At 39.7% G+C, this 131,423-nt stretch overlaps 6 protein-coding genes across 6 annotated transcripts; 1 reads left to right on the forward strand and 5 right to left on the reverse strand.

The window, feature by feature from the left end:
* Positions 1-17,732: 17,732 nt before the first annotated feature.
* LOC140353787 (glomulin-like) lies at positions 17,733-29,234 on the forward strand. Its single transcript, XM_072438527.1, has 18 exons — positions 17,733-17,892; positions 18,742-18,867; positions 21,035-21,145; positions 21,220-21,328; positions 21,999-22,248; positions 23,180-23,270; positions 23,339-23,502; positions 23,605-23,658; positions 23,743-23,773; positions 23,988-24,077; positions 24,165-24,206; positions 24,297-24,370; positions 25,050-25,134; positions 25,196-25,305; positions 26,312-26,375; positions 26,465-26,600; positions 28,375-28,469; positions 29,085-29,234. The coding sequence occupies exons 1-18, from the start codon at positions 17,854-17,856 to the stop codon at positions 29,172-29,174; spliced, it is 1,761 nt and encodes a 586-aa protein (XP_072294628.1). The 5' UTR covers positions 17,733-17,853; the 3' UTR covers positions 29,175-29,234.
* A 329-nt stretch (positions 29,235-29,563) lies between these two features.
* LOC140354097 (protein SPO16 homolog) lies at positions 29,564-32,098 on the reverse strand. The gene is made up of 5 exons (XM_072438941.1): positions 31,944-32,098; positions 30,959-31,052; positions 30,174-30,339; positions 29,794-29,872; positions 29,564-29,722 (listed from the first exon to the last, which is right to left on the reverse strand). The coding sequence occupies exons 1-5, from the start codon at positions 32,013-32,015 to the stop codon at positions 29,615-29,617; spliced, it is 519 nt and encodes a 172-aa protein (XP_072295042.1). The 5' UTR covers positions 32,016-32,098; the 3' UTR covers positions 29,564-29,614.
* A 165-nt stretch (positions 32,099-32,263) lies between these two features.
* btbd8 (BTB domain containing 8) lies at positions 32,264-65,195 on the reverse strand. Its single transcript, XM_072439157.1, has 21 exons — positions 64,942-65,195; positions 63,274-63,392; positions 57,138-57,317; positions 56,363-56,466; positions 56,003-56,117; positions 53,920-54,009; positions 53,033-53,113; positions 52,485-52,581; positions 51,748-51,836; positions 50,159-50,261; positions 48,705-48,887; positions 47,683-47,835; positions 46,179-46,308; positions 44,999-45,060; positions 44,062-44,328; positions 43,650-43,887; positions 40,879-40,966; positions 39,185-39,300; positions 37,368-38,440; positions 36,187-36,814; positions 32,264-33,799 (listed from the first exon to the last, which is right to left on the reverse strand). The coding sequence occupies exons 2-21, from the start codon at positions 63,375-63,377 to the stop codon at positions 33,321-33,323; spliced, it is 4,380 nt and encodes a 1,459-aa protein (XP_072295258.1). The 5' UTR covers positions 63,378-63,392; positions 64,942-65,195; the 3' UTR covers positions 32,264-33,320.
* A 2,812-nt stretch (positions 65,196-68,007) lies between these two features.
* Positions 68,008-93,270, reverse strand: ephx4 (epoxide hydrolase 4). Its single transcript, XM_072439146.1, has 7 exons — positions 92,894-93,270; positions 91,206-91,291; positions 85,341-85,498; positions 76,445-76,573; positions 75,115-75,218; positions 70,808-70,956; positions 68,008-68,392 (listed from the first exon to the last, which is right to left on the reverse strand). The coding sequence occupies exons 1-7, from the start codon at positions 93,134-93,136 to the stop codon at positions 68,152-68,154; spliced, it is 1,110 nt and encodes a 369-aa protein (XP_072295247.1). The 5' UTR covers positions 93,137-93,270; the 3' UTR covers positions 68,008-68,151.
* Positions 93,271-95,731: 2,461 nt separating this feature from the next.
* brdt (bromodomain, testis-specific) lies at positions 95,732-100,411 on the reverse strand. Its single transcript, XM_072439291.1, is given in 16 exon segments — positions 95,732-95,809; positions 95,895-96,078; positions 96,165-96,352; positions 96,421-96,497; positions 96,583-96,649; positions 96,991-97,061; positions 97,258-97,423; positions 97,499-97,539; positions 98,476-98,553; positions 98,625-98,735; positions 98,811-98,820; positions 99,006-99,302; positions 99,368-99,499; positions 99,535-99,645; positions 99,825-99,962; positions 100,178-100,411. Coding segments are annotated over 16 exon segments (1,977 nt in total). The 5' UTR covers positions 100,406-100,411.
* An 18,305-nt stretch (positions 100,412-118,716) lies between these two features.
* On the reverse strand, positions 118,717-124,456 carry LOC140354331 (bromodomain testis-specific protein-like). Its single transcript, XM_072439293.1, has 20 exons — positions 124,202-124,456; positions 123,848-123,985; positions 123,536-123,668; positions 123,352-123,461; positions 122,957-123,286; positions 122,652-122,780; positions 122,381-122,578; positions 122,152-122,303; positions 121,820-122,070; positions 121,649-121,744; positions 121,477-121,581; positions 120,976-121,001; positions 120,529-120,540; positions 120,287-120,452; positions 120,020-120,090; positions 119,612-119,678; positions 119,450-119,526; positions 119,174-119,367; positions 118,904-119,087; positions 118,717-118,818 (listed from the first exon to the last, which is right to left on the reverse strand). The coding sequence occupies exons 1-20, from the start codon at positions 124,391-124,393 to the stop codon at positions 118,717-118,719; spliced, it is 2,733 nt and encodes a 910-aa protein (XP_072295394.1). The 5' UTR covers positions 124,394-124,456.
* Between the last annotated feature and the right edge of the window lie 6,967 nt (positions 124,457-131,423).

Genomic DNA, 131,423 nt, shown 5'->3' on the forward strand with positions numbered 1-131,423 from the left:
ACCAATGTGTAACAAAACTGATCCAAATTAGCTAACGCTATGTAATGTTATAAATTCAAGTATCCACAGAACAACTTTGTATAAAAATGTCAGTCATTATTAAACATTACATTGTCCATTAAATAATCGTATTTAATCATTTATACTCAACCATCCAACGTCTGTTCCAGCAGATTCTGGGTGTGTGTGAATGGTCAGTGTTGCAGCCTATCTAAGGTATTTTGACACTAATAATAATAGTAATAACACTTTTGACACTCTTAAGTCTGTCCTGGCTGTGGCTGCCAGTCACCGATACCCCCAATCACACACTCATAGTGTCTTGCCAACGACTCAACGGCAGATACTGGACTAGAACCGCTGACCTTCCCGCTATAAGACGACCGCTTCACCAGCTGAGCCATATTAAAGGTGCACTATGTAACTTTTCTGTCGGAGGGTCATGACTTATTCTTGTTGTCATGACTTAAATGGACTCAAAGCAGAGGACTTCGCTTTGACTTGAGGCCAAAGACTTGAGACTTTCAAAACAGGGACCTCTGGGCATTAGACTTATCTATCTCCAGGTGACACCACCAGGCCAAGTTACAAGTCAGATCTGTGGAGAGAATGCAATAGAAACACATGAAATTGGAAAAATTACATGTGCGGAACAATCCAGGCAAAACTATTAACATTTCCACAGAGACAAGCAAGTATTTCAAATCAAAACTCAACTGCTGTTTAAAGTAATGTAACCAACGAATCTCTTCCTCATTTTTTTTAATAATTTCCTTTAAAGCCTGAAGTGCATCTTGAGTCCCAGAGCTCCTTCTGCAATCTCAGAGTGAGTTTTCTGAACCAAAAGTCTAAAGTGAACCATTAGCCTGCCCTGATTTTCCTCCAGCCTCACCACTGCCCCGAGGCGTTATCAAATATGAATACAAGAGTCTGGTCGATTTGAGAGGGCCAGAATCAGAGCCGGCCAGTCCCAGGCTTAAACCAGGGTCAAGGAGGGAACACGCATATACTGTACACACTACATAAGGGGACTGGATGGGCTAATTTCTCATGACACAAAGAGCATTGCAGTTAAAATGTTCAGTAGTCTTGGTTTTGTGGTTTTGGACAATTCATAATTGATGTTAAATTTAGCCTAAATAATAAATAAGGGAGTTTAGATGTGTACTTTGGTGTTACATTTTGATTCTGTTTTCTAATGTGAGGTAACTTTACCATTTTATTTATCCAACTCCAAAGTTACACCACAATTTTATGTTGTTTATTGGCACACTAACACTATCACTAACCTAACACTAACTAATGGTATGTTAAATTTACATCAACCTTTACACAACCACCTCTATTTTTCTCCACATGGCGCTGCAACTACAGTGTCAAGATTTAAAAAACAGGAGAGAGCAAATGTAATTACTCATCCAGGGGCTGTGTCAACCTGTTTTGTATCAAGTAATAATAAAGTCCCGCTCAGATCAGCAGCTTTGGCGCAGGTCGGACCAGTTACATGCACAGATAAGTTAAAGCAAAGCAAGATTCCTACTGGCGACCTCAGTGGAAAAAGCACTGATTACGACGCTCCCATGTCCGCACAAAGCTCTCTATCTTTGAAATTAAACGGCAAACATAGTAACAGACAAGGAGAGACATAGATAAAAGGGTTAGGGGTAAGACGTAAAAGAAAAAGAGATACTATTTCAAGTTTCCTTTCCCAATCGATTGTCTAACTGTCAGATTGTAGATTTGATGCGCTGGTTGAATGTCTCTGAATGTAAATACTGGGCCTATCCACAGGGAAACAAAAACTGGCACAAAGTTCAACGTCTTCTCTGTCGGTGAAACTGCAGAAAGCGGTGCCATTATTCAACCCTAAAGAAAGGTTGTCAGTTAAAAAGAGTTTAAGACATGAGATTAAGTTTGTGGAGCCGATCTCAAACAATTCACGATAATGTGTGGATCATATTTCTTTCAAATACAGTGAACGAAGAAACAACTTTTGATTACAACCTTAAAAAGAATAATTGAATGACTTGTTTTCTTGTTTTTTTATCCAGTTTTACTTACTAAAGCAATATATAATCATGGGCTTCAATACAATGTCCTGAACAACACACTCTGCCATTTAACACAAAGAAAATTAACTTATTTGAATTTGATTAATCGCACAGCCTTATATTTGATTGCATATACCAATACCACAAAGATAATACAATACCACAAAGATAATACAATACCACAAAGATAATACAAAATAATAGTAGCTTCTTTAATATTTTCATGTGGTATTATTATGCCAGATTCAAATCACAAACATAACACTATGCGGAAAGACGTAAGTCCTTCTGTAAGATCTAGATTCAACCCTAGTTTCAGTATCGATTGGATGCATTTAATGACATTTTCAGTTCCCAAATCAACACTAAATCGTAAACTGGTGACTCCAAAACACAATATAAGTGAAAAATACAACATTGAATCACAACGGTGCCAAATACTTTGATTCCGCGGGCTACAGTAAATAAAGTTAATCCTCTACGTTGCACAAAACGAGGTCTTGTTAGTGATTTGAGCGACTTGAGTAGAAGTTATTCGGTGACGGAGCCTTCCCTGTCTCCCTCCCCAACAACTGCAGCTCATATAGGACACCGCTCTTTTGTTGCACGGCCTTATCCATTATTCACCTGATCTGAAAAACAGACTGCAAACCAACTGCACAGCTGTCATGGAGCAACAAGGCGTGGACACAAATAATTCATGACGCCCGGAAAGAAAAGGCTGAGGCCGAAAGAGAGCAAAATAATAACAAGAGACAAGCGGCTGACAGCTTACACGTGGAGAGAGGCGGCTATTTAAAGTTGCCATTTAAAGACAGCGAGAGGAGCCTATTACTATACAGCAGGGCAAGTGTAACAGTTGTGTTTGTAAAGAATATATTCATTATGCCTTCTATGAGTTCTGTATGTTCGGGAGGTCGGGATTGAACGTCCTTTCTCAAACTCTTTGGGGGGAAATCCGCCCGGCAAATTATACATAAACAGATTAGCGGAGATGCTCGGTAGTCAAGGCTGCAGCACGGGTTATTATTATCTGAGCCGTCTTCAGCATTGCAACTCTGATTTCTATTTTCTGAATGTCCTTTCCAACTCGTGCACTATGTAAGCGTGCCCTTTTCACGTTCATATCGGAGCGGTCTAATAACGCGGGATGAACAAACTGTGAAAAAAGAAAATATGTTTAGTAATTTCAAAGTATACATCTACCCACAGTACTGCCTACGCTTAGTTTCCTGAAAAAGCAAAGACAGCGTTGGCCTGGTCTGAATATCTTAATAATCTTTACTCAAAACAGAACTTTATGGTTCATCATTTTGCTATTACTATTTGTATTACTTTATTGTTGTTTATTAGTTTGTAGTTTGTTGTCGTTTTAATCTGTGAAGCCCTTTGTGAGCACCTTTGTGCAACGCTGACACAGAGAGAACAAGCAAACTCCACACAGAAAGGTCCCACGATGCCTGGACTTAATAAAATGATGACCTACAATAATTTCTAATTGAATAAATAATACATCAGTGTACGTATTGTCATTCTTATAATTTACATACAGTACCAGATATAAAACAAATGTATTTCATGTTTCAAAATCCACCTGGGCTCATTACATTTGTCACATTCAGAGTTAACCAAGCTCCTCAGCCTTAACCAGAGATGAATGCAGTGTAGCAGATTGCTGTATAGAAGGCCTACAGAGACCTGTGTGGTTACGGTCAAACATCTTTGCACTGACCACACTGAAAGCTTTCCATTAGAGCGGTCTGTTCTGGTCTGGGCCTGCCCTGAACAGCGTGGGTCCAGAGGGGGTGAGGGGAGGGGCTGAAGGGGGTCCCGCAGAAGAGAGCCAGGCTACATTTAAGGCAAGTTTATCTGCTTCATTTAGCATTACATATCACTGTGCAAGGGAACTCCAGCGTTTCCAGGAGTCCAGGATTTGAAACGCCACTCATCAAAAACACAATTCTACTGCAGAAATACAAACAACTGCATGGTCAGCCAGGTCACAATGAATATAAAGTTCAGTTTATATTGTATATTTATTTTGTATTGCTTATATATTAAATTATATTCTGAGTGCTACTGAGCCGTACATCCATTGCGAGAATTCTATTGATTTCAATTGAGTCTTGTCTCTAAAATATTATATAAAGTAGTTTGTTTTGTGTACAATGCTTCGTAAAATGTTTCCACTGTTAATGTTGCTCTTACTGGTTTAAAACGAGAACTACAATCACTGGATCTGTGTTTCCACTTCCTTGATCTGCACCTGGAGGACACATCCAAGTGTTTCCCCTCAGTTTATGCACAGGTCATGTTTCATGTTCAGATCCTTCTCCAGAATTCCAGAGCTGCAGAGGCCAAACTGGCACTGACTCATGTCAGGTGCAGGTGCAGGTGCAGGTGCTGGGCTTTGGGAAGTTACTATTCAGATCAGAGAGAAGACGTATCAGTTTAAACTAACTCAATTTCATCTTTAAAAACAGGCAACACAAACGAGAGACTCATGTGAGGCTCATTCTGCTTTCTAATTGGACAATCTCGTGATACAAAAGACTAGATATAATAACTTATCAATATCAATAACTTGTCCATCATGTCCAGTGTTTTTTGTGATTGAAAATAAATCAACCTTAAATTTTGTATAAGAATAAGCAATATTTGATTTGAACATATTTATTGTGTACCTGGGGATGGATGATTATTCCATTTGAAATACTCCATACCCTCCCTTTAAGAATGGGACAAACTATTTTAATGCAGCAAAAATAATTCATGTAAAAAGTTAGGGATGTCAAGATTATTAGGTTAATCGATAATCGTTATTATTCAGAGCACAATATAATTGTAAGAACCAAAAAATTATAATTTAGAAGCAAAATTAAGTCCAAAAAAGGTAAATAATTTTTTTTCGGGCTTTATTGTGTCTTTCAGAAAGTTCCATTTTGTAAAGATGGTCACAAACTTGAGGAACAGTAACATGTTAGACATGTTAGACCACAGGAATGAAAGAAAATTGAAGATTTCACTATCGTTTGGTCATAGTCTCAATAATTGTGAATAATTGTTTAATTGTGATTTTTGTGTTTTTTGTCACAATGATTGTAACACAAAACATGTATATTGTGACATCTATTTAAAATATAAGAATTCAATAAAAATTACAATAAGAATAACAATATGCACTATTTTATTAGAGCTTTAATTCAGTCAAGATCTTGTTGTTTTTTTTTCTTGTGGTATTCACAAGTATCTAAACTGTGGTACTTGAGGAGTTCTCCACACACTACGACATTACAAAACTACTGATAAACCAACTACTATTTAATTACTGAGGGTTTTGTCACAAGTAACTAGTGGAACTAATAGAGCAACGTGATCCTGGTCCATGATTTAGTTGTTATTCAGCTGTACCTGCACAAGAGAGAGCTGGAATCCCTCTGTCCTGTGCTGCTCCTGCTGCAGTGGCCTGGTTTCATCATTTATCAGGAGTCACGTCTCATCGCGCTCAGATCCTTGGAGTGGCATTAAAACTACTGCTTCTGTTCTGTGGCTGAAAGAGAGGAAAGAAATTGGCTTAATACAAGTGACAAGAACAAGACGCTGCAGCTTTTAGCATGCACTCTATATTGAGCGGTTTTACATGGCTGACGCGTGTGACGAGATAATGGTTACAATGTAAAGCTGTGCCCTCGCTCTGTATCTACTGATAAATGCTTCACGACTAAAGCAAGGTAGAAACATTTGAATACAAGTTTCAAAGCTTCAGACAAGCAATACAATGCAATGTATGTTAAAATCTAATTCCATGCCAACATGCACATTTCAAGGGGACACATGTAGAATTTACTTTTAACCATGTAACAAAAATATTCTCTCATCTTTAGCTTAGTGAGAAGAGTATTTTGATTGATTCATGTAGTAATCCTGTATTGTTCTAGATCCAATGCTTGAGTGCTCAGAAAATATCTGTTTTCACCTCTCTTTACTTACTTGCAATCATCAAAAAATAACTGTTTCTAATATGAATCCGTTTTAGATCAATATTACGATTTACAAATGTGGACCAATTTGGATTATTAAATTAGGATCTACGTATGTTTGCCCCACAGTTTTATGTCTTGTAATTACACTGATGCATAGAGCTTGTTGTATAGAGTAGGATTAAGCATACCTTCTCTGTGGTAGCTCAATGACAGCATCTTATTTCTTGGTGATCACCAACTACCAGAAAAAAAAACATATAAAATATTCTTTAAACATGTAAAAGAGAATATTCTACAATCTAATTCAAGACTCACGTGTGATTCTTGACAGGGACAGTCTCCAGACTATGGAGAACCTGCACATTTTGGTGGTGGTGGAAAACCATTGAACTACTGTAAATTAGAGTGATTCTGCAGAAATAGTTACATTTTTAAGATTTAATCCCAGATTGTGTTGTCCATGTGAACAGAACAGGACTGATATACTCAAACAAGGCCTGATTGCAGCGATGAATCTTTCTAAAACATTTATAAGATCCATTTCACAAATGACCAAGGCACGCATGTGGGCGTTTTCTACCACACCGGCAGCAACGAGTTCGAAATGACAAAGATTTATTCTCAGCCTCAATCAAATATTTATGTTGAGGCATTCAAGTAAAGTTACTTTTTGTGTTCTGATTTAATGAATGATTTGAGCGGGGAGGGAGAGATGTTAGGTTTGCTGAAGCCTGCACTAATGCCTGTCCAGGGGTCTGCGGTTCATGTGTCAGACTGTGGCAAGATCAGGAAGTATGGAGAGAGGAGAGAGAGAGAGAAGAGAGGAAAGAGAGAAGCACAGGGAGAAGAGAGAGAGGAGAGAGAGAAGAACAGAGTGAGGAGAGAGGGAGAAGTACAGAGAGAGGAGAGAGTGAAGCACAGGGAGAGGAGAGAGAGAAGTACAGAGAGATGAGAGAGAGAAGTATGGAGAGAAGAAAGAGAGAAGTACAGAGAGGAGAGCGAGAAGTATGGAGAGAGGAGAGTGAGAGAAGTACGGAGAGAGGAGAGAGAGAGGAGTACAGAGAGAGGACAGAGAGAGGAGTACAGAGAGAGGAGAGAGGAAAAAGAGAACTAAGGAGAGAGGACAGAGAGACAAGTACAGCGAGAGGAACGAGAGAAGTCAGGAGAGAGGACAGAGAGAAGTACGGATAAAGGAGAGAGAGAAGTATAGAGAGAGAAGTACAGTGAGAGGACAGAGAGAAGTACAGACAGGAACGAGAGAAGTATAGAGAGAGGAGAGAGAGAAGTACAGAGAGAGGGAGAGAGAGGATAACAAGAGAAGTGAAGAGAAATGGAGAAAGAGAGAGATGTGAGGACAGAGAAAAAGTGGAGAAAGAGAGAGATGGAGAGAGAGGAAGGTGAGAGAAAAGTGAGAAGAGAGATATGAGACAGAGACAGATAAGTAAGGGGAGAGAGAGAGGGAGAAAGATAGACATTCCATCAGTTATTTAAAGCAACTAATGACTGCTCTATTAAAAGTCACCACAGTTAATTAACGTTCTTATTGTCTTTATAATGTCACAAGTTAATTATATTGCCATCCATATGAAGGCTACCATACTTTAATGTTCAAACAAAAGTGTTTTTGTACGTTTTAAACAGTGTAAAATCAAACCTGAATATTACTTAAATCGACTGAAAGCTATTTACGCACATCTGATGGTGAGAATGATCTGCGATGCTAAATTAGCGTGCCGCATGTGAGGCCCGACAAAGGGGTCTGTTGAGGGCAGAATGGAGCCCAAATGTGAGGCCGGGGTTAAAGGAAATGTATCCCGGCAGCAGCGCAACTCTCCTATTCTCCCTCTGGCATCCTCTGAAAGTTTAATGACCCCACGCAGAATCTGATCTGTCTCCTACTCCCCTTTATCTGTGCGCTCAACTATCTGCACACTAAGTATCCGACCTGCATTCAAGAGTTTTCATCTTGGTTTATGAAGGAAATAACAATTAATCAAATGTTTCAAAAAGTGGTGATGTTTAGTGACTGGCAGGTTTGGGTTCTCCTAAGCATTTTGAATATTATATTGGCATTTAGGCTCCATATGCTCTTAAAATGAGCGAAAAGGGAAACATTAAACAGATCTCTTATATTGTTTAATAATTGTATGATCAGATTTTGACTGATAAACTGGTGACATGTGGCTACTTACCTGTGAGGCCTGCACAGACATCTAGAACGATCTGAGTTAGGTCCCTGACATCTCGCCAACTGCAAACATGAAAAAATAAAGCACATTTTGACTTTTTTTATTTAGACTAAATGCATTTACTTCCTGGACCTATGTTATTTTCCATTTTGTATAATTTCATCATATAAAACTGCACAAACCAAGATTAAAGTCTGAAATTCAAGACTTGCTAGATGGTTATCATGATACTAACATTTCAAACTTCAAATACTAAAGAATACGCTTGTTGTTGATACCAATTTTGATACCACGATGATAAAATATTGCACTTTCTTTATCAAAGCCTGTGGTCTCATTTTAGTTCTGATAAAGCTCAAGCACATTCAAAAACTATTCATGAACAGTCACATTTAGTATCTATTCTAGCTCAAATGGGTTTCTAGTTTTAGTACTAGTTTTAGTTTGGATTAGTAATCTGATTTGAGATACTTTTCACCACTTTTTGACCACTAGATGGATCTTTTTGCAGCATAAAAGTATAATTTCATAATAAGGGATGACAAAAATATTTGGTTAAACAGTAATAATAATAATTGTGATTATTCAGGTCACAATATAACAGTAAGAACTAAAAACGATAATATTATATATATTAGTTTCTATTATGTAATTTCTATTCACTCTGGAGCCCAAAATGTACACTTAAATGTATAGTGATTTCTATGTGGCTGTTTACATCACAATAACTTGAATTTTTGCATTCAGAAAGTTTGATTTCATAAAGCTGGTCACGTAGGATTGGGACAGTAACGCATTAGAATGAAAGAAAATGAAGGATTTCCCTTTAGTTTTGTTATGTGCCAGTAATTGTGAATAATCGTTGTATCGTGACGTCTCTTCTCACAACAACTTGATATCGTGACATAATGGAGACCTATAGGATGTGCTGAAGTTTAGCCGGATGTGGAGTGAAAAGAGCCCTGAGTGGCAGCAGAAACGCTCCAACACTTGAACGAGCACTTTAAAAGGATAAAAAGACTTAAGAGCTTCCGTCACTTCCAACGAGACGCTGCGCGGCCCCAAACTCGGAGCGTGTCAGCATCTTTAAACACTGGGCAGAGGTGCGGCTGGCAGAGTGGATTTGACAGGCGCTTCACATGTAACACGTCCTCTCCATCCTCCTCCGGGACCCTTTACCCAAAGCCAAAGCCTGTTTGCGAGAGAGCCGGGGGGGGGGGGGGGGGGGGGGGCTGGTATTGATCAGGACGGTGTAAGTCTCCCACTCCTGTAGCGGACAAGCAGCAGTTTTTATGTCTGTCGGTGCATCGGAAAAATCTATTGATCGGACATTGGGCAACACTTGTCGTCAAAAAGCTGGTTTACAAAGTAACAGAGTAAGAGCAAAAAGCGTATGGATTTATTGTTATTTCTTCAGCCAGAGTGGTTGTTGTAGCTACCGGTTTGTTACAGTAATACCAGAAGAGTGTTGATTAAGCTTCTTCTGGTCACTCCGGCCCCGGGACAGACCAGTGTTCTTGTCGAATCCCAATGTTTAGAGTCCAGGTAAATAGGCCCGTTACGATCATTACTATAGCAACTCATTGTTCAGAGATGGAACAATGTATTTTGGCGCACAAAATTCATTGCGTATACATTTTGAGTAACTTCTAAATATTAGCGTTTAATTTGTTGCAGCTCATGGCGTTTAACTGTATATCGTGTAAAGTAAAAAAAGTGTTTATAATGCTTCATGGTTATTGTGTTAGTGGCTCTAATTAGTTTCAATATTATTGTTTTATCATTTATTGTGATCATTTCTGTCCTTATTGTTCAAGTCTGAAACCAAAGTCTGAAAGTCTAGTTTGAGAAGAGTCCGTGTCAATGCCTCAGGTAGACCAGGCCTATTCAACTTCAGGCCCGCGGGCCAGATTAGGCCCTCCAAACAATGTGATCTGACCCGTAGCTTCCAAAAGTAAAAACATATATTTTTCCTTGTTTACCGATTTAGCCCTGGTTTTGTACAGGTCTAGTCCTTGTTTATTTCTGCTTTAGACCTGGTTTGGTACTGGTTTGGATCTAGTTTAATGGGATAGTCCTGGTTCAATCCCAGCAGGTATTAGTCTAGTCCTAGTTTATCTCTGGTTAACTAATGGATTGGAAGTTTGAGGAGGGACGTTGGTAAAACCTTTTGTGTATTATTTTTTCACAAAAATCTAACATAGCAGTTATATTATCATTATTGAAACAGCTCTACTGTTGGAGATATTTGTATAAACTGTATCAAAAGTGGCCCTACAGTAGATGCTTTACCAATGAACCTCTTATCTTCCCTGATTGAAAGAACTTTTAAAACACAATTCAACATACCTCTATCAAAACTGCAATAATCAATAATAAGGAGTTTTCCCCTCCTCCTTTTGATTGTTTAATACACGACTAAAGCTTTTACAAAAGGCGCTGGGGTCAGTCTTGCTCCTCTGGAGACCTGGCTCTCCATTAGCTCGGCGCGCACTCGGGTGGCTCTCTCTCGCCCCTGATGATATTTGATGGGGACCATTAGCGGGACACGGGGCGCTCATCTAGGTGGTTCCACAACAAATGCCATGCGACAAGACAACAAGTGCAGAGCCACAGTGGTGATCTGAAGAGCCAATAACAAACATACAGCGCGTTGGTGACAAAGATAACAACCGCATGTAAATCAATAGAGTGCAAGGCTATAGCTTGTTCTGCATCACACTTATTGCACTTATTGTATGGGGAGTCTATAGGACAGACTAGGCTAAACCAGGGATGTTCTGTGTTTACTGTATTCATTTGGGGCATAAGAGGGAAGAGGGACAAAACCGGATTACACTGCTTATAGGTTTGTGGTGAAACAAGGCTGTAGGTGAGTTTGTAGTCAATTGAATTAATCAAAATATAACCATATATATCGTCCAAAAAATATCGGCTATAGATTTCTCTGGATTCAAGACAGTGTAGGTATTGGCATTTGTTGTGAAAAAACTCGGTTGATCTCTACAGGCCGTGCTTCCATGTTATTGAAGTTTAACAGCTTCTATAATGAAATAAAAAACTAAATGAATGTCAATATCGTGTTGCAGAAGGTTTTTAAGCACTAGGGTACATTCACTAAAGTAAATCTGGCCTGTATAAAATACCTTGAAATCAAATTCATGTGGCTGGATCAGGAGTGAGAGCTGGAGCAGAGGGACCCGCGGGAGGGGCCCCTAACATGGCAGTTGGTCTTGACAAACTCAGCTGGAGCCTGGGGAGGTTTTGGGCAGACAGAGGCAGAGCTGGAAGTGCCCCGGGGGAGACTGACTGGATAAATAGTTCACTTAGACCCTCTTGCTCTCTAAGAGGTCACCAAGGAAATCCGTGATGGAGAGGGAAAATAGAGAGGTTTTCTGGGCTCTCACAGGACTTGGCTGTTTGTATACGAGACTGCCCCATAAATACTGCACAGAATGAGCCGTACAGATGAAACGAGATACACGCACGCTTATTTTGATCTCTTTCTCTTTCAACTAATCTTTTAATCTTTAAACAAATCTAATCTAAAATGTTTGAAATATGTTTTGTATATCTAAAATTGTGTATCTAAAAATATACATTTAGTGTTCCTTTAGCTCTAACCAAAAACATTGTACTCAATTGTGTTCTTGGATCCCTCCAATAAAATATAAATGGATATATGATATGACTGGGCAAAGGTAAGACTGCGACTTACTGACAGCTTTTCACAGTGAATATACCACAATACACACATTGTATCTACTAGCAAGTAGTATCTACTTGAGTATTGTTAAGTCTAATATTGAAATCTCAAAATGAATGTTTGGTACGTGACAGTATGTAAAGTTAAAGAAGGATGACTTTGTTGTGATACAACAGTGCTCATGAGTACATGTAAAGTTAATGATAAATACATGATTGCAATAATCCAAATAATTATATTGTGATACTGAACACAACATCTTCGGGTAAATCTGATTGTCTACAACCAGTGATTGGGCTGAATTTGCTTTGGTTTTAGTCAGTGAGTCAAACAGTGCCCCCCAGAGGTAGAACATTTAAATGAAAACAAATATTGCCCATCGACTGTACCATTGCGCCAAACATTTGATAATGAATTAACAATGTACAGTAATTTGCTTAGCTGCTCTATGCAGTTAATCCTTGTTGTTTTCAATATTCAATGCCGTAATGTCCTTATTATTACCTGTTAAGCCAGTATTTTATCATTCAAAATACTTTTTATTCTTAGCCCTTTAAATGTAAGTTTAAGTATTGAACAGAAATAATCTTTGCACGCACGCACACGCACGCACACGCACGCACACACACGCACACAAGCCTTCATCAGTCTTTCATTAAACTAAATCTGGGACAACTCTGTGTCCTGTATTTACCTTTAAGGCTTTTGTTATGAATTTTCATCACGCTTCAATAGGCTGAGCAAACCACAGCACACACAGTTGTCCAAATCCTACTGTTCAAATAAGCTCCGCTCTTCACTGTTCACAGGGGGTTGAAATGTGTTGAGTTAATTGTACTATACGGAAGGTTTGTATTAATGTTTTTGTCCTCTTTTTAGGGTTCTTCTTTTTTTAGAACCACCTTATGCATAGTTTATATGGTTTCAGATAAGATCGCCTTTATTTGTCCACACAATGGGGACATTTTTTGCTCCACTATGAGTAGTTATAAATGACCATTTACCTGTGAAGGTTTATTTTCCAGGCATGTCTTATTATCAGTAGCGGCTGGTCCATTAAGGGTGCTGGGGCCAGGGCCGGCCCAAGCCTTCAGGGGGCCCTAAGCGAAAAAAATTTTGGGGGCCCCTCACCACGTCATCAGAATCAGTTTTATTGCCATTGTCAGTAAACAATTCACATATGGGAACTTTCTTCAACGCAAACAAAGCGCACCAAAACTCCAGGGCATCTGTTTGCCAGTTAGTTTATTCTCAGCACCTCACAAGCTCAAATACTGATAACTTAAATCCCACAATGCAACTTGGTATTCCGCTGACATCACCTCTACTCCCTGTACAAATAACACACGTCCCAGATGTTTTTGGGGCGTATTTGTGGGCGTTAAGGGTCTACAGCCACATTAGCACATTAGTTTAAATTAATGAACAGGGGGGGTCTGGGGACCCTCCCCCAGAGATTTTCAGACCTTTTTGGGTCTTCTGCTGCATTTTAATGTGGTCCAGCCGGCTAAAGTAAGAGTAAAATGTTGAGATTGTAATGCTATAAAATGATGATGTGATGAAACTGTGCCAGGAGAAAATGACTAAAGCCAGTTATTAATACATTATGGTACTTAATTACTCAATACAATATTGGCTATAAAAATAATTATGATCAAATTGATTAATTTTAACTGAAAATGTAAAATTAATAGTTATCCTTACTAATTTATCTTTTACAGCTCCCAACTTTTCCTTCTTGCTAAAGTGACAAAACAAGTTATATTAAATTAAACAAATGGCATAAGCATTGCTTGATTAACAATTAACACAGTGCAAACATGTTATTCCCAGAGAATGAACAGAACTAAAAGTGAAGGTCCAAACCTAGCTATTGTGAAGCGACTGCATTTCTGCAACTTTGCCACTTTTTATATAAAAATATATAGTATTATTCTATAACAGACGTAATCATAATATGTCTGTTTATTTTTCACTATCAATTTATTATAATTTATAACCAATAGTCTAATGATGCTTTTTAAATAAATTGAAATGTTTTATTGCTCTATTAAAAGTTAATTACAATATACATGTTTGTTCTGATCTGAACATCACACACTGGACTCCTGCGTGAAACAATGCTGCGATGTGATTGGCTGATGGACCTTACGTGCATAAACCTTTACGTTCCTCTCATTGCACTTTAAGAAGTCAAAGTAAAACAGACATCACGAGTCACGATTGATCGCACACATGGTGATGTGAGAAAGAGCAAACTCAAACCCGCTCATCTCTGACTGAGGCTGCACAGGGGCCCTGCACAGGGGCCCGGGACAGGGGCCGCACACTGTTCACTCCAAAGTCTCAAGTCAGAGGTTCTGGACGAGACGGCGCTCGTCCGGACCGGATCTCCGCCTCATAGTGACCTGGGGCATAGACGCCCCTCCCCGGCCTCACCTGCAGCTAACACTACCGGGCTGGTGTAAATGTTAAGCTTATTATCTTTCATTCAGACATATTATTGTGCGCGGGGCAGAGCTCTCGTCGCCTCCAGCCTGAGCGAACTAACGTGACAGAATCGTGTTGTTTCAAACAGCAGCATTAACCGTCTCTTTGTAAGATAAGTTCAATACCTGGAAAGTGTTGTTGAGTTTGCAGTTTCTTTACATCGTCAAGAAGTTTCTTCTTTCGTTTTTCGGCACCGGGAGATATATTCCTCTGGACATGAGGACCACGTTGTGTTGTGTTTATGTTTTGCTCTCGTTCTGCTCGCGCACAATGAAGTTGCCCAATCAGCGCAGGTTTGGTGTCTCGGTTGCCAGATTGTTATTACAAATAAATGTGGTTTGTGCGTTATATGTTACCGCTGTGTGCGCTGCCGCGCCAGCAGCGCTACTACACTAGTGGCGCACGCTGCGCTTGCACTTCGCATAAGACGGGTTGCCAGATTGGGGGCCCTATTAACGCCTCGGGGCCCTACGCGGCTGCTTAGTTCGCTTATAGGCTGGGCCGGCCCTGGCTGAGGCGCCGCCCCCCCGTCAATCTGCCAACTACGTAAATTTTTTGGTGTCTAAAAACAATATAATTTATTCAGACATATCTTATATTCTTATTAGTGTAAATGTTTAAAATAATAATATATATCCATATATATATCTATAAATAGATATAGATGTATACTTTGTTTGCGCGCCGTGCACTGCTGCGTAGCGCAGCCTACGTCACTTTTCTACGTAGCCGTGGGGCGGTTTGAAAAGCGCCCCAGAGCCCCATAGAAAATCAATGGGGATTTTTAGCCAATCAAATCACAATCAAAAGTGACTACGTCACTATGGCTTTCTCCATAGGAAAATAGCGACTATGGGGCGCTCCAGAAAGCGCCCTTTTGAACGTAGTAGTTATGCCATGGAGCTACACTTTTTACGCTAGAGACACAGACATGTGCACGCGCCTACGCGGAAGTGCCACACGCGCCGTGTTTTCCGTGTTTACATCTTAAAACTGCATCTACAGGCGTCTGTGACAAAAGGTACGTCCAAAACAACGAATGATCTGCTCAACTGTTTGCTGGCTTTATTTGTGTTGAAAGTGGCTGATTTCTTATCAATCCGAGCCACATGTGATCTGTCAAATTCTGTGCTCCGTTACCATGACAACAAACACGCAGTTTTTTTTAGTTTATTACTTGCATAAGCCTAACGCTAAGAATTAAGTATCGCTTAACTTCTATTGATAAAAATATGCTTTTGTTATTAGAAAACCTATGAAAGAAAGTCATAAATGACAACTTTCCATACAGCAATAATGGATGTGATGATTAAATATAAAAATGTAAAATATTACACATGTAGGTCAGGGTAACTAATGCCACTTTTTATATTTTTTGTTTGTGTTTTTATTTCCTCTTAATGTAGTAATTGCTACTCTGCACTATAAGTGACAGTATCACTGAGATTTTTTATTTGCTCTTTTGGAGTGGAAATAAAGTATGTTTACTTAATTAATTCAGTTGTAAATGTGTATTTAAGATATGTATCCATACAGTCAATGTTAAAAATTTCAATTTTGGACATTTAAAAAAACAAAAACACAGTCATGTCAAATAGCCCCCCCTATAATTTGTACCACCAGCCGCTAATAATATGTTACTACACTTCCGTATATTTTTTCTCCCCACCTCAGACCGTTTGTTATAAATCTGAATTTAGGTGCACCTTTCCCCCGAGGCAAATGTCACTGAGTGCTGTTCCATTATGTTCTCTGCAAACGCTGGGGGCCAAAAGATGATCCTGTCCTTTTGAAGGCATTGTGCTGAAAGACAGAGGAGAAATAAGCTGCTGTCATTGAGCTACCACAGAGAAGGTATGCTTAATCCTACTCCATACAACAAGCTCTATGCATCAGTGTAATTACAAGACATAAAACTGTGGGGCAAAGCGTTTTTAATTAACCATTAACTGAATGCACTAATAATATACTTTTCAGAAACATCATCCCAGAAAGTGATTGGCATGAGATAAATATGATCTAATTAGAGTAACTGTTCAGTAACTGTATTTGGAATTGGAAGTACAATTAATTTAGAAAACAAAAAAGTTCAATCTTTAACAGTTTTTCTTTAATTCAATTTTTGTCTTTGCCACATTACTCTGCTCCTTTATTTTTGCATAATTTTCTTTGTCAAAATTTAATTTTAGAAATCAAATAATGATCAGATTGTCGTGTCCGTGTAAACATAGCAACAAATGAAGCCACGAGAAAGTTAATTTGGCCATGTCCTGGATCCTGGCAATGTAATTTGGTAAATGTAAATTTCGGTATTATTATAAAACATGGGGATTTACAGATAAATATTAAGTCATATGTTGATTATTACTGAAGGGTAAGTACTTTTCTCACAGTAAGAAGGTCATGGTTCTATTTCTGGAGAACGTGTGAGGCTTTTCTGTGGCGTTTGCATGTTCTTCTTGTATCTGGGCAAGTTTACACTGAGTTGGATGTTTTGGTTCCCCTCATCAACCTACAGCAAGATGAATGGTAAGAAAGTATGTACAGACACTTCTCAAAATACAAGAATAGAAGATAATTGAACATAACTTATAGCTTTGTAGAAAAAGGTTCAGTTGTAGTCATCTGGACTCGGTTTAGAAAAAACTAGACGTTTCGACTCTCATCCAAGAGTCATTGTCAATAAGCAAATTTAGGCCGGGAACTCAGATACTATTCTGTGGTAAGTCCAGCCCAAATATCTGAGTTCCCGGCCAAAATTCGCTTATTGACAATGAATCTAAGCTAAACACTATTTGTTTAGCCGCGCCTATGACTGAAATACTTTTACCTGGTTTTTAATATTCAAAAAAACACATTAATTTGTTTTTATGTTTTTACTTATTTATTTTAACATACAGTTTTATATTCTTATAAACTGCTTTTTTTATTTTTTGTTGTTGTCTTTTGCACTTTGAATTGCGCTTTGTACAAATTGTGCTCTATAAATACATTTTATTTATTGATTGATTGATATGGGTAGAGATAGGGGGTAAGTGAAAGCAGGAGTTTTCTGACTACTCGAGCCTCAGTTGCAGGACAATACACAACATTACTCATTATAGGAATCAATAAAACTACAACTTTGAATAAACTAATGATGAGGTGTTGTAACAAAGCTAAATATAATCTAAAAAGAAGACGATCACAAAATGTATCACTTTTCAATTAGCTCCTTCTGGACAGTTCCTTGTGGGCTGTAGCCATAGACACGCTCTGGTTTAATCCTATTACACACGAAGCACAAAGGGCTAAGAGGTTTAGCCACAGTGGCTCACTACACTCAATCTCGCCCCTGTCACTCGCCTTTGGACAGACACTGGTTTTGACAGCGACACACAGCAGATTCCCTGTCTATTGTCTGGCCATAGATTGACGATAAATATAGCATAAGGATGAATGAAGCGCAGGTGAATGACGTGATCCAGCGATGGGTAAGTCAACAGACATCTCCATATGTATAATGCGGCTCATGACAGACGTATGCTAACACAGCTCCAGCCATTCACAATCTTTACTGCAATGTTAGCAATTTAACAAAGTGAGTCAGACTTGTGGAGCCCGTATGCAGCTGTTACTATTGTGCTCTAGGTTACATTGTCATTAAACTGACACTAGGCAGTGTGGTTTGATTAAAGGTGCACCAAGTAACTTTTCTAGTGGGGGTTTGTCACATGCTCGTTTCCCTGGAGTTGCTATGGCTTTGCTTAGATTAGAGGTGTCACATTTCTTTGCACCATGGTCTTGGAATGATTTACAAAAAAAAGGTTGAATTGGAATCTTTAGTGTTCCTTAATAAGTTCAAGAACATTTTTAAAATATATGTATTTTTTTACAATGTAACATTTTGTGACTTTCTGTACAGAGTTGACCAGGTCTCACTTCTGAAACTTCCTGGTTGAATAAAGGCATACAAAACAAATCTCATCTTATTTAACGACATGTGCTTTTATTGTAAATTAAAAATACCTTGAAAAACATGAATTCCAACTGTGAGTAGGCTCGACTCTCCACAGATCTGATCTGTATCCTGACCTGGGGGCGTTACTTGCTTGTCTCCAAGGTAAATGTAATGTCATGCTGTGGAATAATATCCACGCAGACAAGCAGGTGGCGAACTGTCCACCAGAAAGGTTACATAGTGCGGCTTTATCTTTCCCCCGTTACTAAATGACATACAAAAACAAGGTGTCACGTTTAGCTAAAAATGCTTATGCTTCTTTCAAAAATAAATAGCGAATATTTAAAGCAAAATGTTCAACTTTGATCATTTCTGTTTGTAGAGAAACACTCCCGAAGACGACCTGAAGCCAGAGGACTATCAACATTTCCAGAGTATTGGAAAGGCCTGTCTCTCTCAGGGGAAAACCACACAGTTACTTCAGTTCATTCAGGATGACAACAATAAGGTATTTCACACTCACTAAAACAAAACAACTAAAATAATCTACTATACAGTTAATTGCCCTCTTGAACTAAATTGAGTACGGTATATACCGGTATAGGTCTCTATTTAATGTGACTCTATGCTTAAATTTTAAGGAAGAAAGGTTTAATAATATTTCAAATTTAATAAAATAATATTTTCATGTGTAAAAATGACCAAAATTGCGGACATAAAATCTGAAAAAATTATAGACCCATATTTAATGGTTTTGCCTAATCTTTTGACATATTAGATAAAATGTAGGGGCTTTAGGATTTAGGAAAACTTTTGTGAACTCGATATTAGTGAAAATGTGCTCAAAAATATTTGTAGTTAAAAATGTATTGTTTGTTGTTGCATTAAGCTTTAAAGCTGATCTGTATGTCACCAAAGGAGAGAAATGCATTTTCAGAAAATAGCTTTTGAAGTCACAATGTCCTATTAAAATCTATGGAGGAAATCAATAAAATTAAACAATAAAAATGTTTGCGTAGTTGACATAATTAGCATAGCATAGTATCAGGTGGATAAACTATTCTACTATATTGTTTTTCTCTTTCTGTAACAATCAATCATTCTCAATTCTCTCAGTGTTTGATTTTTTTCTTTCTCACAAATGTTAACAATGACTACAGCATAAAACAGTTGAATGTTCCTCTTCGTACAGTACATGTGCTAACTGTAAACACCAGGTAAAATGTGTGAATCTGTCAAAACTACGGGAGCCTCGAGGGGCCACATCTCCAGTGAAGCGCACAGCATTAGGGCTCTGAACGCACACACTCACCCCTGACCCTGAGGTGTAGGGAAAAACAAGCAGATATCAGTCAGATTTCTCGCTCCACTGAGATCACGCCTCTGTTTAGGGCTCCTTTAAGTGCCCTTGGACGTCCCTAAATAAAACCATAATGTGTCCGAGGACTTGGAGAGGGAACAAAGTAATCTCACGGGTTTCAATTGATTATTAAATAAAGCACTCATTTCTAAATAATAAATTACATACGTAGATAAAATGGTATATCCTCTAGCTTTGATTACATCACCCATTCACTGTGGCATAGTTTCAATAAGCTTCTGCAATATTAAAAGATTTTTTTCCTTGCACCGTTTTTTTTCACACTTGATCTTGTGTTGATGATGAGAGAGTGACCCATGCACAAAGCCTTCTCCAGCTCGTCCCAAACACTCTCACTGAGGCTCACATCTGGAGTACATTAGTTTATGCTTCTCCTTAGATGTTTTCTCTGCTCGATACCAATGATTCGACCCTTCTCAAACCCACTGACATCTTTTCCATGACAACGGGATGTCTTTCCACATGGTTGTTTCAGAAATGAGAAGCTGTTCACTGCATCAGTCAGGTTTAAATACTGTGCATCACCTGCAGCAGTTAGGCTCCACCTACTGTATTTGTTAGTTGAATCCAAGACACTTTTTTGGTGGGACAGGCAGTGTACTGAGTAATAAACAAAACTACAAAATAAATACCAAATCTGAGTCTTATTTCCTCGTGGCGTGGACTGCCGATTTGTCCTGCCACGTATCAATCATAAAACACACCTACTGCTCACCTGCAGCCGCGTGTGGCTCGTCCCCACGGTTCCGCGTGTCTAAGCGCATTGATCTATCATAATATAGTTCCCTCAGTGTACGGGGCAAAATGAAGACGGAGAAAGACAGATCAAGCTGACTCAGAAGTGGACAGAAATCTACGGGAGACGAGCGATGCGATGCGCTCCGTTGCGCTAATAAACAAACGCACGTGTGTGTTGTATCAGTCCACACGGGGGAGTACGCATGCGCACTTCCGCCTGCGTTCTCAAATCGCCGAAAAAATCGTCCATTGCGCCTTTAAATAAAGACTGAACTGCTCTGAACTGCGCCTTGCCATTTTTGCTCCCATTATTTTATTTTTAAATAATCTTATTGGAATGTTTGTTATCTTCTGGAGTCAACTTTTTAAAATATATAAAAGATAGTATGTGGGCGGGGCTAGGGGGTAGGTGTTATCTGAAATTTTGCACGACTACTCAAACATGTGTACTCAAATATGCATGAATCCCTCAAAAAACTCTGAGTATACTTTTGATGAGGGAGTATTTTTTAACAGGAATATAGCAAGTATTATGAAACATCTTTTGTGCTTTCAGGTGATTGTGAGGTTTATGGGCAACACTCTTCTGTCTCCTCTGCTCCATCAAATACTCACCAAAGAGAAGGACTGTGATCTGTGTCAAACTGCATTTACATACCTGACCCAGGTCGGTGCGAGCTAAGCATCATGTCAGCTTTTATGCACTCACTTATCACATTACAATACCTGCTTGTGTTTCAGAGCTGCTGTCCAAACAGGGCCGTCCACAGTCTGTTGGAGCTCATCAAAGACACAGACCCAGGGGCCATCTCTGAAACCATCCTTGTTCTCACTCCACATCTGCAAACAGGTCAAAATAAGTCTGGATGAACATTTAAACTCTAAAATGTGTTTTCACATGTTTTGCTTTATGTAAATTTGACTTGGTTATTGCTATTATTGCTGATGTAGATATGGTTCAGGTGAAATGCCAACAGAATGTTCAAAATTACAACTTGGAGGCGACTGGAACAAAAAATGAGATACTATGTTTAATTTCCAGAATAGAATAAATGTTGGTAGTAAAAGAATGGAAAAAAATACAATGATTTCAGACCTCCAAATTATATTCAAGCTTCATAAAAAGTATGACATCTGCAGATAAAATTAACATTTAAGTAGCTGTCCAGTAAAACCTATAGACAATTCATCCAAAAAGCTAAATGTCTATCATAATCTCATAATAAATAAATACAATTATAAATGTCTGGTATCTGGTTTTATTTTTTTAAGTGGTTCAGGTGAATGTGTTTTTCTTTTTTATAGAGAGAATCAACTCCAAAAATAACTACAATGTGCTTGGAGTTACATAACAGCATAACCTTATTCCAAATTACTCTATTACTTTTTTGCAGCTTTTTGGTTGGTTTCTAATTTCAAAACCACAATCTCCAACACCTACATTAGTACTGTATGCAGTTATTTGGCTCCCCCTGGTGTTCACTGTACATCACTTCACTCTCAGCTTTATATTTTCCCAGTTGTGCTGAGGTTAGATGCAGAGCAGGCAGCCTCTCTGGGCGGGTCCTTGTCCTCCCTGCACTCTCAGCTGTCTCGCCTGCCTGTGCCCTACATGGCCGAGCAGGAGCAGGGCGACCCCTACGGCCTGGGACGCTGCTGCTCCGCCCTGACCACGTTCACCAAGCCCTTTGTGGAGAAGGTCAAACTTAACAGCAGCAAATGGGTCGTCACCAAAGAAGACGAGGCGCTCAGAGTGGAAATACTCAAGTTGTAAGTTCTGTTGTATTAGCATTTATGTTTTGCTTTGTAATGTGGCTGCTGGCAACAAGAAGGGAGAAATTTGTGTTAGGACTGCACCTAACTATTAATTTAGAAGTCGACTGGATTATCTTTTAGATTGCTTGGCGAGTAAATTTCAATTGAACTTTGAGACATTCTAAATGCATTATCAACAAAATAAAGGTTGAAATATGGTGACTGAAGGCTTTACAAATGTACAAATTATGTAAAGCATATTATTGATGAAAATAAGAAATTGTTAATTTTTTGTTGTAAAAGTGTATTTTTGTTCGTGTCTGTATAGTCCATCTAATGATTACAATCATCAAAATATGATTATTTTTTAAGGTCGACTAGTCACAATTTAGTCAATTTGCAGCCCTCAATTGTGTAACAAAAAAGGAAGAGAAATTAGGAAGTAAGACTACAATAGCTGAATAAGTTCTCATACATTGGATGAAAAGGAAGAATAGCACAAAAATAACCTTTAACGTACATTTTTTATTTTATGCATGCGTATATTTTTCTATTATTATTTATTGCTGTATGTTGCACCCTAGTTTTCCTTTTTCTGATTCTGAATTCCTGTTTTGGACATTTGCACAATTAGAATGCGTAATATAAAAAGAGACAGAAATGTCCAGAGTAATCTCCCAAAAAACAAGGGCATATAGTTCTGCCTTTGTGTGGTTTATTTTATGGCCCATTCACATTTGGAGCAATACTTGACCCTCAACCGCACTTTAAGTACAATCCTAAAGCATTGTTAAAATATTGTGAGAATTCTAATACAAAAACATGTTTTTTAAAATATTCTTTCTCAATATCGTCCATCCTTAATTTCTTATCAGCTTCTACCTCTCATTACTGCAAAGATTAAAACAAAACCCATTGAAGTCTTTGTGCTTTTGTCTGTTTACAGCTGCATGAGGAGTCTGAGGGAGCCATTACTTGAAGCTCAACTGGAGAAGAACCGTGGATCTGCACTTTGGCTGTTTGCAGACGACATAATGGTATAAACACGTCCACTCTCACGGCTTTATCTGACGTCTTTGGCTCTAACTGTAACTCTTTGCTGCAGCGGACACTTTGTGAGGCCCTGGAGCCACTTCCAGACATTTTATTTTTCAACTCTTTGAGGAAACACGTCCCGGACAATGATCAGTCTCTGGAGTCCCGAGCGTGTGTGGCCTACCTGCTCTTTGTCCTACAGATCACGACAGACAGCTTTCCGGCAGTTTTCAGGTGAGAAAAAAGATGTTTCAGCGACAAAATACTAGTAAAAACAAAGCAAAAATGTTATTAGCCAAACTAACACTGTCATAATGATTATGATTTGTTTTGCAGCCCCATTTTTATTCTCCAGTGCAACATGCAGTTTATTGACCAAATGCTTCATAGGTAAATGTGTTTGATGTGATTTGTGTTGCTATTCCTATACAGACTATACGTACCGTTAAATATGTTTTTATTTTATGATTACAGCAAAAAAGAATCCCACATACTCAAAGGACTGGTAAGAAAACAGCATAATGTGTGAAATCACTGTGGCTTCTGAATTGAGGTCTATAGTCTGGCAAATGGCAATTATTAAAAGTGTTTATTGTTTGTTGTGTATCTGGAAATTACCATTAAAAGCCATTTCAATTTGATTTTAATAAGACAAAATAGAAGAAGAAAGAAAAAGAATTTTACTGCCCAGCCCTACATAGACCCATCTTGTGTTTCAGGCCCTTTACACCAAGAGCTTAAAGACTGTTGAGGATCGCAGTCTCTCAGTGGAACTACTAGAACTCAGCATCTTCTGCAGTGTTTCACAGGTACAGTACGTTCAGTGTCACAGTAATAGAAAAAGAACATCTGTACTTTTTATATCATCGTCCTTTCCACTCTTTTTAAATGTCCAGAAACTCTGTTGTATTCTTCGAGAGTGTCCAATTAAACATCTGGTAAGCAATCAATAACTTAGTACAGTATTCATAAAAAGCTTACCCCCAAAACAAATGAGTTAAGTAATTAAGGACATTTATTTTTTCTAGAAAGAATCCGCACTCCAGATTTTACAGATGTTCATCGACAGATTGGACGCTGAAGCCAAACACAAGTTTTTTAGGTAAGAGAAGTTCCACCCAAGAAAATATCTGGCTTCCGAGTACCACCAGGTCTAAACCGGGTCTAAAACAGAACTGTTCTAGGTCTAAACTATGGCTAAAAGAGAGGTCTATAAGGACGAATTGGCTTTACTTTTTTTTAAACCAGGCCAAACTCAAGACAAAACCGCAGATTTAATTGACTTTATCTTCAGCAAATATTTCAACTGCAGATGAATTCGCATCTCACGTGAAGGAGCCCACGTACCACCAGTGGTACACGTACAACAGTTTGAGAACCACTGCAGTAAAGCTTAGAATGGAACGTCACAAAAACATGTTTGTTGAAACTGCACACTGTCCAGATGCATGGGGCCAAAAGAAAAGAAAAACCTAAATAAGAGCCTTGGAACAACTCGATAAACTTCTCATTGTCCACATCGGTTTAACTTTAGGCCAACTGAACATTCTATGATGTGTAACGATCTAATTTGAATCTGCTCAGTTTAGTTATTACTTATATACTATTCCCCCCAAAAAATGGTATTGAGTTGATAGTTGGTGTGATCCAGGAGTGTTCCATCATAGAAAGAATCAGTTATAATCAATCAAGACGTCTTATTCAAGTGAACTGAATTACCCACAAAGCAGTTCATTTTATTCCTTAGCCTAATAAAAAGTTAATGAAGTGTTCTTCTACAGATGTATGTTGAAAACCAGCAACCACTCAGGCATAGAGGGCTTCATAGTGAAAAACATTAGAAATGAAGTTGAATTCTCCTTAAAGGTAAAGACAGTTTGGTCTCGTCTGGATGTACTTTGAATAAAGCTGTATTTTGGTTCCGCAGTCAGGAAATGAAAATGAATGGTTCTTGGGACCTGAGCTTTCTCCTCTCTTGGGGCTAGTGCTGTGTTTGCCTCAAGGTCCAGAAACAGACCTGCTCAACAACATGGACAAGTAAGTGACAAAAGAGAGAAGGTTACAGATACTTATGGATACAGACTAGAAAAGGTCACAAAGTTATAGGGCAAAAAAGTTGCCTTTTTCTTTTTCAGTAACTGTAGTTTGGAAAATGATATTAAGAGATTGGATTAGACAAGATTAGTGTTGATTATGTGAAAAAAGCCAATATACATACTATTCGAGAGAAATTGCTTCAGACTGTGCAGTGAGCATTTTGTTTCAGGAGATAGTTCAACACATTAAACTGCTGCTAAACGTTATTAACCTACTTGCACACTTAATGTTAGCCTCATTTCAGACTGTCCAGGTGCTATATTTTAGGATCGGACACAAAGTGGGTGCCTCTTGAAAGCTTTGAGGGCTGTGAATGAAGCTTACACGTAATTGTAAAGTTACGCGCTGCTGTAGATAAAGATCAAGACCCAACACTTCTGCCTTCTTGAAGTATCAACCCTTTTGATCTTCAGTGAGATGCATTCATTTCTGATGTAGTATCATGACTAACCGTTCTCAAAATGGCAAAAATAAACAAGTCATGTGACAGAAACCCATAAATACAGTAGGTACATGGGCTGAGCGATGGAGCTCATCACTTTGTTCTGGAAGTACATTTTTCCCCCATTGACTTAAAAGAAAAACAAATCCTTTCATAGTTTACTGTGGGCTAATCAGTTATTAGGAAACGAAACACCACAGATTTGAAGTTTTAAACATGTTTTTTGGACAGTGATATGAAAGTTTAAATATTATAGTGTCATTAAACTCCTAATATTTACAATTTATTTGAAAATTCTACTGTAAATTGCACTATTTTTGTAGAAAATGGCACAAACTAAAAAGTATGTATTGTTCATTGTTCATTTATGTTTAAATCAATCCCAAAAGCCATGAATCAATATGGCACAAAAGCTAGGCCGCAGCTCATGTTGCAGATTAACTTGTGTGTTTGTGTGTTAATTCCTTGTGAATAAAGGGTGATATATTTTCTCGGTTTACCTAGGATAATGGAGAGCCTTAATCTTCTGCGTTACCTTCTCATTCGAGGAAAAGAGTTAACGATCCATGTAAGTTCAATCCCATGTCGGAAATGCTTTTGTAATCTTTCAGGTGGAGGGTCCAGAGTGGTTTAACGTTTGTGTACTTTATATTTCAGACTGAAGTGTGGGCAGAGCTGTGCAGGTTGAGGGACGAGTATCTTAAAATGCTGCAATTTTGTCTCAGATTATCCAGAACGTACTACTCCTCTCAACTCAAATCGCTGCTGGAAGACTGCAAACTGAAGGCTCAAGGTTTGACTGCAAACTGTTCAGACCTGAGTACACCCATGGAAGAAGTGCACAGTCAAATAAGAAATGCTTTTGGATTTTTACTAGACCCAGTCAAGTTTGTAAAAATCCTACAATTGTTTTACAACTCTGAGTTTCCCTTTAAAATACAAGAGGACAAGCAGGACAAGAAGTTATTATTACGTATTTAAAGTTACCAATATTACTCTGAAGGATACTGTACTACTCAGACTAAATAGGAATACTAACTGAAAAGTAACCTGCGCCCCATAGACTTCTTGACAACAATCTGTAGGAAACTCTGTAGGATAATAACACTTAAAATATAGCCGCAAGCGGCAATGATCGGCCCTCGCCACGCCGCCGCCACACCGCCGCCACGCCGCAAGAGGAGGGGGCGCTTACGCGCCCCAATTGTCCTTTTATTACGCTAAACATAACTAAACATTTAACCTCCATATAAAATCTGTAGGGGGCGCTGTGGCGCCAAATTAATTTATTTCACTTCAAGTAGGTTTAGGGCAAAGAGTTTAACAACTGATTCTAATTTGACGCAATTCGGACTTTATCTGCGCAAACGGCAGAAATTTTAAATATGGGAGATTTCTGAAATTCTAGCTACAGTTTGCGGCTTCGCCGCACAGAGACCGTGACAGGTATCAATGTAATTTGGATAACTTTTGATGTCCCACTCCTCAGTAGCATTTTCACCAAATTTCAGCTTTTTAGGGCCAACGCCCTGGGAGGAGTTCGTAAAAGTACGACGTTTGGAAAAACTCCGAAGTCATGTTTAGCCATTTTTGAAGCAATATGGCCGACATTTGGTTGGGCGGACGGCGTTGCCGTAATAATATTTTTTACTTCTCTTGTCACCATCTACCTCTGCGCCAAATTTCATGATTCTACGATCAGATTTTTTTTGGGTCATTTCCCATCTCTCAATGCATTTTTGGTACATTTGGGGGCGCTGACGCGCCAATTTTTTTTATTTTAGAAAAGGGAAATAGCCAGAATGTAGAGAGGCACGATTTTTAGAGATGTGAACATTTTTGTGACTTTTCGTCAATGTTCACTGGGTGAAAAATAGGGGGGTTGGTCCCGAGAAGAAGAAGAAGAAAGAATAATATTCCGATGCGAAAACAATGTTTCCCATTTTTCAAATATCATAAACTATACATTTTCGGAAAGCGCTCGCGCTTTCCTACCTCATGGTGTGGGTCCCTGGTCACTGACGGGTACTTTCGTTAATTTTGAGTGGGCTCCGCCCACTTTGTGTTTTTGGCCCTCTAAACAGTAATAATGTTCAATTTTTGCATTACATGTTTATATGCACGGAACATGCAAGAGATGGGGAACGTATTCGTGAGCTACTTAGGGCAAATGAGTGCTTTATATGGGGATGACGACCGCTTTGCGGTCGTCATCTCAATGTAAAGTGCTCGTTTAGTGCGCACTTTTGCACGGGCTTCGCCCGTTTACAACGGTAATATTCCATTTTCCTACTACTAATTAGTATGCACGGGGCGTGCATGAGTGAAGGACGGCGTTAGTGAGTGTTTGGAAGTGGGCGAGCGCTTCGCGCTCGATTTCGTGCGCACTTTCGCAGCCGTGCTTTGCACGGCCTTACGAGATTAATAGGCCTCTCGCCAGCTTGTGGCGCTCGGGCCTAATTAAACTCATTTGGGCTTAGTTTGAATAATGTTTTTGCCTATATTTTTCTCTTGGTGTACTTATTGCCAATATTAAAAGGTCTCTTTTTTACTGCTGCCCACTCTAGAGGCCAGAGCTGCAGCGCGAGACAAAGCATTACTTCAGAAAATCAAATTGAAACAAGAGAAAGTATCCAGCCTGTCTCCAGAGGCCCAGCACCAGGTAAAGAAACGTGAATGTGGTTAGTTCCTGTCAATGACGTTATGCAAAGCTGCACCGATGATAAATGTCTGTATTTTCAAAGATAGTTATTTTTGTTTGTTTGTTTACCGAGTCCCCCTGATGATAACTAATGGATAACAAAATGATTTCCATCTAATTACTATAACATCATGGAATTAAACAGAACAGGGCGTGGTATTAGATTAGCGTTTATTCAGGACTATCAAGAGTTTTAACAATGTCCTTGTATTTTAAGCCAAGATTAGAATAGAAATTGATTTAGCAACATTTTTTTATCACATTTTAATTTGAAAAACTTACAAATAATATAAAAATGATAACTCAAATTGTATATAAAGATTCCTTAAACTGATAATATAATTTGCCGTGTCGTGAACATGCAACGTAAAGCGCAAACAAGCAGACATTACAAAATAATTACAAAATGTCTAATATTTGGGTAAATTGTGGGTATTATTTGGCTAATTTGTCAATACAAATTCCAAAATTGCAATTTGAGGGCACAAATCTTTAACCCACATCATCGGGGGGTGTCACTATATATTAGCTGCTGTGAGGGCTTTTGTTTGACTGTGTTCTGCTTTTATGTTTCAGGTTTTACAGAGTGCCATGGTAACCTTTGATCTGATGGAGAGCCTCATTATCCGCATTGAGGAGATTACAGCAGAAAGAATCACGATTTAAATGTTAAAAATGTTGAAATAAAACTGTGTGTTATTATTTGCTGAAATCATTCTTCCTGGTTTTACAGTCCTTGATCATTTTTACAACCTCCAGTTGAGAGGCCAAGAAAGAGGAGAGGAAAAGTGAGAAGTCAATAAGGAACTGAAGATGAGGAGGGAAAAAGACACTGCACATCCAAAACCGCTAAGGAATCAAAAAGACTTTTAAACAAAAACTATGATTATGATTATTGACCATTTTATTTTCGCAACCATGAACAGAATAGAATACAACAAAATTGAAAAATGCTGCTCAAACTGACTTAACTGACTTAACTTAAACTTTTTTTTTGTATTAGAGAAAAGAAAAGTTATTTATTCACACTAAACATAAATACAACACCTCACATTGTCTACTAACTGAATCTAAACACAGTGCACAGTCAGCGGGATATCAGACTGTTAAAACATGTCTCGGAGCATCTCCCACACGGGGCTGTTCTCGATGATATGGGCCCGGGCCAGTGACATCCGCTCTCGAATGTTGTCCACGTGAGGTTTACTAGTCGCCTAAAAATGTGCCTTTGCTTAGTTCAATGAACAACAAAAACCAAAACTAGCAAGTACATTGTGTGTTTTACCTTTGCAATTGTCAGCATTCCTTTGATGATCTCAGCATTGTTTCTAACAGGCAGGATCCGCAAGTTGCTCCCAAAGAAGCTGAAAAGAAAGAAACAAGAACTTTATTTTCATCAACTGATTCTGGGTCAATTCTGGGTCAATCGGTATTTGAATATGTTATTTTAAGATATGCACCAAAAGTAAAAGCCCATTGAAACAAAGCAAGCTCTTTAAACAAACGTTGTAATAAAGAAATTGACTGAAACTAAAGGTAGAACTGTGATTAACTGACATCAGGCAGAAGCAAAAGCCATTTCTCGTCCTTTTCTTCTTGCTTGGTGATGAAAGTACATCTTATGAGTTCCCTTTTCGACATGAATGATCTGATGGTGCGTTGTACCTGTGTTGAATCAGTGAGAGCGTGTCCATGTCTTTGAGTCCGTTGAAAGGAGCGTGAAGGAGCACGAAGCAGTTACGATGGACTTGGACAAACGTATTCAGACTCTCAACAAGGACGGAGTCTTGATGCAGAGGGTCTTGTGGGTCAACCAACAGAAACGCAGTCCCTGTAGCACACACAAGCACACCCAAGCACAAGCACACCCACGCACACACAGACACAGACACAGACACACACACACACACCACCAATGGCTCTGAACTCAAACTGTGATGTAAAAACTGTTATTCACACATTATTACCCTAAAGTGTCACAAGCATGTTTTGAATTCCTGCCTTAATCTTAACACAGATGCCAAATATATATTAGACAAAATATTTAGTTTTAAAATGTACATTTAATGTACATACGAAGGCAACAGTGTTCTTTTCTCATCATTTTGAAACCCCTGGATTGAACTCTATGGAATATTTACAGTTTTTTTAAAGAAATAACCAAAAAAAAAATTACTTTTGTTTATTTACGCTGACATTGAAATTTGTGCCTGTTTTTGTTTCATGTTGATAGACCAAGTAATTACAAATGTATGAACCATAAACAAGGTCAACAAATCTGTAATCTGACAGTTAGACAGCCTTTTCCAATCATAATGATAATTAGGATTCAAATAAGAAAGGAAAACACTGCATATTAACGGAGATGATCATGTGAGAAATATAACCTGAGTATATTTTGTTTTTTACCACTATATCATTTAAAAAAAACAACTTAAGATCCCACTTACCTGACAGAGGGAAAATAAAGGCCCCAGCCTGGACTCCGTCTGTGAATCTGATGCGATGTTGTTGAGCTCTGAGCACTTTGATAATTTCATGATTCTGTTCAAAAATAGCAGGATGTAATGTACAATACACAGTATAAGACAAGAAGCTAACAGAATTGCAGAATATTTTATTTTTTTTAATTTTAAGTGACTTGATAAGCCTTTGGGTGCAACTCATCACTGTAACAATCCACAGAATTAAGTCAAAATATAAGTGCTTAAGGCGAGACGCGAACAGGAAACAATGTTAAATTTAAATAAATATATATATATATATGTAAATTTGAAACCTCTCCTGTTACTACTTATAATGTATGTAAAACTTATAATGTATTACAAGTTTTTCAACACGTCATGTGTTCATATAGAAAGAAGCATTTTATGTGCAACTACAGCCAGATTTGGACATAATTGGGACATTTCAATCCGAAAAATGGAGGGAACCAGGTTTAAGGGAGGGGATTATGGATTACATCTCATTTAGTTTTAGAGTAAATGAGATCTGACTAAAAATGTGCCTAAACATTCTAATTTCACCTCAAAATGTAAAATAAAAACTTAAATAAATTAGGTTTAGAATTAGATATGGAAAAATGATTCTGTACATTCTGCTAAAAATATTGTCCAGTCCAATATTGTAGTTTGGAGTGTGTAGGTGCTACTATAAAGACGTTATGTCGTTATGAAATCTATTGATGAGGTGGATTCAATGAAAGATTAAAAACAAATTAGGAGCTAAATGGGCAATTTTGTTGTTTCCGCATGAAAGGAGCTTGTAGTTCGATATTGTGAAGATGTCACAATATTTCAGTTATTACATCCCAAAAAAATAGAAGAAGCTTTTGCAAACCTGGATAGAGCTAAGCTAGGTTAATTAGCACGCGCGGGTTAGCAAACGCCACATTTACAGTTTACAAACCAAAATACAGTCAAGTTCCGAGTTTACCTCAAGAGAAACGCTGACAATAATGGTTGTCTTCCACTGAGTCACACTTTCTTGATGATGTGGTGTTGCCATTTTAAGTATGAGTACTTTTCACGAACTAGACGTCAAAATATCACAAAAACAATTCCGATAATGCAACAGCGCAGATGGATACATGTGCAGGCGTAATCCGCTAGAGGGCGCTGTTGCCTGTCAATATTTGTTACTGTAAAAAATAGTGACAAATACACATAGTACATTTCTCAGCAAGACAAAACGTGGCCTAAAATTGAAAAATACATGACATAATTAAGCTGTAATTAAGCCTGTAGACAGAGGACTACATTTTCTCAGAAACATGAACTTTATTTTAAATAGCACATAAATACAAGCCAAGAGGAAGGTGTTTAGAAAGTCCAATCGACTTTTTTAGAATGCGTCCATGGGAAAACGTTCCGTTCTTTTCTAGGGACGCAAAATCAACATTAAACATTCAAAACATACAAAAATATCTGCATGCATTACATCTTTTTTGTGTCAAGAAAAAAATCCACTGAGATCTAAATCCAAATAGTTCAAATACTACTGTTAAATGGCTGTTGCTCGTATTTAATTAAGACATTTCTATAAATTATTATTAAAGGCGTCGACAGTGAAGGCTTCTAGGGTGACCACTCATAATCTTGCCAATTTTGATTGATCTGATTTGGATAATATAGGCTGCACTATAAAAGTGAGATTGTGAAAAATGTTTGTGCATTTGGGTGTCCTGTGTTGCTGAATTGAAATTGTCATCAGAATGGTCAACATTCTGGAATGGAGGCATTATTTTCACTGTTTAACTGATAGGTCAGTGTGTTTCCATCTTTACAAAGGATGTAAAAAAACACTGACTTTTCTAATCTCAAAATTGTATTTGAGGTCCATTTGTGGAATGCAAGATGTAATATATGTAGATAAAACTAAAAACTACTGTGGGGTCAACATTTCTGTAAGTCTTTGTTCAATAAAACTATTGTATGAATGTTTTTCCTTCATTCAAACTAAGTCCCATACTCTCCAAATAAATAAACAATGCAAAAATAAGAGTAGTTTGTTTAAACCAGGCTCTGAGTGGTTTTCATTTGCCAAAACCACCTTGACTTTTCATGTTTTGTGATATTGTGTGGTTAATCCCAGTTTCTCTAAATAAATCACATTGTTCCGCTTCTGCTCCATTCAGGTTTTTTTTTTTTACAAACTTTTAAAGGGTCAAATATTTTGCACACTGTTCCATCAACGTATGTTTCAGCATGGTGTTTTATTGTTGTTTATTTATTTATTTGGAAAGACATGGGCCTAAATAAGCCAAATGTATTGTTGTTTGAGGTGGTCACCCTCTTAGTCTGTGCTTTTCCCTCAGTGGTGCGTCTCCAGCTCCACGATGGTCCACTCGCCCTGCGGTGACGCTGCGTCCTCGGGTGAGAAGCTCGTCACTGTGATGCTGGTAGACGAGTCTTCTAGAGGCGAAATCAACTCTGCCCACCGCTTAAATGACTCCTTTTCCGGCGAAAGAATGGCCTGAGTGTCCGCACAGTCCCGGGATAGGGATAGGGTTTGTTTGATGAGATATTGTGCCAAATTAAGCTCCTCTGGCACCGGGTTTATTACGCCCAGATTGGACTCGTTATCGTTCAAGAGCCGTCTAAGCAAGCTCCAGTCTTTTTCTGCAAATTCGCTATCAATTTGTTCGGTTTCGTCGTCTTCTTGGTTAGGTTTTTGCGTGCAGTTCTCAAAGGATTCCCCCACATCCAACTCGTAAATAGGAGACAAGGCTTTGGCTGATGGTCGACGGTCATGTTTGCAGATTTGCTCCGCTCTTTGACAAGCACTGTCTCCTAAAAATAATTGACAATACTGCGAATGACAAGCTGTTTTTTTTTCAAAAGCCCATCATTTCAGAAAGTTGGAGGGGATTTGAACAAGAAAAATACAGTCAAAAGTACCCTTAATGCAACTGCTTCCTTATAGATATCTTACAATACATCCATTGTCATGAGAAAAGTACATTGTGTGATTGTACAATAATAACCCTGCTGAACCATTCAAAAGGTAGGCAGTTGCCCTAAAGGTAATTCACAAAAAAGGACTATTTTTCAGAAAGTATCTCTTTGTCCACATAAAATTAACAATGGACTAGAATGCCAGCACCAATGAAGTTGCAGTTCATATAAACAATATATATTCAAGTAATAAAATATCAAGACTAATCTCACAAAACTTGCAAACAATCGTGCTTCACATGGCACAAAAATAGTTGACATTTCAGGTATTTTGTTTTAAGTTGTTTAAGAGATGGAAAAGATGAAATGTCATTAAAACATAATGCAACAGGTGCTGATTTTTTTTCTCTTCCTGAAATTTTCAGTGAAAAAAGAGACACATAACATTTACCTAGAGACAATTTACAAACCGTACAGACAGAGGAGGCTACAAATACTACATCTTCTCAAACTCAAACTCTACACAACTTAACACTAGAAAAAGGAGGACATTATTAGCACAGTCTACTGGGTATGACACGATGAATAACACAAAGAACATAAAGGGTGTAAAACAAGTTTAATGGCTGCATGCGTGGTGCAAAACAAACAACAGAACAGAAGCTGGGGATGGGCGCATCAGAAAACAAAGCTCAGCAAAGGGATCAGTCCTTTGAACACCTTTTCAATAGTGGCAGTTATGTCCTTTTTTTAGACTTGTTTGGTACAATTTGATGATTTACAGGGTTCTAAGATGCTTACTTTAAGCACTAAAACGTCAATAGTTCACATAAAAATACAGTTCAAGTGCTGCAAGTACAAACATTACTTTGCCCCTGAGAAATGTGCAGACATTATATTAAATGATTTCAAGTGGCTGTTATATTGTTATACGAGTTTACATTTATATGAAAGGAATACATTCAACTGTTAACATAAATAATGGCACATAATAATACATTAGTAGTGAACTATTGATATTTTATTGCCAAATTAAGCCCGTTTAAGGATATCCAATTAGCCACCATTACTGCACTGCATAAACCAACAGAAAATAATGTATTTTATGTACATAAAAGTGCATTTGTTGTAAAATGTCAGAGCCTTGTCACAAGGCATTTTTAATGTAATACAATTACATGAGTTTTGGTGCACATCACACCACATTCCCTTTTGTTTATGCTTCTAAAAGTAAAATAACTTTCACTGTCACTGAAGGTTGATCTGGTGGAAATGTCATGATGGGTCTAATTTCCATCTTCAAAGGATATTTGGGTCGCAAATTCAAATTGACGATTATTATTGGGGCTGCACACTAATTTCTACATTAAAGACATTCTTGAATTGAAAAAAATATAGTTCAAGTTTGATTGTAGTAACAGCAGTAAGGTTGTACTAGGTGCTTAATTTATAAGATTTTGTAGGAACAAGGTCCTGGGTAAGGTCAAACTTTGACCAGAATGCACACAATAATAATGAGTAATAACTGCAACTGCCCATCTTACTTTATTTGACAGAATGTAAAGCCAATTTTATTTGTCAGAACACATGTACATGCATGTGCTTTTCATTCTGTGACTGAACACCAGAGCCAATGCACCAGAGCCAACTCCTAAGATTTGTGGCTTCTCACCTGGACTACTGTTTGTCTGAAGGACACTGCAATGTCAGACTTTCTCACTTCCTAGTCTGCCCTTTCTGTCACACACTCAATTCATTTCCATGATCAGAAATTCCGTTTTACTCCATTAGTTCTTTACGGTTTAGTCTGTAATTTACAGTACCCTAGCACCCGCGGTGGATCTGCCCTGCACTTTGATTGACAGCGGAGGAGAGACGCACAGCTCACATCTGTACATATGAAACTGTGAATTCTTTGTTTAAGACACATTTCAGTGTTTATATTAAAGACCTAAAACATAGATTTAATAGGTCGTCAGATTCTGTTCCAGTTCTAAATAAGCCCTGGTTGTAATGTGAATTTGATTTATTGTGCACCCCTTACTAAAGAATGAATGAATGTAAATAGCCATGAAAACATGACTGATTTGTTTTGAATTTGACCTTTTCTTTAACCAAGTTAATATCCTTTTTGGAAAGGGGAGCGAGCGGTGACGGACAAGGCAAGGATAGTGCAAAAGAGGGTTTAATTTGCAAACTAAACCTTACTTTTTGGGGGAGAGAATATGGGATTGGATTTAAGGGGATAATTTGGGAGGGGTGCATGGATATTTATACATTACCTGCTGGAGACTGGGCACCCTGTTGTGAGGTCAGCTGAGGTTCGTTTAAGTCTAGACGTAATTCAGCTTTCTTGCTTTCTGTTGGATTTTTACGCGGGGATCCATTGCTGTAGAGTTCAGCGTTCCGTAAATCGAGATGACACGGTCGCTCTTGGGGTGGGTCCTGGGGGGGGCAGGGGGATATGTCCACTTGGGTATTATTAACCTGCTCCTGGAGTTCAGTCAGAAATACAGACTGGTCATCTTTTTCATTAGTTGTGTGCTCTGGTGAAATTCCAAGATGGCCGTCTTTTTCGTCGACTGTAGTGTCTGGTTCGAAAACATCGCACGGCGTTGTCTCGGAATCAGGCTTTTGCTGAGCAGCTTCAACTCCGTCATCTCCCAATTCTTCACATTCATCGACGGAAAGCAGCACGGATCTACGGAAATTAGATGTCTGGTACTGCTCCTGGTTTTCCTGGTCTACGCCTTCATCATCAAAAGCCAGATTCACAATTCCTTGATATTGTGGGGATGTTTCCGTTTTGGGGATAACTTCAACCTCAGATTTTTCATCCTCTGTTTCTTCCTCCTCCTCCTCTTCCTCATCTTCTGATGAAAATAACTGATGCTCCGGAACACTTTTCACCTACACATAATCAGAGAATACATAAATAGGTGAATTTAATGGACTTTAGGCTAATAGAAAATGAATCTGTTTTTGCATAACATTAAGAGCCCAAAGCAACTTTGGCCATAGAGCTCCCCCTGCAGGTCCCTTGTGTACATTGCCAGAACAGATGAAAAAAAAAAATATATATATATATATATATATATATATATATATATATATATATATATATATATATATATATATATATAATAAGTCAGTATAATCACATACAAAACATTTCACATTGCCAAATATAAAAAAGAGTCAGGGTTTCTAAGGAGAGTTGTCTTCGGATCGATGTCGGCCAAAGATTTACAAAGAAGTTTAATGAGGTAAAGTTACTTAGTTCTGCTTTAATGTGGGACTTGCTGTCCCACATTCAAGCTTTAAAGCATTAAGCTCATTACTTCTTTCGGACATTTACAAAAAAAAGATTAAAGTTTTTAAACTACTTTTTGTGCTTGTACTTTTTTTTGGAGGATACAACATTTTAACCTTGTAAAATAAAGAAAACTTTAGTGGTTTATACCGTTACTGTGGCTTCAACTTCGGAATGCTCCTCCTCCGCCGCTGCAATCTCATCACGATGTAGCCAGGACCTGGGCCTTTGTCTTATGGCCTCCTCATCGCTCGTCGTCTCCATATCTCTTCCTCGCATCCGTACCTCGACTCTTAACCCACTTTCATACATTTTGAGCTCCTCCGGCGTGCTCGTGTCGCTGCTACTTCGTCCCAGGAAATCATGGCATCTCATCGTACCGCATTTGGACACGCCCCTGTCGTTGGAAAAATCGTCATCCTGTGAACCGCCCGCATCATAGTCCTCCGATCGGGGTTTGATATCGTCAGATGAGGTTGTCTGGCTTCCTGTTTCCGATTCGGGCGTGCACTGAGGGTGCAGGCTGCTCCAAGAGTCTTCCAACGGAGTGCTACTGATACTGCAAGGTGTGGGGCGGTCTGACTCTTTAGGAGAATTAGTGTCATTGACTTGACTGGAAAAGCTCGATTGTGGTTTTTGCTGAGGTTCTGTGGCCGGTTTAGGCATCTCTTCAGTGGCTGGATTTACTTGTGGAGCCAATTTAGCTGCCAGGACATTGTCTTTTTCAACTCCTTTAGAGTTTTCCAGATTTTCTTCTGAATCTAATTGAAGCAAATCACTTTTGCTTTCTGTTTGCATACTTTGCTCCTCAATGCATAATTCTTCTTTGCGTTTCTCCTCCATAGCATCACCAGTCTGAACTGTAGTTACTTCAGTTTTAGCATCCTGATTTTTAACATTCCCTGTCTCTTTCTCTTTTGTTGCCGATTTCTTGGTAGCAGTGGTGGTTGTTTTAGTGTTCAAACCGGACTTTGGTGAAGCTGTGTCAGTGGTGGTAACAGTCTTTTTCGGTCCTGCTTTGGCAGTAGTAGCTGGAGATTGCTTAGCGATGACTGAGGAGGACTTGACACTAGGTTTAGAGCTGGGTTTAGCTGAGGCTACAGTGGCTGAAGCAGGTTTTGTGGTTTTCTTCTTTGGACCTTCAGTGGCCATTTTGTCCTCACATGGTTTGTCGTCTTTCTTGGGCGATGGAGGCTTTTTCATAGAAGTGCCATTTCTGGAAGCTAAAAGAGAGAATAGGAGTAGATTTAAAAGTTTTCATTTGTTAGAAGACAACACAATCTTTTTATAAAAACTTGAGTATCTTTTGGAAAATAAAGATGAGTTAATTTAACAGACTGTAAGCCAGTAATATAGAACTAAAAATGGTTGTGTTAGGCAGACAAACTAGGGCTGATTTGGGTGAGTAAAGGCTGCGTGACAAACGCCCTCAAAACTATTCAGTAGATCTATGATCTGATCTGATCGTTTAACCCAAACTGCACTCAAACGACTACAACTGCTCAGGAGTTTAAGCAAATGATGTTTACTGTTTACTGTATGCAAAAAGGCTGATTAAATTCATGATTCGCTCTCACATTTTCAGCTCCATAGCGCCTCCTCTCTACAGCCGTCACATATAAATTCTTAAAATCGAAATAAAATAATTAGCCGACTAATACAAATTTAGGTTAGACACCATCAACCAATAGACTGAGCGACTAAATGCCTACAGTCTTAATAAAAACAGATAAGAACATGCTTTGTCTATGTTTAAGTATAATTCAATGTTGTTAACTTGAATGTTTCCAATAATGCACGGTATATTTCAATACAATAAAAAAAAAAAAAAAAAAAGTAAATCTACATGGCCTGGTGAAGTTGTCATACATTGTTTTGATGTTTATACATGAAACCAGCATGTTTTTGTAGCTGTAAATTTACAAGTGTCCGTGTACAATAGTAGAAAAGTATGATGAGTGTCTAACCATAGTTGTCTGCTGCTCTTCCTTTGGCGTCTGCTCTCATCGCTGCAGTGGCAGTTTTCTCCATTCCAACAGTTCTAACTTTATTGGTTTCTTTGACACTTGGCTTGCTTGAAGAACTATGAGCAAAAAAAATGAAGCATTAAAATATATTTTTATTTACATATACATTAACCAGCTGCAAGACAAAAGAGGATATTAATAAGGTAATTTAAATGTATACGTTTCAAATAGCGTAGTGGCTTATGACAATATCCTAGCAGCAGGAAATGATAACAATGGAACTAATATGCAGCTATTCTGAATCATCTCCTCAATCCCAAATGTTTGCTTTACAGAAGAAACGCTGTCATCTTAAAAAGCCTCTGAAATGACTTGACCCAAAAATCTGCTAATATGAATTGCTGATTTCAGGGACACTATAAATTATTAATGTGCTCTTAGTGGGTGATGGAAACTAAAAAAGAGATTTTTTTTGGTGAAGAGTGACAACAAATGTCAAGCCTGTCTGAATATAAATAATACATCTTGCTAGCAACAGGATTTCAGCATCAGTCTTTTTTACGGTCAAAAAACCTCCTATTGTACTGGTGTGTAGTTTGTTGAAATATGCACTGAAAAGACAACACAACATTATAATTACAGTTTGACTTTGAACACAAACATTTTTCAAATATAGTTTACCAAAAATAACAAAAAATATCTCAACACACAAGGCAAGATCAACGAAAGCAATACTTAGTAAAATTAGCTCCTTGAACAAAAAGTAACATATCAAAAGAACAACATTAAAAGCATAGGACATGTAAGTTTGATTGACAAAATGTAGCCTACAGTATATTTGCGCAGCAGCTGTATTTTACCTTTTGTAATTAAATAAGAGGCCATTTTTGTATGGCGTTTATTATCACTAAATAGGACTGGAGCCTTTGTCTTCAGTACAGAGCAAGAAGAACCATGTGAAGAGAAGGAAGGCTTTGTGTGAGCGCTGAAGCAGGGGCTGAGCTGGGAAACTCAGGGGCTGCGGGGGGCCATCACGGTGAAATGAGAAACGAGGTGCTAAGAATATTATATCTAAAATGCAAACACAGGAATTAAGAGACCTTTTTTCAAACCATTTAGAATTTTTACATGTTTGAAGGGGGTTGGGGGGACATTCCTCTGTAAAGCTCCCAAATAATTAAACTAATAATCACAGTTTAATTTGTACTTCCAAAAAGGACACTTGCATTTATGGCTGTTTATAGCACAGTAACTTTACTTTTGCAATCAGAAAGTGTGATTTCATAAAGCTGGTCACATACTATTGGAACAGTAATGCATTAGAATTTCACTTTTTTATGTGTCAATAATTATGAATAATCTTCTCACTATAACTAAAATTCAATTTCATTTTTGAAACCGGGAATCGATGTCATGATGCCGAGGCCCGCATATAACTGCAGCTTAGACCACTTAACTACCAGCAGCACTCCAATAGTGTATTTACTTTCAATATTTAATAATTGATCACTGGTGCTACTGTAAACTCAACAGAACCTTATGGGAGACACTGATATACTGTGGCCATTTTGTCATTACCAAACCTTTAAATTGAAAACTACTACCAAGATTCTGCCTACAATTACAAGAACTGGCATTTTTGAGTCAGTCTACAACAAAACCTTATGCATAATGAAGCTGATTTTTCCTCTCACCTGCTGGTCTTGGCTGACTCGGTCTTCTGAGGAGCTTTCGTTGGTGCCGACTTGTGCATGGTTTTGACCTGCTGTTTCGGTTTAGCACCTGAAACATAATATATTCAAGATGTCTAAAAAAACCATGCTGTGTGGATGACATGTTCAGAAGGACATATGCTGCTTCAGAGCACTCCTGCTGTGGAACGCTCTACAACTGCCTTTGCAACAGTGGGGTGAACCCGCTGAGCCCACGGGGTAATAATGGATTATCGTTTCTCCCTAAAACGCCCGCAGCACCAAAAACCAAAAGAGCTCCGTCAAACCAAATAAGCTAAGAAAAAAAAGGGAATATGAACAAAAGGCTGTCCAAAAATCTTACTTACAATTATTTGGATAAATTGGATCATAATAGAAATTATGTTCTTCAGACAATTATTTTAGAGAACCTGTAGAGAAAGTATAAAGCTAATATACTTTATTAGTAATGCTTTGTGCCACTTAGACTTAGTTTTAAAAGTCAAAGTAAATTATAAAAGTGGCTTTGCTCCAAGTTTGGCAGAACGAGAAAATTAGCAAATTGCAAAGACGGCAATTGTTTAGCTGATATAATTTCCTGTGCAAACAACAAATTATTCTCTTATTTATTATGTTAAAAAAATAATAATAAGTTGCTAACCCAGTAGTTTAAACCTTGACAAACATGTTCTGAAATGCATGAGATTCTTGGATTTATCAAAACATAAGCAGCAAATTGAATAGTTATTTGCAAAGCTGATTTTAATTTGAATACTTTTCTAAAATCATTGCTAAAATCATTCGGGCCACTATCTGATACACATATCAGTGTTTTTTAAAGAAATGTTGAGAAATGGTTTCATCATAACATGCAGACATTAACCATGAGAACGCCCTATAACTAGCCAATTGCTCTAAGAAACAGGTCTTGTTCCACTGGAAAATGTTTCTCAAATTAACAAATAAATAAGTATGGTCAGAAATAAGTCAATTATTTAGACTTAACAAATTTAAGGGTCTTGTTTGAGTCCAGTTTCATCCTGTTTCATGGTTTGGTGCTTGAAACATTTTTAAAGTAAAACTAAACTGGCCCAAACTACTCAAAAATCTGTATTCAAGTCATTTTACCATTTAAATATTCCTTTTGCAGTGCGAGTGCGTCTACGGCACTGACCCACGTCGGACTCTGTTGATTTGCACGCTGATACAAGCAGCTGCCAAGGACATCTTTGTGTTCTTTATTTCTGTCAAATTATCATGCACACATTGGCCCCGTCTGCCCAAATGTTCCCCCTGACAGAAGCTCAACATTCATCAGACTAATTAGCTGCCCCACTGCCTTCATGTCCGAAGTCATAATGCTGAAGCTGTCTGACTCTGGCATTGGGTTTAAATCACAGAGCAGATAACAGTGGATTTGGCACCGTACTGAAATGCATATAGAGAACAAGAATAAAACAGCATTCAACACCTTTAAAAGGGAACAGAAAATAATAACAGGAAAACTAATATAATAAATAAACCAATATTAAACAATAATATGTTTTGTGTTACTGATTTAATTGAATCTTACGCGTGGGACTAAACTATATAAGATAAGATAATAAGATAAGATAATCCAAACAGCACAACAACTGGATTAGTACAAAAATAAACTGACAAGGACTACACTAATTAGGGATGTCCCGATCAAGATTTTTTGGCCCCGAGCCGATTCAGAGTCATCTGATTTTGAGTATCTGCCGATACCGAGTCACGATCCGATACTTTCATAACACATAAACAAATCCACAAATGCAACATAAATAGGTTGTCCCTAGTTTTTGTTTTATTTTTCAACACTTAAACAGTGCACCTTTCTTTGAGGTAGCTTGAATAAGAAATAAAAGAGCAATTAAATAAAAATAGCAGCTCAACTTAAAATACTCAGCAGGCATGTAAACAAAATTTGTTTAATAAGCAGAGTGCCTATTAAATGAAAGTGCAACAGTGTCAAAGTAAGACCATAATGTGCTTTTCAAAACTGCACTCTTAATTCTCTTCTGGTTTATAATAAAATGTATGTTTTTCTTGATGAAATCCGTCTGAATGTCTTCGAGTCGAGAGTAAGCCAGGGCCGAGTGCTCTTCCTTGTGGTAGCCACGGTGTCTATCACGCCGCGTTGGGAAAGCAAGCCCATAGCTTTCTTCATATTAGCTGCGTTGTCGCGCAAAATTACATCGATCTGTTGCTTGTCGATGCCCCAGTTGTTGAGCATTTTTTCCTGTCCTTCCTATCTGTTTGATGCGCTCTGCTGAGTGGGATCTGCGAAATTCCCTGGGCATGCAGGGCAATAGATCCATGATGCAGGATCGCACGGCGCAAAACTAAACTAGAATTTACTGCCGTAAAGTGTGGGCTTTACATCAGTAAAATGTTGCGATCCATTCATGCATTATACGGAGGTGAGGGACTAATAATAAGCTTGAAATGTATAGCGCTAATCAAACTAATAGGAGTAAAATTTATATCCGATCACTGATAGGGATGCAACAGCCGATTTCGATCAAGTCTAAAACCACTTGATCGGGTCCGATTTCCGATCACGTGATCAGATCGGGATATCCCTAACACCAATCTGAGACATCTCAGGCCTGGACAAGGACCAGGACCAAGATCCACCACAACCAGGACTACATCAAGCGCAGTATTTAAGGCACAACCAAGAGGCTTCATGCCAAAGTTTAGAAAACAATATCCCAGAGAAAACTGATAGAGAATAATTTAGTTCAAACCTGGCACTGTTTGGGCATCATTTCTGGGGCTGCTGGAACCGTTTTCTGGTGAAGCACTGCCCGATGTGGAAGAGGCCTGAGTGGCGGTGCCATCAGGTTTGACTTTCTGGACCTTGGTCCCTGGACCATGACTGGTGGATGTGGTGTGTGGAGGAGAGGTTTTCGGTCTTGCTCCAGGGTTTGGCCGCCTCTCTTGGTCTTTGGCCCCTGTAGTACTTCTTGGACCATTCGCACTCACCTAAGGAAGATACAATGTTCATATATAATGTAAAAATACTGCATAAGTCTTGTATAGATGTTTTACACTCCGACATCTGATTTTGTGGCAAGGAATTTAGTTTGTAAAATTATTAGGGATGTCAATTTTGCATAATGTGTCCTTTAAAATCCCAATCCTGAGTTTGATACTGACCACATCTCGTCTAACACTTGTCCCGTTGACAACTGGCGTCGCTCCGGTTTTTGTTTTCGACGCCAGGCCACGTTCTGCTGGCTTCTTCACACTTTTGATCTTCGGACCGTCGCCCGGTTTGGGAGTTGTCCCGAGTGCGTCGGATTTCATGGCTGTGATTGAATTTAGGGAGGAGGCAGGTTTGGCAATGTTGGACACTTGTTTACTTTGTGTCCGGTTGACTGAAGGACTCTCAGGAGCAGGGGAAGGGCATTTTACCGCCCGGGGCTGTGGGGACAAATTAGTCATAAATTTATTAGAGAGAGTAATCCACAAGCAGAGGTGAGCAGTTAAGAGTATGTATGTACACCACATCGGTTACCTATTTGGTGGCAATGTTTAATTGAACTGTCACTGTCAAATAAATATACAATTAAACACTCCACATGAACTAATCCAAATATAACCAAATATATGTTCAAGTGCCCTGTGTTCATTCAGCCATTCAATCGCTGCTCCCCTCCCATGATGCACTTGGGCTTACGTATGAGGCCTGCACATCTGTTTACAGTACATTACATTGGGTTTCTGTTCTTTTCATGCTGTATTACTCATGCTGTGGGGGCAGGGCTTTAGGACATATGGCCTCCGGTGGTCACTCTAATCGCCCCTGGGGATTTGCAAAAACTATGCAAACTATCCATGAGTAACAAAACACGCACACAGCACAAGCCATTAATAGAAATTAGAGCATAGAGCTGGATAGACAAGTTTAGTTTAGTAGAGTTATTCAGCATTGATTTGACAAAAAAAAAACAGATATAATTTGGTTAACACTATTATTATAGTGTGACTAAAATTGGCTTCGAAGAAATCAATGATTATCCACCTGTGACATTACTAATAGCAAAATAGATAAATAAATACAAAGAAAATGGTTAATTCTAGTCCTAAATACCTGTGAGCTTGAAAATACTGGCTTTTTCCCAAGTCTTCTATTGTCCCCTTTATCAATTGCATCTGTCAGAAAAGGTAAAGAAGGGAGACATAAGCATGGAACACATAGTAGGAGTAAAATATAAATATTGTATTTATTATGATGGCTTTTTTCAACAGCTGTCTGAATGTTGCATTAAGCTAATATGAAATAATCATAATGGTATCAATAATACTGACAAAGATTTTTGAACAGCAGTATTGTCTGTTTGCTCACAAAAACAAACCACACTTGTCCAGACATTTCTGGAAAGGATTATTTCAAATAATAGCCAAGGTAATTCATATTGTTTGGGCTCAACACTTATAATACATACACCATTGTTTGGAATAGCAACTTTTTCTTATTTTTTCAACAAAAAAAATTAACTGTTCATTCATTGAACTGCAAATCATTGTGTTTGTTTTACCATACCATAGGATTATACAGTGGTAGAAAGTTGTAAGTATTATTTTCTTTCTGTTGTAATATATTGCTATGTATACTTAAAAAAAAAAAAATTGAAATGTGTAAATAATGGTGCCGTCTATAATTGTCCCATAATAATTGTCAGTAACATCACATACAATCAAAGAAAATCCACACTATAATTTAATGAAACAACAATAGTGGTGACATTAATCTTATGCTGGCATGTGATCTGTAACAGACAAGGCTGCACTGCCCAGGTGAAGACAGAGCAGTGGCTGATAGAAGCCTTTTCAATTATTCATGAGCTTCATTGCAACACATTGTCAGGTCTGTAGTGGAGGAAAGCAGACTTGTTTGTTTTTATCAGGGACATTAATCATCTGCAGTCACAAAGACAGGGCTTCTGCTTCTCTCCCACCCTTTACAAACAAGCATGGCGCGGCTGTGAGGCTGGTATGTCTGAGTGCCCCCACATCTGTACAGCTGTCTACAGAAAGAAGAACCATGGCACAAATGGACTGTGTCGCCAAATGTGATTAAGTATTTAGTGAAATTCAGAAAAAAAATAACAAACACACGCGTCAAAGATTCTCATTTAAATCAAATGATGCATATCCGCAATTGCCGCTCTGGTTTGGAGGGAAGAAATATGCAAACCATGCACGTTTGTACTCCCCTCGATAAGCATGAGTGGAAAAACAAATGGGGATAGGTTAATGTATTTTCTTACCTGCTAAAATCCTCTCTCTATGCTTTGGTGATAGGCTTTCCCATCCTTGAGTGTGGCGAACGGCGTAAAATGTCTGTAGGAGGAAGGTCCAGAGCCGGTCGTGTAGGCTGCAAATCTCCTGCTTGAATGGCTTTCAGTAACACAGAGGAGAGTGAGCGAGAGAGAGAAGACAGACAGAGCAAGAGAGAGGAGAGAGAGAGGAGAAAGGGGGGCGAGCGTGGAGGAGAAGAAGACTGGAAAGGGGTGCGCTACAGCTCAACGAATCAGCAGCTGTTTCAGGAACCTTTCACCATGGCAACAAAACCCCTCCCTATCTCTCTCTCTTCCCCGTTAGTCAAACCGCGGATCGACTCCGAGCTCTCTGGAGGGAAAAAAACACTGATGTCACCGAGCCAGCAGCCACGGTCCTGGTCTTTACGGGCAGATAAAAAAAAAATACTCTTCACCACAGCAGATTAAGAAGAACCTGCTGCCACCGCTGCTTCTGCTGGTACGTGCCACTGTCTGTCTCGCTCTAATCCATTGTGCCACACTGGACAGGACTTAAGCAGCCAGGTCACTTTCCCTAGGCATAATAATCTGCTCCCATCATAAGCCTACAAACACTACTACAACATAGTTCCATAACATACATGTACGCCAGTTAATACATGATACTGTATAATATAGCAAGATAAGGTCTATAAATCTTTAAAAAAAATTAACCAGTTATCTTGAATTAATTTAAATGTGCTGTAGTGGCAAAAAAATAGCAAATGTTTATATGTAAATAAAATATAATATATAGAAACATAGTACTTTAGCAAAAAACACATGACCGGACTGATTTATTATGAGTTTAGGGTTATTATGTGCAATTGTTATACTGTGCAAAAATGCCCTTGTACATAGCAATGGGTCAAGTTGAATAATTTCAGCAAAGTGGTCAAGTAAGACAGACCATTTCATACTAGAGCCTTTTAGCAATTTTGATGAACCGTCAAGAACAAAGACGTGATATAACAAGAATGAATCTGGGACTAAACCAGGCCGATCCATCGCACACAAGATAAGCTCATAAGATTCCATTTCTTTTACATTTGTGAGGACTAAAACTAGGACAAAGCATTCCTGGACTGCAACTCAACCCGAACTTATGTAACCAGGAGAAAACATCCACAAACACACAACAAATGAAGCCTCATGTGATATTCCCTCTAGTCTTACCTTTTGCACCATTAATATTAGGACAAAACTGTAACTCAACTTAACCTGGGATAAACTAAGTCCAAACCAGGACTAAATAAGTACTAGCCATCAGCCATGTATTTGATTTCTTGATGTTTTGATGGAATATTAATCCATTTTATGACACAACTTGACAAAACTTTTACTCAGAACAAACCAGGACTAAGGATCAGACACAGTAGTTGCTGATTTTACAATAATCAACAGCAAGTAAAGCTCAAATCAGAAGCCACAAACAAAACAGAACCGGGACAAGGACATGGCCCATGTGATTCACCTCTTGCTGACTCTGCCCCGACTCCTCCAGCTCGTCTCCACACAGCCAGTGCACTGCAGTGAAGAGCTCACAGCTGTTCTCCACCGTCACGCCCGCTTTTATGGCTGAACAGAGCTTCCTCAACAACATGGGCTCTGTAGTCAACTCTTCTCTCTAAAAAAATTAAAACATAAAATGCCCCACAATCAAATTACACTGCCAGACCCCAAAAAAAACAACACTTCCCCCCACATTTCAGAATCTTATTGAAACCATGCCAGAGCAAATTTGTGCTGTAATCAAAACTTCTTTTGGTCAGGCAGTATATATTATAATTATGTCTATACAATAGTTTATAGAAAGTTTAAATAAAGCCCTTTACATAAAACACACAAGCCATCTAATGTGTGTTGGCACACGTTTTTTGGAACCAGTATCTGCCGACTTAAAAAGATAATCTTAGTCTTATTTTGATAATTCCAAATGTTATTCAAGTATAACCCACATTATGAAATCACCTCCTAAATTTGATTGAGATATTATTCCCTAATAAATTGCAGCCAGAATTAAGATAATATTTATAGATTGTGTATGGCATATTGGATAATAATAAAAAATACGGGGCTAAAATCAAGAAAAGTGGATATGGTCACATGCCCTTTTACCGTTTGTGTAAACACATAGTAGGGCTACAAATAACAATTATTTTAGGAGTTAACTCGTCAAACGATTATTTCTATTGTACATTGATATTGTTTAAATACATTATCAAGCAAATAAAGGTTGAAATATGAAGACTGGAGGCTGCTACATAGAGGACATGTACAAATAAAGTGTATTAAAGATATAAATCTGAAATTTTTGATTTTTAAAAAATATTTTGATGTGATAATACCGCTTTGTTATAGTGTTTTAACGTGTAAATAATGTGTATCAAAAGTACAACTACATTTTCGATAGTTACGATGAGTGCATCATTGCAGCCCTATTGTCTTTACAAAATAACCTAAAAACCTCTGGTAAATCGTTTAGCTAGAACATACCCTGCGTAGATCCTGAAAGGCCTGAGTGCGTAAGACTTGGGGGAAGTTTTGGACAATGTATTTGAGGTTGTGGTCCTGGAGCTCCATGACCAGACTCTTCACCTGCTGAGCCCACTTCACTTCAGGCAGACTCCCGATCAGCTGCTCCAGCCCACACAGCATCGTCACCGCGTTATGGACCGTCTGAAAGGGGAAAAAATGACAACTGACATGAAACTGAAACCTTAATTTCAATAGTGGAAGTTAAATCCTGTCTCCTTGGAGTCTTATTATGTATGATTTAGTTTACACACTAATGCACGTGACTCTTCATTGATTTATGATTCTTGTAATTCAAAGGGTAGGTTTACATGATCTGCATCTGTTTTGAGCCTAGTTTAGTCCTGATGTAGAATTTTTTATTTAGTGCTGGTCTAGTCTTGATTTAGTTCCAAGATTAGTCCTCGTTTTATTGTGCCTAGGTCCGTGCGCGCTGGTCCTGGACAAATTATACACAGAAGTATTATATGACAGGCATTTCTCCCTGTGGCCCTCAGAGGCAACTGTTGTTGTGATTTTGGGCCTTACAAAAATAAATTGATTTGATTTGATTTGAAGTGAGTACATAGAACAGTACATGGTCTAGTGTGTCGCAAATTGATATATAAAATGTAATGTTCTCCTGTCCTGACATAATTGTTAAGGTGTAGATAAGGGCATTTTAAAATCACAAAAATGCAACTAAAATTAAATTAAAATGAAAACTGCTGCTAGAGTTGCACAATATTTGAAATGATTGCATTATTTGATATGGTTGCGATATCAATATAATGCTTTGATATTTGAATATACTTTTTGAGTTCAGCTATAGTAAAACAAATATGTTCCTGTCTTAATGTATTAGTCAAACAAACCTTAAGAGACAAGACCAACACTAAATTGAGCTGAATCAAGACTTAATGAGGAAAATCATGCTTTGCAAAACATCTTAAAAGCAGTAAATTTCTGTCAGAACCTTTTAGATATTTTTAGTTTGTTGCGATTATTTCCTTAATACTTTTTCAATAAATTGTGCAATATAGGCTTGCTCTGAAAGTTGTTTTTATTGCTCAGCGGGTGTACGGCCCAAATAGTTTTCTTGGCATTCATACATTAGCGTTTTGCCAAGTCTGTACAAGTGTTTATGTGTCTGCTTTGAGAACACAACGCTCCACTTGGACGTGAAGAAAGACAGATTCCATTATCAATTAGGCCCCTGGTTCCCTCCCCATCTGTCTGCAGGCTCATAATCCTAAATTAGCTTGTCTTTAATAACTGAGAATTGAATAAAGCGTTCCTTAATTAGATCACATTCAAATTTGCTTCCTGTGGACAAATCGCCGGAGGATGAATGGAGGATATTTCAGATGGAGGAAGGAAAGGAGATAGAGAGGGGAGAAATGGAGAGATAGAAGAGCAAAGAGAGAGAGGCTCACCATAGTTTCAACAACAGCAGTAAAACATACTCTCTGAAGCTCCGGAGATAAGAGCGAGAAGTTGCGCTCAGACCACGACTTCACAAAATGCTCTGCAATCCACCTGGAAATAGAAATGCTTATTTTAAACCCTTTGAAACATCTTTGTCGCGCAGCAGGGCTAGAGCTGTCAGCTAAATGTCTAAGTCAATATGAACAAAGATTTAGTCAAGTCATTGCATGAAATGACACAGCCATTTTTAACATTCTTTTATAAAGCAATACAACAGAATGGAAAATAATAAATACATAAATAACTTTTGTGCTTGCCTAACTTATCTAACTTAAAGGACAAATATTATGCATTATTAATATTGTTATTGGCCTTTAAACATGCTCGAGTACATTTAGTCTGGCATCTCATGTTTTAGAACAAATGTTAAAATAATGAATGGCGTCTAATGATTCTAGCTTATCCAACACGTCAACTATGGGCGCCGTCTACTGACAGCAGAGAGAATTACATATTTCAGACAATGATTTAAAAACAGGGCAGAAGATTCTCAGAGCCACGTCACAGATCGAGAACGTCACAGATCAGGGACATTCCAAATGGTGTGTTTATGACGCTCAGAGGGGACAAGGTTTTTTAACCATGATTCAAACTAACTATTGTAAATTAAGGGGAACAATGTTGGAAGCGGGTTAAAAGCTCAAAAAGTCAAATTTGTGTAATAAGTGTCCTTTAAACTCAAAAACATTAAATTAACCATTTTAAATGTTTCCTGCATCTAATTTTCTGAAAAAGTAGTTCTGAGGAAGTGGCCATTAAAAGGCTATCGATGAGCTCGTTAGGAAGGGTTGCATTATTTTTAGAGAGTAATGGAACAGGAAATGGACAAGTTAACACAGGAAGTCACCCATAAATGTAAATCAATTTGTTCATTCTCCTCCATAACAAGGAAATAATATCTGTAAGTGTCAAAACGTGACAGACTGTAACAAGTGGTGAAAAAGTGGAATACTCAGCTTTACATTGCGATGACAGTCATTTTCACAGTCAATGGGAGGTTTTGTCTATGGGAGTTTTTGTTTATAGGAGATCTTCTACTGAAAGTGTTTTTCAAACTTCCTAACTTCTGTTCTTTTCTTCTGTATCTACCTCTGTATCTACCTGCGTTGCATCAATGAAATTTCCCCATGTGGGACAGTAAAGGAATATCTTATCTTATTTTGCAATATACTGTATGTAGCAGTTTGGTTGCTTCTATACAAATCCCATTTCCCTATACAAGATAAGATAAGATAATCCTTTATTGTCCACACATGGGGAAATTTCATTGTTGCAACGCAGGTAGATACAGAGGAAAAGAACAGATAACTTATAGTAGATTTGAAAAACACTCTCAATAGAAGATCTCTTATAAACAAAAACTCCTATAGACAAAACCTCCCATTTCCCAAAAAGGGATGGAGGGGAAAAATAATAAAGATAAAAATAAATAAATAAATAAATACCATTGCATGTGATCACGACAGTAATTGCACATGAATATGTGTCACGACAGTAATTGCACATGAATTGCACATGAATATATGTGCGCTCTTACCTCTTGCACTGCAGGTTGAGGCTGTGAAGGCCTAAGGCATGAGTGAGGCACAGGCACTCGAGGACACCCTTCTGGACCCCATCACTCGGCTGCCACAGAGACAGTATAGAGATCATAAGACAAATGAGTCAAATGTTCAGTCAGACATTCACAGAGTTAAAAAAAAAAAATAAAACGTGTTACTGACTATTTGCATGGTATTCATGAAAGCAAGGTTTGTACAGCACTGTTCTGAGCTATGGTCACCAGTGATGGAACGAAAGAATGCTGGATAAAGAGGTAGTAAAGAATGCAGTGATTTACTGACAATATATGTTATAAGATTAAAAGTGATTTATTTTGCTATATATCTGACATGACACTGTATGCAACTTTCACACTGAAGAAGGTTAAAAGCTCTGAAAAGTCGATTTTGCATGATATGTGACCTTTAGGTAAACATAACTTCTGACATCCAACATCACAACATACATTATCATTTTATTTGGTGGGGGCAGTGCATAGTTTAGATTAGCATTTATTGTTTCCATTGGGAAATTTGTCCTCTGCATTTGACCCCTCCCTCAATGAGGCTGGAGCTTCTGCTCAGGAGCAGGAGACCCATCTCCAGATCTTGGGAAGGTCCTTGCCATGCAGGACTGCCTATGCTGGAGGATTTTACCTATTATATGGGAGAAACGGCACTGCCCAGAAGAAACCCACCCAGACACAGGGAGAACACATTAGGTTTGTCTGACCTTGGGAAAGAAACGGCAGTAGTCTCTGATCAGAACCATCTCTACCACATCTTTGAGACCATCCAAACCCAGCATGTCTGCCGCCAGCACCACCTGACTGAGGACAAAGAAAAGAGAAGAGCCTCAGTTGTTATACACATTTTACATACAGTCTTTTGGATTTCTTATAGTCAGACCTGTATTTTTGTGTTGTACATAGAGATACTTTGGCTGCACTCTGGAGTTCTTCAGAAATGTCACTGTTGTTACTGTGACGTGTCTAGTCAGCTCATTTAAAACAGGTTTTGGAGCGGTCTTCCTACTTGGAGCAACAGGATGACTTCCTCAGTCAGACTTCTTCAGAACTGTATCCCAGGTAATCTCGATTTACAGTCTTTTGTATATCGTCACAGTAACTACAGTGACACGTCTGAGGAAGAGTGCAGCCAAAACAGTAAAATAAAGGTCTGACTATAAGAAATCCAAAAGACTATTAAAACGTGAGGCCCTAATGAACCTAATCGTATGTTATACACTCATTTCATGAGATTTCAACTCTTTCTTTTTACCTGGCACTGGCTCCTGATGGTAAATCCACAATAGCCCCATACATAAACTGTAGCAGGACTTCCATCTCTTCCGGGCCCAAACTAGACAAAAACAGGCATACTTGTATCAAAGAATAAGTTATGCATTTTGACTTGGGAAGCAACATTAATCTCACGATGAGCCAAAATATGAATGGCAGTGTTAGACAAGAAAAATGTATATTAAAAAGTGATACATGTAATAAAAAGCTCTCTCCAAAATATTTTTATGTAGTTTCCACGAGCCCCGGAAGACATGTTATGTGATACTTGTATTAGGAAGTACTATTAATATTACTGTGGACTGAATCTTGTCTTATCTGTATTCTCGCCATCTATTGACAAAATGTGTGTGTATAAAGTTTTTATACATATACCTTTTCTTTTTGAGTTTTGAGCAGAATATAAACATATATAAATGGCTAAATAAATAACTGAACTGAAAATTAAATTAATACAATTTTATTTTAACATCTTACCAAAGGCAGATTCAGAGGAATGTAACTCGTCTAAAATATCTACAGACTTTCATTTGTTGGTCACTAAACTGCACTGATTTATTAAACAGCTGAATTCTGAATAACCAGTCAAGGCAAGAGTCTCCACCTGAAGAGCACACCGACCCTGACTGTGATGGAAGCTGCACTCCAGTGTGTTCTAAACTCTGCGTTTTGCATTAAAACAGTGTTACACTCTCCTTGTTGTTTAATCCTTACTAACATGGTTTGTAATTTGCTGAGGTCATAATATGCCTAAATTGTGTGCAGAGTTTTATTACAAAATTGGTGCAGCAGTCAGTTAACTCTGTTTTATGGTTATGTATATTAATGCTGAACATATCACAATTTGCCCCTCTCTTTGGTGCTTACCCCTGCAGAGTGATGCAGTGTCTGGAGCTCTCCATCCAGCTTCCACTCAGCATGGCCCGGAAGTACTGGGACCGTGCACACAGAACTGCCCTAAAAACACACAACAGATACTTCAAAACAAGACTGAACATCAAGTTCCTGTTGAGTCTAAGTGCAGACTGAAGGGGGCTTAGAAAAAACATGTTTTTAGAGAGAATAATTGTTGTTTTTTAAAATGTGGTGTCAGTATCATCAGAGAGGGGATAATTATAGGTGCAATTCTGGCACTTATTTCTTTCATCAGTTGGAAAACACAATGGCCAATACAATTGTTAAATACAAAAATACAGTGTCATACAAAATTATACATTACTTATACATTTGATATATATATATATATATATTTTTTTTTTTTTTATATCCATCCTTTTTTTTTCGCTTGTTCCCTTTCGAGGTCGCGGGTGACTGGAGCCTATCCCAGTGACTTCGGGCCTTAGGCGGGGTACACCCTGGACAGTGGCCAACTTGTCGCAGATTTTTAAAAATATATTTATTTATTTTCTTCCAGTGGTGGGCCGTCAGGGCAAGCAAGGCCTTCTCTGCTAGCCTAAACATAATCAGAATATAATTTTAAAATATATATATTTTCCCACAAATATTTATTACATTATTCCCCAGAGTAAGAGTTGTACTCTTCATTTCGCGGCTTTCCTCTTGGTTGCACTGTTGTACCCCAGGTTGAGATTTGGAGGGCTGGTCTTTATGTTAGATCTTTATCCAATCATATTCAGCCATCATGTGTTGTCAAGGGTCTAAAATCTGCCGAGGCCTTCAGACTCAACAGTGAGGGTGCTTGTAGCTTAAAGTGAATGGAAATGAAAATTATGTGTCAACCTATCAGCTTCAGAGTTGGCTATTGTACGTCTGCAGCTGTTACACAGGAGCCAGCTAGCAGGTGCATCACGTGCACGTCTTTTGATTGGATCACCAATATTGAGAAGCAGGTCCTATGGGTGGGGCTATGCAAAACCTCAGAAACTCTGAATGAGGAAACTGCAGACACAGACAGACACATTAATCCGTGTACTACTAAGCAGTTTTTTCAACCTACAACGGCGGAAGGAGGAAAATATATATCGATTTGGTCGAGGATATAATTATAACACCTTTCTCAAGACAAACTTTTCAAGAAAAGTTAGACATTGTAAGAAGAGGTCGTCCGACACGCTGAAAAGCCTCTTACTGTTGACAACGGCGTGAAGAACGCACGGCGCGGACACCGGCGTGAAGAACGTGTATAGATATATAGATATATAGATATACATCTATATATAGCTATATATCATTATAAAATATATATATTTATTACAAATATAAATATTGCTGTTTAAAATGAATAAAAAGTCAAACGATAATGTTAGAGATCAATACTAAGTATCTAAGCATAATATGTCTCCTTCAAAGCATTTGCCAATATTTCTCTTCAAAAATCCCATGTGGCCCATCATTTAAAATATTTGAACTACAAAAGCTGCCATACATTCAAGTGGTAAAAGATGACATTTAACTCACAATCATGCCGAGGCACAAGTCAAACACATGATCTGTACAGGAGTTTTCGCAGCCCTGTTCAGGTAGTGATATTTTTAGCCAGCCTTTATTATCTTTGAGGCGTGATCAGACAATGCATAAAAAGCTGTGCATTGTGCATACGTACCAGCTTGACAAATCAAATCTAGATATTGCCGTTATTGCCCTGATCTAATATTAGATTATTGTGAGTCAATATTTCATGGGGAAGGCACTCTAAAGCAGCAGAAGCAGAAGGAGCAGCAGCAGCAGCCTCCTCTAAGAGGCTGTCGTGCACATCAATGCAGCAGAGACCAAGGACCAGGCTCTGCTCTGATGCGGACTTCATGGTCTTGAAAGGAGGACTCTGTCTCCATGGAAACTTGGTTCAAGCAAACTAACCACAAGTCTACTGCTGCTGTATTGGTCACATCCAGTTCAGGGATGGATAATATGGCAAAAAACATATGACAGATTTTGTATTTAAGTGGATTCAGAAGGTTCTTAGGCACCGCTTTAATTCCATAGATATTACCTGTGGCAGGAGAAGAGCTGCTCGGAGACCTGGATAGTGATGTCACACTGCTCTGCACGCTGATACAAACACAACAGGTCTGCCCCAAGTCCTGAGGCTGGCTCCAGGCCAGAGTCTGGACACAAAACCACATCCATGTATTTTAAGACATTTATTTACAAATTTCGATAACCAGTACAAATTTTGCTTGTAGATTACAGTGCCTATACTGTACATTTGATCTTGCAACATCTTTAAGTGTTTGTGCAATTGAGCAAGTATTTTTTCTAATACAACATAAAAGGACCTGCAAGAACTGTATACTAACTTCAGTTGTGAATTATAAAATACCAATTGAAAACAGTGTGAAAGTGTTATTACCAGAGTTAGTGGAGCAGTGAAAGTCTGTAACCTCTGGGGCGGCCCGCTCCACATCTGGGAGGATTTCCCCTGAGCGCATACTCTGCTCTGCTGTGTACACGCGTCTGTGGGGAGGAGGAGTTCATTTCAGACCAACTGTTCATAGGTTTTATAAATGTGAAAATTCTGCCATTAAAAATAACCAATGGTTCTCAAATGTATACTGACAGTGGTCCAAGGGCCTGTAGTATTTGAACCTCAGTTAATCAGGTTTCACTATAACTGTGATGTGTGAAAATAAATATTGTAAACCATCTTTCTAGTCTGTCACAAACAGTATGCCATGTCACCATACAATTATATTATATTTGACTTTTTTTGTCCTCCTTGACAACTCATCAGCCTGTTCACACACCTGTCACTTTTTTAAACATACATATTTTTAATTATGGTGGGTTATATTATGGGTTTATACTGATGGGAAAATATGACGATGATGAAAACGTTTGATGTATGCTTGTATGTACCCATCATTGTAAAATTCTAAAACTCAAACAATAAGTAATTCAAAAGAAGCACATAACGGAGCAGGCTTATTTAATCCTTCATTCCTTTGAATAAAGTTGGTAAACTATTATTGCAACCCAACCCTAATTTTAATAAAAAGCAAGTCTTTCATTCTGACATTTCCATACATACAAACCAGCAGTAGAACTACACACATTCTGTGTTATGACAATGGCTGCTAAAGCTCATTGGTTTGCTCTGTCTGTGACCAGAGAAACCTGATGTTCACCTGATGAGTTCTTTAAGGCCTGCGAGTTCGAGCCCTGGCACGTGGACTGTGGTGGGATCTTTGTGAGACGGTCCTTTCAGGAGACAAGGCGCGCGGGCCAAAAGAACGGCTCTGTGTGCCCTGAGAGACCCAGCACTCGTGCACAGAGTAATATCAGCCTCCATCTCCTCCTGCAGCAGCCTAAGGGCACACAACATCAACATTTAGGTCAACAATAATATAGCTAGTTATAGGCCTGTGTAGTTTTCCTGGTTGGGCTACTTTTGTTCCCCCTCAGAAAAAAATTACCTTATTCTCATTATATTATATCACATATTCTGACTGTATGTGAAATTAACTTGATTATCAGCAGCGTGCACAGACATGTTTCCACACATGAGAACATTTATACATCCTTACACAGAGCGGATGAGCTGTACGAAGATGTACAAAAACTGGATGAAAGAGAAATACTGCATTAATTGGGCCCAACAATGAAAAAGAGGACTATCTATGCAGCGAGGGCAGATAAAGAGAGTCTGAGAGCACAGAATAACACTTTGAACCATGCGTTAAACCATCTTAGTGAATGAACTATAGCCTTTACCCAGATACAGTTTCAATGGAGCCTCACAGTGTTGGGGGAAGACAGGGACACTGTGAGCTGTAGGTGCAGCTCTTTTTACACGGGTCTCATGCGTTAGATTGATAAAGAAGTCCGTTTTCATTATTAACAAGGTTTTATTCATTATAATTAAGGATGTGTCGATCCGATCACATTGTTTCAGACTTGAAATCAGATGTTGCATCCCGATCAGTTAGTGCGTTTACATGCAAAGGATTTTTTTTTCTTTTTATATATATATATATATATATATATATATATATATATATATATATATATATATTATATATATAATATATATATATAAATAAAAGCTCTGTCCTTGTCCAAGTATACATGCAGACGAGGCAGACGAGAAAGTCGAATTCCTGACAAGAACGTCTCGTTCTCCTAACACTAGGTGGCAATATGCGTCGTTTCGGCGGACTAATACAACCCCCCATTCCGGTTGACCTTTTGCGTCTCATATAAACAGCTATCATGAGCATTTTCGAACAACAGCAGTCGTACAGCTTTGTTCATCTCGTATGTAATGTCTGCGTTAGTTATTGTGCAGATAAAGTGCAGTGTGAGTGAATGCGGTTGTGTTATTCCTTGTAAGCGACCGACTTCCATGTATGGTTTTGATTCCCGGGGTCATACGTCAACATCCGGGGTCATGCGCACAAGCCTTGTGTTACTTTCTTCCCCTGCCCAGTAGACTCCTAACCGTAGTACAGAGGCTGAGCAGGCATAATACTCGTTGCAACACAATTTTATTTGGGATTCAGGAAACAGAATGCAGGGCGTATGGAGCAGCGGCGGCAGACCCACACGCGCGCCGAGAACACACTCAGAAAAACAGCAGCACACTTCCGGTTACCCACAATGCCCCCTCTCTTTTTTAAAGGGGTAACACTGGTAACACTTGTCTAGTCTCAGTCCGATTACACAATCGCATATTCTGGGTGTCTCAATCGGAGATTTTGAACGCCGATTTCTATCGGAGAAAGCTGTTTACATGCACACGAAGATGTCTGATTGTATCGGATTAAAGTAATAATTCGTTTTTTTCCTTTGCATGTAAACGCACTGACTGATCGGAAAGTGTGTTGGTGTTTTTCGTTGTGTTTTTGGGGCGTGCGTGTGTGTCTGCCGCTGCCGGTCCGTATGCTCTCTGCATCAAGGTTCATGTAGATACATAAAATCGTGCTGCAAACGAGTCATATGCCTGCTCAGTCTCTGTACTACGGTTAGGAGATTACTGGGCGGGGAGAAGTTTATTATTAGAAATGAAAACCGCAGTAGAAGTCTCTCACCTCCGTATAAGCATGAATGGATCACAAACTTTTACACTTTGCTTATTTGTTTACATGCCTGCTGGGTATTTTAAGTTGAGCTGCTATTTTTATTTAATTCAAATTTTGCACTATTATTTCCTATTCAAGCTACCTCAAAGAAAGGTGCACTGTTAAAGTGTTAAAAAATTAAATTAAAACTGTTGACAACCTGTTTATGTTGCATTTGTGCATTTTTTTAATGTGTTACGAAAGCATCGGATCGGGACTCGGTATCGGCAGATTCTCAAAATCAGATGACTCGGAATCGGATCGGGGCCAAAAAAACCTGATCGGGACATCCCTAATTAAAATGACCAGATAATGGTCCAGTTTAAATTCATAATGTTCCATGTATGTTGTGTCCTACCGGGTTGTGGATGGGACATTTTTAACATAAAACTGCAGTGAGTGGAGAGAACACATGTTTGTAATGTGAAGCGGACCGCAGCGTCATGAGCTCGAATCCGGCTCTCGACCATTTCCTGCATGTATTCTCCAGTTTTATCCCAATTTCACGCTGCAGATGGTTTTGTGCAGATTTTCACTAACAATTGTCAATGTCAAAGTGTATTTCGATAGCACACTCACAACTTTAAAAGTGCAATAAAATACATTATTTAAAATTAAATCAATTACAATTACATATAAAGGTAATACAAATAATGACGCTTAGTTCATGTTAGAAGGCCAGAGAGGCAGAGTACATTTTTAAAGATTTAAACTGCTCTAGAATCTCAGCAGATCTAACATGCAGAGGCAGACACAGAGAAAGCTTGCTTCCCTCTGCTCTTCAGCTTTGACCTGGGCACATCTGGGAGGAGCTGAAAGGAGGACAGGATGGTACGAGCAGGAACATGGTGGGACAATAACTCCGGCAAATAACAGGGAGCCAGACCATTTAAAGACTTATAAACCACCATCATTTTAAATTGGGCGGGCTGGAAGCTGGAAAATCCATCTGGCTACACTAATCACTAATATATTGAAGTCTTTCCAGTCTTTCCAGTATTACAGCCCTCGTCTATGGTATGGTCATAGTCATCTGTGTAGGAGGCCATGTGGGATTGTTTTTTTTAATTCACTGTAAAGCATTTTGTGTTACAAGTAAATCGCTTTATAAATAAATAAAACATGTCTAACCCATAAATTTAACATACAACAAAAAAATAAGAAAATATTCCTCATTAATTGAATATCAAAGCACTGTATACACTGTTAACCCCTATACTTTATAACTCAAACATGTTCTGAGAGTTATATGATTTTTTTTTATTAGTTGAATTGTTCATATACAAGATAAGATTATTCCTTTATTGTCCACACATGGGGAAATTTCATTGTTGCAACGCAGGTAGATACAGAGGAAAAGGACATATAACTTATAGGAAATTTAAAAAACACTCTTAATAGAAGAACTCTTATAAACAAAACTCTTTTAAACAAAAACTCCTATAAACAAACCCTCTCATTTCCCAATAAGGAATGGAGGGGAAAAATAAAGATAAAATAAAATAAAAACAGCTAGCGTAAGGGTTAGCGTATCATGCTTTGCTCAAATATTATTACTCTTCGAAATAACAACTATGACCTGGACCTTAAAAAAACAACAACATAATATACTGTAACAATATTTGTCAAGGGAAAAAAATAGTTCAACCTACAAGAAAAGTGGTCTGTAAACCACATTCTACACAGTGATAAATCTACAGCGCCAAATGGATCTGATGACCTATTTTCTACTTGTTGGCTCTTCCTTATCATTAGCTCCTGCCTCAGTGGATAATCCTGGTGACCCAAAAGCGCTCAGCTCCAGGCTATAGAGGGCAAAAGGAGTTTGAACGCTGCCTGTGATGTCTAAACTTTGGACTGCCTGAACTGATAAGATGTCATGTGACGTGCAATATCATCACGTTGTGTTTTCCATGTGCACTAAAGAGCTGGGAGGTTAGGCTACTGTTGAAGTTTTGTATTGAAGAACTCATGATTTAAGACACAAATACAAGACCACGAGCTAGTAGTTGCATGAGACAGGATATAAACACCATTCTTTTTTTGTTGGAGGGGATAAGGTGATCTTTTTATGTGCTGGTTAGTACAGGTCATCCCCTGAAGCTGCCCTGGACAGTAAGGGAAACAGTCAAGTAAGCATTCTTTCTGGAGGAAAAGCAATTTATCATGAATGTGACTTTATAGAGACCACTGGTGGCTTAATGAAGTCACTGCAGCCACAAGGTCACTGAATAGTACAAGTCATTTTAGAGCATTGATGACGTGTGTCTAGTTATGTTGGTTATGCTGCTTAGACTTTGTCTTTCGATCTCTTTTTTGAGTAATAATGCAGATCTTTGTTGATATTTATGTGTGTGGGATAGATGCAACCTGATAATAACGCACCTAAAATAAAATATACACCATATGCTACTGTCTTTTAATAGGGTATAGTCCTACACTAGGTCTACACTATAAAGATAAAGAGTGAATTCTAATTTAATAGACGAGGGATACATATATAATACATATATATAATTACATTATAGATTTTTTTACTCAGACGAACAATTATAATGTTTTTCATACTTTTCCATAATATTCTCTAATATGGTATAAAACATAACCGTTTAATAGATTCAAGGATAACAGATTTATTTAATTTATGTGGAAATCTGTTATCAGACCTAATGCAAGGGCTACCTCTGGACCCTCTGCACCAGGAGCACTGGTCCCTCCCCTCTGTCTATTAGCCCCTCCCGCCTGTTCCCATTCACTCCCCTCAGTGCTCTCTCATCATTTGAACCTCTGAAACCAAGTCTTATGAAGGAAATGTGCTTAAGTGCCTAATATTATTATTATGTTGTAACTCCATAATATTTTTGGCGGGTTAACGCTTCGCTCCCTTGTGTGTGTGTGTGTGTGTGTGTGTGTTGCCGCATGCAAAGTTCACTCCAAAGTCTTTTCTACCTTTCATGACGTAATAATACAATCTATCACATGGATGTGCGCTAAAAGCCTTCTTCTGGACACGCAGACGGCGCACGTGGTCTGAATTGTCATCTTTGGAAAATCTATGAAGAGGTGGGACACAGTAGAAAGGCGGGACACGGGACAGAAGCCCAAATGGCGGAACAGTACAACCAAAAGTGGGACAGGTAGTCACACTAGATCAGGGGTGGGCAAACTACAGCCCGCGGGCCACATATGGCCCGTTTGTCTTTATAATCCGGCCCGCCAAATATGTGAAGTAATATTGGGGGGGGGGGGGATTTTCTTTTTTGCCCGTAGGCATCTGTCTGCACTTGTATCTTTAATAAAGATGACGTGAAATGAATTAAATAATAGATTCAATAGCCTTTATTTGACAGAAAAGTTATATTTTATTTGATATTTAATTAAAAATATATATAATAATTCACACCAATGATGGCGGGCAGGCCTTCCGCTACTTGCCTGGATTTGAATATGGCCCTCGGTGGAAAATAATTGCCCAGTGTGGGCAGAGGAGGGTGAATGCTAAATATGGAGGTGCAGTGGAGGTTCTGGATCGCAAGATCTAGCGGTCCAGAACCTCCACTGCACCTCCATATTTAGCATTCACCCTCCTCTGCCCACACTTCTTATACTTCCACAGTCGTTGCTTCCTGTTTTCTACAAGATTGCAGGCCTCAGAGTAAAGGCGGAAAAGAAAGAGCGACAGCTTGGTTGCTGGCGCTAGGAGTTCAGGCAGACATTATGTGCAGACGTAAGCTCAGTGCGCTTTTCAGTGCTCGATACATTGAAATGCCACGATGAAGAGGGGGGGCTTATCAGATCTGAAGTTTTGAACAAGAAGTCAAATCAGTCTCTATTACAAAGTCATTTGAGATCAATATTGTGGTTTACGATGAACAAAATGTAAAATGATGATCTACTTATCTTTCAATTCAATACAAAGTTCCTGGAAAAAAGGTAAAGAAAAAGAAAGAAATGCCAATTCATTCAGAATAATTTTGAGCATAACATATTTGTAAGTATTGTGTATGTGTAATTCCTCGGTCAGGGCAAGTATGAATAACTGCTTTGTATTGGAATATATTAGTGTATTATCTCAAAATCCAAAGTCATCATCATAACGCGCTTACAGAATGAGAATTAGAGAACTCTGGCTATTGACGTTTAACAGCATTTCCCTGACTAATGCTTATCCTGTACATTGGGGAGCTTCTGTCAGACACTTCACCTGTGGAAATCTGCAGACAGCGCTGAAGAAAGACATCTCCTCAGCTGCTCTTTGAACCTTCGCTCTTTGGCCTGGAACTCTCTCGCTGCCTCTGTGGTGAGCATGGTTTCTTATAGTCTCTGAGACAAACACAAATAAGAAGAAATAATATTAGAAGAGGATTGAGGAGGAAAAGAAAGACAAAGCAAAACAACCATCACTTAAAGGCCATTCAAATTAAATCCAATATCACTGACATGAATCTTGGTCAATGTAGTTTTTATGCACAAATCTCATCACAACATAAATTGGTTTGGTTTGACAAATTGATTGTCCACAACCAGAAGTATAATAAACTCCACCAGTAATATATCTAAAACATGCATTTACAGTATCTTATTAAGAATGTATAAAATAAATAAATAGCTTTAGTGTGACATTAGTGTGACAGATTTTAATATATTCCAATTTATTTTGTTTACTGTGATAGTACCTTTAAAAGTGGTACCAGTAAAATGTTTGTAAATCTACATACATAATAATATCCCTACAAAAAAATAAGTTGGCAGTTGAAACACTGATTTAGGAAAATGAAACTGTTGTGTTTTTTTATTTGTCAATTCATAGCTATAGTGTAAAAATTACACGCTTTTGCCGTTGTCTAAAGAATTGTTAGTTAACAGTTATGAAATTAGCTCTACATAATTACATCTGCTGTCCATGTCCAACCAGGAAGTAACGTTACAAATTACCCCAAAATTGTCAAATGAGAGAAAACTAGGAGATTTTGAGTAAAGTCTTAAATATTATTATGTTTTAGTAATGTTAACTACAATTTAGCTATACAAGTAGTTTAACTAACCCGTCAAATACACATTTATTTAGAATGCATGTCAGGTTTATTAACAGTAGTATATATAAGAATATCACACATTTCCCAAAAACCTAGTAAACAAGATTTTATTGAAGATTTTACAAAAAATGTGGCCTCTTTTTCTGCACAAGTTTATAATGTTACGTCCTGGTTGGACATGAGAATGATAGGACATAGGAAAAGTAATTCAACAACCGTTACCTTGCAACTCTATTGTAACAGTTATCGTTTATATATACAGATATGATATCTGATAACATCTTTATTCTTTGAGAAAAACCTGAAAACCTGTCATATGCACTTCCTATCAACAGTCTGTGACACTTTTGACGTCTGATAGATGTGTAGTGAAGTAAACATAATACTTTTATTGTAGGAAGACAGACATTGCCTAAAGCCTGAGAAGTCAGGAAGTCGTGACTGAAGCGATACATTTTAATAATCTTACGGACCTCAAGAATATAATGTGAAATTTGATCAAACTTTTTTTGTGCGCATAAATGGTGTTTCCACGGGTCTCTTGTTACATCTTTTTCCCAGGCGGGTCGCTGTTTTACAACACACCAATGACAAATAGAAACGTGCTTATCTGATCAACAACACTAGCCAGGAAAAAACACATTTATGAAAGCCTTTTACATAAAATTAAAAAAAAGATAAGATGTTAGATATGCAAACAACGACTCCAGTAAAATAATAATCACAAACATGGCTGCTAAACGCATCAGCACTACCGTTTTAGATTCAGCAAGGTCTTTCCACAAGGAATGAACTCTTAATACAATAATATTTACATGTGTTTACACTATACTTACCATGCCATTGAAAAAAGACTAGATTCGTCTGGGTCCCGTTAATCCGAGCAAAGAAATGTTATTCTTCTGAAAGTAGCTAGCATGCCTCATCCTCCAGCAGCCCATTAGCTACATCGTGCTAACATTCACAGCTACTATATTGACCTTAAGTGGTAAAGAATCACTGTGTCTGAAGTGTCTGAAGTACGTGTGTGATGAACAGGCTAAAGCTTTCTGAGTTTTTCTGCAGGGGCTTCATGCAGGGGCTTCATAAAGGCGCGGGGCCAGTGGCCGCTGTTGTTGACATCTCTCTCCTCCTCACGCGCCTGCCTTCACCTCGCGCTGCCTCCGACACAGCCCAAAGTCCACGGCGCATGCGCAGACACAGAGCGGCGCCCACGATGCCTTCATGTGTCGGAGTATGACTCGGACATTATTGATTCTCTGTTTTTGGTCAACTCTTGTGTGAAGTCAGTGAGTTCCGAAAAACACTTTGGAATTGGATGACGTTGGCAAACCTGGATGTGTGTCAGACCAAAATTAGTTTAACGTGTACATTTTATTTTTCGCTCATACGAATGAATGATACCGGGGAAGAACGTACATTGCAATTAGTGCTTGAATGCAATAGTAAATTGGCACGATTTTTGTGCGTTCACAACATGGATCTATTATGGGTTCACAAACGAAATACTCAGTTTAGAGTGAGACACAGATCAATCTGGCGTGAGCCGGGGTACCTGACATGGAGATGTTGAAGAATTTTGTGGGCAGATTTAAATTTATTCATATAATTGTTCACATATTTTGTTAATATTTTTGATGATTTCAAATGAATGGCAGAGGCGAGATTTTTGTGAAAATAAGACCACTTTCTTAAAAGGACTGGGTCCACAAACCTCTAAGACAAACTTTTAATGCTTTCAATTTAGGTCTAATGTTAAATAGCCTAATTTGAAATACTGTACCATTATTATTTTTTGTTCGTCTTGCTCTCTGGTCTTGTTTTTTTTTTGTTTTTTTGTTCAGTGTTAATGTATAATTCAAAAATACAAAAATAGAAAAGAAAAACAGCCTCTAACGGCCTGATAAAAATAGACGGCCAAAAATACCTCTTTGTTAAATGGAAATGCTCACTTTGAGGCATGTAGAAGCCTGGGGTGTCTTTACAGACACAACACCTCTTCAAATTTAGCAACAAAATGACACTTACTTTTTTTTATTTATAAAAACAAATGGCATGTTCTGGCTTGAGTTTCCAAAATGCAGTGATAAGAAATAGTTACCGAAGTCCAACACAATAACACCCATCATCACAATCTGATTTATCTGTGTATTCGACTTTAGAAAAACATCTTTCTAGTTACAACTCCAGAACCACACATCTAAGACGTATTTTGGACAATATTACCAGTTTAACAATGACATGGGTGCCTTATACCCAGAACATGAACACCAATACACCCATCTGTCTCACATATTTCTACCCTTAAATCAACAAAGCCACATATTCTTGATTCTTGGGATGTTCCTGGATCTACAAATAGAAAGATATTTTCCCAAATGTCCTAAATACAGTGAACACAGAGGAAAATCTACAACAACAGCCGGAGTACATTTGAAACATAGAAAGTGAAAGTACAAAACATAAACACTTTCTTTTGGACAACACCACCTGATAAACAACAGTGCCTGATAAAGAGTTTAGAGCAAAGTGTGAAGACTACAGCAGACAAAGCCCATGTACTCTCAGCATGAAGATCAAGAAGGCACCACAAAAATATGAGCCACAGGTTTCCCACACGCTTTAAGTACTGCAGACTTTATGGCGGATGTCATAAAGATTACATATTATGCAAAGTCAACTTTTTTTTAGGTTTTTAAACACGTTATTAGGTTCCTTCATGAAATTGTGTTTCATTAAATTAACAAAATCACATTTGGTGTGCTCATCCCCCTCTGAATCAGTTTAATTTACGCTTTCAACTATTTGTGACTCTAATCGAAGCCTAATATCTTTCTTGTAAGTTTTAAAAGTCCATGCACCTCGTCGTAATTATTCCAGCATTCAAAATACTTTTACTACAAAGAATTGGGAATATGTCATGATGTGCAATTGCAAAACGTTTACCCCTACACTTGAAAGACAAGGTGACATTAAATAGCAATGCACATGTGTTTTAAGTCAGAATAAAGCATAATATGTCGTCTTCAAATGTGCAAAAAAACATCAGAGTTCAGTGTTTGTCCAGTGAGTGTGCTTCTGTCTCAAAATATTGACTTCTTCAAGAGGTGAGATGATAAAGAGGATGCGAGTACGGTGGCTGTAAAGGGTCATTTAGCTGCAAATGGAGAAAATGCATGCTAAAAAGATACAGCAGCAAAAAATGTCATATCTAGTATTACTTTGCAAAACACTGGAGCTGCTGTGATTAAATGTAATGCAAGTGAGAGAGTAGTTAAAGTTCATTGAAAGGCTTCAGAAGATACATCCTTTGTGAATTACCCCTATAAAGTATTATAGGAGCTTAACCATTGACCATTTCAAGCTGCACATGACAAAGCACAAGGCATATTTTTGTCACTGCAGTAAAATTTACAAGCAAGAAAGGAAGGGAGCAATTTGCAGCTAATAGTAATGCTCTCACAGCTGATTGGTCTAGTTTAGTTGTGCAATATCTAAATAGTTAGTTTCAGTTATAATCCTTAGTCTAAAATCTATTCAGTTCCCTGCCCAATGAGAGACAAAAGATCCTCAAATTAATGATTTACTTTATGAAATCTAAACAAGAACACAAAACAGCATACAGAGCAGCTCTAGTCGTGTTGGAACTGGCTACGTTCATCTTATAATTGCTTTGTGCAACATTTACAGACAATTTGAGGACACTGGCTGCGGTTACATGCGTACTCAAAATCTTTTTAGACATTTTTGGAGTTAAAAGATTGTTGAAATCATCTGATTTCTTTCTGATCATAATCCCCCTGATTATTCACATCCGATTTTTGTGATTTGCATGTCGTTTGAATAATCTAAAAGGTCCAAAAATCAGATAATAATCAGAAAAATATTGTATACATTTCCTTTGTGCTGATGCTGTATCTGATTGCATGCATCTGGTTCATTTCCAGTGTTTTCCCCTTCCACCACAAGTGCATTATCACTATGTGGATTGGTATCACAAGCATATCCCAGTGTATCCAAAGAGAGAGAGAGACAACAAAGATCTGTCAGTTCCTGTAGCTTTTGCGGCCCTCTCCTTCTTTTAGGAATGTCCATATGAGGGTGTTGACAATGTCGGGCTGGTCCTGCTGCAGCCAGTGGCTTGCTCCGGAGATGATGTTCAGTCTGAAGTGGTTCCTGATGTAAACTCGACACGCTTCTGCCATGTCCTGCTCCAAAAAGGCGTCACGCTCGCCCCAAAGCAGCAGCACCGGAGACCTGACTTGGTTATGACTCAGCGGCAGAGAGCTGGGGAGAAAAGAAAACCGGTAATACAAATTCTTCAAAAAGAAGATAAGAACAAAAAAAACATACTGTGTTTGACATTGAAAATTCTAACCAATGACAAAGGCTAATTTGCAGACCTGGTCCCTGACATTAAAACAGATAAAAGCAATAACATATACCGTACATACAACATGCAGCACAGTAGGACAGATTTACAATTCTTCCTGAAGATGTGAGACAGGCTTCTACTCTGACAATGTTCAAATCTAAGCTAAAAACAGTTTTGTTTAGCTGCGCATATGACTGAAAGGATTTTTCTTTGCATTCTTCTCTTTTGTTTGTGATTTCATTAGTTTAGACAATCAGTTGGACTGATTTAAAAGGGAGTTGGACTCCGAAGCACATTGGACGTGTAGAAGTACGTACAATCAGTTGGACTGATTTAAAAAGGATTTAAAAAGGAGTTGGACTCCGAAAACACGTTACCCTCTATGGCTAGGTGTTTTTTGTTTAATGTTTTATTTAGTTAATGTTATTGTATTTCTGTTTCTGTAATTTCTTTGTGATTTGAATGCATTTTTCCTGCTGTGTGAAGCACTTTGAATTGCCTTGTGTATGAAATGTGCTCTACAAATAAACTTGCCTTGCATTTTGCTGGTCACAGGGATTACACTTCTGAATCATGTTACTTAGATATTAAAAATAAAATGTTAGCACTTAGTCTTACTAAATTTTGTTTTTCTATCGGCTTTTTGTCCATCACTTCTAAAGCCTGTTTGTTCAGAGAGATAGATAGATAGATAGAGCATGTATAATTAGGTTTGTGCATATTGAAACAAAGAATAAACATTTTAATTATACATGAAATATGAAAGCTCAAGGCACGATCAGATGGTGTCTATTAATTTCCATACAAAATGCAAAAATATCCAATGACAATTTTAAATGAAATCTTTGAATACGGCATCAACTTCTCGACATTGTCGCATCTGATTTTGACCACAAGAGAGAGCCAGTGTACCACGAGGTGTACCTGTACCATAGTTTGGAAACCCTACTGAATTTTAATTACTCTTATACTGGTCAAGTAGGTTTAAAAAAAAATACACATGTACAGAGTTTACGTAAAACTGCCAAATATAGTGATTTATATTTACATATAGTGTTTATACCGTTCTGGGAGAAAGAAAGACATTTATTTGTCAGTTCAATTCCCCATTTATTCTCGACTATCAATGTTTTTAATGTGGTTGCAAGAATCTTGGGTGAAAGGCGGATGCTTTAAGTCTATTTACGGTTAATATATTCTCCCACTTTCATATGGCTGGCAGGCTTTTGATAGACAGGTTGATATTCCATTTATGTGCACATAAAGAAATACACTGCTGTGGTCGACAGGGTATAAATCTATGCTGCAATGACGACAAAAAAGGGCCTCTCTTTCTTGTTATGTGTCCTCGCCTGTGTTTAGGAGCATTCATTTTTGGAGACTCTAATTGGCCATGGGTCAGTGAAGCTTTGTTTTATGGAAGCATGTAAAGAGGCAATAGTGCGATCGCTCACTGCACTGTGGCTGCGGAGGGGAGCAGATGGTGCGCTCAGTCATGCATGTTCAGATCAAATGTCAAACACACACAAGTCCTTATATTGTTCTGAATGCAGTCTGTGTAACTGTGAAATATGGAGCAGCAACTTAACAGTCAATAAGCACATGTAATAGGACAATGTTGGTATATTTGAATTAGTTTAGACCTGGTTTAGTGCTGGTTGAGATCTGACTTTCTCCTTGCCTAGACTCTGGACCTGTTCTTACTCATGGGTTAGACTTGATTTAGTAGATGTGGTTAAGAGAGAAGAGAAATGCAAATTGTGATAACAAGTAGGCAGCAGTAGTCTATGTCTATGTATGTAACTCCAGTATTAGTTGTACTGTTAAATGTACTATAAAATATTTAACAGTGCTCTAGTACTTTTGTAACGTTTACTTCGGTAGCATGGCAAAAATAAAAAAAATACGAACTAATGTAAATGTAAGGTAATCTTTTCTTGAGTGTTATAGTTGAGCCTATTTTATTTAGTGCCAGGTAAATGAACACATATTTGATTTAAACATTTATTTCTGATTAAAACATTTATTTATGATTTAGACATTCATTCACATTTACATATTCACATATTAGTCTAGGTTATACTATTAGTTTATATTTGCATTTGGTTACACTGTTAATACTACGACTAAAACTATGGAAATTTAAGCTTTTCTATTTGTAGAAATAAAGCTTTTAAGGATTTGGCACTATCAAAATTAATACTTTTTTAATGCTAATTGATGTATCAGTACTTCAGCTCTCCTCCTGCCGCTGTGTTTTTGCTGTGTTTTTACTGTATAAAGGCCAGGAGCCCTCTGGCCCTCTGGTGAGTATGATGTGCTTATACCTGAAGATGTTCCTGTAGTAGTTGAGTGCTCCGGTCAGAGCTCCAGGCTGGGACAGAGCGTACAGATATGCCTCCATCTCCTCCACCGTGAGCCAGCGGCCCTTCCTCCCGATCCCAGTGCTGCGGCTCGTGAACAGGGCCTTCACCGCCTACACAACACACAACAGGAACAGGAAATACTCACAAATGTATTGATTTAGTCTGATACAGAAATGTGCATTCTTGTATTTGAATGTTTCAAACAATAACTCAGAGCATTAATCTTTATTAAAAGAGCATTTTAGTAAAATTTCATTATGACATTGAAAAAATATACAGTTAATACATTTGATTCCAGAAACATAATCCTCTTTTTTATTCTTTATTTAACCTGGAAAGTTTCATTGATATTTGGAATTTAATTTTGTATTATAAATATATTTACCTATAATAATAATAATAATAATAATAATAATAATAATAATAATAATAATAATAATAATAATAATAATAATGATAATGATAATAATAATAATAATAATAATAATAGTAATAATAATAATAGTGATAATACTTTTTTTTAAAAGATACATTTCAGCTCTGAAATGTCAGATGGGCAGTGGTGGAAGTAGTAAGTAAAAGTACAAAAGTACATATACAGGACCAAAGAAATTACTCAAGTAAACGTTTTTAAGTACCGGCTTTAAAAATTGCTTTAAGAGTAAAAAAGCGTCTCCCAAAGATTTTGAGAACTGTTGAATTCAGATATTTTGATCAAGATTTGTGCTTATCTTTGGTCATAAGTAGTGAGTCAAGACAATTTCTTTAATTTTATGTTTATGTTTTTGCTCAAAGCATTGTCACCATGAATATGCTCAGAAGTCAAAACACGAGAAAAGTACTTTCCAATTCAAAAATATAGAAACTAGACAGTCTAGATTTCTGCTCTTAAATGTATTGAAGTACTGGTATAAGTAAAAGGTATCCACTGCATTGCTCAAAATTGTACTTAAAAATGCAGCACTTTTACTTTTGTATTTTGTTGCTATCCACCACTGCAGATGGCACATACATCATTGTGAAACAGTGTGATTCTACCTTAGACCATGAGTACAACTTTCTGGTACCCTTTCTTCAGCTAACACACATCCTGCAGAGAAATCACTTCAAGACAGGTTCAGTGTGATTTCCGCCCTGCAGCAGTGAACGTTGGCCACAGTGCGGTCCAGAGAAAGCCACTTAGATCAGCTTTTATTGGCCTCGCTGAATGCCCTGGCACTGACTTCGACTGCTGGCTCTGCGACATTACATGCTGCGCTATAGCTAGGAAAATGATGAAGCCAAAGCATATGGGGACTAAACACAATGCATATTTAGTTATACTGTCATGCCTAGAACTATTTATAATTTTCCTGTTTGTATATCACCAACTTATTATTACTTACTTATAACTAATTTCTAGTTTTCCTTTGATTGTAGTTGTCTTTTTTCTACTCCAGTTTAGAACATGAATAAGTTTAGAACCAGAATAAGAATATGTACGCGGATGATGCTGTCATCTATGCACATGGACGGGATATGCAGCAAGTGGCCCTAAAGTTGACTGCTGCTATGGATAAAATAAGTAATTGGCTTCAATCCTCATGCCTAACACTCAATATTAAAAAGACAGTTGGTATGTTTTTTACCAAATCAAGCAAAATTAAAGATATACCGAACATCTATGTCAATGGAACAAAGATAAACATTGTCACGGAGACAAAATACCTGGGGGTTTATTTGGATCAGACTTTGTCGTTTAAAAAGCATATAAAAAAGTATGCAACTCAATCAAATATAATATCTCATCTTTAAGACACATGAGAAACAGTTTGACAGACGAGGCCTCTTTCACTCATTTAAATTCTATGATTATCCCACACATAACTTATTGTTTATCCTGGTCTCAGGCCAATGAGACCACCCTCAAATCTCTCAGATCTCTCTATAACCAAGCATTAAAGGCAATTGACAAAAAAACACTTTGTTATCACCATTGCAACATCCTTAGCAAATACAAAATGCTTAGTTTTGACAATCTTATTTTATTTACAAATCTAAGAACTCTATTCAAAATCCTTAATAATAATAATGCTGCTTCACCTCCCTTGAAAAAATGTGTCCAACTTCACTCTGAACAAACGACTCGATCGACCCGCTCCACAGCAGCATAAATTGCACCATCCCGAAAAGATCCTCGGCCTTCGCACAATTGGCCTTTTCTTTTTTAATTATCAGACAGTGGAATTAACTCCCAGATAGTCTGAAATTGTCTGTAGATATTCATAACTTCACTCGAAACTTGAAAAAGCACATCCTGGATAATCAACGGTGCCAACATCAGCCAACCTAGTTTTTATCTGTATTTTTTTTTATCTGTCTGTATTAATTCTGTAACTCTTAGAAATGAATTTGTTTCATAGTGTATTTTACTGAGCTAATGTTAATAATGAAATGTAACTTGTTGTAATTGTAATGAAATGTGTATTTTTATTATTGTAATGTATTCACCTGCCCAGGGACTGCAGGTGGAAAGAAGCAGTTGCTAAATCTGGTGCAGATCATCTTTTCTCTAAACTAAAACTAAAATAAGCAATTTAATTATTTTTGAGCAGTATATTCCAATTGAAAAAGTGTGTGCTTGTAACTTAATGTGACAAACAACAGCTAGAGAGGATTTTTTGTCCGGTAGCCTTTATTTGGACAGGACAGTGCAGCGTGAAATGGGAATGAGACTGGGGAATGACATGCAGCAAACTGTCGAGAGCTGGATTCAAACTCACAATGTGTTTTTTGTCAGTTATTTCTTACATTTGGTTTGGAAACACTGACAGAGAACCCTCCACACCCATGTTGAATGATTTGATTCTGATTTACCAAATGACCTACACCATTGACTCTGTTGTTTTTGTATCGTGCTGTCAAATTAACAGTGCTTTGTGTGACATGAGCCACTATATAGATGAAAAAGGGTGACTCTAAATTCCCCTTTGAAATAAATGAGAGTGTGAATGGGCATCAGCTTTAGACAATCCTTTCATTAACTGGCTCCCGTCCAGAAAGTGGACAACCGCCTGCCATAAACAGCTGGGATACGCTCCAAACCAGAGACACAGCCAAGAATATATGGTGTAAATGATGCATATCAAAATAATGTACATAGTCTTACCATTTAGATAATTAGACCAAATTGTTTTTTAACTCATCTAAATCATTTAATTATCTTATTTTATTATGCCAAGACCTCAAACTATCCAGAACAGGCCACGCATTCAACGCAAATAACCCAGACCACTCTCGCTTTCACAACACATTATTAAGACGTTTTGGACTGGAATCATATCCTGTCTTGATTGGGTGTGATTGATGGTCCATTTGTGTCTAAACAAACATGGCAGATTATGAGGGGAAAAAAGGGAAGGAAACGGACTGAGAAACAGAGTGGATTTCTGCAGAATCAACAAGCGAAGCACCAAACGCTGTAAATCTGAGGGAGAAGAAGTTATATATTTCGCTCTGAATGATTTAAGAGGCAATGTCTTCCGCATTTGAAACAGAACGTAGGAGGGACTGGCTGGTCAAGTGAACTATCAGTGACTAGTCGATCAATCTCGAAATTAACTGCTTGTTGACTTCTAACCTAAGAATGAGTTGCAGCTGGAGGGGGGATATAGCAAACAAATGTTTTTTTTTTTTTAAAGATTGCAATTGTGGTTTTGAAGATTAGAGTCTAATCATTAGAATATAGAAAGGCAGCAAAAAGAGCTTTCAAAAGAAAGGTACAAAATGATGGTTCTGTATTATTGTGCATTAACTTTTGTGCAACACCAAAACCGTCACAGGCAGGTTTTAGCCCATTTCAGATGCCATCCTTTATACGGGAGTTTGTCATTGGGATTCAAATAAAAAAAAAAAAAAATGTCATTGAGATATGCACTTTAGTTAATATTGCCCACCACTATCACCCATATTGCAGCCCTAAAAACAGTCATCATGATTGCTATTCTGAACAGGTTACGTTCCTTGGTAAACATAAACACACACACATACACACACACACACACACACACACAGCAGGGTCGTCCTTGACCTTGAGCCAGACTAACAAAAACATGCATATGATGAGAAGGGCAGAGGGAGAGTGAGAGAGAGAGAGAGAAAGAGAGAGAGAGAGAGAGAGAGAGAGAGAGGAAGAAAGTGTAGGAGGAGAGAGAAGAGAGCCAAGCAAGAGAAGGAAAGGGAGTGAGAGTGGTTGGGAGGGAGGGGCAGAGCATAAGAGAGAGACAAACCTTGAAGTCGTTGATGGAATGCATGAGCTCGGGGAATCGCGGCAGCTGGAAGAAAAAGAAGTGACTGCATTTGAGCAGCTGGCTTGGGTGCCGCACCGCGTAATCTGAAAGAGACACCACGGGAACAAAAGGTCAATACACAATTAATATTATACAGGCAATACGCTGCAGCTATGCCCACAAGCCAACACTGAGCGCTGATTTGTGTGCTCAGACGGATAATCCCTCCAAGTAACTTCTGACAAAGATTCTGGCGTAAGACACTTCCGACTCCCATTCAAAGGTTAATTAAAATGCAGAGGACACATTTCATCCATTAAATGAGTAGAATTAATAGATTATACTTTGTTTTTTAATTGTAGATGCACACCAAACCCTGCATTTCTCTTCCTGCACCAGTTGAACCAGCTGTTGTGGCTGCACATTAGCGGCCTGTAATTAGCCGCCATTCATTCGCCCCTTAAGTCTGAAGAGGGTTTACCAGATGGATGCAGAAACTGAAGCAATAATACCTGCTAATTAATGATAATAATTATGGTAAGAACCAAACAGCGCTGTGCTAACGAGTATGCGGCAGAAAAATCACTCTGAAATTGAGATCGCAGAGTTCACAAGACGGGCACTTTTACTGCAATGAAGTCTTTCTTGTCACTCAAACATTACTTACCAACTTACCAACCAACTACTTACTACAAACACTGGGACATTTTAGGCAACAACATTATTTATAGATTCAGTTTTAAACCCACTGGCTAACTATCTTACAATCTACTATTTACTTATAATCGTTCTCTATTCAGGACAATTTTTAGTGGCTGAAACAGCGTCATACAATACTTGGTTAATATCTGATACTACATATATTATTCACATTAAACCAGGGCTATTCAACAAATCTTTCCTGAAGGCCATGAAGTCTCAGTGCACAACACGCCACAATTTGGTGTTGCACAAAATAGCCCCGCAAGTCATGTTTCAAAAATAGTTGAATTACATGACAATATTACAACTGCTACATTAAGAAAAGGCCAACTCTGAAACAGGATTAAACTAGAATTAAACCAGGATTAAACTAAGCCATCACTAAACCAGTAACACAGTAAACCAAGTCGAAACCAGACCCAAATATTGTCTAAAGCATATTGAATTAAACAATAACTAAACCAGGACCAGTACTAAACCAGAATTAAACCTGTGCTAAACCAAAACTAAACCAGTAAACAAAAGAAAAAAATCGATGTGTTAATATTTGGAAAATTGGGCCGAATCGGATGGTTTGGCGGGCCGGGTTTAGCCCACGAGCCGTAAGTTGAACCCTTCTTGCACCTACCTGCGAACACTGAGGGGTGCGGGCAGTTCAGGACGATGAGTTTAGTGACCATCTCTGGATAATAAATCGCAAACAGCCAGGCCACGGTCCCTCCCCAGTCGTGGCCCACCAGGCAGCATCTGTTATACCCTGGGCACAAACGCACAGAGAGACAGAGTTACTGTAACCGAACAAGAGCAGCAATAACTCACTGAGAAATATAAAAAAACGTCGGGCCTCCACAAATCGATATGGAGCGGCGCAATAGGACCTTAAATCAATAACAGGATTAAGTTAATATTTCTTATGAATCCCCAGTGCTGCACTTAAATCATGTGTTAATGGTACCTCAAATAAATTATAATAGGTTTTAATATACATTTTTCTCTGCTTTTCTTACTGTATCTTTGTGTTTTTAGGTAGGTAATGGATTAGAATAATGTTTGAAAACGTGCGTGTTGTTTTGTTACAGTCTGTTGTACATCGAAAAGGTTGCAGTGATCATTGCCAGTATGACCTTACCACTGGTACCTTTTGTCTCTTTCTGCATTATGTTTAGAAGTAACTATGTTCAGGTTATGTACGCAGGAAAACGTAGGACTTACATTTTTGTCGATTCAATAATAACTGAAAAAGTAAGCTACTGTGCTCATTTAGCTATCCAATTTGCCAGTGCAATCAATACATCCCCACAACTTGATCCTTTACAGTATTTCATGACCTCCAGGCAAAAGCGGAGCAAGGTTGAGTCCTCCATGTCCATGCTGTAATCCGCCATTACAATACCTCTCCCTATATACCTCTGTATATCTAACATGGCACCCGCCAGCCCACAGCTTTCACACATACTCTATATTTCTGCAGGGATTACATTAGAGCCACCTCCGTCAAAGCTGACACCGTCACTTTTCATTTCAATAGCTGCAGATGGAGGGCCCACAGCTTAAGGAGGGTTCAAGAGTCCAAGTGTGGATTATGGACAAGAGTTATATGTAGTTTATATTACAATATCAGTGTTATATATAGCAATAGGTGTAAAAAATTGTCTCCTGACTTGTACTCGCTGTAAAAGCATCCCAGGCAATCTAAAAAATAATAATAAATATAGCCGCAAGCGGCAATGATCGGCCCTCGCCACGCCGCCGCCACACCGCCGCCACACCGCCGCCACGCCGCAAGAGGAGGGGGCGCTTACGCGCCCCAATTGTCCTTTTATTACGCTAAACATAACTAAACATTTAACCTCCATATAAAATCTGTAGGGGGCGCTGTGGCGCCAAATGAATTTATTTCACTTCAAGTAGGTTTAGGGCAAAGAGTTTAACAACTGATTCTAATTTGACGCAATTCGGACTTTATCTGCGCAAACGGCAGAAATTTTAAATATGGGAGATTTCTGAAATTCTAGCTACAGTTTGCGGCTTCGCCGCACAGAGACCGTGACAGGTATCAATGTAATTTGGATAACTTTTGATGTCCCACTCCTCAGTAGCATTTTCACCAAATTTCAGCTTTTTAGGGCCAACGCCCTGGGAGGAGTTCGTAAAAGTACGACGTTTGGAAAAACTCCGAAGTCATGTTTAGCCATTTTTGAAGCAATATGGCCGACATTTGGTTGGGCGGACGGCGTTGCCGTAATAATATTTTTTACTTCTCTTGTCACCATCTACCTCTGCGCCAAATTTCATGATTCTACGATCAGATTTTTTTTGGGTCATTTCCCATCTCTCAATGCATTTTTGGTACATTTGGGGGCGCTGACGCGCCAATTTTTTTTATTTTAGAAAAGGGAAATAGCCAGAATGTAGAGAGGCACGATTTTTAGAGATGTGAACATTTTTGTGACTTTTCGTCAATGTTCACTGGGTGAAAAATAGGGGGGTTGGTCCCGAGAAGAAGAAGAAGAAAGAATATTAAAGCCGCAAGCGGCATCCAACGGCCCTCGCGGGCCGCCGGCCTTCCGACTCTGCGCTTTCGACTTGATAAAGATGGCGCCCTTATTGTGTTGAATTAAAAAAGAACTTGACAGACGGCGACACATTGGACATGGCCAATCCAGTGCAAATGAACACAAGTGTCAGTCAAATTTGCTGCGCCGCCGCACAGAGACCGTAGCACTTGGAATAAAAATATGGATAAGTTTTGATGCCCCACTTGTGTAGATGATATTTTCCAAATATGAACTTGATCGGACAATCGCCCTAGGAGGAGTTTGTTAAAGTGTGAAGCGTAAAAATGTGGTGATTTGAGCGATTCTACGATTTTCCCATAAGGATAACATGGGATGTTTCTGTCATCGCTACGGTTACGCCGTACAAAATATGACTTTGGCTCTCATACTTTATGATCAGGATGGCAAATTAGAATTTTGTGCAAAATATAATGTCATTTGGAAAAACTCTACTGTTTATAGGCCACTCTGAAGGCCAAATAGTCAGAATTCTGGGAAACGTTTGCGGCTCCGTCGCACAGAGACCGTAAAAGCTATCCTTAAAATTTGCATAACTTTAGATGCCCCACTTGTCTAGAGGACGTACACCGATTTTGAGGTCGGTGGGCAAAACGCACTAGGAGGAATTCGTTAAAGTGTGAAACAGAAAAATGTGGATATTCGAGAGATTTACCGGTTTTCCCATAGGGATAACATGGGAGGTTTATGTCATCGTTACGACTACGCCGTAAAAATTAAGGCATTTGTCTGATTGGCTTTTTTGATCGGGACGCCAAAATAGAATTTTGGGTAAAGTTTAGAAAATTTTGGTAGAACTAATTTTTGACCTTCAATGTTAATTTAAAGGTCACTCTGTAGGGGGCGCTATCGCGCCCATTTAAATTTTGTCATCATAAACTGGTCCAAACTAGAAAGTTGAACAACTGATTCAAATTTGGTCCTAATCGGACTTGTTTTGATCAAATGGGAACAATTTTTAGATCTGCAATATTCCAAAATAAGTTGTCCAACTTTGCGGCTGCGCCGCACACAGACCGTTAAAGGTATCTAAAAAAATTGAATAACTTTAGATGCCCCACTTGTCCAGAGGACGTCCGCCGATTTTGAAGTCGGTGGGCAAAACGCCCTAGGAGGAGTTCGTCAAAGTTTGACGTGAACAAAATGGCTAACACAGTGTGTTTTCATTTTCAAAGGAAGACTGCGGGCATAGGGTAAGTCTGGGGGCGTGGCCACAATGATATTTTTTTTTTGTCCTCACGAGAGGAATGTGTGTCCCGAATTTCGTAGCTTTACGCCAAAGTTGACCTCGGGGCGTCTCCCATAGGCGCAATGTATTTTGACTTTTGTCGGTGGCGCTGTCGCGCCATTTTTTAACCCAAAAAAAAATGGCCCAGAAAAAACAAAATTTTTCGCCGATTTTGAATTTTGGGTAAAGTTTGGTGAGTTTTTGAGCATGTTCAGGGGGTCAAATTAGAGCTCAAAAAGCAGAAGAACAAGAAAAATAATAAAAAATATAGCCGCAAGCGGCAATGATCGGCCCTCGCCACGCCGCCGCCACGCCGCAAGAGGAGGGGGCGCTAACGCGCCCCAATTGTCCTTTTATTGCGCCTACTGCTGAATCTGTGACGCTGTCACATCTTCTCCCCTTTGTTTTACCATCAAAAAGCAATTTTATTTTGAATTCTTGGCACAATGTGCGGCTTTGCCGCACAGACACAGTGACTCTTTGAATAAAAATGTGGATCACTTTTGATGGTCCACCCCTGAAGATGAGTCTCACCAAATTTCAGGTTAATAGGGCTAACGCCCTAAGAGGAGTTTGTGAAAGTATAAAGTGTAAACATGTTCTGGCGATTTCCCCATTGGAATAACATGGAAGGTTTCGGTCATCGTTACGGCAACGCCATAACAATTATGACATGGCTCTCATTGACTTTTTTGATGGGGATGCTAAAATTGAGTTGTGTGTCAAATTTCATATACTTTCGCAAAACTAAACATTTAACCTCCATATAAAATCTGTAGGGGGCGCTGTGGCGCCAAATGAATTTATTTCACTTCAAGTGGGTTTAGGGCAAAGAGTTTAACAACTGATTCTAATTTGACGCAATTCGGACTTTATCTGCGCAAACGGCAGAAGTTTTAAATATGGGAGATTTCTGAAATTCTAGCTACAGTTTGCGGCTTCGCCGCACAGAGACCGTGAGAGGTATCAATGTAATTTGGATAACTTTTGATGTCCCACTCCTCAGTAGCATTTTCACCAAATTTCAGCTTTTTAGGGCCAACGCCCTGGGAGGAGTTCGTAAAAGTACAACGTTTGGAAAAACTCCAAAATCATGTTTAGCCATTTTTGAAGCAATATGGCCGACATTTGGTTGGGCGGACGGCGTTGCCGTAATAATATTTTTTACTTCTCTTGTCACCATCTACCTCTGCGCCAAATTTCATGATTCTACGATCAGATTTTTTTGGGGTCATTTCCCATCTCTCAATGCATTTTTGGTACATTTGGGGGCGCTGACGCGCCAATTTTTTTTTATTTTAGAAAAGGGAAATAGCCAGAATGTAGAGAGGCACGATTTTTAGAGGTGTGCAAATTTTTGTGACTTTTCGTCAATGTTCACTGGGTGAAAAATAGGGGGGTTGGTCCCGAGAAGAAGAAGAAGAAGAAGAAGAAGAAGAAGAAGAAGAAGAAGAAGAAGAAGAAATATAGCCGCAAGCGGCAATGATCGGCCCTCGCCACACCGCCGCCACGCCGCAAGAGGAGGGGGCGCTAACGCGCCCCAATTGTCCTTTCATTACGCCTACTGCTGAATCTGTGACGCTGTCACATCTTCTCCCCTTTGTTTTACCATCAAAAAGCTATTTTATTTTGAATTCTTGGCAAAATGTGCGGCTTTGCCGCACAGACACCGTAACTCTTTGAATGAAAATGTGGATAACTTTTGATGGTCCTGAAGATGAGTCTCACCAAATTTCAGGTTAATATGTCTAACGCCCTGGGAGGAGTTTGTGAAAGTCTAAAGTGTAAACATGTTCTGGCGATTTCCCCATTGGAATAACATGAAAGGTTTCGGTCATCGTTACGGCAACGCCATAACAATTATGACATGGGTCTCATTGACTTTTTTGATGCGGTTGCCAAAATTGAGTTGTGTGTCAAATTTCATATAATTTCGCAAAACTAAACATTTAACCTCCATATAAAATCTGTAGGGGGCGCTGTGGCGCCAAATGAATTTATTTCACTTCAAGTAGGTTTAGGGCAAAGAGTTTAACAACTGATTCTAATTTGACGCAATTCGGACTTTATCTGCGCAAACGGCAGAAATTTTAAATAAGGGAGATTTCTGAAATTCTAGCTACAGTTTGCGGCTTTGCCGCACAGAGACCGTGACAGGTATCAATGTAATTTGGATAACTTTTGATGTCCCACTCCTCAGTAAAATTTTCACCAAATTTCAGCTTTTTAGAGCCAACGCCCTGGGAGGAGTTCGTAAAAGTACGACGTTTGGAAAAACTCCGAAGTCATGTTTAGCCATTTTTGAACCAATATGGCCGACATTTGGTTGGGTGGACGGCGTTGCCGTAATAATATTTTTTACTTCTCTTGTCACCATCTACCTCGGCGCCAAATTTCATGATTCTACGATCAGATTTTTTTTGGGTCATTTCCCATCTCTCAATGCATTTTTGGTACATTTGGGGGCGCTGACGCGCCAGTTTTTTTTGTTTTAGAAAAGGGAAATAGCCAGAATGTAGAGAGGCACGATTTTTAGAGGTGTGAACATTTTTGTGACTTTTCGTCAATGTTCACTGGGTGAAAAATAGGGGGGTTGGTCCCGAGAAGAAGAAAGAATAATATTCCGATGCGAAAACAATGTTTCCCATTTTTCAAATATCATAAACTATACATTTTCGGAAAGCGCTCGCGCTTTCCTACCTCATGGTGTGGGTCCCTGGTCACTGACGGGTACTTTCGTTAATTTTGAGTGGGCTCCGCCCACTTTGTGTTTTTGGCCCTCTATACAGTAATAATGTTCAATTTTTGCATTACATGTTTATATGAACGGAACATGCAAGAGATGGGGAACGTATTCGTGAGCTACTTAGCGCAAATGAGTGCTTTATATGGGGATGACGACCGCTTCGCGGTCGTCATCTCAATGTAAAGTGCTCGTTTAGTGCGCACTTTTGCACGGGCTTCGCCCATTTACAACGGTAATGTTCCATTTTCCTACTACTAATTAGTATGCACGGGGCGTGCATGAGTGGAGGAGTGCGTTAGTGAGTGTTTGGAAGTGGGCGAGCGCTTCGCGCTCGATTTCGTGCGCACTACGTGCGCACTTTCGCAGCCGTGCTTCGCACGGCCTTACGAGATTAATAGGCCTCTCGCCAGCTTGTGGCGCTCGGGCCTAATAATAATATTTTTAGCAAAAACAATATAGCCGTTTCCACTATAACAACAAATTATACATCGTTTGAAAGCTCTAAGCCTTCCCGATGCCGTCATGGGGTGGAATCATCATTACGAGCGCTTACGCGCTCGTCACTCCCTATTCTGTCGGGATGCCCCGCCCACTCCCCATAGACTTCCATTGATTTGAGCAGATACAAGCATGGCCCATGCCTGCGGCATGGACTCTCGCGTACGGGACGATGCCAGGAGGGTTTTTGGAGGAATGTAGCGCTTCGCGCTGCTGTTGTCAACAATTAGTGAATGGGCTACGCCCATTCACTAATTGTTGACTATTTCTGTCATAGCAGGAGTAAGTATGCATGATCCATGCCTTCGGCATGGGCTAGTTCACTGTACTTGCCAGGGGCGACGGGGTACCAAACATGCGGGCTGCGCCCGCATGTTTGGTCAGACAGTTGCAACGCTGCCTTCGGCAGCGTTGCGGGAGCAATAGGCCCTCCGCCCTGCTGGGGCTCGGGCCTAAATATTCCGATGCGAAAACAATGTTTCCCATTTTTCAAATATCATAAACTATACATTTTCGGAAAGCGCTCGCGCTTTCCTACCTCATGGTGTGGGTCCCTGGTCACTGACGGGTACTTTCGTTAATTTTGAGTGGGCTCCGCCCACTTTGTGTTTTTGGCCCTCTAAACAGTAATAATGTTCAATTTTTGCATTACATGTTTATATGCACGGAACATGCAAGAGATGGGGAACGTATTCGTGAGCTACTTAGGGCAAATGAGTGCTTTATATGGGGATGACGACCGCTTTGCGGTCGTCATCTCAATGTAAAGTGCTCGTTTAGTGCGCACTTTTGCACGGGCTTCGCCCGTTTACAACGGTAATATTCCATTTTCCTACTACTAATTAGTATGCACGGGGCGTGCATGAGTGAAGGACGGCGTTAGTGAGTGTTTGAAAGTGGGCGAGCGCTTCGCGCTCGATTTCGTGCGCACTTTCGCAGCCGTGCTTTGCACGGCCTTACGAGATTAATAGGCCTCTCGCCAGCTTGTGGCGCTCGGGCCTAATAAAAGGCTGAATGTCACGACCATGGATCTATTGGTCACAACATATTATAAAGTCGAAAGTAAGTGCGTCGACCAATACTTCGACGCAACTGCTGTAGTGATTTTGGGCGTTAGAAAAATAAATTGAATTAAATTATAATCAGAACATACACTTTTTCAGTATTCCAGGATGTCATTGAGTTTAGTCCGTGATGACCCTTATATTGTGACTCTAAAAGCAATAGGCGAGTATTAAGAGCAGCCTCAGGGGTGCACAAGCCTCAAAAATATGGACACTAACTGACAAAGCACTTTTTCTATAAATATTTGACAAGCAGCCATTTGAGTTACTTAACAGATCAGCGTATCCGAAAGTCATCGCACACAGTACGTGGACCTTTGTCGACTTAAAGAAGTATTTTATTGCTTTGAAGATAGTTTTGTCAGCCTCCTGGTATCCGATTATTTTGGCAGAACTTTAAACTTTTATGCCAGATGCCCTTCCAGATTTAACCTCTCCATCCACACAGGCACAAGCAAAGTCTATTTCACCCCCTCCATACTCTTGAGTGCATTCTAGAACAGTATTCAACTCACATAGACTGCTATTATTTAATACAATATGTAATCCAGCAACTTTGTTCCCTGTCAGTGGAAAAAAAAACACAAAGACTTGATTTTAAAGCACTTGTTATGGCCAGTGCTCTTGTTTCACATAATTTTATCCCATATTGTATGTGTAAGTATGTTTTTATGTATTCTTTAAGTTTTATTGATTATTTTATTTAATGTTTGACTGGCATTTATTTGGAGATTCTGGGTGTGTTTAATCTGCAGGGCATTCACGAAAAAGATCATTTCTATTTTTTTTCTCTTATACAAGTTTTCCCTGTATAAAAAAATGATAAACAAAATAAAAATAAACAAATAATATTAAATTCTGACTGTGTAACATTTCTAACCTTGGAGTGTTGACCTCTGTACACAAATTGTGAACTTGTGTATTAGTTTCATAGATATCTTACTGTGAACTACTGATACTAGAAAACATTTATCAGGCATTAGGCCAAAATAGTCATTTCTGTTCCAAAACCACGCAGCCCAAAGGTCCTGCTGATGTTCTACCCTGCAGTTAGCTCACTTTTCTGACCACATTTAGCATTAGTTCTGTGTCCACACCTCACGACAGCAATGACTCATGTGTGTCATGGCTCTCAGCAGGCCGAAGGCTGTTTGACCTTAGTAAACAACTTTATTTTGGACCTTGTCAAAATAATGTCCATTTACAGTTTCAATTTAGAAAGTAATAAAATATAAAACCAGGTTACGAATTTGGTAGCCATTTACTGATTTAAGACAATTCAATTAAGAACATAACAAACGTGTCTTTGGTTTCCATGCATTTCTGTTGGTACACTATTTGTTAAAAAGGTGTCATCATTGTGACATATGGTAGAAAGTTTGGTCATCCTTTTGCAGCTAAATGTGTCTTACCTAAGTACTCCACTATGTCCTTGACGTCAGTGACCAAGTGCTCGAACCTGTAGCTTTCTGTTGACAACGGTAAGTCGGACTCGCCATAGCCCCTCATGTCGATGGCGACCACCCGAAACTCACTCTTAAACTCTCTGAGCTGGTACCGCCAAGAGAACCTACAAGGATTAAAAAAAACACACACAATAGTTTTAAAAGTTAATTCAGCCACTTACAATACCTCCTCCTATGAAGCACAACATTGCACATTGCACGTGTACCCAAGTTGTTAACACAATTGAGATACAAAAATACTAACATTGTTTTTAGTGAATGGATTTAATAGGATTTAGTTAATTAAATAATTTGTAGCATGTAGCAAATGTGCCAACACAATAAATAAACCATGTATTACTATAGCATTGTTTACTATAGTAAGGCAAGGCAAGGCAAGTTTATTTGTAGAGCACATTTCATACACAAGGCAATTCAAAGTGCCTCACACAGCAGGAAAAATGCATTCAAATCACAAAGAAATTACAGAAACAGAAATACAATACAATTAACTAAATTAAAAATTATCAATCCAACTGATTGTCTAAACTAATAAAATCACAAACAAAAGAGAAGAGTGCAAAGAAAAAATCCTTTCAGTCATATGCGCAGCTAAACAAAACTGTTTTTAGCTTAGATTTGAACATTGTCAGAGTAGAAGCCTGTCTCACATCTTCAGGAAGACTGTTCCAGATTTTAGCTGCATTAAACTGAAACGCAGATTTCCCCATGTTTAGTCCTGACTCTGGCACCAGCAGGAGGCCGGTCCCTGAGGTCCTCAGAGTCCGAGATGGTTCATATGGCACTAACATATCCAAGATGTACTTTGGTGCTAGGCCATGGAGCGACTTGTACACAAGCAGAGCTGCTTTAAAGTCTATTCTCTGAGCCACAGGGAGCCAGTGCAGAGACCTGAGAACAGGACTAATGTGATCATACTTCCTGGTTCTAGTCAGGACCCGAGCAGCAGCGTTCTGGATGAACTGCAGCTGTTTTACAACTCGTTTGGAGAGACCAGTGAGCAGGCCGTTACAGTAGTCTAATCTACTGGAGACAAACGCATGGATAAGTCTCTCTAAATCTGGTTTTGACACTATATTTTTGATTTTGGCAATGTTTTTTAGATGGTAAAAAGCTGCTGATGTTATTGATTTGACGTGGCTATTAAAGTTCAAGTCTGAGTCCATTATTACCCCCAGATTTCTAACTTGGTTTGTAGGTTTTAGAGCGAGACTCTGGAGGTGACCGCTAACACTTTCTCTTTGTTTCTGTGGGCCAAAAATGATTATTTCAGTCTTGTCTGAGTTCAGCTGGAGAAAGTTGTTTTGCATCCACAAACTGATCTGTTGGATGCAGTGACAGAGTGAATCTACTGGTCCATAGTCACCTGCTGATAGTGAAACATAGATCTGAGTGTCGTCTGCATAATTGTGATAGGACACATTTTCACTGCGTATCAACTGACCTAACGGCAGCATGTAGAGGTTGAACAGAAGGGGACCCAGGACTGACCCTTGGGGCACTCCACAGGTCAGGGTTATGTGGTCTGAGACACAGCTACCAATTTCAACAAAGTACTTCCTGTCTTCCAGATAGGACCTTAAAACCAGTTTAGGGCAGTGCCAGTGATGCCCACCCAGTCCTCTAGTCTCTGTAAGAGGACCCCATGATCGACAGTGTCAAAAGCAGCACTCAGATCTAACAGAATTAAGACTGAGGCTTTGCCCGTGTCAGTGTTCAGGCGGATGTCATTTGTCACCTTGACAAGAGCAGTCTCAGTGCTGTGATGAAGTCTAAAACCTGACTGAAAAACATCAAATTAGTTGTTTATTAAGAGGAAATCTGTGAGCTGTTGGTAAACAACCTTTTCAAGGACTTTGCCCCAAAATGGCAGATTAGAGATGGGCCGGTAATGACTCAGTACTGCGGCATCAAGACTGCTCTTCTTTAGGAGAGGCTTTATGACCGCAGTTTTCAAAGACATTGGGAATGTTCCAGTTGAAGCGACATGTTAACTATGTGAGTGAATGGTGCTAACAAACTGTTCAGGACAGACTTTAGAAATCTGGTGGGTAACACATCAAGGCAGCATGTAGATGAACTCAGACTGGTGATGATCTCATGGACAGTTTTGTCAGTTACTGGTGCAAAGTGAGTTAGCTCTAAGTGTCTTGGTGGTTTTAGGGTAATTTTTTGCATTGTGGGATTTATAGTATTTTTAATGCCCTGAACTTTGTCATTAAAGAATAATGCAAACTCATTACACTTGGATGTGGAAATGAGTTCTAACGGCAGCTGAGCTGGAGGGTTTGTTAATCTGTTTACTGTGGCAAACAGGACACGCGAGTTGTTACTGCAGCTTCCAATTATTTCAGAAAAATATCTTTCCCTAGTTCTACATAAGATTAGGTTGTACATGTTCAGCTTCTCTTTGTAAATCTCTTTTTGAACCTGGAGCTTTGACTTGCGCCATTTCCGTTCGGCACTGCGGCACTCCCTTTTCTGTGCCCTGACCGAATCATCATTTCTCCAGGGCGCCTTCTGCTTATTTTTAACCATTTTAGCCTTTATAGGGGCAATGGTGTCCAGAACATTCAAAACACTAGATGTAACAGAGTTCAACAAATCATTTACATTAGAACATGAGACATTTTCAAAGTTTATCATTTCCATAAACAGTGCACCTGTGCCATCACTTATGTGTCTCCTCTGAACAACTGCAGGACCAACCGGTGGTTTGGGAGAAACAGAGAGGTCAAAGAAGACACAGAAATGATCAGACAGAGCAACATCGATCACATTAACATTTGAAATATTTACCCCCTTTGTAATTATGAGATCTAGAGTGTGTCCTTTGCTGTGGGTGGGGCCTCTCACATGCTGAGTAAGACTGAAGGTTTCAAGGACAGCATCAAGCTCTTTAGCGTTTCTGTCACAAATATTATCAACATGCACATTGAAATCACCTGTAATGACCAAACCATCAAAGTCTGTGCATACGACTGAAAGCATCTCAGTAAAATCATCAATAAAACTTTGGCAGTGCTGGGGAGGCTTGTATAAAACAATGAAGAGAATGGATGGAGACCGTTTTAGCTCCATTTTAAAGGATACATACTCAAATGATGAAAACACCCCAAAAGACAACCTGCGGGTAATTATTTCATCTCTAAAGACAGCACAGACTCCACCCCCTTTTTTGTTTTCTCGTGTTTCAGATTCAAACTTAAAGTTGGGTGGAGCAGATTCTATCAGAACTACATTTCCTGTGTTTTTGTCAAGCCATGTTTCAGTTAAAAACATAAAATCAAGATTATAAGAAGAAATAAAATTATTAATTAAGAGAGATTTGTTACATAAGGATCTGACATTTAGCACAGCAAGTTTCAGACTAGTTTCAGTGGGACTGGGCTTTATCTTTTCACAGGGAATATGAATCACATTTCTCAGATTGGGCCTGACTCGCATTTTGTTTTTCCATCTGTGTGATGATGTGACTACAGAAATAGCACTAGGGGGGGCTCTTTTTACATAGGGCCCCGGGTTGGTTTGATTTTTAATGTGACAATAAGTCCCGGCAACGCTGAGACCCAGTGCATCCTAGCTATGGGAGATACCAGGTGAAAGACGAGGTTGGATGGGTGGTGGGGCTTTTGTAGCCAAGGAGAGTTTGGGACCAGGTAGTAGTAAAGTATTTGCAAAAAATATATAATATAATTAAGGTTAGGGTTATATAATTTAACCTCCACAAGTAGGTTAGTTAAATTCCCGCTAAATGCTCTGAAAACATTCTGACTAACATTTCTTTCGATGTGTAAAAGTGCCAGAACGTGGGTTGGTACAATTTGGCTTCCATTAAGAGACCAAAGCAGCGCAGAAGACTTTCAATTCAAATCAGCCCTCTCCATCTGTGTGAAGGTCACCTCGGTATGATAAAACTGTTTGAGATTCAGTCCGCCCCCAGATCATGTGGTAAGGACGTCTCCTAATTGAAGATCTTGTCTCATGAAGCGCCTCTTTCACATCGTTCTCCCCCAACTCTTCCCCCTCCATCTCCTTCTCATCATCTCCTTTCTCCTCGAGTGAGTAGCAAAACCACAGCTCTTTGACTCTGATGACTCAGGGTACAATATTATGCCTTGCAACAAATCCACATACTGTACATGAATGCATGTTAGAGCAAATTGTAGTTCTATAGGCAGTTCATATAGTAGCAATTGTATTTATAGCTTGGTAGTGAATGTTGAGTTGTGTATCCAACTTCCTTGACTAAGTTCTATTCTCTGTACCAACCAAATCTAGAGATTTGTCATTCTTGTACCATAATTCATTTGAATTTTTACGCTTAAAAACATTAAAAAAAAACATGCTTACTGCGAGCAGACTCCACAAACTTGACTCGTTCTTGTCCCAGAGGAATCTTCGGTTTGTTTCAATAGAGATATCGTTCCTTTGGTTATAATAATGCACAGTGTGGTATAACTTATCTGTTCCTATGGAGAATGTTCTGAAGTATGGTTTTAACATTCTATTTCTAAGGAATTATGCAGGCGACTTTCCACCTCCATAAAGTTACATACTGTTACTTTATGTTATCAGGTTGTAATAGTAATACGGTAACAGATCATTTTTAACTTTATTGATGAATACTGGTATGCATAATTAGGTACAGAAAGTAGAAAAGTAGCTAAGTGCACTAATGTAGCTATACTGATAATTCAAAATATAATGATCATAAAAGTAGAAGAAAAATGGTATGCTACTAATCTTACTATGTCCCAAAAAGTTACTTAAGTAAATGTGAAGAAATAAATGTCATAAATAAATAACCCCCTCTATTATGTTTAGCCAATTTTCCCAGTGTTTTCCCTTGGTGACTCCTGAAAAGAATCTGTGCACTGAAGCGGAAACAGCCCCCACCGATAATTAGGCCTGCTCCCGTCCCGCAGCCGGCGTAGTATGGAGGAGATATGGGCGACCTTACAGCCTTTGACAAGTTCTCTGGCCTCAATCCAGGAGCGGTTGTATGCAGCGCTTTTCACTTCACATCAACGGGAAAAGACGGGGAATGGAATGCTTTGGACCATTTCATGGGACGGCCGCTAAAGACACCATTTACAACTACTGCTGCTGGTGGACATGCTGCAAGCGCAGCCTATCAGAGCGTTGCTTTCAGCTCTTATTTATGAAGTACTTATTCTAAGCGGCAGACAGGGCGCATGGTCTCATTCTGTCACAAAGTGCTGCTTTTCCATAATTATGGGGGGAAAACGCAACATTTACCAAAAAAAGTTGGGTAAACAATACAAAAATATAGTCTTAGCTTGAAAATGCTAATCCACTGACCCGGCTGCAACTGGGTCAACATACCAGGGAATTCCCATGGCACCTGACTGTGTCCTCCAACAAACAGCTGATCACATGGAATTTGTGAACACATGCACTGTTATGATAATAAAAATATCTCGTCATTATAAGTGTGTATGTATTTTAGTAAAGGGCAGTGGTCTTTCTATTATGAACACTTTGCAATTTGCAGTGTATTACGAGCGTGTGTTTTTAATGGACCCGTGAGCAACTGGGAGCGGCTTAGCTCTAAATGGAAACTGGCAATATTAAATTATGAATTGCTTTTTTCTAACTTGATAAGGTTTAATTGAAGCAGACATCTTACAAAATGGGTGTCTTATAGAGCATACATCCCTGGTCATGGATAGCTTTTTAAGAAGTCTGAAGGAACCTGTATCCATGGATCTACACGTAAGATCTTTTAACCACAAAGTCAACCTTTTAAAACCCAGACACGACATCCCATTAACATCTTTGACCTACCAGAATTCAGGGAAGCCATGCAGGAAAAGCATGAGCGGCTTGCCTCGCTCTCCAGCCGCGACATAGTGGAACCGAAGTCCAGACTCCTGCAAAAGACAGCAATATAGCTATTTATTTACATTTTAATTCAAGCCCCTTAGCATACAAAACAGATCTATCGGGTTATTATAGTGTCTCATAGGAAAAACATGACATAAGTACCCTACAAGGGGAAATAGTCTGGGTAAGTCTTCTCATGTGGAAAACCGGCTTATACCAGTTAAATATAGTGACGTTAAGTGGACAGTCGGACTCTGCTTGTGACAATAAAGGATTACCATAACAAAGCTAATCAGTAAACGATTAGCATGGCCTGAATGACTGGGCATGCACACTAGAATATGCAAATCATGATGAGTAAATAATACGAAGCTATTTATATCTCGACTGTGCTACTTTTTATGAGTATATATTTAGTAACATTTTCCAAGGGATGCGCAAAGACAGTGGGACAAAATTATGTACGTGCTTTTAATGAGGTAGATGAGAGTTCTGGGAAAGATATGATTTGAATTGATAAATTATGTCAAGTTACAGCACCTTACTGCATCTTAAGATTGAAGAAGTGGAAGACTGAGAAATGCCACTAAAACATTGATTGTATGTTTGATGTGCAACTGTTTTGATACACACACATTGGATGCTTGTTCAAGTTTCAATTAATAACCTTAAGAGGGTTGCATGAATAAAGTCAGTAACACCCAAACCCATAACTCCTAAAGTTAATTTTAAAATGAACAAACAGTTTATTAAGTAAGTCTTTGTTTTTGACTAATTTTTATTATTATTATTTTTTGAGAAATATATATAAGAAATATCTTTCAAAGTACTCCCATGAATCATGAACTATATCTGAGTAGGTCATGGAATAGGATTAATTAACAGAATTGATATATGCACGGATTAATTAAATGTAATTAAATCTCTTAAATGTAATCTCTAAGAGAGAAATACTTTCCTTGGCAAAGGCTCAAAAAGCTGCCTATTATGTAAAAGTATGCAAATAAGTGTCAGAAATATTGCTAGCACTTTTAAATACAGTCAGGGATGTATCCAGTATGTGCTGAGGTAAAGAGCCAGTTTTATACAGTGGGAGCTGCCAAGTTTTTAATTAGACTTTCACTTGATGTATTTGTTTAGTCAGGTGTTTATTAAATGCTACACAAAGCAATATAGCACTAGTTTTACTGTTCATTCTGTGTGATTTACCTCTTTGTTTTGGACATCGCAGTAACACGATTATAGGGAACTTTTCCACAGGGGAAATATAAACTACATAAAGCCCATTTCAAACTGGCAAGTATTGAAGTTATAGTATGCATCTCAAGAAATGGTGTCTTAAATAAACTTGAATAAGACTTTTTGAATAAAGACTGACACGAGCACGCTTCAGTATTCTCCTGCTGCAGCGCTGTCCTTTCAGCACCACCGCACGCCTCGACAACAAACACAGCATGCGAATTCTACCTAACCAATAACAAGGCCTGTTATTTTGGCAATAATTTCACCACGACGCCGCCACCACAGCGTTAATAAAGGACGCGCGGAGGTGTTGTGCTGCTTAACAAAAGGTACACACTCCCCTCACCTTACCGACCACACGCGCGCGCTCGCTCACCTTCAAGTGCGTGCGTGTTGTCTCGACTTACCTTGATGCGAACATAACAATGCGTGCCCAAGGACGTGTCACTCAAACACGCCGGGGGAGTTTCGCGCACTGCCCACTGGAAAACTGTCGTCGGCCGCAGAACGATGCTCCACCAAAGTTTAAGCAGCGCTACGGCGGTGCACACCCCGCAGTAGGCGTAGATCAAGGACCAGTAGCCCGCAACTTTGATCTGCAACGCCAGTCTTATTAGAAATATAATCAAGTTGTGGAGGACTCTAGCCATTTTTCTTTTCTTTTCACATTGCCGCAGAAATCCGTTTCGGGGGGCTTCAGTGATCGATCCGGTGTGTGTCACGCGCTCTCGTGGGCAGACGCAGCTCGGACAATGCTTCGTGCCCCGGCCGCACACGCACGACAGAGTGAAGGGAGGATCCCGCGGCGCCGACGGCAGAGGCAGACCGACGACGTGACGGAGACGCGGCTGAATGGGACTGTGCTGCTGCTGCTGCTGCTGCTGGTGGTGGTGGTGGTGGTGGTGGTGGAGGTGGTGCTGGTGGTGGTGGCGGGGAGCAGCGCGTTACGTCCGATGTTGACGCGTGCGTGTGGCAGGGGCGAAGCTCGTGTTTTGAAAGCAGGAGACGGTCAGTGTGCAGCTGTTGACTGTGTGAGGCGGGCATCAAGTGCAGAGGGAGTTAGGCTGGATCGTGATTGGAAATTGTTACTACTGTGGAAAGCGCTGACGAGGGAACGAGGGAAGGCTTCTCACGCTGTTATGGCAACACGGAGGAGAATGGGAAAGTCTATTGGTCTATTGGACAATAACAACGAGGAACCTAGTAGCAATATAACAAGTCGAGAAGCCTCGACATCGTTCAATAGATTAAATGAAAATGTACATAAGTTTCAATTCCATTGTCATAAAGTATCATTTAATGGAAATGATTCAAATGGAACTGAAAAAAGTGTATGATCACGATGTCCCAAGAATGACCGTAATAAGTCAGTGCAGTTCATTCATTGCTGGAGGGGCGGCCACACCCTCTTTTCTTCCCAGTGGCACAATGGGCTTGTAGCAGGTGGAGGCACAGTGTATGGTATTCACTGTATAACCCAATCAGGATTTTCTAGTGTTCAACATTTTGTGTGGGTGCACATTTAATAAATACTATACAATACTAAAATAAATAAATGCAATACTTTTTACTTTTTTTTAAATAAAAATGTTCCTGAAGTATGCAAAAGTATCCAGTCTCTTTTTCCTGGGTGCAGCCTAACGCAGTCAGAAGTTTCCTGATGATTACTTAAAGGTTGAACATTGACTTAATGATTGAATAGAGTCCATCTGTGTGTGATCTAATCGCAGTATAAATGCAGTTCTGTGATGAGAAGGTGGAGGAGCAAACTGAGGAGCATCGCGAAGTACAAAGAACACACCAGACAGGTCAGCGATAAAGTTATGGAGACGTTTAAAGCGGGTTAGGTTATAAAAAGATTTGTAGCACCACTACAATCTTACCCTGGCCGCCCACCAAAATGTACGGACCGAAGTAGTGCACTGATAAGAGATGAGCCAAGAGGCCCATGGTCACTCTGGAGGAGCTGCAGAGCTCCACAGCTCAGGTGGAGGGAATCTGTCCACAGCACAACTATAAGTCCTGCACTACACTAATCTGAGCAGCACGTGCCAGTATACTACAGAGGTTGTTTCTTCACAGGTCTCCACAATGAACCAGTAGCATGAGTTTTTGCAAGTCAACGATGCACTTTTAGAATTTGTTCTGAATCGCAAAGGACAAGCACAAAATCTAATGTTTGGAAAGAAATCTGTTGGGAGTGTTTTATAACTCATGTCAAAGTGCACATTATCATCATTACTAACAGGGAAGTACTGGATGTTTGAGAAACTCTGGCTGCCAAATAGCATCTCAGTCTCATATGTTTTGGGACTGTGCCATTATTCATAAATACTGGACTGAGAGCACTTTAAAACCATGTATCTGGGATGTTAAACTCCAACAATGGATGGAGACCTGTGCAACGTTTGGCTGCAGCAGCAGCAAAAAATAAAAATAGGAATGATGAGATGGCTGACAGGGGCCTGCTGTCAAGGACTGGACTAAAATAACATTGGACATTACATGGAAAGACTGAATTTTGCAATACATTTACAAATGACAAATTTGACGGTCATTTGGACAATTACAAAAAAGGACATGACTACTCTTTCTTTTTGGCCTTTTTTGAATATACACAAATACAATTATATTTTAATGGATAAATAAGAGTAAGCATAGTTAGTGGGCAATGTTTTCAGGTGAACAGCTAATCACTTACAATGTTTTAATATTTAAACAAAGTAATCACCACAAATGAAGTGAAAAATAACTTTATTCCTCAAGTAAAAAAATACAACATATTTTGTATGTTACAGTTTGTACATGTTGATGTCCAAATCTAACTTTGGAACTGTAGGTAGAACGGTCTGAAGCAAAGCAAAATAAAGTGATGTATCGTGCAGTTTACACCAACGCATATATTGGAAATCTTTGTAATGTGCAAAATGTACAAAATATACCCAAATAAAACCCCAAACAAAGCAGCGTCTTATTATAAATTTCAGTTACAATTCAGTCATCGTAGAAACTTATTCATCGGTCTGTAAATTACAGTTTCACTGCAATTTGGAAACATACATCAAGTTAATCATGTGAATATTATTTTCCGGATTTGTGAATTATAATAGGATTAGGCCACGTTGCCACACCAAACATGAAAGTGCAGCTTTGATACACCAAATTAAGCCAAATTCTGTTTGTAACCAGTGTAAATAATCAAAGGCAACTATTTACCATACCATTTATATTTAATATTTACAGCATCAAACTTTCAGATCAGTCCAAGTGCGCTCAAAGCTATTCATGATGTCCCTCTGCATTAACATGTCAATACCACACGTCTGCAGAAAAGCAAAGAAAAGGTTGGATAGGTATTTTGGTCTAGGCGTCCAGAATAATAGTGAACAACCTGAGGCACACACTCACCGCCTCTCTCCTGCGGCGCTCCTGTTCCCTTCGACGGGCAATCTCTCTTTCCTTGTTCACCGGTGCTCGTAGCGGAACAAGCTTTGGTTCCTGAATTTCAGAGAGCGGGTTTCTACAAATCCTCGGCAGAGAGGTGGGTTTTCCTGGAGACTGGCGTGTTTTACTTTTAACCAGCTTAGACAAACTAAAGCAACAAGGTTTTTAGATTTAAATAACAGTCACCAACCATACCATTCTGACTAATAGACTTTGGTCACACTTTAGTTATACCTGCTGTTTTCATTGCTTTCTTTGTCAGTGTGTTTTTCCATTTGTTTTTTCTTCAGCTCTTTCTGACGTTCCTCCTTCTCCATCGCTGCCTTCCTAAACTGCTGAAAACTCTCCATGGAGGACTTGATGGGGCCCGAGGTGACCGACTCTCTCACTACTTTAGCCAAAGCATTTTTCAAAACACTGTCCTACAAAGACATATTATATGTTCTGTGTTCCTTCTTTTTCTGGGTGGAGTTGGGGGGGTAATACAAACCTTTTTGGGGAGTTGGGATTTGTCTGCTTCCAAGGTTTTACTTGTGTTGCTGCAAGTGAGATTCTCAGGTCTGAAATCTAATACAATATTACAGTAGTAAGTCAAGAGTGCTTGACAAACTAAGTGAAATGTTGCAGTCATTTGTTCAGAACAGTGACTTACTTGACCTGCTCTCATCCATCTCAAGCGGCACTGGACTGTCGCTCAGAGGGGACAGCAAAGGCTCTAGCTGAAACACAAAATACAATCATCAAACTATATGTAGAAATCAACAGATGCCTGATGAGAACCAGGTTATTAGTCCAAGCGTCTTACTAAAGAGGCCCGATTGATGATGGGAAAGGTTAATGGCACCGAGAGTGCTTGGTTACACAGTACACACGATACAGAAAGTGGCTGGGACTGCAGACTGGGCTCTTACAATGGATGTCCCAAATGCCTCAGGACAAAGCCATGACAACGATGCCATGTAGATTCCCTGCTCAGGGATTTTACAGTACTGGCTGCAGCATTGCAATTACAGCCAACCATATCACAGATTAGTGTTACAGGAACATACGAGACAAATACCTTAAACTTGAAGGATGCCAACTCCAACATGATCCCTGGAGAAGCCATTGGGGACAAAAGTGTTGATAAATCTGTCAAACAGGAAGCAATATGTATTGATCTGAGCTAAGCTACTGCGTCAGGCAATAGAGGAAATGAGAAATTAATGCAGCTATATCCAAGGACAGTAATGTGGGGCAGAGCTGAGATAGCAGGACACAACTTAAGACTTTCCAACTTATTGAAAGTGCCTCATGTGTTGAAAAAGGGAGTTTGACAGAGTGTTACCTGGGGAAGCCATAGGCAGCTCATTACTGTTGAAATCAGTCGCTGTCTGTTTAGGCTGGTTTTTACTCCCTGCTACGAAGGAGTGCACAGGAGGGAGCGGGTACGGCCTGATCAGGTCTACAGGTGCCAAGATCTTTTTGCCAACGCTAGCACAGGGGCCCACTGACTGGGAAAGAATTCACACTTGATTATAGTGACATATTTGATTTTAATGACAATATTTCCAGTGATCATCACATACCTTTATTGATCTCTTTTTAGGCCCTCTCTTTGGTGGTGACCCTAAAAAAAAAAAAAAAAGGAATTCAATTTTTTTTTACGGACTATAATATTTCATACAAAATTAAATACAGTCTATTGATGGGTTTGATGCAAAAAGATTCCTTCCAGAAACATTTGGAATGGCAACGGTCTTATGTCGTTATAGCAATAGATCAATTCAAACATATTTTGAATGGGGAAAAGTCCTCAATAAATCTTCACATCAGGAAGGGATAATTTTCCTGAAACCCATGATTATTATGTGCTAGCTTAGAGAATGCAGAGGTGAGGTTGGAACCTACTTACCCCCATAGAAAGAATAAATATTTATCTGTGTAAATTTGTCCATTGCCAAAAGATCTGTTTAATAACATAACTGATCTATGGACCTTAGTGTCAGGCATTATCAAATAATTGGTCAGAAACTTTTTTTCCCCATTTACCTTGAACATCTTAACTTTTAACATGCTTATTTGGTCCAGGGCATGCAGAGGAAGACGTGAACATGAGCTCAAGTCATAGGGCGGCTTCAGAGAGCATCATACCTATACGTGTTCTGTTATTACCTGTGGCAAGTGCTAGGTGCAAAGTCATGTTTTAAATATTTTGCATTATCAATTGTAGAGCTAAGACTGAAAGAGTGACATGTGACTTGTAAGTTTTAAAGATATTTGGAGAAACCAAATTTACAAATTTGTAGACAATAAAGTTATCTTAATTTGAACAAAAACAGGATCCTGTTGTAGTTTAAGGCTATGGGTCAAACTTAAGGAGAAAACAAATGTTAGCAAAATGATCTACATTATGCAAGTGTGATTTGAAACCAATTCAAAAATACACCATGGGTTACCAAGGTACAAGACAAACAAAGCAGACCTGAATCTGGTGAATAAGTGTACAATCATTTAAAGTGCAGACGTCTAACCTGATTGAGAGAGGGAACTCTCAATTACTTACTGCAGGAGCTGCTGCTGCTCGCACTGAGGACTGGCGCTCGAGGAAGCTGCAGGGGCAATGGCTTGGGGGCTGAAACCCCTAAAAAAAAAATCATTTGAATCATATCAAGATGTTCATGCTGTGACATGACCGTTTTATAGCTCACTTACCAGGTTGCTTTTTATGTACTACAAAGTGATTTTTGGGGGTGACCTGGGATTTCCAGACATCTTTAAAAATACCAGTCTGACTACAGTCTGGTGGCATGCATTTCTGTTTTTCTGTTAGAAAAAATATACTTGAGTTTAAAATATGCATATTAAAAACAACTAGACAATACAATGAGGTAAACTTACTTAAGTTGTTCTTTAGACACGAGAAGACAACATTTTTTTGTTTTAATTTAGTGATGAGCTTAGATTTTTTGTCCATATTTGACCCAATTATTCTCAGATGCTCGCTCGTCTCTTTAAACTAGAACCCAAAGCAAAGGTTGGATGAACAGTGTTTAGTAAAATTGTAGCTGCAGATGTACAGCACAGGATACTCACCCACGTTTCCAGGTTAGCCAGCTGCACAGCCACGTCCTCTGTGGACTTCTCAGGCTGTGAAGCCCAGGCGTAGTGCCTCTTAGAGAAGGGCTCCTTCAGGATGTCATTACAGCACTGGAGCTGCTCAGACAAGCGACCCTTTTTGACATCTGTGGATGGGAGGTCTTTTTTGGGGGGTTTGATGAGTCGCCCACTGGCATCCCTCAAGGGACACGCTGTGGAGGGTTCACTTTGAGAGGATGGCACAGCTCTGGGCAGAGCTTGTGGCTCTGCCTTTCTCTTCAGACACTTTGTTGTCTAAATTAAACAGAAATGGTTGAATTGCAAGATACTTAATATTGGACTTTTAAAGAGGGACTTACAGTTGCCTCAGGTATTTTGGGGATCTTAATATGAGGGGGGATAACTGTTACTGTCTGCTGAACCAGGACTTCAGATACTGAAGCTTTGTGCTTTGAATCCCCTGTAGTGCCTAACAAAAGTACAGCGAGAAACTTGATCATAATCTATATATTAGGACATTCATAACTTGTCAGCCCTGCTTACCTGAACTCCCAATGTATTCATTAGGCATTTTGGACATCTTTTGCAAAAAGAGCTCCTCCAGGGTTTGTGCCATCACAACAATGTCATCTCCGGGCTGCAGAAATACACAAGTCCTTTTAGAATACAACCACACAAGAAAATAGAATTTCTTCAAGCAGTTAATATTTAAAAACAAATCATTTGACTTGACATTTAAATTGTGGAAATGGTAAATATTGTGGATTGTTATTTCAAAATATTGGAATGCAATAAGATGTCAGTTTTGCCTCCTACCCGATTGTACAAGTAGCAATTCGAAAACATGGCGTTAAAGTCTTGTACACATTCAAGCGCTTTCGAATAGTACTTATTCTGGAGGCGTTTCTTGATGGTGCCCAGGTCCATTGGATTTGTAACAATTTTATAATAGTCCTGCAAAACAAAAGACAACCACCATGTTCAACTCATGATTAAAGTAGAAAGAGTACAGAAGGTAATTTTAGAACAAAATCCACAAACCTAAATGAGACATCACTGCAAATGTATAAGTTAAAAAAAATGACATTGCAGAGCAGATATCTCTAAAGAGTAGTGTACTCGCTGGGTTAGTCAGTCTGTGGTGTATTGTGGGTGAGCGTAGTACTCACTGGTATACATAGTGCCACAGCGTCAACTGGCTGTCGAAAGGGCCATGAGAACTGATGTTTCCACAGCGCTTTCACAACAACTCTCTCCAAATACTGCAGCTGGTTGGTGATGCGTCCGGGCTTCTTTGGGTTCACATACTCTGGAGGAGGAGGGTTCCTGATCACAGCGAGACAGGCCTTCACCTCCGCCATGGTACAGACATCAGGATCACCATAGGAAGATCCCATGTTAAACTCTTTTTATCCTCAAACTTGTTTTCTAGAAAAGAAAAAAAAAAAGACAATAAAAAAAACCCTCAACCCAAGTCTATGCGATGATTGACGGCACACAAATATCACTAGTAACCAGCAGCAACACCCCAGCATCATCAGACTTAAAACAAAAAGATCACTCACGCCTTGTTAAAAGGTAATGTTTATGTCAGATACTTTGCCTAGTGAAATACTGAAATATAAACCCGACTTGTGGCTGGATAATATCTAAGGGACACTGCCATCTAGTGAATAAGTGTGACACTGCAGTCTTGTACTACTGCAACAGCAAAAATAATTATATTGAAAAGAAAGTGACGGATTGTTCAGTGTATTTTTATTATAACATGTCAAATCCAGACATCAATCAAAAGCCCATAGTTCTGTCCCTTTGCACCATGACCATCCAGGCCGCGTTTAAAGTTTGGCGATCATTATTGAGGTTGTTTATGGTTGTTTATGTGTAACATTACGGGCAAGACAGGCGAACAGAAGCAAAGCGCAAAGAAAGAATAAAGAGTGAAGAATAAAGAGTAAAGTCTGAAGGATAAAGTGGTAATGTGACACTTGGATACCGGCCGCCAGAAAACAACAACAACAACTACGACAAAGTCTGAGGAATAAAGTCTAGAGGTAATGCAACACTCGGATGCCAACCACCATAAAACAACAACAACAACCATAGATAAACGTAGACATGACGAAATTATAGTGTCAATGTTACTCACTGACTCAACTCATGTGCCGCTCATAAACTTGAACCAAAACTGAAGCTAAACCAAGAACCATCCTGTGAATGTTTATACTTTATTAGTGCGTTACTGTTAAAGATTTGTGAAATGCTATTATTAGTGTTGTCTCGACTTGTCATCAGAGCTAGCGACAACTTAGGCTAATGCTAACGCTAATGCTAGCATTAAATGCGCAAGTTTTAGCTTTGAGTCAGTAAAATTTCAGAAACAAACACGATATGATGAAATATGACATCATGAATATGATGAACGTCCGTACGTCATTTATCGGTGGAAGACAAGCTTTCGGAGACCACCATCTGTGTTATCTAGCATTTTAAAAAAGTGTTTGTCAAACTTTCAAAACTGCTCTTTCAATACGACGTCTAACAACACGGTTTTTGTTCAGAAAGGCAACAGTCTAACACTGCCCTGTTGGCACAGAGCGGCAGTACAGTTACCTGGCTGTGGTTTGTCGTCTCAACTACCCTGGTTCTCTCTGGTCTAACGACCCTCAGATTTGAAATGTTTGTCTCACTGTGATTGGCCCAAACGCGCTGCACGTGTTTCCTCCTCGCGCCATAGCAAACACCTACACTCAACATCTGCGGCTAAAAACTGCTAAAAGCGGCTGAAAGCGAAAGGATTTGGTAAAATTATCAGTCTGGAAATGCTTAAAAAAGAAAGAAAAAAAAAAGTTATAGAAGCACGTAGGTGTTGGGTTGTTTGCAGCTGTATCTACAAGGCTTTTGTTAACCTTGTAAATAACCATGCTGCTGTGCATCTGTTTCAAGAGCACAGAGTGAGCGCAGATATGCTCCATAGACAGCCGTCTCGGACTAACGCTGCTGGCCTGTGCCTTGTTGTTGTCGTAGTCCTAAAAGTTCTTCCAGTTGTTGTCGTAGTCCTAAAAGTTCTTGTCGTCGTCGTCGTCGTCGTCGTCTTACCGCCAGACTTTATTCCTCAGACTTTTCGTAGTCCTCAGACTGTCATAGTCCGTAAAAGTACTCCTTCCACTGCTTTGGTGCCACAAAGCCCATGAGGCCATGACACGTCCCTGTGACCGGCTTTATTCCAGGGAGACTCTTCTTCATCTTCCTGTTGTTTCAGAGACCAACCGGCTTTATTCCAGGGAGACTCTTCTTCATCTTCCTCTCCTTCTTTGACGTTCAGTGCTTCCGCCGTAAAGCTTTATTCTTTAGGCTTCATTCTATAGGCTTTAATATTTCCACTGATGTCGCCGCTTGGTAGCCGTGCATCTAGGGCCTTCGCCCGCATGAGGATTGGCCATACTGGACTCAATTGGTCACTGAGTAGGATAGGCAAACATCCGACCGGTCTGTGTGGTCACTGTCGGGTGCCAGAGACTGTCGAGCATGTGCTGATTTGCTGTGAGGCTTATGATAGGGAAAGGGCCGGGTTGGCCTTGTGGTTTCGGAATAATGGGCGAGAGTTCAATCTGCGGAACGTTCTGGCGATCCAGTCACAGGGTTTGTGTCAGGCTGTGGTTGCTTACTTATGTAACACAGGGCTGGGTAAACGTTTATAGAGGTGGGGGGTGTTGGAGACTGAGCCGAGGATGAGGAGCAAGAGGATGTTCTAACGCGCTTGGGCTTCATGGGCCCAGAAACGCCAAAGTGATGGAAGAAGGACTTCTAAAGGATAAAACGACAAAGACGTCCCATGACCTCATGGGCCTTGCAAAACAACAAAGATGTCCCATGATCTCATGGGCTCTGTACTTCCAAAGCACCGAACGTCAAAGAGGGCGAGGAAGGTGAAGAAGAGTCTCCCCGGACCAAAGCCGAAACACCAAAGTGATGGAAGAAGGACTTCCAAAGGATAAAACGACAAAGACGTCCCATGACCTCATGGGCTTTGTAAAACAACAAAGACGTCCCATGATCTCATGGGCCTTGTACTTCCAAAGCACCGAACGTCAAAGAGGGAGAGGAAGACGAAGAAGGGTCTCCCCGGAACAAAGCCGGTCACAAAGACATATCATGACCTCATGGGCTCCGCAACACCAAAGCAATGGAAGGAGCACCCCCACGGACCACGACAGTCTGAGGACCACGAAAAGTCCGAGGAACAAAGTCTGGCGGCAATGCAACAACCGGACGCCAACCGCCACAAAACAACAACAACAACAACAACAACATCCACGAGACTGGACGAGGACAGGAGACCACCCCCACCCCCATCTCGTCACTCTGATCACTCTGACTCCCCAAAAGCAGACCCCCATCACTCCGACTCCCATTTAGCGCCTTTAGCCTGTTTTCTATATCTGCCCAATCAAGCTCCTTTGTTCCAAGGAATCTCCCTGCAGCTTTAGCAATGATCCTGATCCTTTCAGTTCTGCTTTGAGTCTGAGCAGCACAGTTTACAACATCCACCATAGAGTACAAAATCCTCTCTATCCACAACCAGGGTATTCTCATTAATTCTGGAACCTGCACACTTGGGACCTCCACTCTTGAAACCGTTGTTGTTGTTGTTGCTGTTGTATCCCGTTGCTGCCGTTGTTCCACGGCGGCCGGCATCCAAGTGTTGCACCACCGCCAGACCCCACTCCCCAGACCCTGTCGCTGTCCCCAGACTCTGTCGTAGTCCGCAAAAGTCTTTCATTCTTTAAAAGATTTCCGGCAGGCTGCACGTAGGAAAGGGCAATGCTGCCCCCTACATGTAAGACCCAGTCCTGCGCCTCACACACCCGTCCACACCTGACCCAGGCACTTATTCTAAGTGGCAGACTTAGTGGCATGGTCTCATTCTGTCACAAAATGCTGCTTTTCCATAATTTTGGGGGGAAACGCAAGATTTACCAAAAAAAGTTGGGTAAACAATACAAAAATATAGTCTTAGCTTGAAAATGCTAATCCACTGACCCGGCTGCAACCGGGTCCACATACCAGGGTATTCCCATGGCGCCTGACTGTGTCCTCCAACAAACAGCTGATCACATGGAATTTGTGAACATGCACTGTTATAATAAAATTATCTCGTCATTACAAGTGTGTATGTATTTTAGTATAGGCCAGCTGTGTGTTCTATTATGAACACTTTGCAATAAGTTAAGATATTCCTTTATTGTCCCACATGCAGTGTATTACGAGCGTGTGTTTTTAATGGACCCGTGAGCAACTGGGAGCGGCTTAGCTCTAAATGGAAACCGGCAATATTAAATTATGAATTGCTTTTTTCTAACTTTATTAGGTTTAATTGAAGCAGACATCTTACAAAATGGGTGTCTTATAGAGCATACATCCCTGGTCATGGATAGCTTTTTAAAAAGTCTGAAGGAACCTGTATCTATGGATCTACATGTAAGATCTTTTAACCACAAAGTCAACCTTTTAAAACCCAGACACGACATCCCATTAACATCTTTGACCTACCAGAATTCAGGGAAGCCATGCAGGAAAAGCATGAGCGGCTTGCCTCGCTCTCCAGCCGCGACATAGTGGAACCGAAGTCCAAACTCCTGCAAAAGACAGCAATATAGCCATTTATTTACATTTTAATTCAAGCCCCTTAGCATACAAAACAGATCTATCGGGTTATTATAGTGTCTCATAGGAAAAACATGACATAAGTACCCTACAAGGGGAAATAGTCTGGGTAAGTCTTCTCATGTGGAAAACCGGCTTATACCAGTTAAATATAGTGACGTTAAGTGGACAGTCGGACTCTGCTTGTGACAATAAAGGATTACCATTACAAAGCTAATCAGTAAACGATTAGCATGGCCTGAATGACTGGACATGCACACTAGAATATGCAAATCATGATAAGTAAATAATACGAAGCTATTTATATCTCGACTGTGCTACTTTCTATTAGTATATATCTGGTAACATTTTCCAAGGCATGCGCAAAGACAGTGAGACAAAATTATGTATGTGCTTTTAATGAGGTAGATGAGAGTTCTGTCACGAACAGCAGAACGGAGCCAAATACGGAGCGGTTGACAGGCGAAGAAATAAACAGTCCTTAATCCAAATTAAGAAGAAAAATACAAAAGCTACTGGCAACGGTCAGGTCCAGTATCCAGCCGAGTTGGAGAGCAGGCGAGAGTCGTAGTCGAAAATACTTTCCAGGTTCAGTACACGGGCTAACAGCAATATCAGGGATCAGGCGAAACACAAAGCGGTCCAGGGTCGGTAACGGCAAACAGGAACAACGAAGGTCAGGCAGGAATCAGAGTCAAAAGGTCAAAACAGAGAATCAGCAAAAATTGCTAGAATGCTGGGGCTAAGGGGGCAATAACAGACAATCTCGCTAAGAGCAAAGAAACACACACACTTATATACTACACCCAGTGATTAACAATCAGATACAGCTGTGAACCCACTCACAGGTGTGAGGAGCCTGAGAGACAAAGGGGCGGTAACCAGGGAAGAGAACAAGAAGGGAGGGGGGAAACGAGGAGAAGCAAAGACAGAAACACCCTGAGTATCACCAGACAGACGGTGACCATGACAAGTTCTGGGAAAGATATGATTTGCACTGATAAATTATGTCAAGTTACAGCACCTTACTGCATCTTAAGATTGAAGAAGTGGAAGACTGAGAAATGCCACTAAAACATTGATTGTATGTTTGATGTGCAACTGTTTTGATACACACACATTGGATGCTTGTTCAAGGTTCAATTAATAACCTTAAGAGGGTTGCATGAATAAAGTCAGTAACACCCAAACCCATATCTCCTAACTAAAGTTAATTTTAAAATGAACAAACAGTTTATTAAGTAAGTCCTTGTTATGACTAATTTTTATTATTATTATTATTATTTTAAAAAAATATATAAGACATATCTTTCAAAGTACTCCCATGAATCATGAACTATTTCTGAGTAGGTCATGGAGTAGGATTAATTAACAGAATTGATATATGCACAGATGAATTAAATCTCTTAAATGTAATCTCTAAGAGAGAAATACTTTCCTTGGCAAAGGCTCAAAAAGCTGCCTATTATGTAAAAGTATGCAAATAATATATTGCATATTTAAATACAGTCGGGGATGTATCCAGTATGTGCTGAGGTAAGGAGCCAGTTTTATACAGTGGGAGCTGCCAAGTTTTTAATTAGACTTCCACTTGATGTATTTGTTTAGCCAGGTGTTTATTAAATGCTACACAAAGCAATATAGCACTAGTTTTACTGTTCTTTCTGTGTGATTTACCTCTTTGTTTTGGACATCGCAGTAACACCATTATAGGGAACTTCTCCACAGGGGAAATATAAACTACATAAAGCCCATTTCAAACTGGCAAGTACTGAAGTTATAGTATGCATCTCAAGAAATGGTGTCTTAAATAAACTTGAATAAGACTTTTTGAATAAAGACTGACACGAGCACGCTTCAGTATTCTCCTGCTGCAGCGCTGTCCTTTCAGCACCACCGCACGCCTCGACAACAAACACAGCATGCGAATTCTACCTAACCAATAACAAGGCCTGTTATTTTGGCAATAATTTCACCACGACGCCGCCACCACAGCGTTAATAAAGGACGCGCGGAGGTGTTGTGCTGCTTAACAAACTGACTAACAAAGTGACTGACCGTGGCTAAACCAGTTACATGTCTACCCGGAGACATTTTAGTTAGTCAGTCAGTTATTCACAGATTCTGAAAGTGTGAATTCAAAGCTTTCCAATGATGTCTCACGCATGTAGATCTGATAATATTTGAGTAAGTTGTGGTCATTTGAATGTATACAACTCTCAAACCCATTCACTGAGAAAACGGGGCTCAAAGTTTCTCACCGGAGTGAGCCCAGAGTCACAGGGGGGCTCATTTGCATCTCATTGAGATAAGCCCTCCCCCGTCACACTGACACCACCTTCCCCCTACAGCTGTCACTGAAGACTCAAGGAGTGTTGTTATTGATGGTAACTGGACTTGAATCAGAATTAGAAGTTACTATATTAAAATGGAAATACTTGGATTACAAAAGGCCCTGAATAGAATCAAAATCAGAATAGGGTTCATTGCATTTGTCGATAAACATAATTCACAGGTGATTCAGTGCACCAACAATGGTGCACTGAATGATTCAACACAAACAACAAAAGATAAGATAAGATAGCCTTTAATGTTACAACGCAGTAGATACAGGGGGAAAGGATAGATAACTTATAGGAAGTTTAAAAAACACTCTCAATAGAAGAACTCTTATAAACAGATGCCAGGGCCAGGTATACGAACTGCAACGGGTCCATGGCTTTGAATATATGAGATATGAGATAATAGATATGATATGTACACCACCAGAGTCCAATTACATCAGAGATCACATCCTCATCCTCTTCTTCGTCTGTGCACTCTTCAGTGCTGTGACTCTCGGCTCTTGGCATCAAAGCTGCAAACAAATAACAGGACATTAAGAAATGGCTAACTATTTCACATAAAACACTCATTAACTATTTTTTTTTTTTAACACAATGTGAGAGTTTCAATATAAATACCTGAAGTGCTGATAACTCTTGATCTTTGGAAGCCGTCTGAAGAAGGGACTCAGATGCTTCTGCCAGTCGAAGTTCTTGACAAACACTTTGCCATCCGCCGTTCCAACAAGCTGTGGGATATTGAGGTGAGACTCAGGAGAGCTGTTTTCCACTACCTGATGACAAGGGCGACAATGTAAAAAAAATGAGAACAGAAGAAACAAATCTTAAGCAGAGAGCAGCACTGAAGTTTTGCCAGGCTAATGTTTACACATTACAGTAGTCAAATCATATAAACTAACCTCAGCGATGTCTTCCAAAATGTCAACCCTGGTCTTCATGTATGCTCGCTTGATAAGTCCAAAGCCGCAATCAGGGGAGAATTTGGTGTGGCCAGCAATGAGGAAGTGGATGTCCATTGTGTAGTGAAGCTTGGCCCCGGCTGCAGAGGGTTGGACGGAAAGTGTATCGGTAGTAGACAGAGAGAGAGAAAGGAGATTAGATTAATACATATGACATTTGATTAAGACGTATATCTCTCTATAATTGATATTCTGCATTATCACTATTATTAGTACCTGCTGTGCAAAGTCAAAGCTGTAATGCATCCTGATGTCTTTGCTTGCTGGCGGTGAGGGTCCGAAAGACAGCACATTAGATTCTGTTGTAGAGATCTGTGCGTGGCCTGCAGCTTCTGATGTGTTGGAGAAGCTGTTTCCACAGTGATCTGAAGCTTGATTTACAAACTGCAGGCTCACCTGAAAAACAGATGTTGCTTATGGTTAATTATACTCTAATTGTTTTGGGGAGAGCTAATTTTCTGGTTTTATACGGGTTGTGACCGCCAGGGGGCATTGGCAAGAATGCACTGGGAGAGATGATCCAGGGTTTTCTCTTTATTAAAGATTTCAGTCAAATAATACTGGTGGTTGGTATTTACAGAGCAGTTATTGATCATGCAAATACGTGTGTGGTTCTGTAATATAAACAAGGAGAACATAAATTATAATAAAATCTGTAAAACAATAACATATAATGCACAAATATACATGAGCTCCGTCGGAGCTACTGCTGTTAGCGCTTAGCTCGAGGCACTTAGCATTCACAAATACAAAACAAGGTAAATATATAACTTTAACTACACTATTAAACAATTCGAATGGCATGCAACACTTTATACACTCATGGAACAAATGGTGTGTCTATGTCTACTTTCGTTTCTAACAAATACTCACTTTTTATCACGCACACCAAACAACAACCACAAGCTCTACACGATGTGGGGGAAAACAACTAAAACTCTGCAAACACGTAGCATCCTCAACCTAACTTGCCTATGCTAACGCGTGATTGGCTACTCGACCTGTCAATCAGGCACCTGGCAGAAACGGGGCGGGTCCTTCGTCACACTAATCATTAAAACATGAAAATCACCAAAATAATGTTTTACACTTACCACGCTCCTTAGCAGACTTCACGTAGAGACAGGTCATGTCAGTCAGGGTGTCTTTGCCAATTCTGAAAAGGGGAAACAAAGGATTAGGGTTAACAGTAATATGGGAATAACACGCTTCACAGATAACAGTTCACATTGTGACGTTAACGGTGTATTTAAGATGCAAAATGCGGAGATATTGGGACATCTGCCCTCGGCTAGCGATGCTAGCTAGCTCACTTGAGATAACACGGCTCGTAAAAGCACGCCTTCCCACGCCGAAGAATAATCCGATAACATAGCAACGTTTAGCTTACAATTTAGCTCCGAATAGCTGCGTTTAGCTCCAGGCTGTGGGGCTAACAGCCGGTTTAGTCCACCATAAAACACACACAAAGCACAACCCACACAACCCACGGGCCAACCCACGCCAAAAAATACCTGATAACATGGTGATAACAGCAAGTAGTCACATTAAGCCCGTATTGCAGAGTGCACTGAAGCAACATGTTAGTGTAACATATGATTTTATTTAATATTAATTTCTGTTTGATTTACTTAGGGAATTTATCATTTGATTATAGTGTGTTTCACTTATTTTATTTTGGGAACATTTATTCTGTATATTGTTTCAGTACAACCCTTTTTGTTGACGCACAGGAGTCGAGTTGAGAGTTGAGAGCACGTGAAATAAAGAGACGGCTGCTCAAACACTGTCCTGTCGTGTTGGTCTATTTTAGCACAGGAAAATAACAGAAAACCCACAACATTATAAACTCAACTGTAACCCGCAATACCCACTGCCTCAGAGACTGGTGAGCCACAAGAAATAAGGGTTACAGACTGGTAGCAGCGGTGTTTTTCTTGCTTGTTTTCGGCTGTGCTAATTTGCCAAGGCAGTCAGCTAGCTTCGGCGGTGGCTCACTTGTTCGGGAATATACAAGATTACCATCACTGGTTATTTTTGTGAAGACCCAGAGTTCCACCTGCTTGTTTTAGCTGGACAGTTTTTCAGTATGTCGCAGCAACAGCCAGATGACGGCGTTGAGGACAACAACGCACATGTTAATGGCGATGCTGGTTTGGCGGGAGACTCTCCAAAGACTGTAATTCATTACCGCGTGGATTTGCCGCCATGTTTCCACGGCGATGGTAAGGACAAGGAAAGTTTTGCTCTATGGAAAACCAGATTGGAGCTAGCAGTTAAAGCCTGCGCTGATGGACAGAAGCTGGATATAGCCACAATACTTCCCACTCGCCTTAGTGGAGATGCGTTAGCATATTGGCTATCTTTGTCACCAGCTGTGAAACAGGACTATGACCAATGTACAGCTAAGCTTAATGACGTTTTTGGCAGAAAGGAATTTTTGCTTCATTTTCAAACTTTTGTTAATGCAAGACAACGCCTGTCCAAAGAACCGTTGGAAGTTTATGCTGCTGAAGTTACAAGGTTAGTGCTGGAAGCTTTTCCGAACTACGGAGAGCCAGCCATTACCATGGAACGCTTTAGAAGATTTATTGCTGGATTAGACCCCATTCTCCAATCGAAATGTCACGAGCATGGCGCAGCGACGTTAGAAGATGCGCTGGCGATTGCATGTAAATGGGAACGTGCTCAGGAGGCTTTAAGACTCCTTCCACCATCATTCCCAGTGACGAACACACCATATGCAACAACACTTGCAACCAGAGAAGAGCCGCTGTCTGCTATGGTTTCCACCAAAAATGAAAAGAACCAGGCAGATTGCTCCAACGAACTGCTTGATGCTATTAAGCAACTTTCCAGAGATTTTCAAACTCTGAAGACGCATGTTAAACAGGGACATGATGTAAACCACCGTGATGTTCCTGACCACTTCCGAGGTGACCGTAGCAGGGAGAGGTATCGGCGCACCCCATCCGTGTCTCCTATCCGGGACGCCCGCTCCTCTACACCAACCTGTCACCGGCCCAGCAGTGGATCCTACAGCGACTACGGGTTCTCCAGGCGCTCACCGGACCATCACAACCGTCGGCGCTCACCAGACCATCACAACCGCTGGCGCTCACCGGACCATCACAACCGTCGGCGCTCACCAGACCATCACAACCGCTGGCGCTCACCAGATCATCTCGACTGTCGGCGATCGCCAGATCACCTCGACCGTCGGCAGTCTTCGGGACCTGCACCTACTCCTCGTCACCAGGATCATCAATCCAGCTACGTGAGGCACTCTAGACCCCGCAGCCCAGAGGGATGGCATCCTTCCCATCACCATGGTGATAACTCCTCCACTTACCATGACTATGACTCTACTTCTGGTGCAGGTAGACACAGATCCCCCTCAACACGCTCAGGCAGGGATAAATATGACAGAAACCACCGTGTGACCTTTAGTGACGATCACTACAGTCAGGGAAACGAGTGACAGTAGACACCGAGGGCCAAGTGTCTGCTTCTAGTGATCAGGCCCACATTCTATCAATAGGACAAACCAAACGCAAGACATTCACACGTAATGTATTGGCCATTATTGAAAATGTTGCTACCAAAGTGTACATAGATTCTGGTTCAGACATCTCACTGATTAGTGAAGCATTTAGAATGTCAATTCCCTCTCTGAGAACAAAACCTTTACAGCGACCTCAAGTTGTCCCTAGAGCTGTGACTGGTGACTACTTGAACAATCTCGGCACCCTCACAGTAAACATGAGGTTAGGCAGTGAGATGTTCTCTCACACTGTCCAAGTAGTCAGGAATGTCACACAGCCTGTTATATTAGGCTGGGACTTTCTTTTTGCACATTTTGCAATCATTGATTTAAAGGAAGGCATGCTCACAGTGGGTAATCGAGCCAAAGTTCCTCTTTTGTCTGCTGCAGAGACTGCCCCTTTGAGTTGCAATGCCATTACTGTGACACCACTTCTTGTGCCTGCAATGTCACAAATGACTGTTCTGGCAAAAGTCCAACCCACTATCGGTGTATCCGACTTTAACACAACCTACGTAGGTGTTATTGAACCAGAACTAACTATTTCCCAGGGCTTACTGGCTGCACGCACAGTTGCTCCAGTTCAGGCTGGGTTGACTTATGTTAGAGTCATGAATCCAACTACCTCTGACTTACAGGTGCCCAGTGACACTAAACTAGGTGATTTTTATCCTATAGGCCAAGATAGTGATGATGACTACTGCATTGTTGAGGGAAATGTAGATGCAGTCACTACCCAGATTGACACCACTGAGCAGTTACTGCCAGATGTTAACACTGATGACTCTGCTCTTACTGCTGATCAGAAACAACAGCTCCAGGCTTTACTTATGTCTTATTGTGACGTGTTCAGTGCCCATGACCAGGACTATGGACGGACTGACCTGGTTAAACATAGCATCAGGACCGGTGACAACCCTCCTATCAAGCAGCGAGCGTACCGGGCTTCCCCTAACATCAGAGCTGAAATTGACAGACAGGTCCAGCAGCTCCTCAAACAGGACATTATTGAGGAAAGCTACAGCCCTTGGTCCTCCCCAGTTGTTTTGGTACGGAAAAAGGACGGTACTTACAGATTTTGTATAGATTACAGAAAACTCAATGCAGTCACTATCAAAGACTCTTATCCCCTTCCCCGTCCAGCAGAGGCGCTTGACAGCTTGTCAGGTTCCTGTTGGTTTAGCACCATGGACCTCTCAAGTGGATATTGGCAGGTTGAACTTGAGTCACAAGACAGAGAGAAAACGGCATTTAACAGTGGGACTGGTCTTTTCCAGTTTAAGGTTATGCCGATGGGACTGACAAATGCTCCCCCGACATTCCAACGACTGATGGAACTAGTCCTTCATGGTTTGCATTGGAAGGAGTGCTTAATCTATTTAGATGATGTACTTGTCTTTAGCCAAACATTCACTGACCACCTTAAGAGCCTAGGTGAAGTTTTTGACCGGTTTAGATCAGCTGGTCTTAAATTGAAAGCAAAGAAATGTCACTTTGCCCAGACAGAAGTGACATTTCTGGGTCATGTTGTCTCCAGCCAAGGACTTCAGCCCGACGAGAAGAACCTGGAAAAGGTGCGCAAGTGGCCAATGCCCAGGACGGCTACAGAAGTTAGGGCTTTTGTCGGACTATGCTCCTACTACCGTAGGTTTGTTGGGAACTTCTCTGTCACTGCTGCCCCACTGCACTCGCTTACTCACAAAGGTACTATTTTTAGATGGACAGTTGAGTGTGAGGAGGCATTTCAGTCACTTAAGAATGCTCTTACTAAACCACCGGTTGTGGCACATCCTGTATTTTCTCAACCTTTCTTGCTGTACACTGATGCATCACTAGAGGGCATTGGGTCAGTGTTAGCCCAGAGACAGGACCGTAAAGAACATGTTATTGCCTATGCAAGCCACACCTTAAGTCACTCAGAAAGGAAATGGTCTACTTTTGATCGTGAACTGTTTGCAATTGTCTGGTCTGTGAGACATTTTAAACATTTTCTTTCTGGCAGTTCCTTTGTTGTGATCACAGACCATAAGCCTCTGCTGAGCCTAAAGAAAACGGCCGTTGACAATGATCCTACAGGCAGACGCAGCCGATGGATACTTGAGTTGGACGTTTATGACTATTCTATCGTGCACCGGCAAGGTAAACAGCACGCAAATGCTGATGCTTTGTCCAGACGCCCCAGTACAGAAAGACTTGACCAAGCGGAGCAGTGTGTTACTGTGGCTGTCACTGACACAACCACCGCGGTGGCTGCCACAGACACCAACACTAACAACATTACTCAGGACATTGGCGACACATTAGCTATTGACTCTGAACAATTGAAACAACAACAACAGAGTGATGAATGTCTCAGTACAGTTATTTCATGGGTGAATGATAGTACGTGTAGGCCCCCTATTGGTAGGCTGAGGTACTCCTCCCCTTTGTTGAGAAAACTATGGCATGAGTTTCCTAACCTTACTATGAGACAAGGGATTCTTTGCAGAAAGTCAAAACGAAGTCCTCACTCATCTGTAAACTTTCAAGTGGTTTTACCAAAAGTACTTCTCCCCAAAGCCTTGTCAGCTTCACATGGTAATCAGTTAAGTGGACATTTGAACGCAGAACGCACACTACAGAGAGCTAGGCGTATCTGTTATTGGCCTTTTATGACACGTGATGTGCACGCTTTTTGTTCTCAGTGCCTCCCTTGTCAAAAACGAGGTTCTCCAGTACCACATGAACGCGCTCCACTGCAGTCTATTCAGGCTGACAGACCTTTTCAAAAAGTAGCTGCTGATATCACTGAACTACCTATTACATCTCAGGGCAATAGGTATGTTTTGGTTGTCACAGACTATTTTACACGTTATGCAAATCTATTTCCACTGAAAGACCAACGTGCCGTTACGGTAGCAAAATGCATTTTTGAGGACTATGTCAGACAACACGGGTTGCCCGAGTCTATTCACACAGTGTGAAACACTTGTGCAGGTTACTGGGGATAACCAAAACACGCACCACCCCGTACCACGCCCAGTCGGATGGTATGGTGGAGAGACTGAACAGGACTCTGAAGGACCAACTTTCTAAGTACATTGCTCAAACTGGGGGTGAGTGGGACCAGTTTCTCCCACAAGTGGAACTCGCATACAACTCCAGTGTACATTCTAGCACAGGGTTTTCCCCATTCTTTCTTGTGCACGGCAGGGAACCAAACTTGCCACTGGACGTTATCTTGAACTGTAGTCCCTCTGTGACCTCACCTACACCAGGTACGCCTGCAGCTTATGCCTCTTACCTGACGTCACGTTTGACACACGCGTTTGTGGATGCGACTCACAATTCCATACTCAGTAAGTTGCGTCAAAAATTCCACTATGACAAGAAAGTTGTGTTTCATCCGCATAAGCCGGGGGACCTTGTTCTTCTTGATGACCCTGCTAACAAAATGAATAAACTGGCTTCCAGGTGGAAAGGACCATTTGTCATTTTGAAACATGTGACACAAGTCGGTCGTCCAGGTGTGACTTATGAGGTAACGGATCCTAAGAAAGCACATTCACGGACATGGATTGTACACCACAATAGACTCAAAGCATTCAAAGGAGCTTTGCAGCCTGTTGAGAATATGGACAGGACATTTTCATCCGGACTGACAATTACACCCTCAGTAGCTCCTCACCTTACAGCTTTGTCTGGGGCTCTACCTTTTCTACCTCCTACTCCACCACATGTGCCTGCTCGGTGTAGGCAGCCTGAAGTTGCACCTGCAGGAGAGGCTACTCCAGGTGCTCCGCCTTCTCCTTGTTCTTCTATTCCCTCTGTTTCTCCTCCATTCTCCCCTGTTTCCCAGCCCAGTGTGTCCCCTCCATCCTCCCCCATGGCACGCCCTGTTGTGTCCCGTTCTGGTCGCAGGGTTTGCAAGCCAAATAGATACAGGGACTTTGTCACTTGATATGTTACTCCCTGATGTTTCTAGTGCTGTATGTGTGCGGCCTAATTTTACACATATTGTACTGTTCGTATTGTGTTTTGTTGATTATTCTACTGTGTGCTCAAGGTTATGAGTGTCCTATTTGAAATGGGGACATTTCATTTTGTGGCAGGGGAAGACTGTAACATATGATTTTATTTAATATTAATTTCTGATTGATTTACTAAGGGAATTTATCATTTCATTATAGTGTGTTGCACTTATTTTATTTTGGGAACATTTATTCTGTATATTGTTTCAGTACAACCCTTTTTGTTGACGCACAGGAGTCGAGTTGAGAGTTGAGAGCACGTGAAATAAAGAGACGGCTGCTCAAACACTGTCCTGCCGTGTTGGTCTATTTTAGCACAGGAAAATAACAGAAAACCCACAACATTATAAACTCAACTGTAACCCGCAATACCCACTGCCTCAGAGACTGGTGAGCCACAAGAAATAAGGGTTACATTAGCTTAGCATTAGCTCCACCGGAGCAGACAAGTAAGATTCTAAAGTGATCACGAGACCGCCTTAAAACACAGCGTTAAAGCAATAATTTAGTAGTAAAGTAAAAGTGCACCTGAGTAAACAGTTCCGTTGCAATGTAGTCCAGGAAATGTAAGCTCTGAAGACTGTGCTCTGCAGACGGTCTGGAGTAATGAGAGGAAAACACGGAGCACGCAGCTGGCCATGTGGATCACAGCTGAAAATGTAAAAAATACGTTGGCTAGAAAAAGGTGACGCCCCCCAGGAGAGCAGGAAAAAGACCCGAAAACTCCACATTTTTAACAGCTTAATGTATACGTTTAAGACAACCAATAGTGTTATCTGAAGCACACAGGGGCTTATTCATAACTTCAACTAGCACATTCTGCAAAAAAACGAAAATCACACATTTGAAAAAAAAAAAATTTTTTGGGGTTTATCTCAGTTTCACCGAGGCCGACATGTACCGGCATTAGGGCTGCTGCGCCACCAAGTGTGTACCTAAGTCTGTGTACCTAAGTCTTAGGTACACACTCCCCTCACCTTACCTCACCTTACCGACCACACGCGCGCGCTCGCTCACCTTCAAGTGCGTGCGTGTTGTCTCGACTTACCTTGATGCGAACATAACAATGCGTGCCCAAGGACGTGTCACTCAAACACGCCGGGGGAGTTTTGCGCAAGAAATAATTGCCGTTAAAACAAACCAGTGCAATATAACAAACACATAAAATGACGGCTGGTTTAGCGGTTCTGAACATCTCACTAAATGTTTCCATTGTCATAAAGTATCATTTAATGGAAACGATTCAAAAGAATGACCGTAATAAGTCAGTGCAGTTCATTCATTGCTGGAGGGGCGGCCACACCCTCTTTTCTTCCCAGTGGCACAATGGGCTTGTAGCAGGTGGAGGCACAGTGTATGGTATTCACTGTATAACCCAATCAGGATTTTCTAGTGTTCAACATTTTGTGTGGGTGCACATTTAATAAATACTATACAATACTAAAATAAATAAATGCAATACTTTTTATTTTGTTTAAATGAAAATGTGCCTGAAGTATGCAAAAGTATCCAGTCTCTTTTTCCTGGGTGCAGCCTAACGCAGACAGAAGTTTCCTGATGATTACTTAAAGGTTGAACATTGACCATATGATTGAATAGAGTCCATCTGTGTGTGATCTAATCGCAGTATAAATGCAGTTCTGTGATGAGAAGGTGGAGGAGCAAACTGAGGAGCATCGCGAAGTACAAAGAACACACCAGACAGGTCAGTGATAAAGTTATGGAGACGTTTAAAGCGGGTTAGGTTATAAAAAGATTTGTAGGACCACTACAATCTTACCATGGCCGCCCACCAAAATGTACGGACCGAAGTAGTGCACTGATAAGAGATGAGCCAAGAGGCCCATGGTCACTCTGGAGGAGCTGCAGAGCTCCACAGCTCAGGTGGAGGGAATCTGTCCACAGCACAACTATAAGTCCTGCACTACACAAATCTGGGCAGCACGTGCCAGTATACTACAGAGGTTGTTTCTTCACAGGTCTCCACAATGAACCAGTAGCATAAGTTTTTGCAAGTCAACGATGTACTTTTAGAATTTGTTCTGAATCGCAAAGGACAAGCACAAAATCTAATGTTTGGAAAGAAATCTGTTGGGAGTGTTTTATAACTCATGTCAAAGTGCACATTATTATCATTACTAACAGGGAAGTACTGGATGTTTGAGAAACTCTGGCTGCCAAATAGCATCTCAGTCTCATATGTTTTGGGACTGTGCCATTATTCATAAATACTGGACTGAGAGCACTTTAAAACCATGTATCTGGGATGTTAAACTCCAACAATGGATGGAGACCTGTGCAACGTTTGGCTGCAGCAGCAGCAAAAAATTAAAATAGCAATTATGAGATGGCTGACAGGGGCCTGCTGTCAAGGACTGGACTAAACTAACATTGGACATTTATTACATGGAAAGACTGAATTTTGCAATACATTTACAAATGACAAATTTGACGGTCATTTGGACAATTACAAAAAAGGACATGACTACTCTTTCTTTTTGGCCTTTTTTGAATATACACAAATAATACAATTATATTTTAATGTTTTAATGGATAAATAAGAGTAAGCATAGTTAGTGGGCAATGTTTTCAGGTGAACAGATAAATCACTTACAATGGTTTTAATATTTAAACAAAGTAATCACCACAAATGAAGAAGTGAAGTAGTGAAAAATAACTTTATTCCTCAAGTAAAAAACTATAACATATACAAACTGTAACATACAAAATATGTTGATGTCCAAATCTAACTTTGGAACTGTAGGTAGAACGGTCTGAAGCAAAGCAAAATAAAGTGATGTATCGTGCAGTTTACACCAACGCATAAATTGGAAATCTTTGTAATGTGCAAAATGTACAAAATATACCCAAATAAAACCCCAAACAAAGCAGCGCCTTATTATAAATGACTGAATTGTAACTGACATCGTAGAAACTTATTCATCGGTCTGTAGATTACAGTTTCACTGCAATTTGGAAACATACATCAAGTTAATCATGTGAATATTATTTTCCGGATTTGTGAATTATAATAGGATTAGGCCACTTTGCCACACCAAACATGAAAGTGCAGTTTTGATACACCAAATTAAGCCAAATTCTGTGTGTAACCAGTGTAAATAATAATCAAAGGCAAATATTTACCATACCATTTATATCCTCTTTTATATTGCAATAGATATTCTATTTTAGCCACAATTCAGATGTGGAGAACATCGGTATCAAACTTGTGAGCTCAAAGCTATTCATGATGTCCCTCTGCATTGACATGTCAATACCACACATCTGCAGAAAAGCAAAGAAAAGGTTGGATAGGTATTTTGGTCTAGGCGTCCAGAATAATAGTGAACAACCTGAGGCACACACTCACCGCCTCTCTCCTGCGGCGCTCCTGTTCCCTTCGACGGGCAATCTCTCTTTCCTTGTTCACCGGTGCTCGTAGCGGAACAAGCTTTGGTTCCTGAATTTCAGAGAGCGGGTCTGTACAAATCCTCGGCAGAGAGGTGGGTTTTCCTGGAGACTGGCGTGTTTCACTTTTAACCAGCTTAGACAAACTAAAGCAACAAGGTTTTTAGATTTAAATAACAGTCACCAACCATACCATTCTGACTAATAGACTTTGGTCACACTTTAGTTATACCTGTTGTTTTCATTGCTTTCTTTGTCAGTGTGTTTTTTCAATTGTTTTTTCTTCAGCTCTTTCTGACATTCTTCCATCTCCATCGCTGCCTTCCTAAACTGCTGAAAACTCTCCATGGAGGACTTGATGGGGCCCGAGGTGACCGACTCTCTCACTACTTTAGCCCAAGCCTCAGCATTTTTCAAAACAATGTCCTACATAGACATAAAATTATTATTATATTATATGTTCTGTGTTCCTTCTTTTTCTGGGTGGAGTTGGGGGGGTAATACAAACCTTTTTGGGGAGTTGGGATTTGTCTGCTTCCAAGGTTTTACTTGTGTTGCTGCAAGTGAGATTCTCAGGTCTGAAATCTAATACAATATTACAGTAGTAAGTCAAGAGTGCTTGACAAACTAAGTGAAATGTTGCAGTCATTTGTTCAGAACAGTGACTTACTTGACCTGCTCTCATCCATCTCAAGCGGCACTGGACTGTCGCTCAGAGGGGACAGCAAAGGCTCTAGCTGAAACACAAAATACAATCATCAAACTATATGTAGAAATCAACAGATGCCTGATGAGAACCAGGTTATTAGTCCAAGCGTCTTACTAAAGAGGCCCGATTGATGATGGGAAAGGTTAATGGCACCGAGAGTGCTTGGTTACACAGTACACACGATACAGAAAGTGGCTGGGACTGCAGACTGGGCTCTTACAATGGATGTCCCAAATGCCTCAGGACAAAGCCATGACAACGATGCCATGTAGATTCCCTGCTCAGGGATTTTACAGTACTGGCTGCAGCATTGCAATTACAGCCAACCATATCACAGATTAGTGTTACAGGAACATACGAGACAAATACCTTAAACTTGAAGGATACCAACTCCAACATGATCCCTGGAGAAGCCATTGGGGACAAAAGTGTTGATAAATCTGTCAAACAGGAAGCAATATGTATTGATCTGAGCTAAGCTACTGCGTCAGGCAATAGAGGAAATGAGAAATTAATGCAGCTATATCCAAGGACAGTAATGTGGGGCAGAGCTGAGATAGCAGGACACAACTTAAGACTTTCCAACTTATTGAAAGTGCCTCATGTGTTGAAAAAGGGAGTGTGACAGAGTGTTACCTGGGGAAGCCATAGGCAGCTCATTACTGTTGAAATCAGTCGCTGTCTGTTTAGGCTGGTTTTTACTCCCTGCTACGAAGGAGTGCACAGGAGGGAGCGGGTACGGCCTGATCAGGTCTACAGGTGCCAAGATCTTTTTGCCAACGCTAGCACAGGGGCCCACTGACTGGGAAAGAATTCACACTTGATTATAGTGACATATTTGATTTTAAATGACAATATTTCCAGTGATTATCACATACCTTTATAGATCTCTTTTTAGGCCCTCTCTTTGGTGGTGACCCTAAAAAAGGTATTCAAACATTCTTTACGGACTATAATATTTCATACAAAATTAAATACAGTCTATTGATGGGTTTGATGCAAAAAGATTCCTTCCAGAAACATTTGGAATAGCAACGGTCTTATGTCGTTATAGCAATAGATCAATTCAAATTCAAACATTATATATTTTGAATGGGGAAAAGTCCTCAATAAATCTTCACATCAGGAAGGGATAATTTTCCTGAAACCCATGATTATTATGTGCTAGCTTAGAGAATGCAGAGGTGAGGTTGGAACCTACTTACCCCCATAGAAAGAATAAATATTTATCTGTGTAAATTTGTCCATTGCCAAAAGATCTGTTTAATAACATAACTGATCTATGGACCTTAGTGTCAGGCATTATCAAATAATTGGTCAGAAACTTTTTTTCCCCATTTACCTTGAACATCTTAACTTTTAACATGCTTATTTGGTCCAGGGCATGCAGAGGAAGACGTGAACATGAGCTCAAGTCATAGGGCGGCTTCAGAGAGCATCATACCTATACGTGTTCTGTTATTACCTGTGGCAAGTGCTAGGTGCAAAGTCATGTTTTAAATATTTTGCATTATCAATTGTAGAGCTAAGACTGAAAGAGTGACATGTGACTTGTAAGTTTTTAATTGTTTGGAGAAACCAAATTTACAAATTTGTAGACAATAAAGTTGACTTAATTTGAACAAAAATAGGATCCTGTTGTAGTTTAAGGCTATGGGTCAAACTTAATGAGAAAACAAATGTTAGCAAAATTATCTACATTATGCAAGTGTGATTTGAAACCAATTCAAAAATACACCATGGGTTACCAAGGTACAAGACAAACAAAGCAGACCTGAATCTGGTGAATAAGTGTACAATCATTTAATGAAGTGCAGACGTCTAACCTGATTGAGAGAGGGAACTCTCAGAGTTGGACTCTCTGCAGGAGCTGCTGCTGCTCGCACTGAGGACTGGCGCTCGAGGAAGCTGCAGGGGCAATGGCTTGGGGGCTGAAACCACTAAAAAATCATTTGAATCATCAAGATGTTCATGCTGTGACCTGACCGTTTTACTTACCAGGTTGCTTTTCATGTACTACAAAGACCTGGGATTTCCAGACATCTTTAAAAATATCAGTCTGACTACAGTCTGGTGGCATGCATTTCTGTTTTTCTGTTAGAAAAAAAATACTTATGTTTAAAATATGCATATTAAAAACAACTAGACAATACAATGAGGTAAACTTACTCAAGTTGTCTTTCTTTAGACACGAGAAGACATAATTTTGGAGCTTTCGGAGCGTGGAGTTCTTGAGCACATCAAAGTCCACCTCAATCTCTCCTAGTGTAGAATCTTGGAAACAGGCCTCTCTGTCGTGGATGATCTTCACCAGTTTCCTCAGTTGCTCCCCTGGCAGACGTTTAATGTCAAGCTTCAGCTGCTTCTTCTCTTGGTAAGACATTGGCTTTGATGATTCATCCTCATATTTCAAGTATTTTCTGCAGTACATGCAAACAATGGCATTAAGATGGTGAACACTACAGTCTAATATAAAAATTCCTTCTGCGTCAGTAACGTACAGAGACTTGTTGTTTTTCATTTTTTCCAGCAGAGACTTGTAATTAGACGATTTTTGTTTTAATTTTGTGATAATCTTATATTTTTTGTCCTTTTTAATCTTGCCCTTCATTTTTGACTTCATTATTCTCAGATGCTCGCTCATCTCTTTTAACTGTAACCCAAAGCAAAGGTGAGATGAACAGTGTTTAGTAAAATTATAGCTGCAGATGTGCAGTACAGGATACTCACCCACGTTTCCAGGTTAGCCAGCTGCACAGCCACGTCCTCTGTGGACTTCTCAGGCTGTGAAGACCTCTCACTGTCTGAGCTCTCTGAGGTCGAATGACTTCCAACTCTGTCTGCTTTTTCCTTCTCCAAATGCTGAACAGGAACACTAAAACTCCCAGAATCCACTGGAATTTTAGCATATCGCGCTTCAAAAACGTCCTTTTTAAAACAGGTTGATAGTCACGACTTTTGGACATAATGTGTATTACAGTTACAGAGGTGCTTTGTAGACCTGGAGCTTTCTTGCCATGTGGACCACCTCATCTGAGGGATGGTTGTATTTGTAGCAGTTGGAAAACATTAGTCTTATGTCAGCAGCAAACTGTTTTGCATTAGTGTATAATCGTTCATCCATTTTGTTCTGGTGAAGAAAAGGGATTTGTATGAATGAGCTTGCATTGTTGGAGAGGTCTTTCTGTGTGTTAAAACTTGTGACCCCTATCTCAGGACTAATTTCTTAATAATCAAGGATCATCTCATTTTATCTTACTCAAGAATATAGATCATCTTCAAAAACATTCAGTGTGCTCTACCTACCCGTACAGTGGCCAGGTCCATGGGTTGTTTAATGACTTCATGATAGTCATGAAGGCCCAAAGCCACAGCGTCCACAGGGCTGTAGAAAGCCCAGGCATAGGCATAGTGCCTCTTAGAGAAGAGCTCCTTCAGGATGTCATTACAGCACTGGAGCTGCTCAGACAAGCGACCCTTTTTGACATCTGTGGATGGGAGGTCTTTTTTGGGGGGTTTGATGAGTCGCCCACTGGCATCCCTCAAGGGACACGCTGTGGAGGGTTCACTTTGAGAGGATGGCACAGCTCTGGGCAGAGCTTGTGGCTCTGCCTTTCTCTTCAGACACTTTGTTGTCTAAATTAAACAGAAATGGTTGAATTGCAAGATACTTAATATTGGACTTTTAAAGAGGGACTTACAGTTGCCTCAGGTATTTTGGGGATCTTAATATGAGGGGGGATAACTGTTACTGTCTGCTGAACCAGGACTTCAGATACTGAAGCTTTGTGCTTTGAATCCCCTGTAGTGCCTAACAAAAGTACAGCGAGAAACTTGATCATAATCTATATATTAGGACATTCATAACTTGTCAGCCCTGCTTACCTGAACTCTTAAGTGTGATAGCATCTTTCCCAATATATTCATTAGTGTTACCCTCTTCTTTAGGCATTTTGGACATGTTTTGCAAAAAGAGCTCCTCCAGGGTTTGTGCCATCACAACAATGTCATCTCCGGGCTGCAGAAATACACAAGTCCTTTTTGAATACAACCACACAAGAAAATAGAATTTCTTCAAGCAGTTAATATTTAAAAACAAATAATTCGACTTGATATTTAAATTGTGGAAATGGTAAATATTGTGGATTGTTATTTCAAAATATTGGAATGCAATAAGATGTCAGTTTTGCCTCCTACCCGATTGTACATGTAGCAATTCGAAAACATGGCGTTAAAGTCTTGTACACATTCAAGCGCTTTCGAATAGTACTTATTCTGGAGGCGTTTCTTGATGGTGCCCAGGTCCATTGGATTTGTAACAATTTTATAATAGTCCTGCAAAACAAAAGACAACCACCATGTTCAACTCATGATTAAAGTAGAAAGAGTACAGAAGGTAATTTTAGAACAAAATCCACAAACCTAAATGAGACATCACTGCAAATTTATAATAAGTAAAGAAATGACATTGCAGAGCAGATATCTCTAAAGAGTAGTGTACTCGCTGGGTTAGTCAGTCTGTGGTGTATTGTGGGTGAGCGTAGTACTCACTGGAATACATAGTGCCACAGCGTCAACTGGCTGTCGAAAGGGCCATGAGAACTGATGTTTCCACAGCGCTTTCACAACAACTCTCTCCAAATACTGCAGCTGGTTGGTGATGCGTCCGGGCTTCTTTGGGTTCACATACTCTGGAGGAGGAGGGTTCCTGATCACAGCGAGACAGGCCTTCACCTCCGCCATGGTACAGACATCAGGATCACCATAGGAAGATCCCGTGTTAAACTCTTTTTATCCTCAATCTTGTTTTCTAGAAGAAAAAAAAGACAATTAAAAAAAAAACTCAACCCAAGTCTATGCGATGATTGATGGCACGGGCAAACATAGATATCACTAGTAACCAGCAGCAACACCCCGGCATCATCAGACTTAAAACAAAAAGATCACTCACGCCTTGTTAAAAGTAATGTTTATGTCAGATACTTTGCCTAGTGAAATACTGAAATATAAACCCGACTTGTGGCTGGATGTGATCTTGATCATATCTAAGGGACACTGACATCTAGTGAATAAGTGTGACACTGCAGTCTTGTACTTATATCTACAGCATGAAGTTTAATGGCATAGATTAATAACTGTTGCAACAGCAAAAATAATTATATTGAAAAGAAAGTGACGGATTGTTTAGTGTATTTTTATTATAACATGTCAAATCCAGACATCAATCAAAAGCCCATAGTTCTGTCCCTTTGCACCATGACCATCCAGGCCGCGTTTAAAGTTTGGCGATCATTATTGAGGTTGTTTATGGTTGTTTATATGTAACATTACGGGCAAGACAGGCGAACAGAAGTAAAGCGCAAAGAATAAAGAGCAAAGAATAAAGGGTAAAGAGTAAAGAATAAAGAGTGAAGAATAAAGAGTGAAGAGTGAAGAATAAAGAGTAAAGTCTGAAGGATAAAGTCTGAAGGATAAAGTTCGAAGGACGGATGCCAACCACCAATAAAAACAACAACCATAGATAAACGTAGACATGACGAAATTATAGAGTCAATGTCACTCACTGACTCAACTCATGTGCAGCTCATAAACTTGAACCAAAACTGAAGCCAAACCAAGAACCATCCTGTGAATGTTTATACTTTATTAGTGCGTTACTGTGAAAGATTTGTGAAATGCTATTATTCGTGTTGTCTCGACTTGGCATCAGAGCTAGCGACAACTTAGGCTAATGCTAACGCTAATGCTAGCATTAAATGCGCAAGTTTTAGCTTTGAGTCAGTAAAATTTCAGAAACAAACACGATATGATGAAATATGACATCATGAATATGATGAACGTCCGTACGTCATTTATCGGTGGAAGACAAGCTTTCGGAGACCACCATCTGTGTTATCTAGCATTTTAAAAAAGTGTTTGTCAAACTTTCAAAACTGCTCTTTCAATACGACGTCTAACAACACGGTTTTTGTTCAGAAAAGTCTACAGTCTAACACTGCCCTGTTGGCACAGAGCGGCAGTACAGTTACCTGGCTGTGGTTTGTCGTCTCAACTACCCTGGTTCTCTCTGGTCTAACGACCCTCAGCTTTTAATGTTTGTCTCACTGTGATTGGCCCAAACGCGCTGCACGTGTTTCCTCCTCGCGCCATAGCAAACACCTACACTCAACATCTGCGGCTAAAAACTGCTAAAAGCGGCTGAAAGCGAAAGGATTTGGTAAAATTATCAGTCTGGAAATGCTTAAAAAAAAAAAAAAGTTATAGAAGCACGTAGGTGTTGGGTTGTCTGCAGCTGTATCTACAAGGCTTTTTGTTAACCTTGTAAATAACCATGCTGCTGTGCATCTGTTTCAAGAGCACAGAGTGAGCGCAGATATGCTCCATAGACAGCCGTCTCGGACTAACGCTGCTGGCCTGCGCCTTGTCTTTCATTCTTTAAATGATTTCCGGCAGGCTGCACGTAGGAAAGCTTAATGCTGCCCCCTACAGGTAAGACCCAGTCCTGCGCCTCACACACCCGTCCACACCGGACCCAGGCCCCGCCCCCAGCGCAGATCAGGGCGGAGCCGGCAGTTCAAGAGAAGACATGAGATAAGATAAGATATTCCTTTATTGTCCACACTTGGGGAAATGTCATTGTTGCAACGCAGGTAGATACAGAGGAAAAGGACAGATAACATATAGGAAGTTTAAAAACACTCTCAATAGAAGAACTCTTAATAAACAAAAACTCTTATAAACAAAAACTCTTACAAACAAAAACTCCTATAGACAAAACCTCCCATTTCCCAACAAGGGATGGAGGGGAAAAATAAATAAAAACAAAAATAAAAAACAGCTAGCGTAAGACAAGATAATACTTATAATAATAATAATGGAAAAATGAACATGTGCATATAACACATCAGTTATATGCACATGAATTTGACACCATTGCATGTGAGCACGACAGTAATTGCACATGAATATGACGGTATTGCACATGGTTAAGTCAGTATTGCGAGTGTTCAGGACTAACAGTGTTTGTAATACAGTCTGACAGCAGCAGGAAGGAAAGACCTGCGAAACCTCTCTTTTACACAGCGTGAAGCTGCTCTCCAGAGCGGACAGAGTGTCCTGCAGGGGGCGACACTCATGGTCCAGCATAGATGTGAATTTAGCCAGGACCCTCCTGTCCCCCACCTCCTGCATCGAGTCCGGAGCGCAGCCCAGGAAGGAGCTGGACTTCTTGATGACTTTGTCCAGCTTCTTCCTCTCCTTCTCTGTGATGCTGCTGCTCCAGCAGGCCACACCATACAGGAGGGCTGATGCCACCACAGAGTCGTAGAAGGTCTTCAGGAGTGGCCCTGTCACTCCAAAAGACCTGAGTCTCCTCAGGAGGTAGAGCCGACTCTGGCTCTTCCTGTACAGTGCGTGTTATGAGTCCAGTCCAGTTTGTGGTTCAGATGAACACCCAGGTACTTGTATGAGTCCACTCTCTCAATGTCCCATCCCTGGATGTTCACTGGTGAGGGGGCAGTGGGGTGGCGTCTGCGGAAGTCCACCACCATCCAGGTGTTGATGGTACACTGAAGCAGTTGTTTTGATGAAAATGGTTTGGAGGCAGCTTGAAGAGATATTTTGGAGCCTGGAAATTTTCCTTTTGCCCCTGAAGATAGTGTTTGATGATGCTTAGGCTGGGGGCGTTTGTGGAGGCGTTTCTGGATGGCATCTGGTTTTGGTGAGGAGTAGATTAGCGTTGAAAGCTGTACAACATAAACAGTAAAGACTAAATCTAAATCTGAAATGTTAAAATCACACACAAAAATACTACAATGTACAAACTAAGTTAAAACCAATCAGTAAATCCTAAAATCTAAAAGGCTATTTTCACACTCAAAAACATTAAAATCTAAAATGTAAGAATAAAAGTGCCAAGTTAATCAGCCTCAGGAGGAGGTTCAGTGGGACTGGTTGTTCAGTGTGTCTCTTGTTGGTTATGGAGAGGTGGTCAGAGGAGGGCCAAGTGGAAGTCAAGAGCACGAGCTGAAGTCTAGAGGCATGAGGGCGCCACCTATGGACAAAATGGAAATATTACTAATGTAGCAATTATACTATCCACATACTTGTATGGTCATTAAATAGATGTTGGTAAGCGGTTTTGGTTTTTAATTTAGTTCTATGCCTGGTCTAATGTAAACGTGGGATCCTCGCCAGAATCAGAATCAGAAAAGGTCAAACAGAATTCACAAACATAGGTACTTGCTTTGGTTATTCAGTGCAACATAAAACAATGAACAATGATAAAACAACCTATATAAAGTCAAAAAGAAAAACAACGACTACACCTCAAAATGCTTGGTGGTCAAAGTAAGTAATTGACTAAATGAATCAGGTGAAACAAGGACTAAGACAGAACTAAACAAGGACTAAGACATAACTAAACAAGGACTAAGACATAACTAAACAAGGACTAACACAGAACTAAACAAGGACTAAGACATAACTAAACAAGGACTAACACAGAACTAAACAAGGACTAACACAGAACTAAACAAGGACTAAACAAGGACTAACCCAGAACTAAACAAGGACTAACACAGAACTAAACAAGGACTAACACAGAACTAAACAAGGACTAACACAGAACTAAACAAGGACTAAACAAGGACTAACCCAGAACTAAACAAGGACTAAACAAGGACTAACCCAGGACTAAACAAGGACTAACCCAGAACTAAACAAGGACTAAACAAGGACTGAACAAGGACTAACACAGAACTAAACAAGGACTAACCCAGAACTAAACAAGGACTAACACAGAACTAAACAAGGACTAACCCAGAACTAAACAAGGACTAACACAGAACTAAACAATGACTAACCCAGAACTAAACAAGGACTAACACAGAACTAAACAAGGACTAACCCAGAACTAAACAAGGACTAACACAGAACTAAACAAGGACTAACACAGAACTAAACAAGGACTAACCCAGAACTAAACAAGGACTAAACAAGGACTGAACAAGGACTAACACAGAACTAAACAAGGACTAACACAGAACTAAACAAGGACTAACCCAGAACTAAACAAGGACTAACACAGAACTAAACAAGGACTAACCCAGAACTAAACCAAGGACTAAACAAGGACTAACACAGAACTAAACAAGGACTAACACAGAACTAAACAAGGACTAACCCAGAACTAAACAAGGACTAAACAAGGACTAACACAGAACTAAACAAGGACTAAACAAGGACTAACATAGAACTAAACAAGGACTAAACAAGGACTAACCTAGAACTAAACAAGGACTAACCCAGAACTAAACAAGGACTAACCCAGAACTAAACAGGGACTAAACAAGGACTAAACAAGGACTAAACAAAGACTAAACAAGGACTAACATAGAACTAAACAAGGACTAAACAAGGACTAACCTAGAACTAAACAAGGACTAAACAAGGACTAACCTAGAACTAAATAAGGACTAACCCAGAACTAAACAAGGACTAACCCAGAACTAAACAAGGACTAACCCAGAACTAAACAAGGACCAACCCAGAACTAAACAGGGACTACTGATGAGCGTTAGAGCATGTATTACAGTATTATAACCACTGATCGAAACTCCATGAATATGAAAATCAATGTGTAACGTATTACCAATGAAATAAGATGAGTAGAGCGTTGGATATCTGTGTGTTTTGAGGACAACTCTCTACCTGCTGAGACATAATCTTCCACAGGCTTTCTGCTGTGGGAGAACTTCAGCACAAAACAATACGGCATCCTCGGTGTGCTCAGGGACAGGGATGGAGCGAGTGGTTTGGATTTCACAGGACAATGGAGAGAAGGTGTCTTAGTTATTTATTTAATGCAAAACTCTAAACTGTATTAGTACTTCTAATAAATGTGTATGTTCTTACCTGGTCTGAGAGGTCCACCCACGTGTCCTGCTCTCATGACGTCACGCTGTGGCTGAGTCGAACAACCTTCGGCCTTCGTCGATGAGAGGTGGATATGGTCCTGTGCTGCTGGACTCCCTGTAGAGAAGAAGACCTCCACTGGTCTCTATCTCTGTGATGAGGGGCCGGTTCAGCTTCTCTCACAGCAGCTGCTTAATCCTGTGGCCCAGCTCCAGACTGTAGGGATGGAGGGTGACCACTGGGGAACCCGTAAACATCCAGAGGACAGATGGCCACAAGAATTAGACAGATGTTTTAAAACAGAGTCCAGTTATAATTTTAGACTCCACGAGGCTAAACCAAGGACCGTTGAGAGCTGGACTGAGCCAAGACTAAAACCAGACATAAAAAGGTCGAAACCAGGATAAAACAAGGACTAAATAAATGTAAATCTGAACTAAACTGGGATTAAAACCGGTCCAGGATCAGAAACATTAAACACTTACTTGTAAACCTCCACTTTTAAGCAAACACAATCATTTCAATGATGCAATGAGAAGCAAGAAATGTATTTCATCTAAATACTGTAAAACTACAAAACCCATCCATCCATCCATCCATTTTCTATCGCTTGTTCCCTTTTTGGGGTCGCGGGTGACTGGAGCCTATCCCAGTGACTTCGGGCCTTAGGCGGGGTACACCCTGGACAGTGGCCAACTTGTCGCAGGGCTGACACAGAGACATAGACATTACAGACAGTTCACTCTCGCATTCATTCACTAGGGCCAATTTAGAGTCACCAATTTTTGCCTAACACATACTTAAAATAAATCTTACTCAATCATCAAATGATAAAAAAACATCTGATATGGATGTGAACTCACAGCAGAAGTGAATTTGGATGGTGAAACATACGTCAATGGGATCCACGACAGAGTGATAGATGATACTCCTCTACAGTAAGGGTGAGCAGAGGACCACCAGGGCACAGGAGGAGGGCAGGACTGACTGAGGTGGGGACCTGGACCTGTTCAAGAGGTACACTATCTCCAATCATTTGTTTAGCATTTACTGCATCAAAAATATATTACTCTTGTAATTTTTCTAAACTATGACATTGTTGCCGCTTTGTAAAATAGCAGAGAAAACTGGGTGGATTGGAATTGCCTTCTTACCTCTTTTCCTTTTGTGTTTCAAAGCCAGCATCCTCCTGAAGACACGTCCACACTCCTTCGCTAGGACAGAGGCAGGGACAGGGCACAAATCCAGGAGGTTGGGGCACTATTGAACACCGAGGTGAGTTAGTTTAGATAAGCCTTTAGATATGAGACATGTTTTGTGATTATACCACAGTCTATAAATCACACTCAGCTCATGTGTCACATTTACCTGTTCAGTTAGAGCCCAGAACTCCGTCCTGAAGTAATAGTCAAGCAACTGGCCAGGCAACACAATCAAGGAAACACAGAAGAGCTCAAGTTACTTCACACGCACATGATTTTGTTGTTTTCACAGAAAGTACTTCCTCGAATACTACCTGGTCCAGACTAGACTAATTCTGGACTCCAGTTGAGTCAAATAGGCCTCACACATAATCACAATAAGTCAAGACAAGTCCTGTAAAGCAGGACTGTAGCTTATGTCATTATAGGAATATAATTCAAATTAGGATTCAAACTAGTATTAACCAGTGGCCCTACAACAATAACTAGTGGTAAATGTTAAATGAAATGTATACGCTAAATATTATTATTATTAATGTGGTGTACTCGACCATTTCTCCAATTGTTCAAATAATTAAGATGGTTCAAAAGTACTGAATATATAAAACACAATTATATTCATTCAACTTCTGAAGTAACTTGAATAGGCTTATGAT

This window comes from Eucyclogobius newberryi, unplaced genomic scaffold, assembly GCF_026437365.1.
Source record: "Eucyclogobius newberryi isolate DKJ021-1_F unplaced genomic scaffold, fEucNew1.0.hap1 SCAF_9, whole genome shotgun sequence".
Classification (NCBI taxonomy): domain Eukaryota; kingdom Metazoa; phylum Chordata; class Actinopteri; order Gobiiformes; family Gobiidae; genus Eucyclogobius; species Eucyclogobius newberryi.

Bases quoted from the DNA above. Each gene is read 5' to 3' on its own strand.
- ephx4 (XM_072439146.1), bottom strand. From the start codon at position 93,136: ATGGCTAGAGTCCTCCACAACTTGATTATATTTCTAATAAGACTGGCG. The intron at 85,499-91,205 runs GTAGGTCAAAGA...TAATCCTTGTAG, and splicing joins CATGGCTTCCCTGAATTCTG to GTTCTCTTGGCGGTACCAGC. The intron at 68,393-70,807 runs GTATAAGCACAT...TTTTCTCCCCAG, and splicing joins TACTACAGGAACATCTTCAG to CTCTCTGCCGCTGAGTCATA.
- btbd8 (XM_072439157.1), bottom strand. From the start codon at position 63,377: ATGCTCACCACAGAGGCAGCGAGAGAGTTCCAGGCCAAAGAGCGAAGG. The intron at 57,318-63,273 runs GTGAAGTGTCTG...GTGTGCCCTTAG, and splicing joins CTGTCTGCAGATTTCCACAG to GCTGCTGCAGGAGGAGATGG. The intron at 47,836-48,704 runs GTATGTTCTAGC...TAATTTTTTTAG, and splicing joins CCTTTCAGGATCTACGCAGG to AGAGAAGAGTTGACTACAGA.
- LOC140354097 (XM_072438941.1), bottom strand. From the start codon at position 32,015: ATGGCAACACCACATCATCAAGAAAGTGTGACTCAGTGGAAGACAACC. The intron at 31,053-31,943 runs GTAAACTCGGAA...ATTTTTGAACAG, and splicing joins TTGTCAGCGTTTCTCTTGAG to AATCATGAAATTATCAAAGT. The intron at 30,340-30,958 runs GTAAGTGGGATC...TGTGTGCTACAG, and splicing joins CTTTATTTTCCCTCTGTCAG to GGACTGCGTTTCTGTTGGTT.
- LOC140353787 (XM_072438527.1), top strand. From the start codon at position 17,854: ATGAATGAAGCGCAGGTGAATGACGTGATCCAGCGATGG. The intron at 18,868-21,034 runs GTATTTCACACT...TTGTGCTTTCAG, and splicing joins TTCAGGATGACAACAATAAG to GTGATTGTGAGGTTTATGGG. The intron at 26,376-26,464 runs GTAAGTTCAATC...TTTATATTTCAG, and splicing joins GAAAAGAGTTAACGATCCAT to ACTGAAGTGTGGGCAGAGCT.
- LOC140354331 (XM_072439293.1), bottom strand. From the start codon at position 124,393: ATGGCGGAGGTGAAGGCCTGTCTCGCTGTGATCAGGAACCCTCCTCCT. The intron at 122,781-122,956 runs GTAGGTAGAGCA...TTTCTTCACCAG, and splicing joins TGGACCTGGCCACTGTACGG to AACAAAATGGATGAACGATT. The intron at 121,745-121,819 runs GTAAGTTTACCT...TTTTTCTAACAG, and splicing joins TCTAAAGAAAGACAACTTGA to AAAAACAGAAATGCATGCCA.